Source organism: Melanotaenia boesemani, chromosome 13 (genome assembly GCF_017639745.1).
Source record: "Melanotaenia boesemani isolate fMelBoe1 chromosome 13, fMelBoe1.pri, whole genome shotgun sequence".
NCBI lineage: Eukaryota > Metazoa > Chordata > Actinopteri > Atheriniformes > Melanotaeniidae > Melanotaenia > Melanotaenia boesemani.
The window spans coordinates 12,751,429-12,895,607 of NC_055694.1; the positions used below are offsets into that span (position 1 = coordinate 12,751,429).

Below are 144,179 nucleotides of genomic sequence, written 5' to 3' on the forward strand. Positions count from 1 at the left end.
ACAAACTTATTGTGTGTTTTAAAGTACAATGAATATAAATTGCAACGTGGAGGATTGGGCTTTTTTGTCCCTGCATCCTTTCTTTCTCCCACAGTCTCAGTTCTGGCTCTTCTTCACTCTTTCATTTTCCTTTCTCATCCCTCCTTCATGCTTTCTCATACACACACACACACACACACACACACATGCTCTCCCTTTCTTCAGCCTCCTCACAGTCCAGATGGCCTAGCTGCCCCCACACTCACTCCCCCACATACAATCACTCCATGCGCTCCACCCCACCCCTCCTCTCCCCATACGAGAACAGCACTCCCTTTAGAGGAGTAACCCCCCCACCTCCCCTCCGCCTTAAGAAGAGAAAAAAAGAGGAAGAAAAAAATCACCAATGCCATTGTACTCATATTCACTTTCCATACACACATCTCATCACAAATGCACATAGATACTCTTCAACACATCTCCTCCGTCCTTCCACAGTCCACAGGCTTCCATACGCCCACTCACACACACTGACACAGAAGATCTCGTTCAGAAATCTCTGCTTCTGCAGCACAATGACTGAAGGAATATAGGTACTGTAGGTGTGATATGTGGCTCAGATAGATGCTAATCAGATCAGATCATGGCTGAGCTTTTTTCATTTATTTATTTTAGGTGTTTCAAGCTTCTCATTAAATCACTTCTGATAACAGGAGCGGTAGAGAATGAACTTACAGACATCTTTCAACAGTGATTCTGCTGTTGCTAAGCACAAGCTGATTCTACAGAACAAGAGATACACACGGTTGTACAGTTAGTTCCAATCTTGAGAAGAGAACCTCCGTATGGTTGTGCATCTATACTGGTGTGACCCTCTGATGAGTTCAAAACTACCTGCAAAGCAACAATTGTTCAAGCACCAGCGTGCCTTGTAGTGCTAACTTATTTCATAATTAGCCTGCCAGGGGTCAGGGATGGAGCAGGCCAGAAAAAGATACAGACTTACAAAGAGAATCAAAGCAGGGAGAGGTATAAGGGAAAGGACTATTGTTGAAGAGTGTTCATTTGTGTGTGTGTGTGTGTGTGTGTGTGTGTGTGTGTGTGTGTGTGTGTGTGTGTGTGTGTGTGTGTGTGTGTGTGTGTGTGTGTGTGTATTTTAACTGGACAGGGATTGAAGGGGAAATAGCAGAGAGTTGGTGCATGAGTATATTCTAGGGCTTGGGGTGGTGGTGTGAGGGGGTGAAGGCCAAATGAGGAGGAGGAGGAAGGTGTGGTTAACGGTTATAGCGCTCACAGGAAGCCGTGAAGCAGGGAAAGGGGAAGTGAACCACCCCCGTGCTGTTCCAAGGCCGCGGCGCTACTATACTCAAGACTGGAACTAACTGACCTTAGCTCACAACTCTCAACACACATTTAAAGCCTCTTACAAACACACACACAAAGATAGATGTTTGACGAATGGTCACTTGCTCACTGAAACAGTTCTGGTGTCGGCCATGTTTGTACAGAGACAAAACACAGAGCTGTTTGTCTTTTTTTTATAATTTGTGTTTGTATACGCTATGCTTAATATTTTTAGAACAAGGATCATGCAGAGGTTCTGTCATATTTTTTTACCAAGAAGCTACAAGTTCTTTGAGCTACCATGTTGTCAGCCATTTTACAAAACACACTATGAGCTTCTACATTAACGTTCACACACAGTCGATGAGACTACAAAAACAGGTGAAAATAATCTGAGAAATCCTTCATAAAGATCCATTTCCTCACGTTTGCTTTTAAATATATTCAATAATCAGATAAAAGCAGCAACATAATAAAAAACATGTATTGAAATTGTCAGCCTGTCTGTTCTTATTTGCATTTTTTAAAGCAAGAATTTTCCGTTTCCATATATGACTTAGAACATTTTATTTATTTATTTGTTTTATTTTATCAGACACAGACTATAATAGGTTTATATTACTACAAGTGAAAAGGGGGGTGGGCTTTTTGTTTATTTATTCATTTTAAGTAAAAGATGTTAAATGTCACTTGATAATTATTCACATTAATTTGTTGACTTTCTGTATATACTGTATAACTTTCTGTATATAAATAAACATTTGTGTAATTCAATTTGTGCTTGTAAGCAAAATTTCACAGCACAAAAATCTGAATACTGGATGAAATTATATTTAAAAGTTTTACTGGTGTCTTTTTTTTGCTTAGCATTTGTGAAAGAATGTTATGTGAATCAGACTTTCATCAAGATGTAAGAAAACAGCTCTTTGATTACCTTTAAAGTGTACATGGGAATAAACCTATAAAATGTTAAGGGAAGTGCTGAGGAGAATTCTGAATATGACTTAAATCGCTTTTATTTTTTCCTTTAAACAGCAAAAGAAAAACAAAGAATCTACCAGCAGGTACAAATCTTATTGATCGACTACCCCGGTTAATGTGTCTTTATTACATGTATGTAATATTTACATGATAACATAACACCACTATTCACCACTTTGGATTCATAATACTATTTTTTAAGTAATATGCAACTGATTATCAGTAAAACAATGATTATACAGCAACACATAAGTTTTGCGTTATTGTCCCCATGCATGAAAATGACTAATACGTAGTACAAGAGGCGATGCTTAGATTAAAATTGTACCCACCAGAAGGTAACCAGTGAAGATGTTTCTGTCCATTTACACATAAAAAAAAGTGAATAATTTTGAAGTGTACATTAAAAATATTTTTAGGGGAAATTTAAAGTAGCAACACCTAATAAGGTTGGATTTGTCAAAAATCCCAGGTGACATGCACTGACCTAAACTTGAGCTCCTTGATGCTCGACCTAAGCTGCACACCAGCCAGCTCAGCTCAGACTTGAACGCTGTATTCTGGCTTTTTCAGTCCACACACACATGTTCCCTCCACTCCCAATGACTGCAGGCAACGTGGCTAAAAGCCGGCAACCCCGGTCAGATGATTTATACACAGAATGCTCTGGGACAACAAAGGTTGCAAAACAGGAGAGCTGACGTGCACACACACTCACAAACACACACACACATTTTACTGATACAGTGTCATACTTACGGCAATATTTCTGATAATTTATCTATTTGTTTTTTCAAGATTTTTCATTTAAATGACCAGAGTTAAAATTCTAAAAAGCAGTTATACAAATGTAAAAATCCTCCGTTAAGATAAAAGTCAGCATATAACAAGAGTCTGTATTGACCAGTGTGGATGCACATTATGTTACCCTGGTGACTTGGTTTAATTTCCCCACAGAGAGCTGCATCTTTAACTGACCCTTAACCGGGATGAAAGAAAGGTCATTGTGGTCACGCAGTCCTCTGGTTCGCTTTGTTGGCGAGCTTTTTCTTCTGAAAGGGAGTTTGTAAAATCAGTTTTCATGAGCGAGACAAAGCTGGTGTGACTGCATTTAGCTGTAACACAATTGTCCACATTCAATTACTGAAACTACACTAAAGATTTGGGAGAACCAACAAAGGCTTCATCTTTGTATTGTCTTCTAATTATTGACACAGTTCTGAGTGTTTACACTCAGCAAGATTTCAAAACTTAATCAACCCTCTCAAAAACTACAAGGTATACCATTTCTAATCCAGTCTGTACAAAAAAACAGAAAAAACACACATCCCGGTCCATTCATACAAAAGTATGAAATTGTCAGAAAATGCCAAAACATATTGAAAAGTTACCCGTCATTGTTTTTGCATAATCAGATTCAGTTAATTTTTTATTCCCACAGAGGTGTCATGGATGCTGCTTTTTTTTCTTTTTTGTTGCAGCGATGGCGGAGAGAGAAAAAAAAAAGTGGAGATCATTGTTTCAAATATATTAATTTTATATCATATAAAGGTTAGAAAAGATCTGATTGGAGGGGTGGGAGGGCTTCCATTTCATTTTGCAATTCATTGATTTGCACCTACAAATTTTAGATCAAGTTACATTTTAATCTCAGTTAGAGGTCAGAATGTGAAACGATATTGCTTTTAACCCGCTGCATGCCACCGCACCTGATTTACCAAAAATCAAGACGTGGAAACGTTCTGAGAATAAAGAGACAAACAAGAGACGATTCAATAAGCAACACAATGAAACAGATCTTGTTCATCTCTATTTATTAGATATATTGCAAATGCTACAATTTAAAAATTGTTAATCACTTCAAAAATTACAGGACATAAAAATATGCTTTCCACAGATTAACCAGACTCACTCATAATTATATAACTGTGTGTTTTTATTATTATTATTATTTAGGTTTAATACAGTTTACGTGTATAACAGATTTTAATGCCCACTGCGGCAAAATACTTCATGCAAATGTTCAACGTGTGGACATTTGAGTCGAAAATCAGCAACATCCTCATTTTGCTTTTGAGGTTTTAAATATTATGTTACCGTAAGATCCATGTAACTCCTGTTGCACATAATAAAAGGCTCACTAAAAGAGAACAAAAGATTTTTTTTTTATTTCCTGAAAAGTGACTCAATATGCTTTTCTGTTATACTTTTCCAGTAAACTTTCAGTAAAAAATTTAGATACAGAAACAAAATTCAGTGCATCGTGACTTAGTTTGTATGTTGATGCATCATAAACGGTCGGTGCATAATTATTTATACAATAGATCAAATTCATGTTGATTCATTATATTCACATACAACTGGAGTAATTTAAGAAGAAAAGATAAATGATTATTAGCCAGTTTACTTAGAGCATCAACGCTAAATGGCTTGCAGAAACATTTCAAAACAGAAACAGCATTTTGTCTCAGTGTATGGCTGTAAAACTAAGCAAAGATGAAACATTTTATGTAGGTGTAATCTGAAAGCAACATTCGAGGCAATCTAACAATATATGAAAAATCTCAGGACTGATATTATCATCCTTAAAGACATGAAAACAGAATTAGTAAAAAGGCAATTCAGGCAGTTTATCTTAGAGATTAAAATCAAAATGAGCTTTATTAGTGATAATAATTACCACAAGCAATAGTAATTGTCTCTCCTCACTGGTTGATGCAACCATTGCTCCCTCTACTGGTTAACAGTCATTTATTGTTTCAGACTTGGAACAGGAAACTTTACATCTGGCCTATTATATAAGTAAATTGGATAATAAAATCTATTATTTTTTTTAATTAACAGATCATTAAAAATATGTCTAAATATTAATGTCTTCTTTATTTTCATTTGTGCTCCTTCACATACTTTGCAGAGCTGAGTTAGCATTTCATGGGCTGACGAACCTGAGATTGAGCCTGAAATAACCATTCTCAGGTTGGACAGTCCTAGAAAGAACAACTCAAAGGTTAAAGAGCGACCGGGTGTCTGGTTCAGGTCACTCTGTGAGCCACGGCGCGTAGCGTCCACACTCATGGTTAATGTCCTGACAAAAATAAAAGAACTGCATGAAACAAGATGTGAAAATGCTTTTCTTAGAAAAACAACAAAAACGTGCTCCCATGTTTGAAAGCATGCAACATGTGTGTGATAAGCTGGGGGATGCTACTATTGCTTCATAATTTGGATGCAAAAATGCTAAATTTGACTGTGCGGTTGTGCAAAAGTTAGTTAAAATAATAGTTTTTGTCGCCTTTACTGGCAATCCCAATCATCTAAAGGCTCTTTTTTATTTATTTATTTTTTTTTATTTTTTAGCCCTAAATTTCTTGATGTATCTGCTCAAATACTGCTATACGGTTTTTTCACCGTCATTATTATCATTGTATTTTACTTTACATTTCACTTTTTTTGTTGATATTCCATTATCAATTACACCATAATCCAATTTATGCAGCCATTTTTATGTTTTTTTCATTGTGAGCCACATGTTTAAGATTTTGGCGCCAAGAGCAAACATCCACTTAGAATTAAAAAGAAAATATGCTTTTAAAAATTAAAATTGATCAAAACAACAGTGATTATCACTGTTTTGTTTCAACCTTTCAATTTGTTCATTCAGGTTAAAAATAAAACTTTTTCCATTGAAGGGAAGGTCAGGATTTTCTAATCTAATGGCAAATGACAACAACCACAATGAAGGGCACAGAATAATAGTGTATATTTGCGCCGAATATCCCTTTTTATAAAACTGCCATACACAGTATTTAAAGATTAACACCACATCTTGCTCAGTCAGTTGTTAGCTAACTTGCTTGAAACTACTCACAGAGCAATTAAATCTTCATCCAGCTGAGTTAATGCACAAACTGCATCTCTTACTAAGAACATCTATATCATCCTGGCCTGACTTTAAGAGGACAGTCAAATCTCTCAGAGTTTTAACTCTTGAGATAAACTATGCAGATGGAGAGTGCACAATGGCACACACACACACACACACACACACACACTCAGAGAAAGAGAGTGAATGGTGAAAGAGGGAGAAAGGAAAGACAATACTTTACCCTCTTCAACAGGCTGATCTAAACCCTCTTTACATGATTCAGAAATACTTCATCATCTGAATAATTCATCCTCAACTATCAGCATTAAGCTGCTGATCTGCGATGGCCTACGGCTCTTCACATGCACAATCTAGACACACTCACAGCCTGATAGGAAACCAAACAAATAACATGCATACAAACATTTTTTCCATGTTTCATCAGTAACCATAATAATAATAATAGAATATTATTGCAAGCTTGAAGTCTCTTTTTATCTAACAGTATTCAAAGTCTTCTCTGCGTGCTTCTTACCCACATGGCAGAGCTTGTGACTCCTCACCCCCAAACAGGCAAGCCAGATAGGAAGACAATCTTCATCATGTAAAGTTAGGACCAAAAGAAGGCAGATTGGAGGAGAGCAGAGCAACCTGGAGCACAAACTGGTGACATGAGGATGAAAAAGCAGCACAGATCGCAGAGTTAAATCGGCCACTCCTGCTTTCTTCACCGAGCTGTGACCTCATCATGCTCAGTGCTACCAATGGGGATGCAACTCACACACTCTGAGTGACACACAGACACACCATCTTCCTGTTTGTCAGTGCTAGAGGTGAATTTTCCACTGACATCTCCCTTTCTATGAAGTTTTGATGCACTTTGTCAAGAAGCATGAACCACATCTGCATTTAGTCTAAACTTTGTATTTAAGCAAATATCAGCGGCAAAATGCCACAAAGGAGTAGCAGGAAAATGTGTCGGTTTATTTCAGATTTAACTTGTGCAAATCAAAGGGCAGATGTTTTTAACTTCTCTAATAAGTAAATGAATAAATCTATAAAATCAGATATAGCTGCACACAAAAGAGCAGCCAGTTATTAGCTGCTGAGCTTCTTGATATTGTCAGCTTTTGCTTGTCTTTTCACCGTCTTTTCATGCCTCTTCCTTCAGAAAAAAATATGCTTTTTGTGTGTCAATATCTGCCCAACAGGCCGTTGGTTTGTAATTGTCCATCAGCCCCATGAGATGTGTCTCAATCATGCTTTAGTGTGACTGACATCTTGATGGCTGCCAGGGTGATAATTATGGAAAGTGATGGAAGATACCAAGGTTACTTTCCATGAGAAGAGGACAACCACAATTTCCTTCCTGTTCATTTTTAGAATGCAGGTAATGTGTCTATATTAAAATGTTTGATAATATATATATTTGCACAGTGTTGAGCCATCTGGAGAAGTTTAATTTATTATGTTATGAGGTGGGTTTTTAATATCTGTGTTTAGATTAAGCAGTTGTATTGGGTTATATTTACCTTTGTCATAAATAAAACAGTGTGAGCTGATTAAAATCTATACATTGCACTTTTATTCAATATAAAAAAATAAACATGCAGACATAATAAATCTTAGACATTGTACATTCAGGCTGGGAGGCTGCAAACACATCACCTGACCTCAACAGAAAAATGTAATCAGCAGTGAGAACGTCTTGTTCAGTAACAGGTGATTAAATGGAAAAGCATTGACTTGCCAACTTTAACAACTCGTCACTAACATGACAAGATGCAGTAAGCTCCTTCTATTAGAAATATGTTGTAAAATGCTGCAATTTTAATAAATCTAGATGATTAAAATTAAATCAAATGATAATTATGACCTTATGAACATCACAGCAATATGCTATCAAAATTAACTGACTGCAAGTTCATGTCTGGCAAACTGTTGACATTTTCAACAATAAGAACAAGGCAATATTAATAAATCTCCATCTTAAAAAGATGGACTTTATTCATTTCAATATAGCTACTGAGTAAAAAGATCAGGCACAATCTGAAAACTTTCTGACCTGTAGCTATTTCAACTTCATGGGTCTGCAGCTCATCGGCTTCTTTTAAACAATCAATCTTATCTACTGCATCAAGAACAGAAGCATTAATCAGGACGCGTGAGACTGAAGAAAAGACGTAATCTGTGTTTGCTTAATGCAGATGACCCATTTTCACAGAAACAAAGATGCATGGCTTGCCTGCTGACTGGTCAGGTCTATCCACAGTAATAATATGAAAATGAAGAACATTCAGCATAAATATACGCCACAAGTACATACTTAAAGCTGTAAAATAAAAGTGGTTTTAACATCCTTTTCAGCTGGGTAAGTCGGCATCCACAGAGAAGGAAAAGAGTGAACGAGAAAGCTAAAAAAAAAGAAAAGAAACAGACAGGTACACCCACACATTTTCCGATTGAATGGTCCTTCTGAAAGTGCTCATGGCCATGGAAGTTGAGCAACCCAAGTTCACGCTCTGATTTTACTTTTGTGAAAGTTGTGAGGAAGAAGACAAAAAAAAAAAAAGTTTGACTGTTGTTCTTTTACATCATGTGCAAATCCACACTTAGTTGTGCCGTCCGCAGTGCATGACTTAAGGCCGGATAAATCTTTTCAAAACACGTCTTCAAATTTTCAAGCGATTGTCACAATTTAAACATCAAAATAAGAACTTTAAAAAATGCTGTACAAATAAAAACATCAACAGTAACATTCACTGTCAGTATTTCCACCTAATTAAATAATATAATTTAAAACTGAAACTGTAAAGTAGCAACGTCACATTGTCCTGTTTTCAGTTCCTTTTTTAGGACAGTTCTGTTCGGCCCTTGACGGATGCAAATTGTGGCCAAACATTTTTCGGTAATAAAGGGGGCACAACTCTGAATCAGGAAATATAGTAGAGGCATCAGTAACTGGGCTCGTCCATCTCCTCGTCACTCCAGTCAGGGGGCGCATCCGTTCCAAAATATCTATCTCCAAAGTTTCCTGCAGAGATAAATAATAGGATTCAGCATCAATTATACATAAAAAAATAAAAACAACAACTAATTAATAACTGCAACACCTTGTTTGCCAGCATATCTCACCTATGCCAGGGATGATGTGAAAGACGTCATTGACCTTCTTGTCCACAGCTGTGGTGATGATTTTAACCTGTGGGAATGCGTAGGCAACTGAGTGAACTCCCATCTCAGCCATGAGCAAAGAAACCAGCAGAATCTTGTCCTCCTGAACGTCATGGTCCTGAAAATAAAAATGGTTACATGTTGCATGCAGCTCGGCCGACTTTAAGAAGTTTCTAAATATAATTGGGAACCCACCAGCAGGACTCGTACTGCCATCATAGCAGCAGCTCCTGTGGACACGGTGCAGTCCATCAGAATCACATGATCTTCAGTGATGTCTTTGGGTAAACGAAGGTAATGAAGCTGAAAATGTGCAAAAACAGGATGTGGGTTAATACCAAACCATATCTGACCATCTAGGTGGGTGAGTAGAAATCCCCCATTCTAAAAACGTCCTATAAAGGACATTCAAAAAAACAAAATGTATGTCGAAACAACAGGACTCTGTGAAACTATACAGAAGTCATTGAGGTATTAACCCTCTAGCTTCTACCTGAAAACCATAAATTCAGTCAGCAGCATCTGCAAAAACATGAGGCCAAACTGAAAAGCTCTAAATTTTTGAAACACACTTAGTCTTCTTATCCTCATCATCACGCCAAGGCCAGATTTCAAAGCACACGCAAAATCAACATTTTCAATTCCAGCAGTACAAACACAGATAAACCAGTTAAAAAAATATGATACGTGTTTCCAAAAGTTTGAAAGTTTCCTATTTTGGACTAGGACAGAAAGTGTAAAACAATAATTGTTTTATACAGCTTTGAAATTCAATAACTCATATATACAATTAGTGCTGGTCTGTACCTCTGGTTCTCCCGTGTCCTGGTTGGTCTGGATGAGGATCTTGCCGATGCGGACGTCTTTGCAGACAGCCCTTAGAGCTGGCTCCATGGTCTCTCCGGCTCGCAGGATGGACACACCTGTGATCTAAAGAAAAAAAAGAGAGAAAAAAAAATTAAACAGAGGTTAATTGCATCATTTAAGGTAAAGAAAAGTCCTTTAAACAGATTTTTTTAAAAAAGAATAAAAACAGTGTGGAGAGGTAAATGGAGTTCACTCACCCTCTTCCCATAGAAAGTCCTGCCTTCGTAATCCTCTCCCTGGGGGGTCTGGACTATGTGGACCTGAGTTAATAATAAATATAACAGTGTGAACACAGAGCTGTTCACAGCACTGCATACTGTACTACAGAAGCCAGAGAAAATGTACTGTAACCTCCTAGAGAGAATTATCGTCAGGTAAGAAAACTTTCCATCATGTGACACAATACATTTCCATGCTCATGTCACAGGACATTACATTGTGGGTATGTGCTTTATAAATGCAAGAGTCATGTTTTCCACTTTTCACACTGATTTTAAAATCAAGACATGTAATTCTTTGACTGCGTCTGGTAACTATCTGTCAGTTCATTGTATTTCTGAAAGTTTCCTCCTTTTGTACACCCAGGTATCTAATGGTATTGTTTACAGTTGCAGAAACTTGTGCACTGATACAAATGGATTTAAAGGATATGTTGTTATTTGAAACCTGTGAGGGGAGAAAGGAGAGCGCTCGCTCGATCAATAGGCGCATCAACCTCTTGGAGTAGAAGATGAACTCATCACGAGTGGTTTCCTTGTTTCTAGACAAGGAGAAGAGGGATGTGAGATTTCTTCTGGTGGCAGCAGTTTTATACTTCAAAGGCTTTAATGGAAAATGTATGCAACAGCTACTAAAATAAATGAGGCTTCTTAGCTTTTACCTGATGATGGTGTGCATGCCCCTGACTTGGGGTGTGCTCTCCAGAACGCTGAGGGTTTGGGGGAGGGGTTGGGCCTGGTGTGCAGAAGCCAAGGCTGCCCTGTAACCACGGCAACAAATAGTTGCACAGAGGTGGCAAACAGGTAAAAGCAGTGAAAAGAAAAACAGATGGATGCAGAGGTGAATACAGCACAGGTAAATTCAAGAGCAATTAAGACTTCAGCTTCACACAGAAGAGTGTAGATATGTTCTGTATTCACACTCACAAAACACACACACTAATGTGAAAGTACATGCAAATATTAACAATAAGGAAAAAGAAGAATTTGTCAACAACAGTTAGAGAAAAGTTAGATGGCAGTGTAATAAATCTATCAGGATCGCTTGGGAAAATGCAGGCACAGAAATTACAGAGCACACACAGCCAGCGTTAAGTATCTCAGTGGAAAATTAGAACAGCACAGAGACCATGATAATGGAAAAGAAGGTCAGAACAATCTAAAAATGATCATACAAATTAGAAATCAATGACAATTTCAACATCTAATATAAACAAGTTCACTGTGGTTATTTTCCATCAAAGGTCTCTTTATTTTCTCCAAATAAACAGTTCAGAAAATCTACTTGTCCTAGGTCTAACTCAGACTCTAGAACAGACACACTGTTGTAAATACTGAGTGATGCAGTCATGTTGAAACTAGAGTATCTAAAATGTCACTGAGATACGCATTAGCCAAATGCAAAGAAAAGAAAAATTGTAGCAAATCTGCTCACATATCCCAGCGAAGTTTCCTCTATGAAGAGAATTTTTTTGACAAAACACAACAATCACAGAGGAGACACAGAAAAGACAACAGATAGGAGGAGAAATGAAAAGAGACACAACATCAGATGGATGAAGGGATAAAGGATCATCAGACACAGTGTAAAGTGTGACAGCTGAAACTTGGACATGTCAAATGCTCCAGAAGCTACTGTCAAGGTAAACGGCTATTTTAAATAAAACATTAATAGATTATCATTCACTCCTGGATGTGTCAGATTACTGACAAGACCTAATGTAGCAGGCCATGCTGAAAAAGGTTCGTGCAGATGTTATGGTACAAAATGAAATTGCGAATTTTGGATTGCATTTTGGTATCTGTACACATGCATCCACTGTGTGTATGCGTGGGAGGTGCACAAGCAATCGTGTGGCTGTCACTCTTTCACTGTGTAGAGCAGTAAAGGTTGGTATTTGAGTTCACAGGCCCCAGCACATCCTGTGTCTAAAGACAGACACCAAGCTCACTTCCTCTCACTTTCTGTCTCAGTTACTGTGGCCGACATTCAATGGAAAAACTCAGCGCTTTGTAGTAGGGTATTGGAAACTTTCTCTGTGGCTGAGGTATGTAATAATCAACAATAGCTGTAGCAAGAGCTTCCTCTCTTGTGCTTTCTGCTATAGTTGTTCGTTCTCTTGTTGCCACTGAAAGGAGGGTCAGTGACTTGACTCATGGGTGTATTTTTAGACACAGATGGCAGGAAGGGGTGTGAGATGTCATTTCGATTAAACATAAAGAGAGGGAAAACCAACACCTTTACAATAAATGCTGGCTGCATCACACCATTTTGAAACTATGAAAAGACCAGTTTAACTTTTTGTATTTATGTGAACAAAGAATTTACATTCCTGCATCTTGCCACTACTACAAGATGACAAGACAATTGTACAAGTCTTTTCCTCTGAGGCTGATCGCTATTTAGCCATATTTGGTTTAAAGATACAATAGTGCCGCCTAGTGATGTGTCATGGCAGCCAGCAGAAAGGTGTTAGCTAGAGGCTGGTTTTGCTACACTTCTTTTTCTCTCCCTTCCATTAACAAGCTGGAGTAGTTGAACTGGAAAGATGTAGAGCAGAGAATAATAGACAGGATAAAGGCCACTCTACCTGACGCAGAGCTCGCGCTGTGAGCAATGGAAGGTGGGGGGAGGGGGAAGGGAGTGAGAGAGCAGTCCATCAGAAGCACGTGTTACTATGTGTATGGCAGAGAGGACATGAAGCAAACCACGCTGTCACACAAAGTGCTCCCCAAACACAGAAATGTGCCTTCGGTGACCGGTGATTAGTGCTGGTTCAATAACAACTCTAAAAGTCAGTTTGATGGGTTTTTATGTAAAATCATAGACTATATATTAAAAAGACATCAGGTCTGAAAATGAATAAAAATGAGAAGTAGCTTACAGTGCAGGCCCACTTTCTTTTGATTCATGACAAATTCTGTATTTTTATATGATTTGTCAAATAAGAAAACAAAACTTTTGACTTGATTCCATTTTTGTTTGACAAAATGGTGGTTTCCTTTTCACTAGATGGGATTAAATGTGTGGTTATACTTAATATATTTCTCATAGAGCAATTGAAAGTGTTTGCATAGCAACAGCAGTTACAAACTGCAGTTTTAACTGCTATGAATTTAGTTTTTATGATTTTGTAACATTTCCAGTAAATTTCTTCTAAAAATTTGAGTATCTATTTAAAGAACTTTTTTTTTAATAATTTATGACTATCTCTTAGTCTTTTGATGAAAGATCATATATTAATAAACCATTCAACACACAGTACACAAAAGGTTGCAAAATAAGTAGGTGTGTGCAAAGTAACTTAAAGCAAGTGAGGCCATTTGCAAACATGTTAACAGTAACTAAAAACTGGGCTTAAAAGACCCTTAAGTGGCTCTAATGTGAAGTCTTTTTTCTAAATCAAATTGTTACCAGTTACAACAGAATGCCAACATTACACCTTTAAGATTTGCCAAGAAACAGAGAGACAATCAGCAGTCTAATTAATATAACAGCTCATGTGTATTTAAAATGTATCTGGCTAACAGAGCAATACAACCTAAGATTTGCATGTAATGATGCCACGTATTTTTCTCACAAAAAATGTCAAAATGAAATGTAGCAATTAGTTTCATACAGAAAAATGCATAACAAAAACTACAGTAATAGGTTAAAACTGTTAAAACATTCACGTTTAATTAGTTAATCAAAGCTGCAGAAAGGTTAATCTCAATACAACTCACACTATGATGGATGCACTTGTACTGTCTTGAATACATACATATTCACATTCGAGGAGGTTAGCAAAGGGTTGGGCTAATGGCTATTTTTTACTCCCCAAAGCTGCTGCTTTAAAGTAACTTGTTATAATAAAAAGTATCCTAATAATACAGTAAACAGCCCAAATTGCTACTATTGTGGTCACTGAACAAAGTCAGAACAAACACATTCAGCCCAACCAAAACCTTTGCAGTACAATTTCTTTCCACTAGAGGGAGTGATTAACCTGGCAGGTTACAAATGAAGCGCTGTCTGCTAGCACACCCACCATGAGAGCTATTAATTAAGGAGATGAACTTAAAAAATACATGCCATATATTTCACTCAGTGACATGACAAACGTTCTACCTGTCAGTGTATTTATATATTTATTTATATATGTGTGAACAGCTGTGAGTGTAACCTCTCTTACCTCCTCCAGCTGACTGTGAACATGCTGAACAATCAAATCAATGGCAACCATATTGCCACCACCTGACAGGAAAATAAACAGAAACAAGAAGAGATGTTAATCTTTAAAAGCATTTTTGGAGTCTGACAACAAGTAAAGTATTTGTCTTGTTCTGCTACATGGTAAATTAAAATGATAGGGTTTATTCCTTTTGTTCATTTTAGTAAAGAAATCCTAAAGATGTGCATAGACACACGTTAGTATGTACGCACCACGCGGCACCACAATATCAGCCAGGCGCATGGTCGGCTCGATGTACTGCTCGAAAGCTGGCTTCACAAACTTGTTGTACTGTTTGATGACACCCTCAATATCTCGGCCTCTTTCTGAAATGTCCCTCCTCAGTCGGCGCACCAAACGAATGTCAGAATCTGTGTCTACAAAGATCTTCATGTCCAGCAACTGAAGAAAAAAAAAAAACATCAAACAGAAAAAAAAAAATTTGTTGAACATAATTTATGTTACATTCACAAAAAAAGACAAACTCAAGCAAGCTCCATATAAATTGATCATTGCATGTTCAGTTTCAAATGAACCTTTCTTCATGTGTCTATTTTAAATTGCAATGCAATATTTATATTTCATTTTGCCTTCTAAAAAAGGCAATGACAAAAAATTCTCATTAAATACATGCAGAAAAAAAAACACAAATAACTAAGACCTGTTAAAATGATCACATTGGAGCTGATAGTTCTACCCAAAAAATACTTCATAAATATTTTTTTTTAGCAGCAACTAACGTATCCAGTCTGTCTTGTAGGAATATAAAAACTAAAGTTATATATTTATAATAATTATTGAAAATATTGGCCTGTATTACTTCAGTGCATCATCTGAAACATTAACTGTGTTGCATCTAAGTTGATATACCAGAATTAACAAGCCAGTTGGCCAGTTTAGTTCATGAAAATATCTAGTAAATGACTGGCAATTATTAACAGGAAAACAATATTGTCAAGTGCTCTGAACAAATTTATGTGATTCATATTCTTCTCAGTCATCTTTAGCACCTCCACTTCTCTGAATTCATCAGTCTAAATGTGTGCAGTATATTGTATATAAACAGTTTACACAGGATGAGTACACACAGTATAGATCAGGTTTTTATTTATCCACTTCATAAATGATATACTGAATGAACATGCATATTTTAAAAGATTAGCTAAGTTCAGTTTTTCATGCTCAATAGTGATAGCAGAGCATGTTACATTACCTTCAAAAGCTCTTTATCTGCAAAGGCCATGATTCCCTCAAAGATGATAACACTGGCTCCATACACAGTTTTCTGAGGTGAACAAACATATTAGATTGCAGTAAAATGTCGAAACAAACAACTGCATTGTAAAAAAGAAAAGCAGCATATATCTAGCAAATTAGAAACTCAAGTATAGTTTACTAAACAACATGTCCACATAAATCACTGCAGCAGTCTGCCAGAAACCATCTGGAGATATGCAGCTTAAAAAAAGTGGCTAAATCATCAGAGATGGAGATTAAAAACCTTTTAGATAATCAAGAAACTGAGATTATGCAGTATGCTGTAACTCATTAATGTACAAGTGCAATGCAACATGTTTAAATCTGTGTGTTCATCCTTACCCACTCCTTTTGTCTCCCATGGGTTGTAAAGTCATACACAGGAATTTTCACACTCTTGCCCTGTTTGAGTTTGCGCAGGATGTGTGTCAGCAAATCAAAGTCAAAGGCATCAGGGTGGTCAAAGTTATAGTCATTGCTGGCAGCCCGGGTCTGCTGTTCGGGGGACAGGACCTGAAATTTGCCACAGTGTTTACAACATGATTTCTAGAACAAAACACTGCAGACTACTTTCATTCCATGTTTTGCTGCTTAGACCCATATATTAACATTTGTCTCTTAGCAATGCAAAGGGGAAAAAAAACTCATCAAGCCACATTTTCTAAATGCAGTGTAATACAACATATTTACGTCATCAGATTATTAAGTTTGAATGAAAACACAGATCCCTGTTGAAGAGCAGATGAAGTGAGGGGACCTAAATTTAGGAGAACATCATGTGCTGCTGTGACGTCTGTACCAGGTGCTGTGTGTGTGCCCTTAGGGTGGTTGAGCATTAAAGCCCCAGACCTGGTATTTGGCAGTTTATGAACATCAACGCCCACTTCTTAAGTGAGCAGATTATACACTGAAAATGCTAAACTAATGTTACATGCTCTGTGTGGGCTTTAAGCTTCTCCAGCAGCTTAGTTGTAGATATAAGTATAAAAAGACCTACAATACAGAAGCAAAGTAAAGTGAGCAAACTGGCTCTCACTAAGAGCTACAGGAGCACCGGTCAATCGTAAATCCCCCCCTACTCTGCATGGTCTGCCACCCCCCCCCACTCCTGTCACATTTTGACAAGATTACACAACCAGAGTGGGTGGAGATACAGAGGAGTAAGAATGATGGCTCTTGCTTGATTGCTCTCCAGGACTTTTTTCTCTCCCAATTTCGTCTGTCCCCGTGCCTCTCTTTCAACACACGAGCCTTCTTATCTACTCTGTTTTCACTCTCTCCAGACTTCTGTTTCCCCCAGGATCCAAAGAGAATCATATTTTCTCTCTTTCAATCTGCCTTCTTCAATGAGTCTTTTTTTTTACCCATCCTTCAGGCCACAGAGAGGGTTAGCAGCCACATAAGACAAAACACAAATCACATGTCATAATTTCAACCTCTTCAGTCTGAATACACTTGGATTGCTGTAAAACATGTGCAAAAATGTCCAAATTTAGCAGCCTACAATAAAATTTTGCTTTGACAGAATGCAAATGTACACATCACATACTGCATGATCATGCATACCTTGTAAAAAGAGTCCATTGAGAGTAATACAACCCACGGTACATCTAAAGCTTCAATGATTTTCCTGGCTACGGTTGTCTTTCCTGAAGCGCTGCCACCACACAGACCTGTGACAGAAAATTGACATAAGGACATTAAGTGATGCTTTCATACATTGCCGAAGCATCATTTCAATATACCATTATTTGATACAAACATCTTGCATGAGCTAGGCAGAACAATCTGATGTCAGTCAGTGCATGCTAAGATTCCTTTAGGATAATGGCCTTTTTTTTTCCCAGCAAGATACCTTCACATTTATAATTTTCCAATTTCATTCTGTTTCAGATTCATATTGCCTGCTCCACAGATTAAAACATATGTTTAAACATTTTGTCCTTGTATGCCATCATGTTAATTAAGTGTTGACAGACAGTTGTAGAGACTACAAACTGTTGTTCATACAAATGATCAAAACAAGAAAAGTTGCATGCAAAGAATTTAATTTATGCTGTAACGCTTCAGTAAGCAGCAAAAAATAGAAACAGTTTTGCACGAAGAGGAAATAAACTAACCAGAGATACCTAAACCAATTTATTCCTGTTACCATAAAGAATAAATTATTGTGGATTAATCTTTCATCTGTATTTATCAGTGCATATAGAAATGAGGACAATAAAATTGTGAATTTGTTTTACATTTCCATAGCATGTGAGCCTCTTTCAGTGACTGTAGTCATGGAAAAGAAGATTAATGAAGCAATCAGAAAACTTTTATATTTAATCTTTGTCTTTTTAACTGTGTGATAACTCCAAAATGGTTTGATCAGGAAATGTTTGTATAATCTTAATATAGATAGACTTGTAATGCTACGGCATGTACTAAACCTGCAGTAATATATCAGTATTAACAACAACTGTGATATAAAAAAATGTGAGATAATAATACAGAAAATGATGATATAACGAGTGATTTTGTTTCAGTTGAAATTGTATTTAAGACATAATGTTCTTTTTGTACACTTTCAAAAACTATTGTTACACGCCTTTTACACTCCATGCACATGTTATTTAAATTGGCATCATTTGCAAAAGATATTCATATACACAGACAGATGTTTGTTTTTTTTTTTTCTTTTCAAAAGTTCCATAGCTGCCATGATAATGTTGCTACTGGGAGTTCATTAATTAAAGATAACTGTAGTGAAATTCTAAAATTGAGACAACATGTCTTATTTAAACATATAGTACTGCAGAGCTATTTATCAGACTGTAATGCATCAAGGCAGCTCTGGGTAGGAGTGTGCATTCAGTCATTAGTAGCACTTCCTGCCTTACTACAAGGCAGGGTCTGCACAATCAACTTGTCTTTAAATTCTGAAATTTATAGACTAGAAAAACAGAAAATAGATAATAGTTTGGAAACAGGAAATGTCTTCCCAATTACTAAAATCAAATGTCTGCTTCAGGTAAACAGTCCTGGAACAGATAAAGGTATTTCTGACTTTATTTTGCAAAAAAAAAACAACAACTCAATTTTTAAGGCAACATTTCCAGTTGACCATGCAAACCCATCTGTAAACCAGTTCAGACATGAACAATGGTACAGACGTACTGCTTAATCTAATCTAGGAATCGCTTTGTTTTCAGTTTAGATAACTCTCCTAAAATAAATCATGTTTATCCATCCATCCATTTGAGTATGATATTTAAAGAAAAAAATACATGTAAAAGGGCAGAAAACATTTTCAAATTCCTACCAATGATGAAGGCCTCTTTGGACTGTGTCCCATGTTCGTTGTACCAGGGTGGGCGACCAGCAGTATAGATGGTTCGTTTCGATGTGCGTAGCAGAGGAGGCTCAGACTTACACTGGCTGGTGGTCCTTTTCCTGGGAGAAAGGCCTGTGCTTACCGAGGGAAGAAGCCTGTCCAGTGATCCCTCTCCACCTCCACTGTTAAATAACAACACAGTTTCAGTGTTTTGAAGCAAAGAAAAAATGTTCTTTTGTTTTTCATATTTTGTATTTTACAGGATGAAGTCCTCGACTTGGGTCATGGTGAAACTCAATCAGAACAAGTTATCCATGACAATACAATACATATACTGTAAGTTCATGCAAGAATGAACTAAATCAATCAATCAGTCATCTGGTGTTATTGCCAGAAAACAAGTCTGAACAAGTCTTGAAGTACTGGTCATCTCTCCTGGGTTAATGTTTGGTTTGCTGCATCTTCACTGAGAACTTTGTCCGCTTGTGTATACTGCAGGTAACAAAGTACATATACAGTATCGTAGCTGTTTGTCTGTAGGAACATAATAATCTGAAGGCAATATAATCTGAGCTTTATTGGAACGGTTGCACATAGGTCACTGTGAAGTAAACAAAGATCCCTCTTCTGTCACAGAAAGAGCCATGCATTTATACAGAGCTTCTCTACTCTTATAAGAAATAACCATGTCCTAATATATAGATCTTGATGGTGATGCTACAAACACACATCAATTCTCTGTCTTTTTTTTCCTTGGCTGAGCTTTTCTCAGCAAGGCTTGCATTTCAAATCTGGTCTCTTGAGTTTTCCCTGCACCCCTATATTTCATCTACCTCCTTCCAGCAAGCTCACAATCATCATTAAAAAGACCTAGCACATAAATAAATAAAAGGCATCAGATGTACAATGTACAAGTTTTGAGCCTCCCCTAATTTGTGTATGTTTTGCTTCCATGAACACATATTTTCCTACAATCTTTTTAAGTGGTGTTCAGCAATAGTTATGCAGGCTTTCTGAAGGTCTTTCGAAATTTGTCTTTGGAAATATTATACATATTCACAGCCCAGTCCTTGTACATTACTATTTTAGGGGAATTTCTTATTTTTTTAAGCCACTGTACACTGTACACATTGACTGAATAATTAAAGCATAAAAATGGACATCTAATTCAAGGGATGAGCCACTGTTGTGTCAGTTCTGAACATATTGCAGCAACTATTTTCTGAATCCACCTCTTCTCCCTGCGAGTACTTGCAACTTGATTTAGTATCACCTTCTTAGTGTTGCTTAAATGTACAATAGGTCCCAGATCTTTTAGTGAAAAAGGTCTATATGTTACTTCTTTTAAAAAAATGCTGACATAATCACATGACTACAGGCCTGCAATCAGCTGTGCCACTAAATAGATTGTGCCACAGTAAAACAAGATGAAAATGTCCTCATAAACAAATGACAGCATTCCAATTCAAATCAGACATGAACCAGTGAGGGGCAGAGAAGCATTGAGTGAATTTGCATGGCTATTCAACCTAAGAGCAATGATCAGTCATGTCTTCAGCAAGACAGATAAGTAATACTGACTTGTGAAATATTCATGTAATACCTGATGCAAGTGCCCTGATTCTCAGTAACTAAAAGGTGCATTAACAAATGTTTTCAATGTTTTTTTTAAATGTGTCACCTTCCTTGTTTCATGCAGAGAATTAAAAGTCAAAAAGAATACCCATCAACATTAACTGAATAGCTGTGGTTAATTAAGTTATAAAAGTGTGACTAACATAAAACATAAAACTGGTGGAACAACTAGTGCAACTACCTCTCTAAAACCTGTATTACTGCTCTTACATGAATCTATTTTACTAAACTTTGAGTTGCAGCATATTTTGGCAAATGAGTCATTACAGAGAGAAAGAAATGCAACCTGGACTTCAGTAGTTAAACAGTCACCATGAACACATTAAACCACCCAATCTTTTCACCAACACAGACACAGCTTTTTGTTCTACAAACATATCCCATCATCTTTAAGTGAGAAGTCTAACCAGTTGTCAGTTGCTAGCAACACTTACTGCAGAATCCGAGCCATCCACACCTCACCCAAAGAAGACTGTAAACAGCCAGATGCCATAACTGTAGAAGACTGTGTAAGAGAGAGTTCTCTGCTGTCCTGTTGACTCTAAGCTTTCAAGTCTTTGAAGGGGCCATATACCTGTCCAGGTGGAGTATCAAGAGTTCAAAAGCATAGCAAACAAGCTACACTAAAGACTTATCTTATCACATCAGGGTCACCTGGGTCTGCATGGAGCCTGGGAGTGGACTGAGACAGCATACTGAGTTGGAAGAAACTCCAGTTGGGTTATCAGTTAAAACAAAACCAGACTACCATAAAGATTAGCCTAGATGACTGTGCTGACTCATGCTCTTGTTGATTTGTTATACTCAAGCTGTAGCGCCTAGCTCTCTAAACATTAAATACACACTGTAAATGTCCCTTTGAAAAAAAAAGAGGCTAAATAAAAATGTCGGAGTTCATGATGCTAGAGAGGATTCCTGTGGAGCTGACTTGGGGAAAAACTGAGTTCAGCTGGTGTGAAAGCTAAAATTACCAGCAGGTAATAAATTTTAATATCTACAAGTTGCTCTGCTTTTCTGATAAAAACCTTGGAAGATTATTTAAAGCTTAAATGAGCAACACAAACTGTTTGCTCCTTTGATGCAAAGTAACTACCCATAGAAAAATACTCTTATGACAAACTGCATGAAATTATTGCTGTGTCATATTCTTAAATATGACTCTACTGACACCTTGTCAGAATAAAAGCACTGTACAGTCATCCATGTTAATTCTGGGTTTCTGAGTTGCAAATGCAAAATTTCCCAAATCACAGTATGTCAACAAAAACTGTAAATCCCAAAGAGTTTGAGATTACAGCTGACATTATATTTTGTGAATAAGACATTTAAGCCTCACAGAGAAAACACAGGTGTCTGTTACACCTGAGGATAAGTGAAAAAAGCAAAAATATAAATAAGTCAAAGGCACTTACCTGCCATCAGATCTTAGAGTCCAACAGCCAGATATTCTAGCTCCTGAGTAAGCTGGTAGAGAGTTCATAACTGGAAAAAATACCAATATACTTCCACTGTGTGTGCTCCACAAGTTGAATTTAATCCTACTCTACTTCCAACAGATATATTAAGTATTATCATACACCTGAACACAATAACAAGCACTGCCCTCTGGTGCAACACAACCAGAATGATGCTGACAGTGGGAAATATAGAGGGATATCAACTGGGGTGAGAAACGAAACTTAAAACATCTGTTTAGCTTTCTGTTTCCCCCATTCTCTCAATAGAGGTAGAGTGAAGGCACTGCGGCTTAGTGAAGAAAACTACAGTGTGAAACTACAGCGCTACAGCTTTTCCCTCCTCTTTCACACAGCTCCCTGCTCCTCCCCTTAGCCGTCCAGCCAACAAACGTAAGAGGATAACCTACCCTCCAGATTATGTTCATTAGCTGGTATTAATAGCATCAGCTTAGAGCAAGACCTCCCCACCACTGGCACACACACACACACAAATGCCAAGCTTGGGTCGTCTGTTTTTGACAGTTAGTGTCACAATATGTGGCTGGAGGTGAAAGAGGGACCAGAAGGGAGCGGTAAAGACCCAAAGAAACAAACAGAAAAAATAAGAAGAGTGAAAAGTACTAGACAAGCAGCCAGCTATTATTCGTCTCTGATGTCGACGCTGTTGAGCGAACACAGGAGATGCCTCTGGCTGTGTTAGGGAGGTGACAGGAGGGAGAAATGGAAAAGGGAGAGGAAGACAGAGGGAAAGGGCAGGGGGATGTGAAGTGCTTATACCCTGCAGGGACTCGCTATGTCTCTGTGTGCCTTACACCAAGTCTGGAGACGTCAGCACCACAGCAAACATTCAAACACACGCACACACACACGGAGTGATGTTCCCTCCCTGACTTCACCCAACGAGGACTAGGAAATAAACAGCGTGATGAAACCCAACACTACTGCTCTATCAGCTGAAAGTCTGAGGAACAGCCCTGGGCAAAGCACGCAAATATATACATAGCCTCACACTCCTCCTAAGCCACAACCCTCACATGCAAACAAAACAAATCTTTATTCTTAGAGTTCAGCGAAAACTAATTGTTTTTCAGTGCATGTAAAAACAAACCCATGACTTTTATTGACAACATGACGGTTTACAAATGACACTACTTAAAGAAGCTCCTAGATTCGATTTAAACCAAAATTTTAAACATTTCCAAATGTTTGGACTTGACAAAACCTCATTTGTATTTCCTTTGCTGTTAAAACCACAGAAAAAAGAAATTTCTTTTGTCCTACGTTGTTTTAGGACTGTCACTGTAGCTTTAAAGCAAAGTCAGAAGACAGCTGCAACACAAGAGAGAAAAACAAGAAGCTTGAGCTGGTTGCTATGCCAGACATTCAACCATCTCTTTGGCTACAGAGACACACTGCAGAGTCTGAGCTGATCAACACTAAACTGATACCGTACGCAGAATTTTAAAAGTAACACGTAACGTGGGACACAAAACAATGCATTAAGTTTTCAATTCTTCAGTAAAGCCATGAAAACTAATTTTAAATACTTAAAATGTGAATATATTTTCTCAAAAAGCGGAAATTGATCATTTCTAGATTGAAGGAATATAAAAATGGCTACTTGAAGAACTAGGGATGCAATTGTATTTGGAGTATAGTATGCTGTCACACACCGTCTCTCTGTGTTAATCTCCAGCCCTGTGTTTACCAGCCGGTCCGGCCGCGCATTCATGTAGGCTCATGTGAATCGGCGCCTCCTCCCTCCCTATAAAAGGCTTCAACCAGCGCGCAATGACAGCGCATATTTTCGAAGCAAAGTCGCTGAGAGCAGAGCGAAACATTGACCAGAAGACGACCAGGAACCGACATTACCTCGGAAAAAAACAAAAAAAAAAAACCAAGTCATTGGTGAAGAAGTTGTTTGATAGAGACAGGGACATAACCTTAACATCAGCCTTCTTTTTTCAACGAGGAAAGCAGTGCGAGAGCTAAAGAAGCTACAATTTGACTCGAAGCTAGCTGTTCTCTTGGACAGTAGGTAACAACGTGGATGTTATAAGTTACCTCGACATGTTTCACAAAATGATGACATTGTTTTGTTCAGTGTGTTTGCACTTTCGTTTGCGAACAAGGCGAGTAGGGGGAAGAGGTAGAGGAAGGCGTGGCTCTTTATTTGTTTTGGTCTACAGGCAGCGCACAACAGTAGCTAATTGCCCCTTTAATCTTTTATCTTTACAGATGACTACAGGGTTATGGTAATAAAAATAAAAAATAAAAATACTAGATATTTTGACGCCTCTGTGACTTTACAGAGATTGGATATTAGCAAAAATCATGCATCACTAGTTGCCAAATCTGTTAAAAATATAGTGTTTTACATGCCAAAGAAGTAATATCAGAAAATCCCAATAATAAAAATATATGCAGTCAACATCTGCAAAAGCAGTCAACAAATGTTAAACACTGCCAAAACATATAAAAAAAATAAGAATAAAACAAAAAAAATAATATACCTTTTTACCTATACAGGGCACATAGATCACACTTTAATATGACCTGGTATATTTACATTATATTTTGTGGTGCTTTGTGCTGTGTTAAGTTTAAATCACCCAGTGAATATGTTGTATGTTTTGTGTCTCAGACTGTTTTTTCTAACTGTATAACATCAACAAGTGTTTTCATGTTAATTGTCCCCATGAGTATGAGTTTAATGTAACTTTATAGAACAGGAACATACAGTCCTCTCAGCAGATAGACCAATATACAAATGTAATAACACCCTCTTGTGGTTTAGTAAGGTACCAAGCTGAAGGCTGGCATGATGCAAAAACTAACGATGGGTCGAGATAACCATATGACACGTGTGTGAGTATATTCAGCAACTGCATTAGTAACCCAAAGCAAATGTCCTTCTATAACCATGCGGATACCCTAAGATGACGACATTCGTCCGGAATATGCCATTTACTCATACTATACGGTCATAAGGAAATCACATGCTTTAATGCTTTTTCGCTTACGTGAAAACTCTTAAGACTCCTATCCCTGCTTAACACGGACTATCTCTGGCTAAACTCTGACAAGTTAAAGTACGTGAACATATTCCGGTTAATATTTGTGTCTTTATTTCCAGTTCAACTACAAAGTTATGTCATGAGACCACCTCGTGTAGAGGGCGAGCTGATGTGATAACTGTAATTAGCAAACGGTTACATTGTAATTTCCTGGCTGCTATCACGAGAATATGTTACTGTAATTATAAGATAGTTACTGTGCCTATTAACATATAGTGTGACTGGTCGCGTTTCCGTAAAGATGCGTAACTATCAGTAGATAATGGAATAAAGAGTAAATAAACACTTGCAAAAATAATATAAAAAGAATACAATCGTTTCCGAATAAAACTCCAACCTTTAAACGTAATACCTGGTCAAAGCAGAAGTTTTTTCTTCGCTGTCCATCTTAGCGAGCCTTTCTTCTATGCTAACGGCGGACATAACTGTTGACAATCAGGTGTTAAGCGTCAAGTTAACGCCCAGGCATCATGGGATATGTAGTCGTTTCGGTGTTATAAGTTCGATGCTTTTCCATTGTCAGCCTTCAAGTGAACTCCAAGCCCCATAATGCAACTGAACTCTTCTTGCACTCTACAGTCAAAAGCATGTACTGTACAGATATGATAATAATACACGGCCTTTACCAAAGCTGCAATGGCTGATGTTCAACAGGCCACGTGTAGATCTGGACACTTATTATTATGTAATTAGAACTTAATATACTTTTTTTATATTTAAGAGATGGTTCATACTGTTACTACATGTATAAGTCCTTATAATTAGATTTATAAAAAAAGAAAATAAAAATTAACAAAAATGCGAAAATCTAACATATTGTGAAGTACTCACCTACAAACACACTCAACATTCGTCACAGTTTTGCCATGAAAGTGTGACCTGTCATCAGGAGCAATTTGGGTCCACAATTTGGCCCAAAGGCACTTCAACATCTAGAGGATTCAGGGGTCAATCTTTGAAGCCAACTTCATCACATTATGTGGCATATTGGAGCACCAGCTTGCAAGTGATGCTCTCTCTTTGCTTGTGCCTGCTTCTATTGTTACCTGGTTAGCATTATTTGGTCAAAATGGTTGAATTTGTTAGAGATGGGAAAGGATGGGGACAGGAAGGAAAAGAAAAAAATTCAACTTATTGGCAAAAGTTTACAAGAATTTGGGCTGTACAGTGCCCAATCTGTTAATTCACATAAATATCTGGACCACAAAAATGACATCTTTTTGGCCCATTTATTAAAGTAAGCCAATTATAATACATTCAATAAATTCATCTGTGTGTTCATTTTATTGGGTCATATGTAATAACATTTATGAGTCATTTTAACAAAGAAAATAAAATGTATAGTATATTTAAATTCATTACATTTTTTGGATTCAACTTACAGCTGACAAATATGCTTAGCTTTTGGTCATGGGGGGTAGAACTGAAATTATATAAATTTAGAGGCTAATATTACAAATTTCACATAATAACAAATCCTGCATTTAAAAGGCAGCATCTGAGTAAAATAGTAAAATAGGATTAAAATACAATGTCCAAACAAACCCACAAGTGAAACTGAGTTTGCATTCTATAAGTGGAAAAACCTGCTTAACCACCTACACCAGTCTCTAATGGAAAAAAAAGAAAAGAAAGAAAGAAAAAAAAAAAAAAAACAAAAAAAAAACAGGATGTTCTGCACATCATGGCCACCTAACATGTAACTCTGAAAAACCCTTTTAAAACTTAGAAAGCCAGTGGCTTTTCATGACCTGTTGTCAATGACTACTGCCTTTATTCTGGTCATTTTTATGCCTTTGTTTGACATGCATTCGAGAAAACTGCATTACATCAATGAAATTACATCAACTGTAAACTAGTAAAAACATTCTCAAGTGCTGACATGGGGGACACAGATTTAGTCAACAAACTTTTATTAATTAGTTGAGGGATACTAATGCACAAGTCATACAACAAGTTTGGGAGAAAAAATGTAACAGTTCGGACGCAAAGGAGACGTTGACGTCTCCAAAGTTAGGTACTATACATCTTAATTTCAGATATAGAAATCTTTAATACATCATTAGTCTCATTTTATTTGTTACCTATGTATCGTAAACAGTCATGAGCTGTAACATTATCTCATAAAACTCTAAAATTTTAGTCATGATGGCCCCGAAGACAGGGCCAGATGCCATTTCCTGCTTTTCAAGTACACAGCATACAAAATGAATCACTGTAGTCCAAATAAAAAGGTAGAATTTGCAGGCTGTCTAAGGGGATTGCTAAGGATCAACCTTCCTTTTGGAAATAACATTGCTGACAAAAGGGAAGACACTTGAGCCTCCTGTTTTCCCAGGTAAAAAAAAGTCACACCACACACAGTCCAGGTAACTAGAAAGCTCCAACAACACTCCTATTTCAAGCCTATTTCATGTTATAGTAAGTGCACTAAATACAGAAACAAACACACATACATATGCCTTGTTGCCCCATATCCAATAGATAACAATAAAGGATTCTCTCAATGTGTTTGCCATCATGTACTGAAAAAAAAAGGAAGCTAAATTTATGTGCGTCATCAAAATGAATAAAATAAGTGTATGTCAACAAGGTTTTGTTGTGTGTTTTTTCAACTTTTCTTTTTCATTTTTTTCTGTAGAATTCATATGTAAAAAAGCATTTTAAAAGCAAACAAACAAAAGTAGGGGAGTGAAAAAAGCCATACAATTGTGAAAAGACACATCAATATCAAAATATTAGCAAGCCAACAAAATCAGCTAAATATGGCGTATTGCTGTACTCTCTAAACATTGCAGTTAGCTCACACTGCGGGATAGATATGTGTTTTCCACGTCATAGGAAGACAGATAGTAAAGGGTGTGATAAAATATAAAATACCCACTGTTAAAAGCAGTGCTAAACTATCATATTGCAACACCAAAGCTCATCAGGTAAACACAGTCAATGTGACGTCATTAATGAAACAAGAAACAAGCAGCTGATGAACGAACTCTGTGCCACAGCATAACACTCAACAAAAGTGTCACCATTTCTAACATCCAGTCATTACAAAGGTGCTAATTGTTTAATACACACATGCCCAGTCATTCATACACACACACACACACACACACACACAAATCTGGACAACTCATTGAAAAGGTCCACAGACCAATCAGTGCTCATCTAACTTATGCTTTTTGTCAACTGAACCTCGATAGAATATAAAGGTTCAGTGAACAGAAACGTGTGCATAATCATCCCCACCTGAAAACTCCATCTTCTGATTAGTAATGGAGGAATTTAGATTGAATCTTTGCCTTACATTATAAAAAAAAGTCACAGCGTAGGAATGAAACCACCTGGAACACATGCACTTTTTAAATCCAATGTTTCTTGAAAATGTTCTGCTGACATCAGTGCTTGATTTTTAATGATGACTTTGACATTTCGGTGCAAAATTCAGATGATTTGCCAGAGAGGGAAAACATGGCAGGATGAATTAGTAGACTTGAGTGAGTTGTATTAGGTCCTTAAGGTAAAGTGGCAAGTAAAGCACCCTTATTATCACCAGAATATCCTCACATCACAATTTTGTACAAAGCTATCAGATTGCTATCTAGGCAATACACACAGTAGAATATAAAATAGATTCACGATCTGCCTTTTTTATGCAAGCAAGTCATTATTTTATAGACACAAACTGCACATACAGATCAAATATTCATGGAGTTTTCATTTGCTCAATTTGTTAATACAACTGTGGATTCAAGTATCTACTTTAAACATGTTAAAGTCAAAATATTCTTTCATCTTAAGTAATTAAGTCATTTAATTAATGTACAAAACTGAAGCTAATCTAACATTAAGTGACAGAGGACAATTAAACTTCTCTAAGACCAGTTATGGCTTTTTGGGGTGAATCATAATTATACTGTGTTAGATACTTTACAGAAAATGTAACCATGCTGTTTTTCTATAACTTTTCATCAGATTAAAATATTCCCCCTCCTGTACATCGGTAAGGTTGAATACACCTGGAGTGCAAAGAGACAAGAGGGGAGCAAGAAGGTCACGGGTTAAAGTGCAAGGCAATAACTTTAAGCTTCCAGGAATTCACTCATATACATTTTTTTTTTGTAAATCTTAACTTGCATTTTTCCTGTTTAATAAATCAACCTCTCTATAAAAGATTGTAACTTTATTATCTCCTCAGTATGTTTCAAGGTAAAGCAAAAGCCCAACTATGGCCTCCTTAGAAATAGTGTCACATCATTTGATTGTGCTGTAATGGTGCAACAAGCTTCACAAGAAATTCTTCCTTCTGTCAAAATATTACACTTTTGCCATATATATTTTAGAATGCGTCAAGATTCTTTTTTATGTTTAAAATCAATTAAATAATATCACATTAAACATAATTAAAACCAAGTTATATTTTACAAAAAGAAAAAAAAAATGGAAACCATCAGCTTTTGGGGTATTCTGCTCATCAACTTCACTGAAAAAGAACATTTTCTGAGAAGAAATCATTTTTGAACATTGGTTATTATGGTTGTCAAAGCAGATACCTTTCATTATGTGAAAAAATAAACATCACCAAAGCGAGGGATGTGGGAAAAAAAAGTGTGGAACAACTGACCAACATTGTAGCTTATGTATGTGAAAATTGCTTACACAAAACATGAACAGTAAAAATAAAACAAAAAACAAATGTTAAACCAAAAGCAAAAAAAAAATTAAATTCAAACAACATTGCACAAAAGCACACTGCAAAAAACTGACTGCTTATGACCCAACTGGACATGTTGATTTAAAAATAACAGGTGGCATCATTGCTTTGAGTAAATAGATATATAGATATAGATACCGTTTATGTACACCGTACAGTATATCTGTGGAAAAATGTGAAAACACTAGCTATCATTAAATGACTTTACCATGCTAATAGAATTTCCTTTTTAAAACCTCTCAAACACAACATGAAATTACTCTCATTCATTTGGAATATTACCTCTGTTTAAAAATTGCTCTCCGTGTTAAGGTCTGGAATTTATCCTCGATGACTACTGATGTCCCCGCTGTGAGTACAGAAAATGAAATGTGTGCCTTAAAAAGGAGACAAGTGGAATGGAGAAATAATGCATTACTGTTGTGGTTATTGTTTGTACCAGTGCACACATGAACTTAGGGGTCTCAAACCGAGACTTAAAGACCTTTTCAAATCTTTTACTTCTTGAATGGTTGATTTGGCTTTCTTCTCAGAGCCAAGTCATCCTGGAGATAGAAAGGTCTTTAAGCTTCCTGGCGCAACATTTACAGTAAGCATCCTTTCTGGCCCCAGGGTCAACAGAAGAAGCGCTACTCCGAAAAAGACAGCCTCTTGGGTTTGTTTCGTCTGTTGGCGGAGGGGCTGGGCTGTCTGTTTTGGACTGGACTATCACTGTCCGTTCGGTCAGGGATAGAGGTTGGGGACTGTGCTGGACCAGAGGGAGGGGTCATGCTAGGGCTTGAGTTTTGAGCAGTAGGGAGTGCTTCAGTTTTTGTTTGAAGAGCCACATCCATAGAGGGTCGCTCTTTTGGTTTGCGGCCCCTTTTCTTACCAGTGGTGGCACCATTCCTCACCTCAGCTTTTATTCCATTGTTCTCAAGCACTTTACCCTTGTTACTAGAAACCACTTGAGTGGTGGCTGCACGAAACCAGTTCTAAAAGAAAAAAAATAAAAAGAAACAAACACTAATCAATATAATCAAACAAACACCTGTCAGACAAAAAAAGTACAAAGATCAACTCAGGATGTGAACAGTTAACAGAGGCATGCATTTAACTTCCCCACAATAGTATTCCTTATCCTTTAACAGTCTTTACTATTAAGGGTAAGTTAGTGAAATTATCACACCAATTCAAGAAAATATCTATATGGTGAAATTGACAGTTTTCATCAGTTGCTTTCTTTGGCATTATTGCTCAACTGATTAATATCATTGAAGAGTTTTTACAGTAAAGTAGAGCACCAAAGAAAAGAGCTTCAACAATGTCAGGGACTGTTTCATAGCTACTTGTAAGGTTTCCACAGAGAGTGACCCACCTGGGAGTGTGTCTTACTAATGTGGTACTTGACACCACTCTCTGAGCTAAACTCCTTCTGACAGATCAGACAGGTGTACTTTCCCATTTCACCACCGCCCTGTAAAACGAAAACAGACAAGTACAAAGGTGTACACATGATCACACAGTCTTGTCAAATTACATAAAAAAAGAAATACATGCATTATAAACATACTAATACTCATTGTCTCATTCCTCATCTATTCTTAAGTTTTTACCAAAATTATTTAGACTCTTTCGCTTTTATATTGCCTTTTTTCTACGTGTGTTTATGTTGTCATCTATAGTATTGCATGAATACAGTATATGCAGATTACAGAAGCAAAGAACTTCACTTACATGATTTCCATGTCACAGAAAAATCTGACCTGACAATGTTAACTTAGAAAAATGTAATGAGATTAATGGATTTGCTGCAGATGTGGGTTTGTACCTGGCTGCAGTTGGCGAGGTGGGCCTTAAGTCCGGACACACTCGAATAGACCGCTTCACAGTTCTAGTACAAAGCAAAATAAACAGCAAGTCATCAAAAATCAACAAGACAGTGGAATCCTTAACTTTATCATAAACATCACTCCAAATGTTAAGCCAAAGTCCTAAATTACTTTATTCAAAAATAGAGAAATGTTTTTTATATTTAATTTTTAATATATGGTGATTTTTAAAAAAATCTAATCGATTTGTATAGCACATTTAAAAAACAGCTGAAGTTGACCAAAGTGTTGAACAATTTTTAGAAGCAAAGGAAAAACAGTAATAAAATATTAATAAAATCAGATGCAGTAAAATTATGATTAAAAAAAGTTTTTAGCTTAGACATGAAGATATATCAAGAAGCTGAGTCATTGATTGAGATAGCTTCCAAAGCTTCGAAGCTGATACAGAAAAAGCATGATCGGCCTTTCTCACTCTTTTTTAAGTCTGTGAATGCTCTTACTGCGTTCATGCAGCAGATGAAGCCCTTCTCCTTGACTTGGTTCTTCCAGGACTCTAGCAGCTCCGGGCTGAAGTTGGGCAGGCCAGGACGAGTGTAGTTTAACTGTACAAAAGACAATGTTTTTATTTCCACTGTAATTTCACTTACTTTCCAGGTTTTAATAATACTTATGTCACTATGTAACCCTGTTTATGGCTCAGTACTCAATACTGAAGACCTCCACCTATATATGAGACCACCCATGTTTACTGTACATCTCTTACCCTCTTGCTGTCTGGCACCAGGTCATCCTTGATGCGTCGCTTGGTGCCCCAGTCTTTAGCCAGCTCATCTTCTGCTATCTCCTGTAGGTGAAATACAGCCACCTGAGCGGACCGCCGCCTGACTCTGCCACTGGGGGTCCTTTCAAAGTCCTCCCCCTGGCTTGCAAATTGTGTTGTTTTCTCTTTGTCTCGCTCCGCTTCCTTTTCCCTCTCCTTCTCTTTAGGATGGCTAGATGGAGCTTTCTCTTGCCAGTCCTTCCTCTCAGGCTGGCTCTGCTCCTTCTTCTTACCAGATGGAAACTCTGCTGATACCACCTGAAGGCACAGAAAAACATATTTTTGAAAGGAAAATTTGAGAAAAATGAAAAGCTATTGAAATCTTCTTATTAATGGTTAATTTTTTCATAACTACTACTATTGCCTCTAAATATAAATTTACCCTCTGCTTTCCGGTATTATTGTTGGTATCAGTGATGCTGTCCTTGCAGTCACTGGTTGTTGTGGCGGTTATGGTGGTGGTGATGGTTGGGGGGTGTTCCGTGCGTATGTGGTAGTCTCGGCCTGTTTTGGAGCGGTAGGTTTTTCCACAGTGCTGGCACAAAAACACAGTCTTCTCATCGTCAGACAACTCTCTTCCACAACGCTGCTGGTGATACTGGTAGCCCATCAGACTGGAAAAGTGAGCTGAACAGCCCTGTGTGTATATATATATATGTATATATATATATATATATATATATATATATATACACATATATATGTGTGTGTGTGTGTGTGTGTGTGTGTGTGGATGTGTGTGTTTGAACAGAGAATGTTTGTATGTTTGTGTGATACCAGTGAGAGAAATGAGACAGAATTAAAAAGTACATTACACCAGAAACTGAGTAAGTGGAGCAGTGTAAATTTAATGGCTTTACATAGCTGTATTCGCTCAGTACTTTGTGGTTAATGTTTAAAAGACAGGGAAAACAGAGGGAAGATGCTGTTTTTTTTTGTTTGTTTTTTTACTGTAAACATGTCAGAGTACAGAGTCTATTTTTCACAGCTCTTTGTCTTTCACTCTCTGCCTTTTACACTGTGGTGTGAGTAATGAGAGTGTTGATGTGGTTTTGGGCAACATGTCAAGAACAAGGCATAAAGAAGGAGAAGAAAAAAAAAAGAGAGACCAAGGTAAAATGAGGCAGACACAAAAGAGGAGCCTGAGGAACAGGGAGAAACCAAATCAAAACTGGCAGATGATGAGAGAGATAAATGTGACATGAAAGACAGAAATGTTGAGAAAATGGGAAAGGAGGATGTGGAAAGCAGGAGTAGTACAGAATGAGGGACAGGAAAGAAAGACAGACGTAATGCATACCTCACTAGGACACTTGATTCGTCCCATCTGTTTGAGCACTCGGCGAAGCCTTTCTCTGTCTTCGTGCTCGTTGCCCGTCTGGCCTTCGCTCCCTGAGGGCTGATGGGAAACAAACAACACCATTACATGAGGGTGTCTGACAACAACTCACCCCCCCCCCCCCAAAAAAACGAAGAAAACAAAAATGTGTTTTCTATCTCCGGTGTTCACACTGTGCCAGGATCACTTGTTAAATGATTTCATGGTGAGGCTGTTACTCCAGGCATGTTTATGACAACTGTCAAACTCCTGTTTTCACTTGAGTGTCAGCTGGTCTCCAACCCAGCCAAGACCAGAACAACAGATGGTAGGGCTGCCAGGGAGGAAGAAGAGGCGCACAGCGCTGGGAAGACTCTGGACTTGCTGGATCTCAGTGGAGTACCACACAGAGATGAATGACATGTAGTCACTCTCTGTAAAGTTAAGAAGTACAAAAGTGCTCGCTGCAGGCAAGATAACAGCTACCAACGCAGCCTGTGATTTACAGCGACAGGGAAAAAAACCATGAAACTACATCAGTATGTATTATTAATTCCTCAGTCAGCTACAGAGCCAAACAGCAAGCATTAGAGAACCAGAATGAGAGAATAGGCAGTATCACAGTACTATCACGGTAGTGAGATTAAGGTCAGCCTCTGTATCATCCTGCTGTTTTTCCCCACTTTTTTCACTACAATGCATTGGGGCTAAGCCAGGTGAACACCCTGACAATACATTGCATCAACAATGTTGATGTTACCAATTCTCTTGACTAATCAAACATTTTATCAATACTCAGCAGCCATATACTTTTCAAAACAGAAGCTTAACACTGAAACCTGATGCCTGGGAAACAGATCGTAAGAAAGGAAGTTGATAACAATGATGGAGTTTGAGTTGGAAAAAAAAGGTTTTAAGGGAAATGATTAATGGTTTACCAGTTACTCATATCATCCCCTCATATTACCACAAAAGACAGTAAAGGTCCAATATGGGGGGGGTGTAGAGACATGTAAATACCAATTACCTAACCCTACTGTTCCATGTGTGTAAGAAACTCTCCATGGCCACAAAAAATATGCAGAAGACAGATCTAGAGCCAGTTTTTCTAACATTTGGTGGTACAATGGCAGATGGATGGTCAAGGAGGTTGGCCCATTTTTAAGGTAGAATGGATGAAGATCCCTAAAACATAAACTAAAATCATCTTAATTGAAATAAAAAATTAGTTTCCAAGAGTTTAACTTGAAAATGGAAATTACTTATTCCAGACTGTCCTGTAACGTCCTGTAACAAGACACAACATGCTACAGCCTGCTGGAAAAGAAAACAAAGAAGAAACTGGCACCAGACAAACCTAGAAAATTATAAAGGTTTCTTTTGTCAACAGCTATTTTATTTTAGAATATGATCACAGGCACCCAAAGCACTAACACCAAATCAACACAATAAAGGCTTTCCATCTGTAATGCCATTTTATCATCTTAATTGATAATAAAAGTTAGAAAAATGTTTTGCAGTTTAAAGAGGAAGACCATCAACTGAAACCTTGGAGCATTTTCCTTTTAACACACACTTAATGCTCTGGGAGACGTGTGCTGGGAGACTGGAAACCTGCCAGTAAGGTCAGGGCTGAGGAGGTGCAGTCTGAAGATAAATGGCGGCATCAAACAGATTAACTTTGCTGACACGGATGGCACAGTAATCTGTCATCATTTCAAAACTGGCAAACACTGTCCACCTCAAAAATTTACACGCACATGAGCACTTACTGTCAGTCATTTATTATAAGCATATAACACAAAAACAAACTAAACATGATACAAGCCACAAACTTTACTGACTGTTGATTCATTAATCTTTAATAATATCTTTAGAAACTGGCACTGTTGAATTATTCAGCAAACTTCAGTGTGGTAACATTGCTCTAATGCTGGAGAGAGATGATAATATCTTAATGAAGCTTTGTGCTGTCAGTGTTAGGACAGGAGTAGAAAGAACTACGAGCACTTTCAACTTTAATGTCTCTTAAATATTTCAAATATATGATTTTTTTTCAAACTTATAGATCAAATCTTTAAAGAAGGCCAAACCATCTGATGATAAATATATAACAGATAAATTATGCAGAGGAAAAAAAGAATTTTTTTTACTTTAAATGGACAGAAAAAAACATAAAACCATGAGCAGTAATATATAGACACTTTCAAAAGTAAGGTCTGGTGTGTTACTAACTAACATGTTCAGAAATTCAGTGTGACAATCGTGAAATAATCGCTCAGCAGACACACCAAGCCTTTTCATCTGGACTCAAACTGAGCAATGGAGACGTGCTTTAAAGGTCAGGGATAAAGAAGCCATAGAAACCTATGTGATTCTTTGTTTAAAACTTTAAAGCAAGCTGTAGGTTTACCTTGGCGCTGTGTTCAGCCATGGTGTGGTAGTTGAGGCCCGCCTTGGACCTGAACTGTTTGTGGCACTGCTGGCACTTCAGAGCATCCTGGAGCTGCGTGGGGTTACAGGCCAAAAGGAAGATCAAATTACATTTCACCATGAAAGAAATTGAACACTTTTGCTGAAATAGCTTTTTATTGGATCCATCAATAAAGAAACATTTCATCTACTGTATGACATTAGGGCTTGCTATTAGTGCAACAACTCTGGACACATTAAGACTCTTACGGAGCCTAAAATAGATAAGTTACAACGGTGCTTCTTGTTGTAGACCTTAATTCTCGTCTCAGTATTGGTTTGGAGTCAAAGGTGCAATGATGGTGAGTGACCCAGGAAAGTGGTAATTCTGTCATTGCTTAACGGCTGACCGTCACTTTAACAGTCAGTCAGGCCACTGGGCTGAAAAGCCATTATGATGGCTGTGTACCACATCGCTCTAAGGACCAGGCTACTGAGCCATCCACTGGAAAAGTTCAATTTATTGGAGTTAGATAACGTTTTTCTGACTGACTCTTATTTCATTTATGACATCTACTGACCACAATAAAGAGCTGCTGAAACAAATTACTTGCAGAAAATGAACAGTGTCACTTCCCATGATCCATTTCAATAGGTATAGGCTTTCAGGTCAGGAACAATGAGTGAAGATATTACACTGAAAACTGGTTGAAATGATTGTATTGCGATGTTGGTTGTTTTTATCTTTATAGACCTTGATATGTTAACAGCAGGTATTTCTCTTAAATAATGTTGCTAAGATAAAATGCAGTACAGGAACTATAACTTTAGGTTGAGAGAACTTTTCAACATGTAAAATGTGTCTGGGAACTAAATTCAATGATTTAGCAAAAATGTATTTAAACTAAAACAGCCCTAAGACAACATCTAGAATGAAGTCCTGAGAAATTTTGTTTTTCTTTGAAAAAATATCGAATTCAGTGCCAGCAAAACATTTTAAAACACTGGGACAGTGTGATGTTTAGCACTGTGCTGCATCACCTTTTCTTTGAAGAGATGAATTGTTTAATTCCAAATGTGAAATGCTTTCAGAATTATGTACATTTTTATTGCATTACTGTCTGAGGGCCAGAAATCCTGGACATATTGTATTGCACTGTCCAATAGATTCCATAGTGGATACCTGGGATGCAAATTTAAACCAGAGCAGCACAGTTTTAAGACATCTGCACAACTGGACTGCACAAACACAGGATTCAGCAGTTGCAAATGATAGTTTAATATAAACAATGTGAGTGTTTAATTCAGATTTTCAGCAGCCAGATTCCTCTTGAAGCATATGGGAATAACTGATCTAACAGGGAAAGAGAAGGTAACTGTCTAAACAACGTTATGTCTGATTGACGGTTGTATCCAATCACTGACCTTTTGGCAGATCTCCATGTGTTTCTTGAGGCCGTGGATTGTTTTCCGTGTGACAATGGAGCAGGTTGGACACACCACTTCACCTCGCTCTGAGATTGATCTCTGCCACTGAGTGTCAGGAAAAGCACCTGAGTATCATAGATACCATCATGAATACCATTAATGGTACCATTAATATCATATATTTCTGTACAAACTAAATGCTAATAAGCTGCAAAAATTGCCAAAATTGGCTGGAGCTACAATGTTTGTGATTCTACCAGATGTTCAGCATTTCAGAAGCAGCTCTCTGCTTCACACTGAGCAGAAAGAAGAGTGGCACAGAAATACCAAACAATTTATAAAATACCCTAGTTCATACTATTGAATGTATAAGTGAAGAGGTTTTCTGCTATTGCCATTGTTTAAGATTTAGTAGCTGAGGAACAAAAGGGCTTATGACAAACATACTTATTAATAAAAAACAAAATCAGAAAGCACAAAGTATAGACATTAAGAGCTTTGGGTATAGAGCATGAGCAAATAATTAGATACTACAGAATATTTGATTTTGTCTGAATAATTATAAATTAAATGTTATTGATATAATATGAGGCTATACAGAGGATGGAACATAACCAAGTTACTGTGGAGAAGTTGGAGTGCACACATGACAGTAGAACTGCACGGTAAATTAAAAAAAAATTACGATCTCAAGTCACACATACACATGATCTCATCTCTACACACAGCAACTCTAAAGCATTTCATATCACGAGCTGCTTCACAAACAAACGCTCCAAATTTCCTCCTGGATTTTTTCAAGCATCCCCAAAAGCAGCACTGCCGTTGCCTCCTCCCTCAACCAATGGTAAAGCGCCATTACAACATGTGATTCAGTGGAGGAAGCCCACCTGCAGGCCAGTGTTTGGAAAGAGTCAGTTAAAGAGAGAGAGAGTTAAATCGGAGGAAAGTCTGCGGTAGGGAGGTTTAAATGCACAGCGTCAATAACTAATTTGTAGTAGCGAGAGACACCCCCTCACCCGAACCGAACTTGTATGCAAAAAAAGTTTGCATTTGGGAGCGGTGTGGAAGTATTTTGGATTAAAGCCAGATGATGACAAACAGTGTGAGTTGCATAGTATGGGTTCTCTCTATGTATTTTGATGTTCTCCCAAAGTTTAAAACCATGAATGCTAGGTTAATTGGTGTTTCTAAAGTCACCTTTAAAGTGAGTGTGAGAATGAGTAGTTTGTCTCTCTGTGTTGGCTCTGTGATGGACAGGTGACCTGATCAGTGTACCCCGCCACAGCGCCCCATGTGAATTGTAATAAGTGGGTATAGAAAATGGATGAAAGGATAGATGGATGGATAGATGTTCACCAGAACTTGTTGTGGCAGACTCCTTCTTGAAGGACTGACTGGATATAGGTCTTCTCTGAGGCTCCTCACTGGACCCACTCCCCTCTGATCTCTTCCCACGAACCGCCTTCAGCTTCTCCTCCACCTTAGTCATACCTGCGACACATGCAAACATGTCTGATGAATCTATTATAGATAGTAATTAATACTCAAGGTTAAGTGGAGAGATGGAAGCAGAGGAAGAAATATGTGCTGTAGGATGATGCTGAACAAGATACAGAAAATACTAACCTGATACTTGAAACAGCCAATATATGAAAAATAAATAAATACCTAAAAAAAACAGGGCTGTGCACATTAAGGCATTATTGTGTTAACGCATTAAGTAATTAACACTGTTAATTATTTTGTTGAGCGTTAACACAGTTTTCTTTTTCCCAACGTTCTTGCTCACTAGCTCTAAACACAGAGAAACCACATGCAGAGGCCAGAGGGGGTTCTCTAAGGTCTCTGCCTCCAAGTTTCATCTAGCTGAAGCAGTGTGTCTGATATAAACAAACAGGAGAGAGCTAATTTATCAAAATGATCAGGCAGTTAAGAAAGAAGGAAAAGAAGCTACATCTCTTTTTGTCCAATCAAACCCATGCAACTGGGCAGAAAATTGTGATTTTAGATGGGAAATTGCTCCTAAAGCACAATGAGAAACATAGTTGCCGTTTTTTTTTTTAACTAAATGCTAAATTTGAACGGTTTTATCCTGGTGGATATAAGTTTTGAGGCAACACAGCAAAGGTAAGACATGTTTCCTGACTGTCTCTGGTTAGGTGACTCTTGGTCATAGCCAGAGGAAACTTACAGATTTGGAAACTGTGTGTCATGGTCTGTGTTTTTGTTGTAGTTTTACTGTCCTGTGGGTTCATTGTCTTGTCTGGTTTCCTGTTTTATTTTAGAGTTCTTTCCCTGGTGTATTGCATTCTGTTTTATATTCCTGTTCATAAGCTCACCTGGTGTTAATTCTTAATTCCCTCCACCTGCATCTCGTTAGTTGTCTTCCAGTCATATACTCCTTGGTTTCAGTCACTGTTTGTCAGATCATTTGTCGCGTTTCCCTGGTGTTTGTCCTAAGTCTGTGCTTAGAATTAAAACTTTGTTTCAACAGTCCATCTGCCTCCTCCCTCTAATAATAATAATAATGGATTAGATTTATATAGCGCTTTTCAAGGCACCCAAAGCGCTTTACATTGTGTGAATCCACTATTCATCCACTCCTCACTCATACCTGGTGATGGTAAGCTACATGTGTAGCCACAGCTGCCCTGGGGCAAGCTGACGGAAACGTGGCTGCCAGTCTGCGCCTACGGCCTCTCCGACCATCACCGAACATTCATCCACACATTCATACACCAGCGATGCCAACACTGGAGGCAAGGAGGGTTAAGTGTCTTGCCCAAGGACACAACGACAGATGACTGCGGGAGCGGGAATCGAACCGCCGACCTTCCGATCATTGGACGACCTGCTCTACCGCCTGAGCCACTGCCGCCCCTCTGAGTCCTGGTTCCACTTCCTCCTCGACCCATGACACTGTAAGACGTGTGCTTTCAGTAGAGGTGTCGTTTGTCCGCGTACATGCTATTAGGTGGACACAGGGATCCATAATTTGTATTTACATATTTTTTCGGACTTGTGTACCTGGTCCTTTTAATTGTTTATTGTCTTAACTGTGTTTGCTGGTTACATTGGTGGTTTTACTGAGCTGTTAGCTGAGATTCTGGACTTTCTGTGGATACCACATGTCTATAGTTACATTACAGACTTGACATTACAACAGTAAAACCAGATGCTAACTCCTTAACTCCCGGTAGCAGAGGGTGCAGGGTTCAAGGGGTTAAGCTAAACAGTCAAGCTGAGAATGTAAAGTTAGAGAACTTACGGGCGATAAATCTGGATAATGAAGCACTAAAGGTGCATGGATGGAGGTTATTGTGCATATTGTGAATATTTCTCACCATCTAGAAGCTGTGAGATTCTAATCCTGCTTTTCTGTCTGTTCACCTGAAGGCTGATATTCATCACGTTGTTCCCTCTGTGTTTAAAAGGAATGCAGCTACGCACAGCTTTAAATTCATCCTGTTGACTTTTTACCTTTTAGCTAGTAAATCCTGAAATTTTCATCCTTCTTTGATATATTACATAAATATTTCAGATTTACAATAAATATTTTAACTGTTAGTATGTATGTATGTAAAGAGAAAACTGCTGCTAAAAGCTGTTTTAACAGTGTTTGTAAACCCAAAGTTGCTACAATTTCTTTATATACCAGTACTTTAAAAAGGAAAGGGACATTTTGCACCTAACAAAGCGATTAATTGCAAAAATTTAATGCGATTAATTGAAAAAAATTCATGCGAATAATCACAATTACAAGATTTAATCGTTGCCCAGCACTAAAAAGAAAAAAGGGAAATTTGCTTTAAGCTGCAACAAACAGGCAGACTGAAGAAGAGCAGCCAAGAGGAGTGAGTCCTGCACACTGCAGATAAGTTGTTTGACTTGTGATAGTAAGTAGTTTACAGCCACGCAGCATAGCATAGTGTGAGTCACTGAACATTTCCAGCATCTGAATGAGACATAGACAGAAAGAGGTTGACAAAGCTGTGTGTTTGTGATATGTTTTTAGTGTGTGACTCACTGATCCATTTAGCCAGAAAGGAGGAAAATTTGTAGTTTTTACATTTACGATAAAAAGACTAGCTCCACTTCCCAGTAAGACTAGAGAACGTTCACAATCAGATACATAGCTAACTACACAATAACGATTATTTTGGAATAAGACTAGTTATCACTGCACAGCCAGTGTCCGAAATGAACTTTTTGACTCACCGGCCAAGTTGGCCGGTAGATGAAACAAATCCACCGGCCAAACATATTTTTACTGGCCAAAGTATTCAATTATTTTACACACACATACCTCTAGACACATGTTATTTTTTATAATACTGTAATACTGAAAATGGAAGTCACAGCAACATTAAACAAAAGCAACAAGAAAAACGGTTTTATTTGATAAAGTGTTAATGTCTGAATTCATTAACTAAAACCTGGTCAGACTTCTCCCTCTCTACACTTGGTGCTTTCACAAAGTCCGTGAAGTCTGGCCTCCTGCTCCTAACCGTCCTTGTGCCACAGCATTACAGCCTTACTGGGATCATACTCCCTGATTTAAAGCTTATCGATCTGATTCATAATAAATCAGTAATACTAAATATAAATAGCCTATCAATAAACATAAAAGCTGATTTATAATAATGAATTTATTAACTGATCAATATAATAATAAGCATCATTATAATTGATCAGTTAATCGGTTGACAGCTGTTCGTTGTATCGCGGATTTTATTTATTTATTATTTATTTGTTTGTTTTTTTTTGTCGTCTCGGGATTCACGTCGTGCCCGTTATGTAGCTGTTGTCAGTCTTCAGGCTGAAAACAGCTAAGCTAAGCTAACAGGCTAACATCACGTCCAACAGAGTGATGCTGTGCTGACAGCGCAGGTGTGTTACCACCTCAGTTGGTACGTGAGAAGCAAGCGGAACCGGGCCATGAAGCAGACAGAAGGTGCCGCTTTATCCAAATCATCACTTTTTACTGAACTTTGTGGTGGGGGCTGTAAGCTCTGCGGATTTATTCTCCAGTTCACGGTGCTTTCTTTTGGAAAACTGGCCGGCTTCTGTTAAAAATCTCCACATATTTACCCTACTTAATTAGCCTGAGCTAAATGGTAAACAGAACTGAAATAGTTTGACAATGACAACGCGTTGTTGTGTCATGTCAAAGTGTTTGTGTCAGTGTATGTTGGTGTGCGTGCGCGTCGTTCATACATGCAGACAGCAGAGGAACATAAAGAAGAAATCCACCAAAAGGAAGACTGAAAAACATGACTAATTTGGTACAAACATTTACTCGCCATTTGGCGGATAGCTCTCTGAGACAATGCCCTGGATTGCTCTCAGAAGCAGGTGTTTACCTTTCAATCCAAATGTTCCAGATATAGAGGGCTGCTCTCCGGTGAATTTCTTAGGAGTTTTCTGCTTCCGTCCTAGCTCGAGAGAAAAACAGAGGAAGGAGTCGTCACTATATGCTTCTAGTGGAAATATAAGCAGTCCTGCAAACTGCAGATTAATTGTTTGATATGGGATGATTAGACGACAGCTAAGTAGATTTTTCAGTGGAAGCGTATAACAAGAATATGAAGTCCATTAACAAAGGCTTCGTTGCTCTTACTGTGCCTCATTCGCTCAGGGTCTTCATCAGGGAAAGAAGAGGGAAGACTGCCACCCTCACTTTCACTTCCCCCTGCATCAGATGATGTGCTTTGGGACTGCGACTGCACTGGCTGGGATTGGTGAATCTGCTGTGAAGTTTGGCTGTAGATGTGCTGTTTCCGCTCACTTTTCTGGTGGGTCAGCTCTCCATTCTGAGAGGGCGTGGAAATCTCGTGGGTTTTTTTCACTTTAAAGAACACCGGAGAGGGGGGCCTGTTCTCCATTGGCCTAAATTGATAAACAAAAAGATGGGTTTCAGAATTATAACATTAGTGACACTATTATATGCATTAGAGAGAGTGGGAATTTGATCTCTGCCTCTTAAGTCACCTTTTCTTGCTGTTGGACTTGACCAGACTCTTTTGAAGCTTAGGCTGCTCTTCCTTGGCTTCCTTATTAACTCTGTCTGGATGGTTCCACAGCTTGTGCTTCTGCAGGCGCACCTTTGTGGCAAACACCGCCTCACAGTAAGGACAGCCATGACTCAGCTTCTCAGCTACAGTGGCCTGAATACAGACATGAGGAGAGGGCATCTAAGGTGAGCTGATTCCCTACACAACGTTTGATAATAGTAAGTAGCTTTTCCTAAAATTCTCCGGTTTACTAATCATATGTTTTCAAAAAATAAGCAAAACAAAAATGGTAGACTAATTGCTCATTTGTATGGCTAATAATCACAAAATACCTGTGGTAGTAGTCTCTAAAGTCTCTGGAGTAAGTTTGAACTGCAATGCTTGTACACTGAAGGGGTTTCTAAAGTACTTTATTGTCATCCTCTTAAATTCTTTTCTGATGCCTAAAGATAAAAACAGCCACATAGCAGGAAAGACCAGAGGCTAGTGACTCACCCCTTGGCAGCGTTGATAGTGGTACTTGACGCCATAGATGCTGGGAAACTCTAACCAACAGCCAGAACACGGACATTTAACTCTGGAGCGGCGCTTAAACTCTTCCTTCCATTGTACTATCATATGGGCCTGCCCAGGAGGGACGAAGAGAGAGTCGAATGCATGCAAGTTTACCGTTATATCGTAGTGAATAATGAGCATATTCACGGGGAGCTGCCTACTGTGAGTAATGAAACCCACTTCAAGTGTTCACTCATTTTGAAGAGAAATACTCACAGGAATGCTTCTCAGTTCCTGCACTTCAGCTTTAGGGCGACCTTTCCTCTTCCCCTCTGCTGGCTCATCACACAGTAGACCTGCCAAAACAAGAATAAAAACCACATCTGAGTTTAGACACAGACCAATGCTTACACTTCGTATTCATGGCATTTAGATTTTCATAAAGTTTTCTAAAAATATCAGAATCCTGAAACTTTATTTGGGGCTTCTACTCTCATGATTTATATTCACATATATGACCTTTATGTATCAGAAAACCACATACATGTACAAACACAACTTCATTATCTCTGCAGCTCTTTTAAACTGGCAAATACGGTCTCATATTTCAGTCTAAACATGTAAAAAATGCTGTAGTGAACAGGTTAAATAGTTATGTTTTATTATTTCCACACAGATTTCTGACATTTACCATGTCTGAACTATGTGCTCTTTGTGACCATTATTAGAAATTCAAATTCTTAACTCATATCTTGACTCATTTGGAAACTTTACAAAAGTCAAAGAGAACAAGGTCAATTTTATCAGCTGATTAGTTTATGCATATGAGCCATAATTAAATTAAGACTAAGAAACAAATTAGGAGGTTGGCTTTAAAGATATGTAGTTGTTTAAATGTTGTTTAAAAGATGTATAGACCATGATGTATGGACTCCTACATTCCTTACTCAGTCACCAACTAATTAAACACCAAAGTAAGCTGAATATACATCCAACGATTTTCTATACTGACCTCTCGCTCAGCAGCTTAAGCTACATATTCCTTAGTGAAAATGCATCAGTGAGGCAGTGTTCAGACTAAACAGATCCGTTCCAGCTTTCTGGTTAAAGTTAAAGAAGCAGTCTCTTAGCATGTTGGCATACAATGTGGTCCAAAGTTGCTTTTTCAACTCAATGCAGTCAAATTCTAAGCTAAAGAGGGGGGTGGGGGGGCAAGGCTGTAATTGTTTTACTTTTTCCCAGAGGTATACATGGTTGCATATATACATATCAGAACTCCTGTATTCATTTTCATGTATGAGGCATGTTTACAACCCCTGACATATTGTGGACAATCACATTCCTCTACTTGATCTGAAAATTAAGTAATGATATAATAATTATTACAGTTTTAGTGCATTTTTGCCATACTTGATTACTGACATAACATTTTTGACTAAAGAAATCTGACAGAATATCTTTGAAGAGTGGTGATTCCATTAACCCGGCCAGGGCTTGTATGGGTGTGTAAATGAGTGAAAGAGAAAGCAGACAGGGCAACGGATATAAATCGCTGAAGCCTGTGTGAACCTCTGACACAGCAGACTGCAGACCGAGTGCCTCAGCTCTCTTTGCTGCTCCCCTCCTCCATCTTTCACTCTTCTGCCTTCCTCCTTTCTCAGCCCATGACAAGCTTTCTCAGTTTTCTTGTCTTTCTCTGCCTACAGCCTCCCCAGTCCTTCTCCATGATTCCACCAGCTCATTACTGCTCTCTTCTATCATACAATTAGACCTCCACACTCCATTTCCTTTATGCACTGCTACTTGAGTGAGGGGGAGAAGAAAGATGGAGAGTGTATGAGAGTGTATGCATGTGGGAGAAGGTGACAAAGGAGAAGAGGGAGAGGAAAGGATGTTGAGGGGGCAAAAGGGGAACTGCAAAGGCGGGTGACTGACCAAGCATAATACTGAATGACAGTGCTGCAGGTAGCTCTGCTCTGCAGAATGATATATCTTTCCATATAGTATGCTCTCAGCTCTTCTTCATTGATCTGGCAGGGCCACAAAGCAGCAGCAGAAACTACATAAACTACTTCAGGTAGTTTGCCTTCACAAGTCACATGCATGCGCATATATACATGCTCATATTAGTGCACGGTTGCATGCACTAATATGCACCACTTTTCTGCTACTACTGTATGCAGTGGTAGCAGAAAAGTAGAACTGAAAAATTTCACATAGGGATGGAAAGTTATTACTGATGCTATTCTAAAAATCTGAATTTGGCATTATCTCTGTGAGAGAAGCTGATTTTGTCCGTCCGTCTGTCCATCTACTCAAAAAAGTTAACATTTTTAATCAGATAAATAATTTTTCTTTATACAACACAAAGTAGATCATATTGGTAAAAGACCAGCCTTCAACCTAAAAACACATAAAGACTAATCTACAATGACCTCAACTTTCAGTTCTTCCCTCTTTTTTTATATTATCTCTTACTATAGACCCATAATAATCAGGAGTAGGATGGAATGAAAAGTAGTGCAGCATTGCTGGCTGCTTTTCTGAAGAGTTCATGACACAAGATGTAAACATACACATGAAAGCTCACACTGTTGCACAAACAATTACACAAAACCATTACCAGGGTGTGTAAGTGTGATGTCTGCGCATAGATATGAGTGTATTAATATTCTCCAGGCGACAGAGGTTTCCTCTGTTAACTGTCTGGGTAGCAGCTGGAGAGGTGATGCAGTCGGCAGTTAAGCTCTTGTGCTGAGAATAAAATTGAGCCTGCATTCTAATTCCGGTCTTAGAAAACAAAGATTTTGTAAAAGAAAACCATAATTAATGAATTCTGCTCTTGGGAAAGATATGATCTGGTTGCTATGGGAATATGATCCACTTGTCTAAGTTACCACTATCAGAGGTTTCCTTGCTGAATGCAAAACAATTGGGAACACATACGATACAGCAGGCTACAATGCAAATAAACAAATTCAAGGCAGCACCATGTTTTGGCAAAACTCACAGTTAAATGAAATATGAAGCAGCCAACTTCTCTCTTTTGAGGTTAACAGTGCCAACACATTACAGCGTGTAAATATTTTTTGCTTTGCTTTGCTTGCAGGAATATGGACGGCACAGTTGTGCACAAAACGTTCCAGCAATCACATGCATTGTCTTGGTATGAAACAAAGCAGCTCCATTGTGTCAAATCTAAAGCCCAGTTCTCAGGCACAGGCCATGGGGATAAAACAGCTGTTCAGCTAATGTCAGGGTGTGAGTTGCTCCCAGCTGTCTACAACTGTTGCTCCTCCCTGGTTAATATTGAAAGTGGTAACCAAGAGAAGAGAAGAGAAGAGAAGAGAAGAGAAGAGAAGAGAAGAGAAGAGAAGAGAAGAGAAGAGAAGAGAAGGACCCAGGAGTGCAGGCAGCTGTCTAATGATCTCAAATAACCTCTGAGCTCTCCTAGCTACGCCTGCAACTGCTCTCCCTGAGTGCACGGGTTCACACATTACCCACAAACACACACACAAACCAGCACACACAGAGCAGTCATTTGTTTTTCTTGACAAACACTCACAGAAGCCTTTGTCTGAGTCTGCACAGTAGGTTTTTCAGACCTACCATAGTTTAAAGGGACAACAAACATAAACTCTGTGGACTGAGGACATGGTATTGCTACTTGTTGAGTCTCAACAGACAATACATGGAAAAACGAATACACCTGGACTCGGTCTACAACAGTCATGTTACCAGTTACTGTTGTCTAAACGTCTCAACTCTATTTTGTGTTTCTAGTTTTTCGCTGAAACAAATTTCCCTTCTTGCATATCTTCTGTTTAGCAGCTTATTAGCACGTCGACTCTCTCTCACACACACACATCTTTTTTTTACTTTTATTCTTCCTGCATGTTATTTTTCAGCATGTACTGCCACTTCCTGCCCTTCTCTCATTTCTCATACACACACACACACACACACACAAACACACACACATAAGCTCACCTCCTTTGGATGATGTCCCCATTATCCCTCCCAGTCAGGCCTGATTACAGACAGTAAGTAAGATGTAGAAACGAGGTGGAGCAGCACAAGACGAGTCTTACAACCCGGACAAAGACTAACTGAAAGAAAACCAGACTCTCACAGCGAGTTATGCTCTCACACTCTTTGTTTTTTTCCTTTCTCTCTTTCTTTCTACCACCTTCCCTCTCTCTTTCTTTCTGCCTCTCTTTAACATTTCAACTTATTGGCATACACACACAAATGTGTTTCACTTTAATAGTTCTATTTTAAGGAAACATGATACATTCTGGCTGAGTGCTATTGTTTAAAAGCTTGTATTTTCCCACTAAACTACAAAAAAAGAAAACAATGGTGATATCGATGGTATTGCACATCCTAATTAAAACACAGTCTCTCAAAGACATATATAGCATATTTATCATGTTAAATAAGTGATATAAATTTTGTTTTTAGTATAGCATAAAGCAGATGCTCTTTGTAATTTAGAACTGAAGTCTTTGTGTTTAACAAAGATGTTTCATTTTACACTTCTCTCAGCTCCGTCTGCAGCACATGAAGCTGACTGCGCAACAAGGCTAAGCAGACAGTGTTGCAATGTCAAGAAGTGTCTTTGTGATAATTGCAAAGTAGCTTGTGAGCATCAGAGGAATCAACAGTGACCTCACCTTAATGAACATGACTAACTTACCATACTTAGTTTTCCTCTCTTATAATCAGTATTGCTCTGGCTCTAAACCAATTTAAATTTATAGTATATTTCTGAAAAAAATATGTTCATCGTTATGTGGCAACACTCATCTTAAGACTGATTTTTTTTATCCATTCCTAATGAGTTTCTGATGATTACTCACTGCTCTTCCACATTTTAAGTCACACAAAGTTTCCATTGATTTCGTGCCCTGCTGTGTCCATTTAGTCTATTAAACATGTTTGCAACAGAGAAAATTGTCCAAAAATAAAGCTCACCTAGCTTCACATTTGGACTATAATGTCCTGCTTTAATTTGCCACTCAACTTCAACTTTTGCCTTCATCACATTGTTAGCTTTAGCTTTGATTAGTGGAGGGCCCGCAGTGTATGTTTTAACTGCCTTCAAGTTAATAATGTTAAAATATGAAAGAGAAGTCACTTAATTTACCCCAAAGAGAAACTGTAGTGTTGCAGTAAGAATAATTTACTATTTTCTAAAACATCTGACAAAATATCAGTCTGCAAAAATTCACATAAGTCATTCAGGTGACATTAAATTGTTTTTGTCTGTGTGATCAGTGTGCTAGAGGCCATTTCGAAAATTACTTAAAGTTCAGTAAATATTTGGTATCGGGTTGGTAACTGGTTTGATTTGATTGGCTTTACCTTTGAGCTTTCACTTTGTGTCATCTTCGGTAACAGTAACAACAGTCAACAAGAAGCTACTGGGAAGGTTACACATTGATCATTGGACATTCTTACTCTGATCCCGTTTATGTTGTTTATCTGCACAGCTACAACAATGAATGACAGAGGCACTGTGGGAGAACAATATTTCTCACTCAGACTAGACTGAACCGTACACAATCAGTAAGGAATAACACGAGAAGTTATTATAGTTTACAACACCATGTTATATAGCAATTACCATGACATACAAGCAGTGGCTGTGTTAAATTGAAACTGCTGAAAACATCACTTATCTGGACAATTAAGCTTATTGAACAGTTAAACTTGTGAGTGTTTAATTGTAATGTTTTAAAATAAGCACAGTAGTTGTCATAAGTTTTATTTTTTATCTAAAAACACCATTGCCTCTATCCTTGCTGTATGACCATATAACAGAACAGAACATGAATCTAAAAAGTTGTTTAAAGCTTAAATTTCTCTGGTAAAACTAATCATATAAAGCTATCTATCATCATACAATACACACACAAAAAATCAACTGCTGTATATCTATTAATATAAATGCTGTGGTTCAGACTTGATTATATCAGGCATGATCAAAGTGACACATTAACATCACTGAGTTTAATCTACTAAGATTGTTGTCATTAAAAAGTAGAAGCACCAAGGTGATCATTTAGGATTTACAGCAACATGTTTTTTGCGATCAGATTATTGAAAATAAGGGCCTGTCTGAAAGAGGCATTAGTTCATTAGATGTCTACTGGATGGTGATAGTTTTGGTTTTATAAAGAGATTTCCTAATTTTTTATCAGTTTTGGGTAGCATTGAGTTGTGTTTTTGTTGGTACAACTATTAGAGGCACCAAAGGTGGGAATGTCAAAAATCTCCATGACTACTATTTCTACTTGTACTACTACTACTACTTTAAAAGTTCTAGGCATACATCATTTAGTTTATCTTTGTTTGCGCTTCTCTGTGTACTAGCAATAAACAGCCTCAGGCTGGGAGGTCATCTAACCATGTAACTTTAAAAATGAGAAACGCTCAAAAGAGTGCAGATCTCCACCAAGCCACAATAATTAATTTATTCTTGCAAATTATTGTGGCCATTATTTTTTAGTTAAAAGCTTTAATGGCATAATTATCCATATCTCCCCATAGTAAAGAAACCTTTGAAACATTCATGGATCCAGGCGGTGATCTGGATCACCACCAAAATCTAATCCGTCCATAACTTTTTGAGTCATGTTGCTAACAGACAGACAAACCAATGCAGCTAAAGCAGAGGTAATTAGCAGCTAGAGTGAGAAGCGAGTATCCTAATGAAAAAAATACTTTTATAGCTTTCAGTGGCCTAATCTACTGTGTAGGGAATCACTTTGATGAAGAGGCCAGAGCTCACTGCATAGAACCAAGGCAAGCTATCAGCTTACAACTACCACAAAACCACACATATGCAGCCAAATCAACGAAGCGAGGACAGGCTTCAGATTTCTGACATATAATCTGATGAGTCACTGTACCTGTATTGATTTTACAGCTTTCCACATCAACTGCATGCTCCACGTTATTGCACATCTACTGTATTACCTGTTGGCCATTTGGAACACAGACCACAGTGTGTTAAGAGATTTCCAATTCTCAACAGCTTCAGATGACTGACCACATATGTGCAATTCCCAGAGGAGAATGACAATGATGAAAGGGAAGCTAAACTGTCAGCAGGTCAAATAAAATGTTTTCAAAAGTAAGACTGACAAAGAAGAATACTGCATAAACAAAAGGTAGTGGAGGTCACAACTACTGCATTGCATATACATATACAAATGAAAAGCAGGATGTGTTTATGCAACAGGGTATACAGTCCTGTATATGAGAGTCAGACAGACATCACCAACTCCAGACTATTTGCGGTGCCCTCCTTATGGACAATGACTCACCAACTCCATCTCTCTCCTCACCCATCTCTCCTTGTCGTCAGCCATCCTAAAGCCTGACAAAAGTTATCACAAAGGACCCGGCTACAACAAGATAAACCATGCTAAAAAGAGAAACAAAATTCAATTTAAATCCAAAACATTCTCCAATCTATAATCAGTGACAAATACGAGGCTGTGTGAGTAGATAAGGAATAGGGCTGCACAATATAGCAAAGATTTATCTTCAATACCAATATGACAGACATTTTAACTTGAAACAAAACATGCACAATAAGAACTGCACTCTAACTGAAGGAAATGGTGCTTGTCTGCATGTTTGGAAACTAGCATACACAGTGTAGAAGTGAAATGCAGGCCCTGTTCACACAATTTACATTAATGCCATATGTTCAAGTATTTGTTTATACGATGCAAAACATATAGTTGTTGCAGTATTCAAAAATGATACTGCTTATGGTGCATTTTCCTAAAATTATGCCAAACTAATGGAGAAGAAAAGCAAGATACTGATGCAAATATAGGCAAATATGCAGACTTAGCAAAAAGAGTTGAGTTGAATGAATTGAATCACTTGCTAGATGTCAGTGTTGTAAAAATTAAGTGTGGTTGATAACACAGGTGGTTAATAAAACAATTTTCTGTGATGTCAGACACTCAGAAGACAGATTTATTTCTGCTTTACTTCGACTTTAAATGAAATGCAATGTTAAGCTAACATATGGACTGAGTGAGTTAGCACCTGTGTGTATTTAGTCAGTAGTCTTCTACAGTGAGTGAATGTTCATGCTAAATCTTTTCTGTTGACCTGCTTGATGCTTTTCACTGGCTCATTAATACTGCAGATGTGTTCAAATACATGTTAATGATTTCAATGCATAAACAGCCTACTTAAGTATGGAACCTTATCTAAGCTCCTCAAAGTGCTTTAAACTAAACAATGTCGTTTCAACAGTGTGCGTTAATTATGTCCTTTCTTCTGTGTGCTGTACACAGGAAGTCACTTTGCAGTATTTATAGTTGGAAGAATGCATTTTAAGCAGAATCCTGTGCTTTTATGTGGATGTTTGAACAGCAATAGTGGAGAGAATCCAAACCTAATTCACCAGACATGAACATGTTGGTTGGATGATACCGTAGTAATAGTGTTTTCTACAAACTAGTTGGTCTTATATCTTAAAAGCGGCACCCAAGTATATGTGGCAACCCATTCATTTACTTTTTTTGTATTGTTTTTGTTTTATTACTTTGATTCAGCCCCTCTTTTTAATTACCAAATGCACAAAATCAGCCCTTCCTGTTCATGAACACAGTGAATAAAAAATGTATCATCTGCAGGAGGAGGTTTGTATAAATAAAATAGGGAAGAAAGGACAAATCAAAACTGTGTTCAACCAAGATGTCATCGGGAATAAAAACAGAAAGAAAGAAAGAGAGAGAGAGAAACATACAGAGGGTAAGTCACCCTCAAGGACCACATCCTCCCCAGTGAATTGTCTGCTGTGGCAAGGTTATGGCCACAACACTAGGAATGCACACAATCCCATTTTCAGGTTTTCTTTTAATGTGTGAAAGCGCTTCATTCTTCACATTGTTAAATTATTTAAAGTTTCCATCAGGGAAGTTTATAGATGAACACTAAAACTAACTATACAATAAGGCGGAACAGCCTAAACATTCATTTGACATGGAACAGAAAATGAGCCAGTGGATGATAGCAGGTAATGAGGTACCTGGTCATCATAATGGGCTCGACACACGGGAGGCGACTAACAACAGCAACAGGCAAAACTCATCGCAACCTTCGTGAAACCGAACACACAGGACACGACAAATGGCAGCAACGGCAGCAGTGCCGTGCATCGCGCTCTAAGATCGCTTTTCTCCCAAAAATTTGATTGGTTATGATATTGGTGGGGATTTTGACATTTTCAAACCAGTCCCTGACGTGACAAATTATGACAGATGGAGAGTCAGAAGATTTTGCACGAATTGATAGAAATCTTGCTGTTTACTGTATAAAAGAAAGACAACCCAGGGTTCATCAAAGTTTACAAAATAATTTGATGGACCTCAAGGCTGATCAAGATAAATCCAGAACCTATGTTTGGACTAATTCACTCTGGCGCCACGCGACTGCCCTTTATTAAGCTAAAATTATCTTCTTTTTCAAGTGTTTGCAGACTGCGCTGTCTAGCCTGCTCTCATTGGTCAGTCCATGAAGCCCCTCGCTGGTTGGCTGTAGTGCCAGGCACGAATGTCGCCTGTCGCTTGGCTGGAGGAGGGCAGTGATTTTCGCCTCAATACGCAGGTTCTATAGGAAATGAATGGAGAAGGTGCGACGTCGCTTCCCGTGCGTTGAGCCCTTAAGAGCTCACTGTGTACAAGTGATCTAGGCAGAGGAATGAAAACCCTCTACAAGGAGCCTTATGTATTGATCCCTTTGTTTCCTTAAACTGACGTTCAGAAACCCCTTAAGGAAGCAAGGTTTGGGCAAAGCTCATTATTATTAGTAATGCAGCATTTCTCCTCATCGTTAGCTCCAGCAAGCTGTTGAGTTATAAGCTTCAGGGATTCAAGGGGCTGGCTTATTGTCTGATAATCATTTCAATAAAAAAAGAGGTGATGTTTTGTTGATTTACTAGAAAGTCCAGTCGGTCAATCACATTAGCAGCTAATGCTAAGAATCCAGGCATCGCCATGTTAAACAACAGGAAGTGATGTCACCATGTACTTGTATGTACTTGAAATAAATCTGACATGGTTATTTAAAGTCACATTTCTTCTAGTGCGTGTTTACACGTCGTCCTTTTATGAAAAAATAAACAGTCTGATGTTATTTATCTGATTTACATGAAGGCATGTCACAGCTGCGCCTGCTCTCTGTCTCATGGCAGTGAGCACACACACACACACAGACACGTGCGCGCACACACAGGTGATCCCACTTCCGTCAGAGGACAGAGTGAACGTGTGAGAAGACACGTCAACCAGCTGAAAACCAAAAAAAAAAATATGGGAGTTTTCTAAATTCTCTCAGGCAGGTGAAGATGGAAGCACTCTTGCTCCAGTAGGGAGCAGATGGGAGTATTTCTCCTGCTCCAGTGTTGCGACGATAGCGTCTTGGTTATCAGGGGAATGCGCACAGCTGAACAAGCTGAGTCTACGTCATTGTGGGAATTTCTGGGTCGTATTACGGATTAAAATGGATCCAATATTCTTTGTAGGTTTTATTAACATCAACATTTTATCTGAGATCTGAACATTATGATCTGAATGCAACGGTTTCATTAGGACATTTAAAAAGTTTAAATTATTTTAGGGCTGTCAAATCAGATTAATCACAGCTTAAAGATTAATTCATCATGATTAATCACCATTTGCGACTATGTCTAAAATATGCCAGTTTTTACTGTATTATATCAACAAAAAGAGCAAGTCAGTGCTTAGTCAGACCTTCAATTGGGATTTTTTTAAATAAAATCTAGACTTAAAAAAAAAAAGATCTATTTTTTTTGCCACCTTTGTCCTGGCCAGTCCCCCTGCCTGGACCCCCTTCAAAACTTTTCTAGACCCGCCCCTGCACAGCTGAAGCATAAATCCTTTCTACCACCTGTCATCTAATTTGTTAAAGAAGGGTCCTGCTCTGATTTATATCTGAGAACCTGTTCAAAATTTCTCTCACCACATAAATGATCAACCCTGTGTCTCCAACATCTCCACAGCACCAACTATTTAAAACAGACATCCCTCCTTGCTTCCTTTTGCTGTTTCTGAACCTAATCCATAAATGTGTGCATGGCTGTCTGATGACTAGTAGATTTTACAGCTGTTTCACTAGCAAACCTCATTCATACTGAAAAGTTATAGGAAATAAAGGCAAACAATAACCAAAACAGGCTGTTGTTATCAACATTTTTTATTCTTCAGCTTCAGTGACATGAGACTGATAAATGTTGCCTACTTTTGCTAGTGTGTCCAAAAACAAGACTTTTGGGTAAATAGATACGTGTTGGTGTGAAATATGAATCGCTAGATTCCACCTTCTAAGCTGAATGATAACTAGCTACCAAAGAGAGATGGTACTAGTGACAGAAAAGCCGATCATCTGATCACTGACAGCCGTCACTATTTACAGCAGACAGAGAGAGGTCCAGAAAGCATCTCAGCACAACAGTTTATGTAGCAAAATATCATATAGTTTTTTTTGTTTCTTTGTTTTAAAGAAAGAAAAAAAAAGCAGGAGATGTGCAGGTGTTGAATTGTCCCACCGGGATGGTGAGGATGTTCCATCTTGCCTCTTGACAGGACACCTCTATGTTTCACCAGATGCTGCGCTTTTACTGGGCATACGATAAAAATTTCAACACAATTAATCATATAAATTAGTTAACGCGTTATTTTTGACAGCCTTACTTTTTTATGTCCTGAGTGTTTTTCTTTTCTTCATTACAGCACTTCTGGCTGTGAATCTGGGGAAACGTATTGTTATGGTATTTCAGAAAATGCATGTAGATGCGTCAGATCAGATTTTTACGGTAATCTGATTACTCCCAAATAACTCATTTTGATTGTCAAGTAAATGCAGTCAGTGTTTTATAAAAAGTTATCAAAGAATGTCTTAATATTCAAGAAAAATAGGCGGTGTTACACAATAAGCTGTAAATGAACGTGTGTGCCACGCTATGGCTGCACCGCGGTTTTGTTCTGACCTCTGTGGCGCTATTTTAACCGGAAGTGTTTCAGGTATGGAGCACCCGCGAATGCAGTCCACCTAGCAGGATCCGTGAGAATTTTATGATTCTCCACTTCCAGGATAAACGACCTGACCGGTTAAACACGTAATGCTTACGTGGTTCAGCAGCGCAAATCTGCACAGGGGGCTTTCACTTTGAAAAATACCGGACATTTTTACAATGCTCCCGTGTCTAATTTCCTGGGTGCGTGGAGCGTCAAAAATAGACTCGGTGTGTAAATTTAGCGGACAACAATGGGATGCTTCTGATACGCGCTGCGGCGCAACCGGTGGAAACCAAACCATAGACTAAAACAGCTGCGAATAGCAACAGAGACCGCGGCGCAGCCATAATGTGGAGCAAACGCACCCGGTGTAAAAATCCATCTTAAGCCTCCATAACAGCATGACAAGCCTCAGCTAATATTCCAAGATAAGCGAAGCTTTCCAACCAAACAAGACAAGTCTTCAACTAAAACATAGTGGAATATAGATTCTTATCTGGAGGCCTTCCTTAAAACAAGCTTCAAAAACTGACTTGCAATATCAAAATTGCTGTAAATGATTACTGCACAAGTATCCCTGACAAGCTTCACTTGTGAATTAAAGCAGGTCAACTGAGGAAAAAAGAAAGTGAAACACATGAAGAAACAGTTAAGTATGTTATATGGAAAAGTCCCATAAATCCTTCACCTGTGATAATGTTACATAGCAAAGCACACACATTATGAGTCACTATTATGGGTATTACTCATTTAAAAATCTAAGCTGATTGTAGTTGTTTAACTTCTAGTGTCAAAGCGATCAAGACAAAGCCAACAACTAACCTTCCACTGATTGATTTATAAACTCATCTTGTATATTGAGTAATGAAGTCTAAGAAAAAACATGACACTTTGAGAGCCTGCAGGAAAGAAGCTGTCATTTAAATCGACTCACTGTCTTAAAAACAAAAACTTCAAGAACCAAACAGCACATTAGCTGGCAACTGATATGCAATGAGAGATTAGAAAGTATATTTTGTACCAGATGAATCCGAAATTGGCATAGTACAGATTTTTATAGGGGCTTTGAAACTTTGTGTGTGCTGTGTTTTGCTGCATGCACAGTTCTATCTTGTAGAATTTTGTAAAAATGTCCTCAAAAACCAAGCTCACACACCCACATGAACACAATAACACAGAAAGACAACAAACTCAAGGACCTCGGCGAGTGTGTCTGGGCATGAGAAGCTAGTAGCAACCAAAACAACTGGGTCATATTAGAACAGGCCCAGTTTTCCAAGCCTGCCAGACGCTATTAACAAAGTCACAATGATCTGCTGGTTATTGGATTGAAAAATAATTCCCTAGTCTAGCTTTCTCTTTCCAAAATCTTCCATTTCCATCCAGATGGCTTGGAGTTTAACTTGTGTCAGTGCATGGCAATACTTGTTTGTTTGGTTTTTTTCTTTTTGTAAGGCAGTCTCAGGAAAAATTTTGTATTTTCCAGGCCCCTCTGTGGTTTGAGGGGTAGAATTACACTAAGCCTGGAACCACTGAATCTTAATAAAATATAACCCATTCCAAAAAGAAAAGAGGACCCTTAGATGTATGGTATGTTAATCAAATCCTAGTGGGACAACACAGAAGCACTAACCTACAATTTTAAAATTTCAGCCAATGTTAAGGGAACAAAATTGTATTTGTACAAAACTACAAAGTGACACTATGCTTTTTCATGTTGTATGCACAGAGTAGTTTTTCTCCACATTGCGTCACTACATGGAATTAATCTAGGAATAAATCCAGGTGCAATCCTAGGTCATACCAACAAAAGCTCAAGTCACTGACTTTATTTAACTAAGTGCAGCAGCTCTTTACTCACTGTGTTTGTTGTTGTTTTCAGGGACTGCCTTAGTTCGAACAAACTCCTGAGGATGTCCATGCTTGTTGGTTCGGCCCCTTGGCAGCCCTGATGAGGACAGCTTCCCAAGCCTGGGGCCACTTGGGATCTCCATGTCTGCAACAGCAGATGAGGGGGTTCAAACACACAAGAGACAAGAATAGCTATAGGCAAAACTAAAATGCATTCTGCTGCTCATTAATCTGCTTCCATTGTTTATCAAAACATTATACGCACTTTGTTACTGCAACAAACTGTGATGATGCTGCCTCCTTGTTCTATAATACGATTTTTATCGTGTTGGCCATTGGTGTTGTTGAACTGAAGGTTATCTGAGTGGAGGCACACACATCATCTGCAGTGGTAATGAGGGTGTGACCTTCCATGTTCATTTCAAAATCAATACTCTCTCTTACACACTAACTTCATGCTCTGTCCATTAAACAAAAGGTGAGTCAAAGAGAGTGCAGGGAATAAAAATAGGTTTTTCTGAGAAGCTTTTCTTTCTGTTTAGTTTTACAATCCAGTGATGCACATTTCGATCAGGTCAACTACAAAGGTTTTAGCTTAAAGTGAGGGCTTACTTTATTTGCTGACTCAAAGATGCATTCATATCTTTTGTCATTATTCATAACAGGTCTACAGTACATGTCAAATTCAGGCTCTCTTGTTTTAAACCTTCATTTCCCATTAGCATGGAACGGTCTAATGAATAAAGGGTGACAATAGCTAATTATGCTAAGTGGTAATGATTATCATCCAACATGCTATCTATTAGCACACATTCACATCACTCTTCTAATCAATTAAAACAGCACACAAAGATTCATTCAATAGGGGCCATCCCTGCCCATTTCCATGTCATGCTATTCACTACATATAGGACAATAATGGCTTCTTTATCTCAGTGATAATGTGCACACAGTTTGTGGTCTTCACAAATATTTCTTTAAGGTGCAGAGTGAACTAACCAAGCTATTGTTCCTGTACATACTTTAAAACAAATTTGAGTCTACAAAGTCAAAATCTCTACTCAGTGATTCATTTTGCATTTCACAAGTTTTAAAAAGAATGAGAAACAGCTTTTGTTATTGGTAGGAGATTATATATTCACATCCTTAGTAAAAGTAAAAACCCTAAAAAACAACTAGGCTAAATTAAAAACATATAAACAATAAACTTAGATGATTGTTTAGTGTGTATTTCTCCATTAAACAATTGATCGGTTTGCAAATAGTCTGATAATATATAGAAATGTAATCATATGCTCTAAAAGCATTAATAGCATTCTGTTGCTGCTAATTTTGTCAGCTGACCAGCTGATTAACTGACTGCACTAGTAGGACCTCTTGAGTAGCTACTACATTTTTATACCTATACTTTGGAAGTTGTTTCAATTGTATAAATTACCATTTGCAATATAGTTAGTTACCAAAGCTGTAAAATAAATGCTGGGGAGCAGAAGAAAAAGGAGGTATATAAAGCACAGACTCGGGTAAAGTTGCTTACAAGTGGCATTATTTTGCATCTAGATATGTCTATGCGTTTAATTACAACAATGGTTTTCATACGTTTACAATTATAAGATTTTGCTAGACATAATAAACCCTGCTGACACCGCACACATCTCCTACAATCAGCTGACAAACCAACATGAAAAAGAGTATTTTTACAGTGCACGTGGCACACTGTCATGCTGTGTTTGTCAACTACAAGGTTAGATTTGCATATTTAAGAAGAATACACAAAGAGTGCTCCACTTTCTTCCTCCTGGTCGGCCACACCTACCTGAACTGTCGATCAGTCTGTCACCCAGCACCAGGAGCCGGGGTGGCCCGGGGTCACCCACGTGAGGGAGGAGGATGAGGAGGGGGGGTAGGAGACAGGCACCAAAGTGGGCGTTTTTCCACAAATGTGATGTTACATGGCAATCACACCTGCTGTGCGTCAACGGCCGGTCAGACTGAGGTTGGGGGGCCTCAAAGGAAGTGGACAGTCGTTGCCGTCGTCCTGTCCCCCCCACTCTGCAGGCGACGATCAGGTGGACGGAAAAATGAGCAGGGCAGGAGTTGAGAAATCACAATTTGTCCTGTACATGAAACGAAATCCTGGATACTTTCACCTTATTCCCAGTTTCCAAATGCCTTTCCCCCCTCCTTTCCTGCATTAATATGTATACCACGAGGCACTTCTCTTCTCCAACCTCCGTCTTCTCCTTAGACACTCCAGAAATATAAAGAAAATAGCCAGGAAAAACGAGTAGATCCCCGACTCCTTGAGGAAAAATATTAGAATACGGGATGGTTTATATAGGCAGTGAAGCAAAATGGCGACTTTATTACGAAGGAGGAGTAAAAAAAAAATCCTTGCGCTGACTGAAGCTAAAGGGAGGCACAAAAATATGTTTAGTGCAGTAATTTCGACGGCGTCGACAATGTCGGTTAGAGTAAAAGAAAACGAAGCGAAGGAAAAAATCAACAGAAGCACCGAATCTCGCTCGATTTTGGTTCACTCCTCGGCTCCTTACCTCGAGATTATTTCGGTTTTTATACGGATATTATCTCGGCGGTCGTGTACAGTATAACAGTAATGTGTATTGGGTCACGCGCGTATCCACTCCACCTTTGACAGTTGCAACTAGAGTCTTGAGGCAACTTGCAAACTCTCGCGTTATTATTATCTATTTCGAGCTGAATAATAGTGTGGTTGCTGGCTAATAAACTCGCCGCAACACTGGCTCTTGCTATTCTCCCGACGTAACGGCGCTCGTGCCTGACGAAAAAGGGTCAGTGCTTAAATTCCTAATATCAACCCTCGCTAAGTATTTGCATCGCAGCTAAACGTTCAAGCCATGTGTCCTTCAGCGGACTGTATCTGGGCTTCTCCAAGTCTGACGAAATAACTCTGGTCCAGTCTGTGCAGGCTGTTCTACTTGTCATAGGCCAGTGTTGTAGTCACACTCTCAAAAAAAAAAAAAAAAAAAAAAAAGGAATACCAAGTGTGCCAAAGACTTTTTAGCAAAACACAATGAGCGCAAGCAAAAAAAAAAAAAAACAAAAAAAAAAAACAACAACCTTATTTTTCACACGTAAAGGCTGTTTCGTGTAATAATTTCTAACAGTCCTGAAATTCAAGGTCAATATTCAAGCATAAGCTATTAATCCTATTGATGTTTATATCAGCTAAAAGCACATGGACACACAGTCAATGCAATATTGGTAATTGCTGTAGCTGCAAGCTGGCTACAGGCTATGTGCACATGCTGGCATTTCCCCCATTTAACATGGCTAATAATAAATGTTTCACATATGGTGTGAGCCCACATCTTTTTCATATCACAGCCCACTGAATGAATCATTCATGGCACCATTGCCACTTCACTCAGTTTCAGTAAAACAACAGAGGGATTCTCTTAGTCTTTGATTGGTGACAGTCATCATGGCCTGATATTTGCTATTAGTGGAAATTATCTGAAAGCATGATGTAATTTATCTTTAAAAGAAGTTTTAAAAGTTGCCAGTGGAGGGCAGTAGAAATTATTTTTTTTTAAAAAGCAAGTATACTGTAATGTAGTAACTAATGAAAACCACTTTTAAAAAGTAGATTCTCTGTCACATGACAGCAACTTTGAAAATAACATGGTTTATTAAATTACTCATCAGAAAATCAATAAACCATTTAGAAAAGACACCCAGCAGTGAGCAAACAAAGAACTAATGAAATTGATTGATTAAAGAGAACTTTAACATCTTGAACACAGTGTACATTTTTTTAGGCTCCTGAGCTAAGCTTTTGTAAGAAATTTCATACCATGACACTAACTCATATTTAAAAATGTTTTGTTACAATTAAACAGATTCCAGGCAGGATTTACCTGTATTGATCTTCCACAAGGGGGCAGTGTAGTCCTGCGATATCTCAAAGGCCAAAGGCCCCTGAAGCATCTGTCTCTTTCTAAATGTGTAGTTTGTTTTTCTGGCTGTGTGGTGTGATGGTGCAAATATGTTTGGGATATCTCTGATGTGTTTATTAAGACTTGAGGGAAGGCACAGCTGGTTCAGAGGTAGTGGTGGTGGGATTATGATCTGAGTGACAGCTGCTACTTTCCAACATGTTATGTGGCACTAATCAAGTCAAATCTGCCTCCAGTACTTTACATAGGGCACTGTTTGACCTGACAATAATCCCTCCAACTATGTTTCCACTCGTCCACTGCTGAGCGAGCAAAAGGTTACTTAATGGTTTATAAAACTAGCCAGGTGGAGTCGTCTGCTCACTGAAAATCTTAAAAAACTCAGACTGGCAGTTTGTTTAGTTTAGTTTGTCTCTTGAACTTTTATTTTAAAATTCAGAATGCACTTTTCTTTTTTCAATACTCCCATGCTTCATATACATTAAATAATATACAGTATATCTGAATAATGGATATTAACAACTGGCTGGTTTCCAAACAAATTACAGCCTTTAGCTGTGCATCCCATCAAGCAACTACACTAAAGTGGCTGTTAAAGGGCTTCTTGACAGCAGCTGGTGAGGGACGATGGAGAGCTTCTCAGTGCTGTGAGAGGATTGAGATCAAGCTGATCAAAGTCACAAGCAGATAATGACAAACAAGCTGAATGAAGAATCTCAGCTTTGAGGACTTCTAGGGAGCAGTCACAAAATATTTTACAAAGGAAATGCACATTTTCAAAGGCCTCACATTAAGCGAAGTACTTGATAGTAAAACGTCTCCAATTAACTGCAGCATCCAACCATCTGCTCCACAGATTCATTCCCTGTCAAGTCTGAGAAGGTCACTGTTCATTGAATCTGTTTATCATACATGTGCCCTGTTATTAACAGGTGAGATGCTTCATGTCTCTCAGTAATTGGATTCCGATGTGTGTTAGTGTGCCAGAATGAGACAAAGTCTCCTTCTGTTTAGGCAACACTGTTCTGCATTCACAGTTAAAAGTAGTGACTCATGGACCCTGAATGGCAGCTCAGAGTAGGCAGATGTTTAAGGCATGCTGTTCATCAAATAATCAATAAACACAATTCAGATTTATATATTTGACTTTGATTAGAAGGGTTTCTCTTTGGAATTCACTTTTAAATAATTCACTTGTATTGAAAAATGTCAGAATAGGATGAAGGAGCAAGTATATGCAGTACAGGAGTAGAGCAGCAGGAAAAGTTTTACAGCTAATCTTGAAGGTAGAGATGGTGTCTGCCTCCCAAATCCAAGCTGGGAGTGTGTTCCACAAGAGAGGAGCCTGATAGCTGAAGGCTCTGACTCCCTTGTCACTTTTGAAAACACTTGGAACCACAAGCCAGCCTGCAGTCTAGCAAACTGCAGTCTCGGGGAAATATGGAAACTATGTTGCCTTGATCATACAGCAAAGTTGAGTATTTATGGGTTTATATGTGTGGAGAAGGGTTTTGAATTGCATGATCAAACCAAAAGACAGAGCACTGCCTTAATGTAAGTAATCAACTGGGAGAGTTTCATGGCTGTGATAAGTTTAAATGCTTACCCCATTCACCTGCAGTATTCCCACTTAAGCTATATGTGCTCTTTTCTTAAATAGTCTTATAACACAAGTTTTATCCCTCACTGGCTCAGATTTGTAACCTGCGTAATTGAAAAAGGGATGGTTTAAGTATCACACTTATAGTCTTTTTTTTAATCACATGCTGTGGTTGTTTTGGGTGTTATATTTTCACAAATGTATTAAAACCCTGGTTTGCTCATGACATGCAATCACATCTGATACGAGCATTGCAGAGTAATAACAGCCTCTGAAAGAAGGAATCTGGCTTCTTACAATGACGAACAAACATCTGACACATATCTGGAGAAATGGCTTTAACAACATGCAATTTGGCATCTCCTTTACAGTGTTTTGTTATAAAGCAAATGAGAGCTGACTTCTTGTTTCTTCTCCTTTTTGTCTTCTTTGCCAATGCACATATATATTAAGTTAATTCTTTCAATTTTTGTAACAAATGTGTGTTTCAATATTCACTGGCCTGAGCACATATTAAAAAACAATAACAAAAATTGATTTTTTTAATGCTTATTAGTCACATGAAGATCAATAATATTTCATCTCAGTTAGTTTATTAAAAAAAAGACAGCTTCCATTGTATTCCATACATACATATGCCTTTGTATATCTGTAAAGCAGATAAATATTTTATATTTTTCCTTTTTTTGCATGTGAAACAGTTCATCAATCATAAGTCAAAGTAAACCAAAAGTGTAGATATTTACAGTACATCAGGTGATCTCAAAAAAACACAGTGTATTTTTTCCCTTGTAACAGTCAGTAACTCAAATTACCCAAAGCCTCCTTGTCAGGGGACAGATGGAGGGATGTCGGATGAGGAGGATTTGCTTGTTGGAAGCGAATTTCATTAATTTATTTATATTTGTGACATCTCATCATCAACATCATCATAGATAGTTTTCTGCTGTTGTTCTGAATTACATCCAAGGTTCTGGCTTTGAGAGTCCTGCATTTGTGAAGCTGTCAAAGTTGTCTTTCTTGATCGCTGAGCATTTGCAACTTCAGTGTCACATCAGGGACAGAAACAGGACAGAATTCAGCAGAGGCTTGTCCCTTCTTCTTGTATCCGTGTGACAGATGACATGCAGGATACAGTTGCACATACAAAGTACACTTCTCTCTACTATACAAAAAATTTCCTAATATACATCCCAGATATTACTCTGTCTTCTTTGCTTATCACCATCACTATATAAATTATTGCTTTAACAAACATAAAGAGTCAGTGGTCATAAAGACTCCCCCTGGATTCAATCCATTAAAAAAACACTAAAGTACCATTACAGTATACACACATTAAAAAGTCTATATTACTCTGCCACACTCATACTGTATATATATATATATATATATATATATATATATATATATATATATATATATATATAGAGAGAGAGAGAGAGAGAGAGAGAGAGAGAGAGGGAGAAAGAGAGAGAGAGAGAGATATAAGTGTAACTTCTCGCTGATATACTGCGGATAAATCACAATGCAAAAAGTTTTATTGTGGGAATAACATTCAGCTTAAACTGTTACTGACTGATGGTTGCCTCCATTTTGGCTCATTCTCCAAATAGTAGCACTGTATGTAAATCTGTGCTTACACCAGAATTTAAGGAATTATGAATCACATTTGTGAACAAATACAAGTTTTGTGTTTTAGCTACTCAATCAGTCACATACTAATGAGGCAGGAAACCAAAAAGAGATTTGCTAAGATCGAGCCAGCTTCAGGTCTAAATCCTCACTAGTGGATCTGTAGTTGCATCATTATGTTACACTGGGTATCTCTGAGCTGAACAGAGCTTTGTCTCTGTCTAAGTGTCTGTAAACCAGATTGGCCGTGTTGAATGAGAATCCTCCAGACCAGTTGGCACGTAGTCTATAGGCTCATCCTCTCCCCTTTCTTCCGTCGATTCTCTGTTCACATATCTGAAGACAGCAGCTCTTCCGTGGCTCCTAGAGACGCATTGTGACAGGGGATGTGGGGAAGGGCTGCCAAACTGATCCAGGGATGAGCTACGAGAAATTTCCAAATGAGGCTGCAGAGAGGGGAGAGAAGAGAGAGAAAGTGCATAGTTTGGATTCACATGGACACAGAAAGCAGAGGTTAAAGTGCAGCAATTAATTGTTCCCACATTATGTCCTTTATAACCTAAGCTGATGGTTAAAAATAGATTTCTCACGACTTGTATGACTGTTTAGTAAAAGTTTAAATAGTTTAAACAGTAAAAATAAAGGTTTATAATAAGATCTAATTCTAAAAAAAAGGTCAAGGTCAAGTATAACCATAAATAGCCTGTTTTTCTCAATGTCATTATCTCTTATTCTCTGTTTTTGAAACAGCAGGTGCAGCCAAAAACCACCCTGTTCCATCCATCCTGAAATGTCTCAAGTATCAGTCGGAAGGCAGACCTTCCTCTCCCAGTATGCTGGCATTTCAGCACTAAGCTCTCCTCTCCTGATAGCCAAGGAAGATGGACCACCTGTTACTAGACACAAACAGATGTAACTTGGCACCAGAGTGAACCTGAACCAGGAGGTGACAGAGGGGTAGTAGGGAGAGCCATGTGACTAGAGGCTTGCACACAAAAAAGAGAGCTGCCTCGCTGATATAAATTCTTTGAAATGAGCTCCTTATGGAGTTGTCAAATCCTAGGTGCATCAGAGGGAGGGGGCGGATAAACAGCGAGCAGAATTTGTTCTAAGGAATGACACACTCCTCCTTCTTCTTTGTCCATCATTCTAAGAGTTTCATTCATATTCTAATTAAATCTACAGTTCAGCTGACAGGCACCACATGGAGCTCTTGAGTGAAGCTCTGTGAGGATGGACAACTTCGCAGAAGTGATTCAGATCTAGAAGGTTACCAAGACAGCCTCCCACGGCAACTACAGCGTTGCAGACAACATGCCCTTTTTGTGTGTGTGAGTGTGTGTGTGTGTGTGTGTGTGTGTGGGGGGGGGGGGGGGGGGGGGGGGGGGGATGATGTTGCAACATGCAACATCATCAGCTTTCCTTAATGAGCGAGGATTTCGACACATGGCAGATGGCTTCACAAAAAGGCATGGACTGACTGATGAAAACTTGATATGTTCGGGAGGATAGAGGCACTTGCAGTTTTTATAAAGATAAACCAGCAACCAGTGGCTAAGCAGGAGACGAAGGAGGGCAGATTTCTTACTGGGCTCTGATCTGAATCCTCACTTCCACAGCTTTCCAGATGTTACAAACCCTGCATGCATCTCACTACCTTCAGAGAGCTGTGGCTCCAGGCTATGAAAGACATCAGCCTCACCTTGTACTAACTGACGAAAATAAAACAGCCAAGTCTTCTGGAACCACACTGTCTAAAAATACAAATATTCATGCTGAAAAAAAGAGAAGACGTTGCCTTTTTTTCTAAACAATGGAAGGGTTATGCACAGAAAGAGACAAATAAGAGACTCCTGGAATATTTGATGAGTGTATGCAGTGTACAGTAATTTGCATAAACTTTGATGCCTTGATGTGAACTCCCTCTTTCAAATGTTAGTGACTATGTCACTGAGATTCAAACAGTTTGAAAAGCAGATGTATTAAATTTATGGATGATTTAGTAAAAGTAGATTTCAAAACTTTGTCAGTTCAAGAGCAACTTCAATCACTTTAAAACATATGAATAAGTTTTCCCTGTGAAACTGTGACAACTGAACTGTTTTATCTGACCTGGATCCGGTGTATCCATGGTTACCATGGTGAGGAATAAAAAAGAAAATGTGTGTTTTATACTTTGTACTTTTATTGACCACTACACTGTATCCCAGATAATCCTGCAAGTAGGATTTCAGTTAAATAATCATTTATATTTTAGTTTTCTTTGAAATATTTTGCTTGTGTTGTTTCTCTTCTCTGTTTAGATCGCTGATAACAATCTCAGACAGGATTGATAATTAGTTTCCTAGATGAGCTTTATGAAATGGAAACAACATAAGGAGGTTGCTCCATATTATTAAGCAAGTAGCACTTTCCATACAGTATAGGTAAAAAGAAGAGTTTTTCTCCCAATGTAAAGTGTGAAACAGTCATGGGAATAAAAACATTGGACATTTCATGAAAACAGAAAGAGAGATAATTGTATTGTTTAAAAAATTGTGTGGGACCCGATGCAGGATACTTCAGAGGCTGCAGAGGTGCATAAAGCTTCATTTTGGACACAAAGGGAAACGTTTGCGGTGAGCTCAGAAGTCCATAAAGACTCATTTTCAAACAGTTTTTTTCACTGACGAATGTTGTGCTACATTGGATGGTCCAGACAGATGGAGTTCTGGATGGTTGGTGTCCCAACAAGGCTTGGGCCTCAGCAAGGTGGTGATGGAGTGGGCTGAAATAAGATAGAGGAGTGAGATGGTAGGAGTTTTATTGAGCCTGAGGGGCATCAAAATTTATTTTTTTATATTATTATATTATTATTATTTATAATATTAACCGACCATTTCCTGCCATTGTATAAAAGGATGAACGGTGCCTTTGGCAGTAAAATAATGTTCATGCAAGACAATGCACCATCCCATGTTGCAAAAAATATTAAATCCCATCTCATTAGATCTCATGGTGTAGCCTCCATCATCCCCTGAACTTAACCAGTATTGGGATCCTGATGGTATCCTTAAAAGGAAGATCTATGATGGTGGGGGGCAGTATACCCCCAAACAGAAACTCTGGGAGGTAATTATGGTATCCTCAAATGAGATACAGGCAGAAACTATCTTACAGGTTTAGTTAATGAATGAGTTATTAAGGTGGACTACCATGCAAATATGTAACCTGAGCTCTAAAAATGTTTTCAGCAGCATTTCCAGGTTTTTCGCAGTGAAAAAAAAGGTTGATAAAGCATAACATCATTGGGTTTTCAGCGTTGATCCTCATAAATTTTTCTTAGATTTTTTTTTCAGTAAACTTTTACAAATTTACTGAAACATTTTACAAGTTCAGGAAACAAAATTACAAAGATATGACCTGGTGTTTTACCAAAATCTGTGACCCATCAGAATCTGTGACTGCAGGGGGCGATAGTGTGTATTTCTCTGCTTGTACGTCTTAGAAGACAAGCAAATTCTTGAGAACACTTGTACTTAAGTCTAAATTCATTATAATGCAGGTACAATAAAGTCACACATTCCAGTAGCTTTTAGAAATGGTGGCCTCTGTGATCCTGGCTATATGAGGGTCACAATATGTAGCAAAATAAAAATCAAAACATCAGTAAAGCAAGAAATTTTCCAAATGCAGCTTTCCACATTTTCTGTTGTATGCATAACACACAAGCTTTAAATCCTTTTCAGTCACAGATCGCTTTGTTAATTCACTCCATTATTTTTGCCGTACTTATTGTGTGAAGAAGAACATTTTCAACATTAATTTACAACAAATATAATTCTATAATGTGTGAAATGATATTTCAGTGCTATGAGCAAATGTGTCTGCCGTGAAAACATTGGAGGGAAGGTAGGGCCTCATAACCATGAAATAAAAGAACTGTCAGGGCAAGTCTTCTTTCACTGCCCAAGTCCCTCCATTAACCTCTTGACCAATCTCATTTCTTCATATCTCTGTGATCAGTGAATTTCATCCCCAGTATTTTTCTCTATCTGTTAAACATGTCATTTCCACTCGCAGCTGTCCTTAACTTTAATGAACTCAGTCTCTCTCCTTCCACTCTCCAATAAAAACTTGCAAAAGTCTTTAAAGTTTTTCTGTGTTTCTAACTAATCTTGGAATGAATGGAGGTAATTTTTCCTCATTAAACTACACAATTCTCCACAATTAGATAGTCTTGATTGATAAAATGGGTTTTAAGAGTTTTTGTTAATTAACTCAAATTAGACATTGCATTGCAATTACATATTCAGATCCATTTTTTTTTATCCGCTCTGGCTTTGTCTAATCTATTTCAGTGAACCGTGAGGGCACACACTTGTCTTTGTATAGTCTCAACGTTGTAGAGTATTTGTCATTGTGAAAACAAAGCTGTGAGGAAGAAAGAATTGTACATGGAGCTCCAAGACCAGATTGTATCAAGGCAATGGGCTTAAAGTGTCAAAAAAAAAAAAATCATAATAGCCTCTATCTTTCTAAAGTGGTCATCTAAAGTGGAAATCTAGAACTTCTCTATGGAAATGGTAAAATTTTACAGAAGGACAGTCACTGCTGCAGCACTCTATATTGTAGAAAGACCAAATAGCAGCCATTTCTCACAAAAAAGCACCTGACAGCCTGGTAAATTAATCCAAAGGCACCTGAACATGTCACAGACCACCAGAAACGGCTTTATCTCTGATCTGATTAAACGAGGACTAAGCTGTTTGGCCACAATTCCCAACAATGTTGTGTGGAGGAGACCAGGCACTGAGCATCACCTTATTAACACCACCCCAACAGTCACATATGTCGATGATATCATCTATTTGGAGACTTGTCAGGATAGAAAGAAAAACCTTGTTTTTGCTTCAGCATTTTGCTACAAAGTGTGTTTTCAGAGTCTAAAGCGTAACACAATGTGTAAATCTTTCCAACTGCAAAGCTAATCTCATCCCTTAAGAGTCTAGTGGATCTTTCAAGCATTTTTCCTTTTAACTTTGTTTCACAAATTGGTATCATGTGTCACTCATCAAAAGGTACTATAGATAGCGTTTATTGCTTGTGAAAGTTTAAGAATCACTGAAGAGTGCATTTTACACTTCAGACATGAATAATTTAAAAGCCTTGTAACAGTTGTCATGGATCAGATCTGAGACAAACTCACATCAGATTTCAGCTGCATGCTCTGTATTTTCATTCCCTTTTTCAAATGTTATTGTGAGATCGATATTTAATTTTTGTTAAATCCACTGGAGATGAATCAGGCCTGACAGGTGATATGATGGCCCTGCTAAAATACACCACAATTGTAAGTGTATTAGAAGAATTGTTGATGGTGTGTGTGGAGTGCTGTGAGTGCATAGTCTTGACGTGCATTTTCTACTGTTTGTTTCTACCTTCTCCTTTTCTTGCCTCTTATCTTTTTATTCCACTAACACCACACTTATCCACAAATATTGCCTCTGGGTTGCCAGCCAAAACATATTTTCTCTCTTGTCCATGAAATTATTAACTGTCAAAAGCCATGCTAGTACTTCTGTTAGACCTGTATCCCTCTAATAAAATTACAGTAAAGCTCATGAAGGTTGGTTGTACAAGAGGAAAAACCAGCAAAAATATGTCAACACCGAATATATTTGTACAAATTATCATTGCAATATGTTCAATAACTGAACTATTTCAGATTTGATCAAAGTTAAAATCCAATTGATAACATGGAATCATGTCCTAAGTTGCTGGTTTGGCTATAAGACAAAGACTTTAGGCATAACTGAGACACTATGAATAAACCGCCAGGCACAGTCTGCAGATCTTTATCTCCCTTCCCTCCCTTCTCCTAAACTATCTTCACATCTCAACTATAACTGCTGAGAAACAGCATTAAATGCACATAGAAATAATTGGCAGAACCACCAGTTTTTTTTTGTTTTTTTTTTACTAAACTTATGTGGATTAAGTTTATTGCCTTGTCCAAACAAACAGTTTTAATATTTACTGGCTAGAGTAGATATGTACTGCTGATAATTAAATACTGTTGTCTTGAAAGGAACAGATCAAATATTTTTCTGTTATATCAGACAAATTATATCATTCAGCTGCAAACAGGAAGGCTTTGCAGGGAGTGATCAGCACAGCTAGTACAACCACCGGCTGTTCCCTGCCCCACCTGGAGGAGATCACCACCTCACGCTGTCTCAGATGGGTGAAGATTATCCTGTCTGACCACTCCTACTCAGACCTCCACCTGTTTGACCTGCTCCCCTCTGGCAGAAGATGAAGGTCAATCAAAGCACGCACAGCCAAAGCAAACAGGTTCTTGCCTTGAGCCATCAGAGTAATGAACAGTCAAACTGCAATAAGACTGTTAATTCATCTTCAAATTTCACAATAATACATGTGCAGTACCTAATATATTATTTCATTAATACAACCAAGTGAAATATTCTGTTTAAACTTTGTATGTTTGTGAGTACGTATATAGTATAATTTGTATACAACATTAGATTTAAATAGTTATATTTCTATACTGTCTATTTAGTTATTTTTTTATCTTATATATTTTCTATATTATTTTAATTTAGATAAACACACTCTGGAGCTGCACATTAATTTCGTTGTACTTCTGTGCAATGACAATAAATCTTTTTATTCTTGTCTATTCTATTATTTTCTATTGTGTATAATGCTTTCAGTATTAGATCCAGAAGTGCAAAATTGTGGATACAAGCTCACCCTAGCCATTAAATGCAACAGCTAATGATTACGTCGTGGATAATTGCAAAGACTGTCATTTTCTAATAAAGATTTTTTAAAGTTTTGATTCAACTACTGCACATTTGCTCTGATTCATTGCCTTATCATCTACTTCTCATTTCATAAAAAGTTAAAACACCAGTGTTCTCACTTCCTTCACCACTTTCCAATTTGTCCTTCACCTCTTTCACCTTGGAGTAGCCAAGCCTGTGGAGAGCAGGTGTTTTTGGGGGGCCACCTAATTAGTCTACCCTTATAGCTCAGAGTAGGAGCCTGATGAACTGGGAAATTACATTTGCACTGTCCAGTTAACAGAGGCGTCGAACAGCAATTTCATTCTCCTTTCCAATCAGTTGCATCACATTAGCAAATTTAGTTCAATTCAACATTCTTGATTGGATTGAAAGTCATCAAAAGCCCCTTTAAAACTACTGTACTGGTAACTGAAAGTTTGAACACACATTTAAAATCATGGATGGTTGCAACTTTTTCTATCTGCATGAACTCAGGTGAAATCATCTAAAAAATAACAAAAAAAGGAACGAGTTGGAATCTAATATCATTAGTCTATGGATATTTCTCTACATAGTTTAAATCACATAACTTTTTATATCAATTTGATTCTGAATCTAGGATTTATTTCTTATTCAGCCTTGGTGGAAATGTGCAGTTTAAGTAAACACGGAGATGTTTTGTTTATTCATTGCACACAGGTATAAAGGACATGGTTTGAGGTGGAAAACAAAAATACAAGGACACTGAAAGAACACTAAAGTCAAATACTGTACATCTGACTATAAAAGAGCATAAAAAAGGCATGTCAACGAACAAAGCTGAATTGTAAAAACACTAGAAAGCAGATAAGTCTGAATCTGAGAGAGCATAGCACAGAGACAGCTTTTTTTTAGCAAAAGTGAAAGCATCAAGAAAGTTGATTTAAAGTTTTTTATTGTTCCAACTCTCCAAGCCTTGGAAAAATTACACCTGCTAGTTTTTGTATAATCTTGCAAACAGACAAATGATAACCCTCACGTTAGTGCTCCTCGGCTGGTGGATTTAACTATAAGCTCAGTTTGTGCAGCACAGATTGATTTTTTTCTTTGAGTGTGTTTCTTCTCCAGTTGCAGTTGGAATCCTTTACCTGTTTTGTTTGTTCATTCAAAAATCAATAGTTTGTTTAAAAAGTTTTATATGCTGCTATAAAATGACTTTCGTTAAAAGCTTAACTGTCTGTCAGTCAGCTGACTCAGTGGTTCAGTCAGATCAACGTTTCTCTTTTTCCTCCGCTCTATCTCTGTCACTTCATCAGTGCATCACCCATAATGCCTGGATCCACACACAACTTATATAATACCTACAAATACATTTCCAGGTCCCCAAAAAAAAGAACAAAGAAAAAAAGAACAAACGATATTTGGCAGCACTTACCTCAAAGAAGTCTGTGTTTTTGGTAGGAATATGAAGAAAACCAAACAGAAAGAGCATCAGCAGCATGCATGATCAAAAAAGTGAAAGTGTGAGCTTGTCAAAGAACAAAGACCACTTCATTTAACTATGAGCCCTTTACAATGATCAGTTGATGGAAAAGCAACTTCACTGATCATCCTGATTTAAAGAAATATTCCTTTTTAGTACAAAGCATTTTATATTAAATGCAGAGCCCGAAGGAAACAGAGCAGGTTGTTCATGCATTCTGCTGTTTTACCTGATCTGTATGTGATGTCTGTGAGTAGTATTCATGCAGTTAGTTAAAGGGGAATAGTTTCTTTGCAAAACTTAAAATTTAAAGTATGACCTGGGATCACTGGAATGAGAATCAAGTTCCACATTCACTTTGATGAGTCATGGTCATTAAAGCACACAGAAAACAACAACCTACAACACTCACTACAGCAGGAAAAATACACATTTACACAAAACAGGCAACATCAAGTGAAAACAGGTTTACTGATGGCTGGGTAATAAAAGTGTTTACTGAAGTCGTCATTCAGGGAAGCAAAGCAAGAGTTCCCATCAATAAAAGCTCAAATTCCACAAAAGATTGGACTTGGGTGTCCAACTCCACGTACGTCACAGCAGGTATGCTTTATGTCAGACAGCTTCCTCGCAAACTGACCTAACAAAACACTTGTCCCGCTGTTTCTCTGTCTCACACAAATACACAAAATAAATCACAAACACGATAACACAGAGAAGCCACTTACTTCGGCTAAGGAGCTGCAAATTGCGAACCTCTTCTCTGACCTGCAGCTGGAGGACTTGTTGGAGGACCTCCTGCCTCAGTGTCTCCTGGACGATTCCCATCCTCTCCAACTTCTCCCCATTTAAACGCAGCAAAGCCCGTCCTGCCAGGAATAAATGTGAATGGTTTTACCACATTTTTTTCAGAGTACAAATGCAAAAATATAGAGGATGAAGTGTTTTTTGGTGGATTTGAGTACCTGCAACACATCTTCATGCCCACAGTTAGCTTCTCCCACCGAGATAATGCCATATCCAGAATTTTAAAAGGGCTCGAGTAATAACTTTATTTGTTACAAAAAATTTTGCATTCCACAGACTAATCTCTTTGGATTTATGTGTTAATTTTGACAACACTAGTTTTTTCCACACTGAATTCAGGTTTTGTAATATTGGAGCACTTATATGAATACAGAGTACATTATCGTGCACGTCTAAAAACGCAACATCATGTGGAGGTCTGCATAAGGCTTGTGTTGAAAAAGCATTTGCGAATATGTGCCAAACATTTACAATCCTAAAGCATTGTGAGCTTTTAGATTTATAGTCTAATTTACATAAATGTTTCAGGTGTTGATTTCCCACTTAGCACTTTGGCTTCACAGTTAGAGGCAGTAAACAGGCTGACACAGGGAGGATTACTCAAACTGCCTGTTTTCAGCAGTGAAGTTTTACTACAGACTTTGGCAATTAACCCTCAAGACACACACATTTAACATATCATTACCTACAGTAAACAATCTTTACAACCAAGCTGCACTCATACAAACACACAGTATGGAGAACTAGGATGCAGGGATGTGCAAACAAACAAACATGGAGTATTATGGCTACAGTGTGTCCTTCGCTGGTGCAGAAAGAAGAGGAATCCATCATACCTGCAGCAGCTCTGTACGACGGCCAAAGCATAATTAGACTCATTACTCATGCAGTTACCTCTCTGTATAATTCTGTTCAATCCTATTTCCTAGATCTAAACATTAGCACATCATCTGCATCTCTGTCTGGGTCTTTCTCAAGCAGTGCATTAGATATGTTCGGTAGAAGACAAGTCCTGCAAATAATTAAAATAACTATTAGAGCATGTAATTCTTACACAAGCATCTGTTACACACATTAAACCCTGTTTACTGTTCCTATATTTACCCAGAGCAGCTAGGAAATTAGGATGTAGTCTGAGTGCAAGAGGAGTAAAGCAGAAAGAGGATTTAAACTGAGGAAGGGCAGAGAAAGGAAAATTTAAAGACAATTATGTCTTCTGGCCTTAAAGACCACAAATATAAGTAAACTTCTTCAATAGCAGTACTTACATTTCATAAGACAAGCTTTATGATGGATAACAGCTTTGTGTGTTTGACACTGTAGATCTGTTGTAACAAAGACTAGTTCAAGACTTGGACAAAATGCCTCTAAAACACCCTGGAAACTAAAGTAAAATGTGCATCAAAGCATACTATCCTGAACAGCTTTAGCACAGCAACACAACTACTTCAGCATTAATGGAAACTGAAACAAATACAAAAGATATTTGAGATGTTTTATCATCATTTTCTACACCAGTCTACACAACATATTCTGTTACTGGAAACCGTTCCTTTCCATCAGTTTATTTTCCTGGACTTCTGGACAGTTTTTAAATATTTTTAGCCGCATGACTCCAGTGAGTCATTTGCTGACTGATCCACTCTCACAAACCAAAGTGCAGCTGTCTAGTTCAATTTGATTGTTTGTTTTCATGTAGCAACTGTACACCCATAACTGAGTGTTTTAAGTATCCTCTGGAGGAAAACTGAAACAAGATTTTATATTGGTTTTGATGGTCTTTGGGGATAGTTCTCAGATAAAAATGCTTTGTTTAAATTGAATGATTTAGTATACATGCAGCTGAACGTTATATCAAAAAGCAGCAATAATCATGATTCTCTTTTCAAATCCCGGCTCCTTCAGATATGATATAATGGTCTCAATGCATCTGGACAAGGTAAATGAGGACAGAACTATCAACGACTCTGTGCTTTGCAGCCAGATGGACTGGAACAATACAGACAATAGTTACCTCTGATGGGATAGAGCTCCACACCCTGAGAGAGAAAAGCCATGACAAACCAGTTAGCTTTTATATTGGTTGAATGATAGGTGTGTGTGTGTGTGTGTGTGTGTGTGTGTGCTGTCTATGCCTTTGTATGCACATGTTGTTTAAAGGCAGATTATTTGCTTCTCCTTACAGCCCAGGTGCTCAAATAACCTATTTTGTGTGTCTATTTTGAAGACACACAACAACAATATTTCATTTATTTTGTGTACATTTTCTGTATTTATTTCTGCGTGTGCACACTTCAACCTCTTCACCCCATCTCCACAAAAGCCTTCTTGAATGCGCTTGCCAACAGCAGAACCAGTGTGTCCTAGAAAACCCCGTCCTTGCTCTGTGAATGTGTGTGCGTATGTATGTGTGTGTGTGTGTGTGTGTGTGTGTGTGTGTGTGTACAAATGAGACAAAGCAGATGAATGGAGCTCAAATCAATTCCCCTCAGACAGACTTAATGCAGCTCCTAATAATTGCCTGCAGACAGGGAAAGTATGCTGTCAAAGGCAGAAAAGAGACACAAAACAAAAGTGGTTCCAATAGAGATCGTTTCTCTCAATTTGGCTTCAAAATAAATTGCTTATTAACAATGTCTGTGGGCAAATGAGAAACAGTTCTGCTTTGGCTTGGACAATAATGACTCTTAAAGCAGACTGAAAAGCAATCCAAAAGGGAGGAAGGTAAACTCTTCCTTCTAAAAAAGCAATATTTGGTTTAAGCTTTTAATATTAGATTTATTTAGTTCATGCTTTCCCTAAAGGCTCTCACAAATGATTACATTTCTGCAGGCTTGTATGCACAGAATCACCAAAGCTGACATGCATCTCTGTGGCCACGTTCACTTTGTGTTACTGTCAGTTCCTGGTCTACGAACTGCATGTTTCTCTGCATCCTATTTACACTATCTGTCATTCAAATCTGATACATCAGGATAAGAGAAAATGGTTATGACTGTAAGGTTTAAATATAGTAGCAGGCCAAATGAAATCATGTCTGTTGGAGCACATCTGACGGTGGTCTGGCTAGCTTTGTGATCAGATCTGTCTGTAAATGCAACCCGTTAAGCTTGCAGTCATGTCATGAGAAAGTAACAGGGCATGAGCTGAGGACAGCAGGTATCAAATTACTGACTTCACACCTGCTGACCAAGTGTTTGTTAGCATGTGTTTTTTTTTTTTTTTACTTTGTGGAAAAATAGTGGCTAAAAAAAAAGATAAAGCAGGTATCATCCAGGTTTCAAGACTAAAACTGTGTACGCACAAAGGTGGAAATATGCACATATGTATAATCTTTTAACCAGATTTATAAGAAGTTGTCCTCCAACTGATTACATCCCCATGGAGTGTTTGTTTATGCAGGCCAAAACAGAGAATATTTACATATGTAATATATGTGTCCTCTTGTGGATGCAAACTGTAAAAATGGCGTCCATGAAGGTAATGATAACTTTGTAAAAAAAAAGGGAACTCAAACCGGTCAAGGCGCATTGCCGCCCTCCCTGAGCTGGGTTCTGTCACTTCTTGCAGTGAATAAGCTGCATGCACTTACGCCCAAGATGATATTGTGTGATGAAACTGTGATCTTGTAATTAAACAATGGGCTATTATAGAGAGAGAGAGAGAAAAAGAAAAGCACTGCCTCCAGCGCTACACGACAGCACCTGGGTCCAACTGGACTCAGCAGTCTGACTATCACTTAATTTGAATTCTTGCTTGTGTCGTTTTGACTCTCAGATGTAAGGCGCTTTGGAGAAAAGCGTCTGCCAAATGACTGTAGAATAGAATAGTTTTTCCACAGGTTTTAACAGGAAAGAAAAACCTGTTAAAAAGTTTTTTTTTCCTTGAATCAAAGTGAAGATTCAATACAATCCATTGATTTCCTTATTTAGACAATTATTTTTCCAATAAAATTGCTTAATTAAAAAAAAAAAAAAAAAAAAAAAAAAAAAAAAAAAAAAAAAATATATATATATATATATATATATATATATATATATATATATATATATATACATATACATATACATACATATGTATGCATCATTTATGTATCTGGCCCCAGGTGTGCATGCACCACATGCCATCAGGAATCATTATTCTGAGAACTAATCTAGATTCAGATGAGGTTTTTAATGCAAGGCAACAATGTGGCCTCTGTCACCAAATCACATGCATGTCATTACTCTCCCAAAGTGGTAGAGGACATATTTAGATTTTAAAAATAAGACAAGAAAAGTGGAGGCTGTTGTAGTCTGGTATAAACTGTTACCCTGATGTTAACAAAAATACAACAATTAATTGCAATATAATATTATGTCAAACTAATATTCTGGCGTGGTTGGCTTTTTTTTTTTTTAAATGTTTAAACACTTCACAGAGGTCAAAAATGGAAAGTTTTTTTAAACCCTTGGCTCTAACAAAAAGAGCAAACAAGGTTTATTCATGTGATGATATATTCTCCATACATAACTGTGTGCTCCACATACACTCCCACAATGTTGAGTATTGCAAAGTTTGTTTTGTTTTGTTGTTATTTTTTGTTTGTTTGTTTTTGTTTTTGTTTTTTTTTTACTTAAAATACAACAAAAGACAGCACGAATGTTTATGAACATACAGAGACATTAACAAATGAAATGTAAAAGCAGGGACACTGCAGAAGCTACACTATTGTCCTTAGGCAGCTTGTTTCACTTTAATGGTGCCCTGACAAACTGAGAGAGATGCATTTTTTTCTGGGTCACTGAACTAACATAATACACACACACATATAGAATTCATTGTTTAACTGTAGGAGAAATCCAATATCCTTTGAAAAAGGCAACCAATCTGCATATTAAAAAAAATGAATGGATGTAATACTTTGCTGTCAATTATAAGTACCAACAACAACAACAAAAAACATCATATTAAACCAATGTTAGCACAAGAGCCAGGAGCAAATAGAATTCAGCTGGACATAAGCAAATGAATTAGATCTGAGCCATTTCCTAAGTCTCCCTGTTTGAGAATACATAAATAAAAATAATCACATCATAGTTACTTTAGCTTTGACAGTGGGAGCATTGTTAACCCTGAAGCTAGTGTGTAAATACAGCATGTGTTTCTAAGTGCTTGTGTGTGTATGTGTGCAAGCAAATGTAACAGAGTGGTGGCTGACCCTACGGCCAAAAACAGCAATCTGTTCTCTGTGAGATGCGAAAAAAGAAACTACTCGACCGTCTGGTCTGTCAAAGCTGAGGAAATGTGCGAATAACTGTGTATCCACATTTGTATGCAGTCATGTGTCTGTGCTGTGTTTGTGTCTATAAGCACGTGTGTGGGCTTGCTAACAAATGCATGTGCACAACTGTGTCGTGCGAACAATTGTAACCCACGGTTTTTTATTCAGCTTTGCCTTTCCAAAAAAAGCCATACTCGTTTCTTTACCTTACACGAGTGCCTTTTAAATCTCTTTTGCAGGAATTTGAACATAAACCTGTTTTTAGTTGAAGAGGCAAAGCTGTGGAAGCCAAGAATATAACCAGTGAGGCATTTTTTAGCCTTTTTAGGCATTGATTTGTAATGTCCCAGTCCAAAAGAAAATGTGCTTTTTTGGAATGAATACAGAGGTCATGTGTAAGGACATAAACATGAAACAATACCCTCTACAGTAGTGATAGCCAACCAGTTACATGGAAAGATTAGGAAAACTACTCTATAAAGAGACGTATTAAAGAATTTAGTACCCAGAACTAATTGCCAAAACATTAAGAAAACCTATTAACAATACTGATGGATAAGCAGTGTAAACAGTCAAAAGAAATTGGAATCATGGACAAAACCTAGAGTGAAAAACTATGAGAAATGTAACAGAAAAAAAATAAAACTTTTGGTTTTTACCAAATTTATTGATAATATATACTACTTTTCAGGTAAACAATACAAGTAAAGACAGAGCATTATCATACCCTGCAAGCAACATAAAGCAATGACTTAATGGAGAGAGCTCTCCTTGCTGAATTTGCTGCTGAGGGATCGAAATCACAAGTATTCATGACACTAACATAAATGGAGTAATATGGCCTCAGAAGAGGTGATCATATGAACACCAGTTCTGCTTATGATGCCAACTGTACTCACAAGATCACGTTTCAAGAATTTCCCTAATGATGTTCAACAGTCCTAGTTTAAGGTATCCAAGAGGAAAATTGCCTCCTTTTACTGCCGTTTTTCTACTCATTATATTCCCTGACTGCCTGATAGAAGCATGCACAAAAATCCAGCTGAGCGGCCTGAGCGGGTTTAAGCTCATCTTGATCTGATTAAAAAAGTAATTATGAGTTTTAACACAAGGCATTTTTATTCTGGCTAGGCTATTAATCTGATTATTAGTACTAAAAGTTGAATTTGTCATCTTTAAAAATGACTAATTGCACACATGTGGAAACTAGCTAGCTTGCTATGATATGCCCAGTTTTTCATACCATTGCAAAAAATAGCAAAACTACTGCTAACAGTAGAAAGTGCTGGCTAACAGTCTGGAATGTTTGGCTAACAGTCATTGCCATACTTGGTTAATGAGCAAAAACCATTGAAACTGTTTATCAAATTGTTGGACAGTTGTGTAGTAATATAGTGATAATGATAATTAATGTCCATGCATCTTATGGTGCAAAGTACCTGTGATTGCGTGATGGGAGAAGGCCTCTACATAGGTCAGATAGTTGTGAGGACAGTGCTTCTTAAGCCACTTGCAGACATCCTGCTGAGTCCACAGCACCACCGGTTTGGACAGACTGGACAGAGTAGGACTGGTGTGATAAACAGTGAAGGCTTCACCCGGACGCAGCTGAAACACAAAAAGAAGTAGATTTTTATTTGCTTTGTTTTGTGAGGTGTGTCCATCTGATTTGACAATATAATAATAATAATCATAATAATAATAATAATAAGAAGAAGAAGAATTGTTTGTGTCTTTGTATTTTCATTTTATACATGAAATTAATTAGAGGCATTGCTTTTTTATTGCTTCTTTCAGACAAACTCTTTGTAATTACTTTAGTTTAGTTACTGTGTATCATGCAGGATTTTCTCATTAATATGAAATCAGCTGAGACGATGTATTCTAATGCCAGAGTTTGCAACAAAAATCCCTTTCGGTAGTCGAGTAAAACCACAATTAAAAAATAAGCTGAGAGCAAACAGCCTCATCAACACAAGACTGCAGCCTGGTATTTCTAATACAAACCTTAAATGTATTTCTGATTTAACTGCTTAAAGTTAGTCAGAGTTTTGATTTGTTCTATAGAAAAAAAAAAGAAAGAAAATTACCATAACACTAAATGTAATTCAAATCATTAGTGAGCACAAGGTTTAAAAGCTTGAAGGCATTAAAGGGGCAAACATATGCTGCTTCTGATTTAAATGAGCTGCCAGTTTTTCACCTCGCATCTCTGGTTGGGAAAGTGCTATTTACGCTCCTGCTCTGGTCTGACTCCAGGCCTAATTTTGCATAGAACCTTCATTATAAATCAGCACAGCATTAGTGTCATCGTGCCATCTTTATCTTTGACTTATATCAACATGCCCTTTTTTCTTCATTTTCCTCCCTTCCTTCTTCACACACCTCCCCAATCCCTACAAGCTATCATTTGTCAGCAGCACTGTTTTCTTTGTTTTTTGTGGATGGTTAATAGGAGCATTAATAAAGTCACAACAAGTTCATAAGACCACAAAACACACCCATCACTCAGTCCCCTCTGCCCTCACTCTCTCTCTCTCTCTCTTGTGTGACTTACTCTCATATCTAATCCATTCATTCATGTACTGTCTGAGCCAACTCTACAACAAAAGGCTTTGGCTCATTTTCAGCAGAAAACACAGAACTGCTGCCAAATGTTCCCCTCCATAACTGACTGTATTTAATAGGATTATGTATGCTGAAATGTCATACACACAAATGCAACTTGTACACACTCTGGTAGCTTAATATCCAACACTCCCCGTGCTGTTTTCTCACAAACGTCACAAAGACCAGCTTGCAGAACATCTCCACATCTTAATATGCAATGGAAGTTCATAACTATTTCCATCTTTGCCAGCTGCTGTAATGAGACCTCCTTCTGTCAATTTAAGTAGAAAAGGCTCCATCAAGTTCTGGTTGGTCCACTAAATGTGGTCCACTTTATAGGCTTTAATTAAAAAACAACTCCATTTCTCCACTAGAGTGTTTGCTTGTTTTCTAACACACATAGTACTATCTCTGACTTAGTATTGAAGTCATTTTAATAACCCAAATTTACAGCTCAACACATTAATTGAGATTGAGTTGGGAGAGGTGTGGAAAAACTTTATCCTATAGATGATTGAATGTGGGCAAGAGAGGGTAAAATTGTTCCCTCATCTTTGGGTGGCTTTAACTGCTGCCTGCACTAAAGCTGCAAACCTGCCTCTTTAGTCTTTATCATCTAGTCAGCCCTTTTGCTGGTGCAGCTGTATGAATATTCGAGAGAGCAATAGCTTAGATAATCATTGTGTAGAGGAAATTTATAAAGACAAAGAGAATTTAATCTAAATCAAGTCAAAGGCAAAATGACCTGTTTGTAAAAAATAATGGCTGAAATTATGGGTAATAATCATAAATCAGTGGCTAAGGTAAGGCTAACTAGTGACATCATGAATTCATTATGAATTGTTTGTTTAATAATAAGCATTTTACAACAAAAACCCTTTCTGAAGTATGTCTGTCTGTCTGACCTGAAGATTTAAAATCTTATGGATCTTCTTGTTGACACAAGTTTTAATTGCATGCTATCACTGGAGCAGATAGGTATGCACTTGCAAGACATGTTAATGCTTTTCAATAGGTTGTGATATAGAATAATTGCTAAGTTTATTATTAAGGTAAAAGCTTCTCAGAGTCAGAGAGCAATCAGTCATAGTTTTACGGTGTAGGAATGTGATTTTCTTGACTGCTCCCATTTATCATGGCCATAATTCACACAACCACAGCAGATTCAAGGCTTAAAATCAATTGTTACAGAAATATGACTGAAATAAACTCCAGCTTTATTAGGACCATTGGACTTTATTATCAGTTGATGAAGTCATTATTGTTATTTATTTCTTGTCTGAAATAGACCAAGGTTCAAAACACTGCTTTATGATTACACAAGAAATAATGACACCTAACCCCCCCAAACGCTTTTTTAATCAAATGTTAGTTTGTGAGATTAACAATATGGTATATAGCTTTTATTACCCTGAGGAAAGGGCTTGGTTTGCCAGTGGTTATTGCTGAGCATCAAGACTGAAAACACAGCAACTCGGTAAACTGTAGTATCACATTTAACATATATGACTAAAGGGGTTCCCCACTATGTTTTAGTCATTTTGACAGAGTGCTCTCACCAAGTGCCTTTCTAGTTTACAAAGAAGAAAGATATACAAAATGCAACCAGTCAAGTGTGAAGAGGGGACTTCAGGATGACTGAAAAAGGAGAAGAGACAAATATTAAAGTGATGTGATTTAAAATATATAAAAGTCAAAGTGACAGGCATCACAGTGATGATGTTGCATCATAGAAAGAGCAGATTTCCCTGCTTTAAAAGACTTTTTCACACTGGTTTAGAGACTGCGCTGCTAGAGTGATTTCACCTCCTACACTGAACTTTTTTCCAATATCTGTTATCATAATTATCCATGGCAACGAAAGATTTGTTTACCAGTGGGATCGACTAGTTGAGCTCTCCAAAAGCAAATGATTGAGCAAAAAAAACTACCAAATCCCAAATTAGTTGAAGAGGAAGTGAAGAGGATGCAGAGCAGGAACAAGGCAGAGAGAAAAGTAGTGGAAAATCAAACCATGTCTTCCAACAATTATCGTGGGAAATGTGAGGTCGCTAGCTAATAAAATGGATGTGCTTGAGGTGCTACCAAAGACACAAGGAAAACAAAGAATGCAGTATTATATGTTTCACCAAGACATGGCTTAGGGAACATATCCTGGACTCTTGAGTCTGTACACTGCTTTAAGACCGTACGCACAGATCAAGACATCAAAGAGTCAAAAAAAAAGTAATGGTGGAGATATTGTAGGACTTGTCACCAACAGATGGTGTCATCCTGGACATGTCACTGTAAAGGACAAGTTTTTCAACTGGTTCAGCTCAGATTAACATTCAGCATGTTCTTTGCCTGCCTCCCATCAAACAAACCTCACACCCTTCATGAGCCCACAGCTTTCCTATCACACCTCTGCACTGTTACCCTGCAGCTCAATCACGGATCTCAACACAATCTCATCTCCCCTCACATCAGGATACACTCCTCCTCTGCCTCCCCATCCAGCCTGTCTGTCTCCGGCAATCAGGAGAAGAAGTATCTGGAGAAACTGAACCGGAACAAGGTTGTAGGCCCAGATGGTGTCAGCCCCGGGGTTCTGAAGACCTGTGCAGAACAACTATGTTGGCTTCTACATCATCTTTTCAACATCAGCCTGAGTCAGGAGAAAGTCCCTGTGCTGTGGAAGACTTCTTGCCTTGTCCTAGTACTTTAAGAAAAATCTCAGTTTGGTTATTATAACGGACTTGGGGTTGAGGATGTCATCAATCTCAGCTGAACAGATCAGGCAGCAGGATGAGGATCATGTTCTTTGATTTCTCAAAGCAGCCCACACTGTTATGTGAGATTCTCCAGAAAATACAGATGGACATCTTCAATTTTTTATCTATTTTTTTATTTTTTATTTCTAGTCCCTCCCTTGGGACAAAACTTTGAACACATTTGTTATTGGGGTGGAGGAGATCTATGTTTCCTGCTCGTATGGTGGTGATCTGCAGCAGCTAGCGTTTGGTGAGACTCAGAATGGTTGTGCAGCACCAGGTAGTGTTTGGTGACTGAGTGGTTAGCTCATTCAGCGAACAGTGATGCTAGCCCATGAGCCAAAACTGCTGTCTGACAAGTTGCTTCTGGAAGCAAGGAAGAGGTGTTGTCACTTCTTTCTGCCAGTCAGTTTTGGCGTAATGTAAAAGGGCTTCAAGGGACAGACTAGGGGGGCTTGTTCAAAACAAATGTTGAAAGAGAACTCAGGACCATTACAAATCTGCTTGTAAGTGCTAATAAATTAGCTTATGAATGAAACCGCTGCAGTAATTAATTCTTAAATATTTCATGATTCATGTTTGTGAACATCCATTTATGTATAAAGCCTATAAGCAATGAAAAACTACATGGATGTCTTTAAGAGAGATAGATATAGAAAGTGAATGCAGACAAAAAAGGACAAAAGAGACAGAAGTCGGTGAGCTCGGGAGTTGGCTACTCTTTGTGTGAATAATGGCCTTCATCATCAAGAAGCCAGACAAGAGGGAAATGGAATGATAGCTCCCAATCATCCTTCTGTCTCTCTTTTTTCCCTCCCTTTCTCTTCTCGCTCCATTTGTTGGCCATCCATCAGACTGTATCTCCTCTGGCCAGTTCTATCTCGCCCCCACTCACCCTTTACTACTTCCCCGCTTCTCCTGAGACCTACTTCTGTCCAGCTGGAGGAGGTGCCTCATTTGTTACATACAGAAGAAAAGGGGAGGGAGGGTGCATAAGCAAGGTGGGGGCTGTATGTGGAGTGGAACTCAATAAAGAATTAAGGACACAGAGATGGGAGAAGAAGTGAGGGGATGCAGAGATATCCATGTAATATGTTTTTGTCCTTATAAAGGCTGCATTAAGATAAGCATATTTGAGGAAGCTTCCGATGACCTTTAATATGTCCCGTTACAATTTTAAATTAAAGAGAAGATTGTATTTTTTAAAAATAAACATATCTACTGTTTTACAAAATGGGATGAGCACAATGATTCCACGGTCAGTACAGTAAGTCCATGAAAACAGTGAAAAGCAACTAGTCTGTCTCTGTTAAGAGGTAAAAATAAAGGAATAAATAACATAATTCTTACAACCAGAACTTTTAAAGTATAGTGCCTTTTCATTAGCACGTTAAAAAATATCTTCTTGATTAAATCAGTAAAATAAATCTAATGGAAAAATTGTCACAACATGGCAAATAACTAAAACTCTTAAAAACTGAAGTCACCTGATCAAAAATTCACTCCGCACACAAATTAATCATAATATATTCTTATTCTTTGTTTTTTGTATTAACTAAACAATAATCCCTCAACCATCATCCCTTGAAGTCATTTTGTAAAACTCAACCAATTTCTTCTTGTGAAAATTTCTTTAAATCTAAGACTGGCAGTTATTATGTTTCAAATAACCTCCACAACATTTCAGTAGCATGGAAAACCCCTTTCCTTCTTTTAAGCTGGTCTTTGATGGATTTAATGAGTATTATCAGCCTCTTCAGCACTGTTTTGGATCACATTGTCTGTCTACATCGTTATTTTCTTGTTTACAAAGCAGCATGATTTAACTTAACAATATCACTGTGAAAGAATGTATTTAGGCCCAAACCATGATCTCTTTTTAGATCTGGTGCTCAACATATTTTTTTCTGCTTGCTCTCAATGAGTAGAGAGTGTAATCCACTGTATGTGGTGCCTTGAAGAAAAAGTGCTGTACTTAGCACCTTTTTTTTTTTTTTTAGAAAGCTTTGCCTTTTTTGTGCAGCCACTCTGACACAGAAATGAAAATATCAGAACTTTTCAGAAAGGCGCTGTCACTGCAACTCTTTTTCATATGGGCAATAACGGGCACTTCTGTAACCAGAAAAACGTTAAATAAACTTGGTCTCACTGTATTTATCCAACCTTATAACGTTGGGTAGAATATATTAAAAAAAAAAAAAAAAAAAAAAAAAGTCCATTTGTGGAAACCAAGTACGACGACAGCAGCAGATTAAATCAGAGCTCTTTGGGACTGTCTGTCTCCTTATTAGGACTTTGATTTGTTCAAGTAGACAGTTTGCAATGAGTAAGTAGCCAATATGTATTGGAAGAAACTTCATTCATAACAACTGTGTGACAGCATGAATATAAGGTTGCTGCCATAACCAAACACAACAAGATGAAAGTCTTGTCGCCTGCTAATAAGAGTTTGTGACTAGTTGTTAAGGAAAGCACTTGTGCATGTCCCTGAAGCCTTTAACATCTGTTCTGTTGGAAAGAGGAGTATGTTTTATCAAAATATCAAATAAGTCTGTCTTTTAATATATAATTTTCTAAGGGAGTTAAAAATGTTTTTAGTAATTTATGACTGTGTGGAAATCGACAGAGGCCCTATTGAATAATAAATAGAAAATCTATTTTTAGCCGTCTGAATTTCAGCAAGACAAGTTCTGTCTCAGCTCTTCATCTTCCTCTTCCTCACATCCTTCCCAACACAATGCTGACTTTTCTCCCAGGATTTCTCTATTAATCACTGTTTGTATCCTGGAAAAGCTTATTTGTCCTTTACTGCTTACTTTGTTCTATCAGGTCTCTTATCTATCCTCCACTCTGTCCTCATAAATTTCATTCTCTCACTGCCTGGCATCCTCCCCCCAACATCCTTTCTCTTTCATTTTTTCGCCTTTGAATCTTCCCTTTACCTTGACTTCTGTGCACTAAGATATATTTTGTTTTGTGTATGTGTTTGTGAAAGTGTGTGTGAGGATGCTCTTTCTCTGTTTGCAGCTGAATATGGGATTAGCTTAAAGTCAGGGGAGCGTGGGGAATCTCTAAAATTCACTCTTTGTGACCGATAACACCTCTCTTCCAACGACTGCCTATTATACTCTGCATGAGATTTCTACGCCAATTAGAATGTGCGTGTGCATGAATGAATGAATAATTTAATGTTTTATGGTATGCATATCCTGTATTCTATCTCACACCTTCTTTTCGTCTCCTGCTGTGCACGTTTTCTAGCTGTCACTTCATCTCTCAACAGGGTACTAACACTTATCCTCCACCTTCCCTGTATAATCTGCCATCTGACCAAGCAACTTTTTCCTATTACCGCCCCCAACCCAATCACTTTTACACATCTAACTCTTGCTCTGCTGTCATTATTGAATCTTCAATCTCTCTCCAATCCCAAAGTCCCTGACAAATCCGGACACATGATCCTTTATACCTCTTCACACCTCTTCACACTTCTCATTGCATCTCATCTCTTATTTCTCTCTTTGCAGTAACCCCTGATCCCCTTTTCTCTGGCAGTTTCTATTTAATCATTTAGCACCCTGTTATCTCCTACAGCTCAGTCTAGCCATGTGCATTTGTGCAAGTTTGTCACTGTGATTCATAAAATGCTTCAGAAGGTTTTGTGTGTGTCTGCTTGACTGTTCCTGTACTAGTGACTTTGTGGAAGTGTGTGAACTGTCAACCTCAGTCAGCGTTGTGCAGCTCTGCCTTTCGCTATCCTCTTAAATGTGTAAAAGCCTTGCACTCATGCAAATATGAGCAGCCTCTCAGTGGGTGGACCAAGGGCCAGATGGGATTTTCACAAAGCTCTCTATTTAGCATGAGTCAAACATGTGTCTTAGACAGAGCAACACATCACTGAGTGGCAGGACAAGGACAACACAGACTGAAGCATTTCTGCTTCGTTGCCCTGCAGCTCTTATTTCTCCCTCTGTGTTTCTGTGATTTTTTAACCAGCCACCACTGCATCATTTCTTTACCAGTACAGGCATTGACCATTAAAATGATGAGTTGCCTTTTAAAACTTACAGTGAAAATACTAAAGGCACATTTGGAACAAACCACTCTGGGGGCTCACTGAAGGGCAATCTACTGTGGCTTGCAGAAGTCTTTACTACCCTGGGCATTTTTGTAGCTTCTGCATTATAACCTGAAATTTTGGGTGGATTTTATGTTGTATCTACAAAAAATAATGTGAGTTGGTGAAGTGAAATGTAAAAACAGCTTCTGTAAAAAACAAACAAATAAATAAATAATTTGAAAATAGAAATAGTGATGCATTAAGATGTATCCGCCTTCTTTGCAATGAAGCCTGTAAATAAGATTTGAAACTTAGAAAATCCCAAAGAGCGCTCTTAAATCCATCCTTACAAAAGGTAACAAAGACACCAAAAGTAACCCTGGAAGAGATGGAAAGACTCGCTAAACATATGGAAGATGGTCCTAAAACTTAACTTAATGGCCCTCAAGTGTCTAGCACAAATCAATAACTCTCATCACCTCAAGAATACCATCCCCACAGTGAATCATGATGGCTGCAGCATCATGTTGTGGAAATGTATGTCATTTGCAAGGAGTGGTTTACTGGTCAGAATTGAGGGAATGATGCATGGTGCTAAACACACAAATGTTGAGGAAACCTTTTTTAATTTTCCAGAGATTTGAGACTTGGACAGAGGTTCATAATAACCTAAAGCATCACTCGGGTAATTGAAGGGAAAATGTTCAAACATCTGTCCATCTCTAGCTTCATCTTACCTGTAAACAAGAGACTTTGATGCCCAAAGAAGCAACAGAATCTCACCTACATGTAAGTTTGCCTCTTGCTGGGAGGAAAATCGAGCTTGGGTGCAGAGTGAGCTGGGTATTAGGCAAAGGCAGAGGCCAATTCCTGGCATCACAAACTGGCTTTTGGGGATGCATGTATTATGCATAATGCTATTTTTAAAGGCCAGTAACAGACCAAGCCAGACTTAAAGAATTAATAACATGACTTAACTAGGGGCTCAGAGTCACAACATACATAAATATGAATACCCCTGAAGATGTGCTTGGTGTAAATCAAATCATAATACCATCTAAACATCCAAAATGACTGCTCTTTCTCCTGAGCTACAGCCAGGGTGATGGTAAAGATGAGGATAATGTGAAACAAGTTAAAAAAAAAAAAAAAGTTAGGTGCATGTTTAATAGGTAAACTAATAAAAAGAAAAATTCCATCCATCCATTCTCTATAATGCTTATTCCACTTCAGGGTCTCAGGGGAGCTGGAGCCTATACCAGTAGTTACAAGGCGAGAGGCAGTAAAATAAAAATCTAATTGCACAATATAAATTTACATACAAACGTTATATTATTTATTATTTTTCTTTCCTTGAGACTGCACAAATATAAACTACATTTTAAATCTTCTTTGAACATATAAGGGAACTGTAAAGCCTTCATCTATGAGCAAAGCATGTTTAACACTTTCTTTTCTTTGTTGATCCTAACACAGAGTCCTGATGTTGTACCATAACATTTAGAGAAAAAAACTAAATATGTATCATTTTACTACTTTAGGATATAAATGTACCTTTCAGGCTTCAGATAAGTATAAACAGTTAACATGAGGTCCAGTTGTGAGCCCTAGAAGTGTACATAAGTCGACTTTATTGGGAGGAAACAGAAATGTACTCAAAGTCTACCCTTTTTCTGACAGTGTATGGAACTGCAGAAATAATCTTTATTAGCTCCTGCTTCAGAGTAGGAGCTTTACTGTGATGAGCTGTGAAGCAGCTGTATGGCCACTGGTGCTGATGACATGAGTGGACTCTGATTGGTTGGACATATAAGCACAACACTGGAAAATGCCATTACTGAAACAAATTTGTAAACATGCTTTAAGTAAACCTTTTTGCATACCCTAAAAAACACACAAAAAATGAGTGACAGTGAAGCCTTTGGACTACTGAACCATTACTGAGTCTTTTTAACAAGTGAAAATAAAATATGGCATTTTTGCTGCTTGACATTAACTATTTATTATCTATACACTGCATGCTCATGATTATAATAGTAGTTAGTGTCATGCAGAGCAGCTGGACAAATTTGTGACTCTATGGAGATGTCAACAGAGTTCAGTCCTATTAAACAAACGTAAAGGTGTAATTTCAGCATCAATACAGACACAGATTGAATACAACAATATTAACTTAAAAAACGATTACATGGCATATTTAATTTGATATAATATTGTGCAGTTTTGGTAATTTGTGCATTTACTCTCATTTAGTTCTCCGTTTTATGTTGCTGTCAGTACAGACAATCATTCAATGCACTTTGTAATGAGGAGAGAGAAATAATTATGCACAGGTCTTTTTCATTCGCCCACCCACGAAGGCATTACAGTGCATGGCAAAGACCTTTACTTTCTTTAACAGGCTTGGTTCTGCTTTAGAAAATGCGTCTTCCTAAATTGTGTCTTTGTTGTTCAACCTATTCCCTGCCCTCATCAAAAGGTTCAACCACGAGCTGTGCTGCAGACAGCAAAATGAGCCCTCCCTTCACCCCATCTGGCTACCTAAGCAACAGCCAATTCAAGGATGGTACAGAAGGTGCACCAACTACACAATAGGTATTATTTGGAAAAAAATCCTCTCAGCATATATTTCTATAGGTCCACCTGCAGTAATTCAAGAACAGAAATAAGTAAATAACCTCTGTTTGGGCTAAACATCAATGCTTTACTGGTGGCAATTCGTGCGTGATGACATTATTTCACCTAATTGAAAAAAACACATCATTGATGTGTCTTTACACTCTGTCTCTACCAATAACACCTAATTACTTTGGACATTTTTGATAATAACAGCCATGTTTGAGCATGACTGAACATTAACATCTCTGCTGTCACCATCTCTTGTGTCGTCCTGACTGGGACTTTGCAGACCAGTGCATCATGTGTCATATCAGCTTTGTTAAGCACTAACTTCTACCTCACCGTATATAAACTGAGCCCTGTTTCACTTAACTGGCTTCCTCTTTACAGCTGGTGTGCGTACAGCCTGTGTAATGGAAAATAATCTAATCATCAGTACAGAGAAAATTGGATACATAAACAACATGCACATATGAGCACCCTAAACACAACTGTTCAAAATTATAGATGCATGAATGGACACTGAAATTTTTTGTAAATTCATAGACCTTCTCACATCAGAGAGAGCTGAAATGCTCTGCCATTTGTTGAATAATGCATAAAGTAGCTTGTTGCCACAAGAAAGTGATAAGCCTTACTTCTCATGGTATAGAGGAAGTTTAATTATCTGGTCTTTGTGTAATCACATTGAAACAGCTTCTCATTCGTCTTTTATTAAGCCTTTTATAGCTGTTATAGCTGACAGTCTTTTATGAATTAATGAACCCATTTTGCACTGCATATGTACATCTTACTGTCTCCTAGATACAGGCTTTCCTAAAAGAATGAGAAATATGAAATAAATGGCTTCCACAGGGCTATCTGGTCTCTTTCATCTGTGGAGCAGAAGAAAAGAAAGATATGCTGTTTTAGGTCAAACAAAGGCCAAAGGCCTTAAAATAGATTCTTTTCCCCTTTTGTTTCACTTGTCTTGAGCATCACAGATGGGACTTCATACAAATTATAATGTGAATGTAAACAGTGTTCTTGCAGCTTTCTCTAAACAGCCACCAAACATTGTGTACAAATGAATTTTACATCCAGTGTTTAAACCACTCAGTTATGTTTAAGCTGTTTCTGTCTGTGGGGGAAAATGTGATTCTGTGAAATGAATTAGATTGTTAATAATAACTACATGCTACTGATTTTATATGTTCCATTCAGTATGTGTTCACAAGGACTGTAAAAGCACTGTTACATCACAAGCCATAACGTAACAGGTCCCGTGGCTTTTCTCAATTATATAACCAGTTTCTGTTGGTGACATCTACCAACACAGAGAAATGTACGATTGGTCAGCAATATGTTAAAAAAAAACACAATTACCTCTGAGATTTGAGTTCTACAGATGTTGCACTTATGTATGGCTCTTCCCTAACCCTTCACTCCATCACTCTCTCTGTTTTATACACTTAAATAATTTCAGAAGATATTAACTATACCAAAACTCCTTACACAGAGATAGGGTAACACACAAAGCACTAACAACCAAAAAGTTAAGTGAGCCATCACACGTACAACAATAATTTATTCAATAAATTTGTCACCCTATGATAAGATTCTCTGTTTCTACATATTATAGAAATATTTGTCACCTTATTAAAAGTAAACCATAACTAGTAATTGGCTGAACTGACTTACTGTCTAAAATAAAAAAAAAAGTTATAGATTTTGTATTTCAGTGGACTTAAATGAAAATACTTTTGTTGTTTCTTGTTTAAAAAAGTCATTCTTGTGCAGTGAAAACACTCCCCTGCTCGGCTCTCTGTGAGGACATCTGCATACCTGGATGCCCTCTGTGCCGGGCTGCTGTAGCAGTTTGACGGTGCGTGTGTGCGCTGTCTTCTGGCCACGGCCATCATGCCAGGTCAGGTTGCTGCCTCCGGCGCGACGCGGCAGCTGGTAACTCAGCTCCTCAGCAGACACCGTGTGCTCCAGGGAGGCACGGCAAAAACTGAAGCTGGACGCCGCTGTGAGGGAGAAGAAAGGAGGATTAGGAGTGAAAAGAGTAGGAGACAAGTAGGAGGGCAAAAAATGATCTTTAATAAACACCTGTTATTGTCTTTCTGGAAGGATTTCCATTAACATTAGCATCAGGCTATAAATAAATAAATAAATGGCTGATACAGTAAAGCTGCAGGAAAATGGTGTGTTTTCTATAAACAGGACATGATTTCTAGAACTATGACTCTCTTTCCAGATTAGTCCTTGATTATTTAGATCTCACATCATGAATATGTTACTTTTTTCCTTCCTCTTGTCCCTTTCTTTCCCTCTTTACTCTCAGGACTGAGTGTGGCTGGTGAACAGTGAAGCAAACATTGCCATGCAGGGTCAAGGTGCAGATGTGTGAAAGCCACAAGCCATCTTCTGCAGCTCAGGTCAAGATGAATGGGCTGCGGAGCTTTGGTTGGTCATTGGTTGGACAGTGTTGATGTGATGCACTTTCCCTCCTCTACCTAAGAACCAAGTAAATGTGGTGTGATGTTCAAAATAGAGTAGAGGACAGGATAACAGAGGTGACGGAGGTTAGGTAACAGTAAGGGAGACAGAGAAAAAGTCAACTTCTTAACACAGTTAAAGGCTTTTTGCTGTTACATGAATTTTTTAAAAAAACTGGATAGACTAATGTGATATTATGTCAGAGCATTTAAATAACTCTACGCTTCGGGCACATTTCGCACATCATTCCAAGCTTTTCACAAGTCGTTTTACAGCACTAAATCACACCTGAAATAGCTAAGGTTAGGGCAAAGGTTCGGCGTAGGGAGAAAAATGACATGCATAAAATTAAGACTTGATATGTTATTTCATACCCGACTGGATAGACAAGAAACCCATTTATTAGTGGTTAATGGAAACCGTTAAGCAACAGAGAGCTGATATTTGGTAACTCAGCTTTGAATGAACCTTTTCTTACAGATGTATTATATAAGTTAAATATACCTCCTTGTCCAAAAACATGTACATCCTCTTACAATCCAGAAATGGTTTTGTCTGTTCATGATAATTCAAGTTATTGAGACAGAAACACATTTACTGATCATAGATTTAAAACTTCATAATGTTACATACATTGCTTTCTGATTAAAAAAAAATATACTAGAGAACAATATTGGAGCATGCGTTGAGGGGGAAGGAAAAGGGGCTCATTTCATCTCCACCGAATTGCTTCTTAATTTCTTTTTCTCTCTCCAGCAGCATGTGGTCCAGATTAAAAACTAGACTGGATTGAATTTTGAACACAGACAATGTGTTTCTATAGTGAATAAGATAGAACCATTGCTGTTTATATACCAAAAGTTGAGTGTTTAATATTGTCTTGTAACCACAATAACAGGAGAGGACAAAATTACAGTGTATCCTGCAGGCTGAGGTTTCTGTTTAGCACATCTTTCCAACATAACTAGGTCATTTAAATATTTCTGAGCAGACCCTGAATATTAGCTCCACACAGCTGGATTGGGAGTGAGCTGCCAGCTGTCTTGCAGGTAGGTGAAATAAATCAGTGTAGTCTCTTTTTGATCATCATTGCTGTCGCTTTCAAACCCCCCCCAAAAAAGAAAAAGTGAACTCTCCAATCTTGTTGCTCCAAGCACGGAGCCTTCACTGAAAAACAGTGTTGTGTTCCCATCAATGCTGATCTGAACTGGAGCTGATACATAACTGCAAATACTGCAGAGTCATATGATGAGTGCACTCCCATCGCATGTCAAAGCCAGATGTTAGCATTATTTTTAGCAAGGATTTTACTTGTGTAAAAAGAGCTTAAAATGTAATAAGACTTAGTAAGTGAAACCTGCTTTCTCTTCATCAGACCTCTGATCCCTGTTGTATGACAGCTGAGGCTTGTTGGAAACACCTGGTTGCAGCTGAGAAAAGTGAAAAAAACACAACTTTTTAAACCTAGGATTCTGCTCAGGTGAATAGTGATGAACACAGTTCACACAGCCATGATGAAGAAAAGAAAAAGAAGGCGGGAAAAAAAAACGTGTCAGAAATCCCTGAAGTGTAACTTTTCTGCCCTTCTTCCTTCACTTCCTTCCACTTTTGTTCTCTTCACTCTTGTCTATTTCTGTCCTCTTTCCCGATTCCTGTATGTTTGTATTATGCAGTATCTTCTTTGTTTGCCATCATTTTTTTTCTCACATTCTTACAGCATTTCTTTGTCTCTATCATGTTACCCAGTGTTTGGGGCCGTTGGGATCAACCAGTACCAAGTCTGATGTAATTACTGCCAGTCAAACTGAAGGAGTAGAGATAGGAAGGCGGAACACGGGAAGCTAAGCGCCTCCAAACCCTAAAGACCTACCAGTCTCACAGAAACAGACAAGAGAGAGCATACAACCAAGAACAAGACAGATGAGAGAGAAAATGGGAGAGCTGTAATATAGTCCTAGATCCTTTCTAACCAAACAAGACTTTATCAAGATGAAAGAACTCAGGAGGGAGCTACGCTAACACGAAACAACTTTATTCCACAAGTCGAGACTTTCCTGTTATTAGACAGAGACCTCACACTTTGCAGACATAACTTACACAAAGAATTGCTGGATCATGACTTCCCTCTTCAACAGAAATCTAAATCTCTTCCATATTGCTGCACCCCTCCACCTCCAGCAGTCATAAAATGAAGACAAAACGGTCATTCTGCAATCTTTAATGGACTTGGTTGGCTTAACCTCCTGGCATAGGACATCACAGAGAATTTAAGATCAGCCAAAGATGATTAAATAGCCATACATTCCAGCTAATGCCTCTTTAGAAGTGGCATAGACTAGGTCTGGAAAATGGAAATCTTATATACTGAGGTGCTTATGTGGAGATTATTGTCTTTTGCAGTCATATTGAGGGGTTATATTTAACCTTTCCTTGTCTGTCTCAACATACATTTGATCAGCCTGGACAAATGCCAAATCTCCACTGTCCTATTTGTCATTATCTGGTGTTGTATTATCTCTTGTTGTCCTTGCTGGTGACTTTTATCACCTCCGGGCGAGGGAGGGGTAAGAAGAGGAGGGGCGATGAAGGGTGAATGGTAGGAGGTGAAATGGAAGGAGGAAAGTCTGAAATGCATTCTGTTATAGTAATTCATAGAGTTAATAAAAAAAGAAAAAAAAGATTCCCAATGCGGAATTGCATGTTTTGTCTTCTTTTTTTAAAAGCTTTGGACTCTGTAGTAACAGATAATCAAGCTTTGAAAAAAAGAAGAATAAAAAAAGTTAACTATTGGTAGTAAAGGTGGCCAAATTAAGGCAAACTGTCACACAGATGTTTTTCTAAGTGTGCATGGGTGTGTGTGTAGAGGGTAGGTAGGTCAATATGACTCAGCCCAGTGAAGTGTAACCTCATATCACCTCCTCTTGACTGAGCAGCATATCTGCTGTGCAAAGGGCCTTCTAAATCTCAAAGGTATTCCCTTTTGAAAAGGTAATTAAGCTGTTGGGTACGGCACCCTGGAAGGTCGTTCCAAGCCAAATCCCAAAGTAGATTAACGTGGCATCACCGAACATTACTCATTTGACTCCAAAAGTTTCTAAATTAGTCCTTGTGGACTCTTTTGCTGTGTTAGCGTTTGTGTAGAAGTTTGATCCTTTTGCTTAACCTTAGCATCACTTCAGAGTGCATGTCTTTGCTCCCTTCCCTCGCATGGGGGATAAGGCAAGTGGTCTGGGTAATCCACCTCATGGGCATCACAGAGACGATGCCATGGTGTATTACAGCACGTGATACTGGCGTTAGAAGTATCTAGCACCTCTTTTTCAGAAAGATAAAAATCCTATTTGCAGTCCAAATTTTTTTTATATAAAAGTGTGTGTGTGTGTCTGTGTGTGTGTGTGGGGGGGGGGGGATTACAGTCACCCTCATTCCTTTGTAATCTTTACGGGTGTGAAACTTCATCATGCTGTGATTTCATGCCTGCGTAACACATTAAACCTGGAGTCCTAACTATGGCTGAGAACCGACAAATGCCAAGTCCACTGGTGCATTTACCACTGATCCCAATTTGTTGGACCTATGGTATGTTTTGAGGGGTTAAATGAAGGGCTTTCTAAACTCTTCCATTTCACCAGACCCAGCTTTAACCCCACGAATGAGCCATGAAATTACTCTATTTGAAAAAGCAGGAGGAAAAAAAAAAGGTGAATCTGGTTGCAGCTTTAAAAATAAATATAAACTTAGGACCTCGGGGTGGTATGGAAGGCAGAGGGGGCGGGGTGTCCCATGATGCATTGCAGTCTATTATCCACTTTGACATGAGACGTTGCAGAGACTGGGGCTGAGGTTTACCTTTCACAAACCATCAGTGTCATAGGGAGAACGCAAATAGGGAAAAGGTAGTAAATAATCTGGAGCTCCGGCTCCACATCATGGCCCAGACCAGGGGAATGGCAACTAAACCTGAGCATGAAACTGTCTGTGTTAGCGAATGCCAGCATTATCACATGAATCTGAGTCACAATGCCAGCATGCCGACTCATATTCACACATCTGTATATTCCTTGCCTGCATTTTTTTAGGCCAGTGAACCTGAATAAAGCTGCAGAGAAGCAGCCATGTGGACAGAAGCTGAATTCTGGATTCACAGGACAGCTTTTTGTCTTAAAATGTGCAGCATAGCTCAGGACACAGGTAGAGTTGGCATTTCTGTCATAACTATGCAAGTGAGACTTCGCAGTACACTGAGAGCACGTGGCCTGGCTGGTATGATAAATGCCAGACTGACCTTGGTTTTCTCTGAGCTGGCCATGCTGTGAGGGGAAAACAACACTGCAAGAAAGCAGCCCACCGTTTCCACGGCGACAGACAGACGGAGCTATTGAATTTCTATCAGTGTTTCAGAGAATTGCAGATCACTTCAGATAGATGGAAACGCATACAAACACAGTCCCCTTACCCCCCTAACACTCACCACCACTTACCAAATCTCACAGTAGATTAACATGGCATCACCAAACATTACTCACTTCACTCCAAAAGTTTCTAAATGAGTTCTTGTGGATTCTCTCTTTTTTTTTTAATAGAAGTTTAAACTTTTTGCTTAACCTTAGCATCAACTTCAGAGTGCATGTCTATGCTTCATTCCCTCGCATAGAGGATGAGGCAAGTAGTCACCGGCTGTCACATCCACTCTTGTTTAAAAAAAAAAAAAAAATCCACTTCATGTTTCACAGAAGAGGAAAAGTAAGAATGGCAACAAAAAGGGAAACAGGATTCAGAGGGCTGATATGAGGGCCTTTTAAAAGACGGAGGGAACAAAGTCTAAATGAAAACAGTCATGAAATGAAAAAAGGCAACATGACATGTTGGAAAATGATAAACAGATTAAAAACAAACAGCATAAATGTTGATTACATCAGAGAAAAAGGGAAGAAAAAAGCCTGAAAGCGACGAGGTAACACATATCTGTTGTTTTCGCCCCTTCACAGTCGAGCCCTTATACGATGACACAGGAGGACAGATTAGATCTCAGTGACTATCAATAATCCAGAGTGAATGTCAAAGGGGGGGGAAGTAAGAGGAAGGACACAGAGGAGGAGGATATGAGGTTGAGTAATAGGATGTGAGATGTGATAAGACTTGATAAAACCGAGAAAAGACACAATCACTGATTACCTATGCATGCACGCGTATAACTTGGTGTTCTGCTTTGTAAAGTATTCCAGACATGTTTTGTGCAATATTTATGCAAATTATTTATATTATATCGCAATATACATCCATCAATGAGGTAAAAACATTAAAGGAAATCACATTCTATTAATTCTGTACAAACAATGGCCAAAGTTTAAAGATGCACCTAAAGTCAGATTACGGGAGCTGTCACCCTGTCATGATCATACAGAGATTACAACAAATGCTTTTCTTATTATTTAAGCATTACCAGAAGTAAACAAACATCCACTTGCAGAAAGAAAAGCTGGAAAATTACATTTACATGACCTGCTTGGCACCAAATGGTAAATAAAACAGAAGAGTGTGATTTATGGTGCTTATTCACATTAACGAGCAAATGTCAGTCAGAATTTTGTAAAAAGGCCTGGTAAAGAGCAAACAAACTCAATGTCACATTTACAGGAGAATCTAAGAACAAACACTGGTTCAAATGACCGATTATAATATTTGTCCACAGTGATGTCATTTAGAGACCAGCATGTAAGAGCTTGTTACAAAAGCTTGATGTCCTCTACCATTCTGCCATCTGCTTTGTAACAAATGTTCCTTTCAGAACAAACCACTGCCCGTTATATTTCCCTCTTAATAGGCCATTATTGCATACCAACTGTAAAATTCGCTGGTTCATTCTAATATACAGAAATCTCCTTGGTTATGCCCGTCTTTGCTTCCATTAACTTTTGCACAAGTCATGTTCTGCATACCACACTCGCTCTGCAAACTTGATTTGTTGATGTATCACAGACCTTTTTAAAGAGTAATGTTGCTGACCCCTGCATTGCCAACCCTTCCTGCTGACTGTCTTGGTGTGTGTATTTTAGTCTTTGTCTGTGTCTCTTATTTAGTCTGGTATTTAGATTGTCTTTATTCTAAATTAATTGTGTAGCCACTTTTGCTCTGTTCCTCAAAATGCATTGCCTTTCGCCAGGCCTCAGTTGAAAATAGGAATATGTTTTTAATCTGTCTTGTATGGTTAAAGAAAAGTTAAATAAAATTAAAAAGTAAGAGGAGCATGGTAATTACTGAAAGCAAAACACCTTTCAGTTTGCAAGAAGTTGAAATTTACAGATTAAAACACACATATGCTATATGCTATAGCTTGACCCTGACACTGTGTATACTTCCACACAGTGAACAGCAACACAGGCTCCATTAGGCAGCAACATGCATAATGAATGCACAGTCGTCACAGGGGATCAGGAAAAGAGTGATTTTCGAATGAAGACTTAAGCGCCATAGCGTCAAGGGCACATAACTGTATTTGCAAGTTATTTTTCGTTAGATACTAAATGATTATTAAACAAGTAGCTGTAACTGGGAAGGTAACAAACCTGCGTGTGCAGCTGCTGTACAGATATCATTCACATCACATGGAAATCTCTGATAAATGCATCCACATTAATCTGGTTTAAGCACCCAGATGAATTAAAGGAAATGAGGCAGAGCATGAAATGGGGAGAATTACATGAAAAGTTCAAGCAGACAGCACACAACTTAATATAGATGTAAAGCAGGGGCACGTTGACCAATTAAGCAGACAAAGCAGCGCTTAAACAAATTCACAAGACTGAAAAACGGCGTGAATGGATTAAGATCACATGGGTTGCTGCATATTTTTTCAGAAAAACTGACAGGGCTGTACAAGCAGTAGTGCCCACTGGCAATTAAATAAATAAATAAAATGACATGAATAACATCAAGTCTAATCCTTTATGGCTCAATAGAGCTCAGCTGGTGTAATCTGTTTTTGTGTGTGGTCAACTGACTCAGGTCAAGCGACATTCAGTGTTGAATGATTATCAGGATGTTCTCTGAATCCATTTACTTGGTTATTCTACTTTTTTAAAATGAGACAGATTACAACACCGTCTTGGTATTTGCAAACATTAATGTGTTTTACAAGTCACAAGGTCTCTGTAAGCATTTTCTGAGCCGTGAAGAATAGGTTCATTTCAACATGAAGGTAAAAACAGCAACAAAAAAACATAATCGGATAGTCTATCGGGTTAAGCTCATAATCTGAAATCTACATTTGTCAGATGTGATAAAAACATTCAGAGGATTTCATTTGACTAAAAGTACTAAGGCGATACTGTAATACACAAATAAAGTTAAGTACTGTAATAGTAATATAATAATGAAGCTTTGATAGAGGTAAAGCCCACCTAAAACATATGAAGCTACTACTTCTGATGATTTGTGATGATTTTTAGTTAGAAAATTACTAGAATTATTAGAAAAACAATTATTAACTAAGGCTTCCACGTAGAGCAGGGTAAAAAAAAAAAAAAAGAATAGAGCAGATATACAAATAAAAACAAACAAAAAAAAAAACACATGTACCACAGTTTTATAGTTTTTCATGCAAACCTTTAAAAAGTCCTTGTTTAAAATGCATGCACGGTGGCAGTGAGTTTGCTTCCTTAAATATTCAACACAAGTCTTTATCTAAAAACGTATAGTTAGAAATCTGCTTCTGGTGGAGAATACCCCCTAGACCCCTCAACCTTTTTGCATCCACCAGCTGCCGCTGATTTAAACTGTTTTGAATTCATATATCAGTGAAATCCACATGCAAGCATTATAAAGGTTTGACTAAATCCAATCTGGGCACCCATCTGCTATAGTCTGATGACTTTGGCATCAGGGCAAAAGGCCAACGACTCGGGAACGGCAATGCAGCCAGCAGATACATGGATTACAGATAATGGATGTCCAGGTCAAGACTGCAAGAAAATCTAGATATATTTGCCAAAAAAAAAAAAAAAATTAAAATGCTTAAATCAGTGTCAGGCAATATTTATGATTTTAAAACTACATTTTAGTCAATCCCTTCTTTTTCTTTTACTTTCAACACAGACTCTACCTCTAGTGACTGAACAATAATTTTTAGACAATAACTTTAGTAGTAAAACATTTGCCTCTGCTTATAAATGATAAATGTAAATACATTTTCATATGTAGATATCTTCTCACTGAAATGAAATGCACAGATCATACATTGCAGATTCATTTGCATCTTCAGAATTTGCTCTTTCCTATCAGTAACAGTGAGAAACTGTCAGCATTGTGTGCTTAATAACAGTCATTTTAGCTGTCAAATAAAAATAACTCAGTAATGAGCCCTCAAATCTCACAGCATTCTGTAATCTAAATTGTCACAGCTTGTTCAGTTTATCTATCATTCAGTTTGTTCCCTTCTTCTGCTGGAAATAATCCATCATAGTACTGGAAATTGAATGAGAAAGCTACTCATCACAAATAAGACTGGATTTTCGATATATGAGTCTACGACTGTTCCCCTGAGTAGTAAAACATTCAACCTGAGTGGATCATCAGCAGTTTGGGTACAAAGTACTAAAGCCCTGAAACACTCCATCCTTTGTGGAGGCAGCAGGACACGAGTAATTTAATAGGTTATCACAAAAAAACAAAGTGTGAATTCATTTTCATTTCAAGATCAAAATATTATCTTTTCATTTTAAGTGCAATTTAAGCTGATCATTTGGAGCCAAAACCAATAAGCCAGATGGTCTGCTAATGAACTGGTTCATGCAATGAGACTAACACTTTTTTATCATTATCATCTTGTTTTTTTTTTTATTTAAATCAAAGAAACAGAAAAATAAATGTGGCTTTCTTGTTCCCAGTTCATACACTCCCTCACTGATAACCTGAAAAATGGTCTGGCAAGGATCCAACACATTCTAGTCATTGACTTTAGACAATAGATCACTGTCATCTCCAGCTCTGCTCATACAAACAGACCAGCCTGCTGAGACGTGAGTTAACTGCGTTTATTTTGAATGCCGCATGTGGTTTGTAAGTCAATGAAGTGCACTCAGCAAGTGGCCCAGTGAGGGGAAAGGACCAGGAGGGCTTTGGTATTCAATACATTATTGAGTGTCCTTACACCATGACAGCCATGCTACTTGCCTACTGTGTTAGTTTATGTATGTCAGTGCCCATGGACCGCTGTCACATATTAGAGAAGCAACATTTGAGCAGTGTAGCAAGGCAACAATAACTGGTCGATAAGAAAATCTACAAGCACACAGAAACACCCACACATTTGCAATATTGAACACAGAAGTGTTTACAAAAATTAAAGTGGGTAAAACCCTTCATGAGAGTTCATTGACGACCTGCTATGTGCCATCATTGCATGTGCACATAAGGTCAGGAAAAGGGGATGAAAGAGGATAAAGGGATTTTTAAAAAAAAAAAAAAAAAGAGGGGGAAATAGGCTTACAGAATGAGTGGAGAGCTGGTGAAGAAAAAGATAAGTTAATGCTTTGCAGAATTTGAGAGGTAAACAGAGAGACAGAGAGAGAGAGAGAAAGAGCACAGTGGGGAGAAAAGGTAAATGTGCCAACAAATTTGAAAGCGAGACAGACAGAAGGAGAATGAAGTTTGAACACTGGGAGTTCATTTGTAGATTTGTAAGCAGAGTGAATGATCTGAAACAGTAAATTCAGCAGAAGTGGTGGTGGTTCTACTGTCAGCAAAGTAAAATCTAACTTTCGAGGTTGTTGCAGCATTCTCTGATAAGATGGATGGATGGATGGATGGATGGATGGCTTGATAGATAGATAGATAGATAGATAGATAGATAGATAGATAGATAGATAGATAGATAGATAGATAGATAGATAGATAGATAGATAGAGAGAGAGAGAGAGAGAGAGAGAGAGAGAGAGAGAGAGAGAGAGAGAGATAGATAGACAGACAGAGTTCCTAGCTACACCACAGAGACAGGTGAGAGGGAAACTGCAGCTCTGCTACTGGCATAAACAATCAAAGAGAGACATAGAATTACTGCGCTCTACTTCCTCTGCACATTATTTCAGCAAGCAGTCAGAACTAAGCGAACTCCACTCTTCTTTTTTTAAAGTGGGGATACAAAAATGCACTTTTACATTGTTATTTAACATGGCTACATCTCAAAACACCTAAATGAGGCACATTTCCTCAACAAATGACAGATATGACTGTCTCAGTGGAAGGACTTCTTAAATAGGATTTCCCGTCCCCATCCTTCTGACACTACACACCTGTCAAAACTCCTTCTCTTCTCAGTTTCTCCTGTGTATGAAGGCCATCTCAGTGCAATTTCCATTTATCTTGTCTCCTTGGAAAATCTTAATAATCGTGGTAAATGTGATTTGATACAGAATAATCTTTATTTATGGATGCATAAGCAATATATGTTTATCTGACATTATGTGAGTTGCCATGCAGTCTATGAAACATAATCTACACACACAATCTACACAGTGCACCACTGAACTCATCTGTCACCATAACTTGGCAACCCACTCCCCCAGAGGTGTGCGCTCAGCTGCACAAACAGACCATGTGAATGCTGAATGAATTAACTGTGGGGCTTGCACCACTTCAGCTCTGTTGCCTGAGAATGCACCGCGGGGTTCAACTCTCTAAAACATCAAACAAATGTCCCGTTGAGCGATATCTGCTACTCACTATATGACTGTTATTTGCTTTGATCATTACAACATGGCTACAGCGCTGTAAAGCTACCATAATCACTCACAGCATGTTAAATCATTACTGCCAGATCAGCCACAAAAATGCTCAATTAAAAATACCGGAAACTTGTTGGTGCATATTTCTCACTTATTTTAGTAGCTCTGAAGGGCTACAAGCATCTGTTTCTTCTGTTTCCTCTGTGGTTTCAAACACTGTATTTTATTACAGCTGACTACTATGTACATAGTTTAATACTCCTGAAAACTATGTACATAGTTTCTCCACGTTTGTTTCTACTGCCTCTTACTATTATTATAGAAAATCACTTAAAAGCTGTATAACAACAGATAACTAAAAAAAATTAGCTAGCAATGTCAAATTCTCCAAACATTAATCAGCTTTTTTTAGAAGGATTGCAATTAACAGCTCCTTATCAAGTTTCCTTCATTGACTCCTGGTTTTCTTCCGCATGGTCGGCTATGTAAATAAAAAATAATTATAAAATAAATTAACAATATAACCTATAGCCATAAAAACAATCATGAAACATTAGTTTCTGTGCCACCCCAGTGAGAGTTATGGTCTCAAACTGGTCGCCTCTGTATATGTTTTCTAGGTCTGTTACTGGTTGTGGTTTCAGCTATATTTTTATTTATTATAATCTCACAGAGAAAAAGTTGCAAGTGACACAAGATCTTAAATGTTTTCTCACCTAGGACGAAAACAACACTACACATACACTGAGGCTCGCTCTGGAAGCTCTGGTGTCCCAGTAATAAGAGACATGTCTCTATTTCTTGTTCATTTCTTTGAGGGAAATACTGTATAAAGTAGTACAATGGAGTACAGAATGTCTACCAAATGATTTTGGTAAATACTCCACTTCAGCATTTCCATTTTTAAAGCAAATGCAAACCAAGTAAAGGCAACATTTCACATATATAGGGTGATATATGATATTTTTGTGACATTTACAATTATCACTAAGAGACTAACTTAAAAACAACTGAAAATCTTTCTTTATTTTCCCAATAAAATGCTTGACTCAGCTCAGAATCTGCTCTGTTTTGTGGATACTTTCTACATTACTGTTTCAAACTCAGGAGTTAAGCATTTAGCACCTGGTTCATTTATGCCTACATGCCTAGTTCAAGCCCCCACTATGCTGAACATGATGCACTAATTTTCCATCCAAAATTATTTTTTATTTTCATCTGAATGGATGCAGAATAGTGGGTGACTGCTGATCAGGCTGCTTTACCTTACCAATCAGAGTATAGTAGGCTTTTCTGAAGTTAAGCTGCCCCCCTAGATTCTGTTGTAGAAGCAAATTACAGTTGAGTGAGATATTTTTATGGGAACTTTGAATAATTTGAGGCCTCCCAAGCTGAAACTTAAATTACACATTAAGGTGACATGTCACTCTTATATTAATTGCCTTTGAAAATGACCCAACAAAACTGGCATTTTTAGCTGCAGCAGGTGTCTTCTGGGAGATTGTGAGAAGCATGTGTGTACAGGTATGTGCACAAGCTCTTCAGGAGCTAATGTTTTTACTCAAGCAGCAAGACAAATCAGCTCACACCTGGGGGCACCTGTCCACTCTCTTGCATTCACTCCTTGCAGTCCCACCTGTCTCAGTAAGTCACTGTAACCCGCTGTGTTTACTGAGGTTCTGTCTCTCCAAGTTTACTTGCCATGCTATCAGAACCATTCCTGCTCTGCTGTTGCACCCAGTCCTTTCAGTCAGATGGATATGCCTATTACCACTGCTCTACACACTCTAGTTCTAGCTCCCTTGCATGGTTTCCTAAGGCGGCAATGCCAGGCAACTAAGACAGCTGCTGGTACAAAGTGGACAGTTTACGACAAAACAGAAAAAGAGAATCAAAGCTTTTTTGTTGCAACTGTGCACACATACAGACAAATACACACATCAGTACAAGTCTCATTATGAGATTCCTATCCAGGCCAAAAGCTCCCAAGGGAACCTTTCTGTTTCCTTCCTTCTTAATCCTTTATCTAAACAAACACACTCACACGCTGTACTTTTTTCTTAAAGATTTTCTTATCTTACCTTGCCCTAACAGGCACAGTCCAACAGTTTAGATATATATATATTCTCTTTCTATCTCTTCCAATGTGAGAGTAACTAGCTAGCGTCATGTTTATAATGTAAATACAAACCTGGAGAGAGTAAGTGAATAAGATAGCTTTGGTCAAAGACTGCAATCAGGAGGAAAACTGCTGCACTGTCACTGTCTTCAATCCGTGAGAAGCACCACAATGACCTTTTCAAAAAGGTTAGGACAGCAAAATGGATAAAGCCAGAATGAAGTGATGTGCAAATCGTTTATGGGGGGCTCTAAGCTAGGTGTAAAAAAAAGGGAAGTGAAACAGATAACGCAGGATAAAAAACAGCAATTGACAAGACAGGATGAGACAAGAGACAGGAAGAAATTGACAGGAAGATCTGAAAGAGAAAAAAAAGGTATAAATCAAGTGTATGGGGGAGAGCATGTATGTGTCTTTGTGTGTCTTTTTTAAACAAATACAATAATAATAATAATAACAATAATAATAAAAAAATCCTTGTCAGTTTGTCTCATAAAGAATTAAAATGGATAAAATTAGAAATGTGATGTCAGAAAAGTGTGGGGTTTTTTCGTTACCATCATGGATACTGGCATCAATGTAAAAATAACATTTAGATTATACATTTTAATGATTACTTCTCAGCTAAATTCTCTGACAACTGACTCTGACTCATTGATCCACAGCCACTGCAGTGATGTGGGAAATGCATAACAGAGCTATCTGGATGCCAGATGTCCGTTCACTATCTGCTATCTGTTGATGACTCCCCTACTGTTGACTTTTAATGATGCAAAATAGTTTCATGGAGAATACTTCGGGTTTCTCTCAGAGACTCACCAATTAATTTGCCTCTGTATAATTATGTATGTGTGCGTGTGTGTGTGTGTGTGTGTGTGTGTGTAGACTTTCTTGCTGATGCTGACCTCAGCACTTCTAATAGTCTAACAGTGATTTCAGTAATTCTGTCCGAACAGCAGTGTCACACCAGATCTAGTTCCCACCCTCTTCCACTTCAGTGAACCATCTCCTTATTATTATCATCCAGTCACTAAGGCATTAAAGATAATCACACACACCTTGAGACACACAAAAAACACACTTTAATTATCCCACAGATACATGATATTAACAAATGAGGAATTAACAGCACACGCTTCAACACACCCCCTTAGATTTATCCCCCTCTCTTTCTGACAATCCTACGTTGGTGACTTTCCATCCAGTTATATTAATGCACTAGCTGATAGTGGATCACCTTCACTTTCAATGAAACAGAAAAAAAAGATTTTTAACAATCCCACCCTTAATTGTTTAACTTTCTGCCAAATTAGTGCACCTCGAGCTCCTCAGAAGAGATATCCCTCTGAAAAACCACTGAGCTTCTATCTGCCCACTCAATAGTGATCGTTAAATCCATTTAAAAAGATTCTGAAGAGCTGTCTCATCTCTTGTGATCCAGTTTCAAGAAGTATTCCATCTACTAAAGACACTAACTGTCTTGGAAATTTCTTCATGACTTGAAGCAGTTTCATCCCCAGATGAAAATCTATTTTTGTCCTACAGTTGGTGACACATCCCGAAAGTGAAAATCTGTATGTGTGTGCAATATGTTTATGCAGCTTTAGCAGTATGTGTGCTCCTGACAAGATCCAAAGCCTGCAGTGCACCAGTGACCTGATATGTAGGGCAAGACCGAATACTGGGATGACAGCTCAGAACCCGCCCCCCTCACTAACTCTGATTGACAGGCTGGTAACCCCGGCTGCCTCCCGAGACAATAGTTTGTTCTTGATTCCTCTATAGCATCTGTCATTCCTGTTTAAAACAACAGCTATTTCTGATGCAAGTCCCTTTAATGCACCAAGACATGACCGAAGGAGAAGACCAGATGAGGTAGAATGAGAGGAGATAAATGTTTTCAGGGAGATCCTTTCAATCTGATGGCTGTTATCGCCCAAAAGCGACAGTGAAATGCAGCAAATGTGTCACAAACATCTCCCAGTGCTTGTGCAATGTCAAAAGCTACATTAGTATACATGTATCATTCCCAAAGACCTCAAGTCTTTCAGACCACACAGCTGCTAGGCAGTCACGTCCAGTTGCCCCTTTCTAACACTCTCATGAGACAAATCCATCCTAATCTACAGATAAGGTTCAACAGAATACCTAAGTGGATTCAACTAAATCCAGTCAAAGGGTGCAGACACTTAAAAGAACATTACTGTCTACAAAACATATGCAGGGCTTTGGCCCATACACCCACCATTTGATCCAAAGGAAGCAAACTGAAAATAAAAAAGGAGTATGCAGAAAGAAAATAATATGTTTATAAGGAAAGAGAAAAACCTAGAACAGATTAATTTTTTTTTCATTTTCCTGCAGATGTTGTATGAGAGACTCACTTTAACATCCCATCATTAATAATTTAATAGGAAGTCAGGAAGTGGTACATGTATATATTAGTTAATGGTTCTTTTAGCTAATGTGTACATGCTAATATGTCCTGGAGGCTTCTTTCCAGCCTCCAGGACATTCCCTTGGCTGTGGCATTAGAGTTTGTAACCACACTGCAGAAAATCAGATTGTATGACTTCAGAAACTTGCATGTAATTTCCAACTGCTTAAATGTATTTATTCATGCTCTCAGAGGACGTTATTACATTTCTGCGATATTTATTTTACCACAGCGTAAAGCAGTTTTTGATAGTGCCATATGGCTTTGACATCAGCCGGCACTTCCCCTGAGAGCAGTCTGCAATGAAGGAAAAAGTTTCTGAAGTGAAAATGTCACATGTTCAATGAGCATGCAAAGAACTGTGGGAATGGCGCTTTTTTTAATGCATCTCCAGAGATACCACACAGAAAATGAGATAACAGACAAGCAGAAACGCTGGAAAAAAAATACAAGCAGACAAGATGAAGAAGGGAACTAAAGACATTTTGGGCATCCAGCAACCCCAAACATTTAGCCTACAGGAGATACATTTTTTTTGTTTGTCTGGTTTTTTCTTTTTTGCACAACTGCATGTATTAGTTTTACAATTAAGGATGTTATTTGTGTGTTTGTATGTGTGTGTCACATGACTGTGAAGTCCCTTTGTCTTTGCTGACAAAAAGCACCCTAAAGAAACATTAATTCTAAATTGCTGTTTACTTTAATTTTCAGCCATATTTGTCCAGATTAAGTAATAAAAAACAATTTGGTTACATTTAGCAAATAATTATTATGGTTTGGGTTGAAATAGGCCCTGCAATGACCTCAACCACATATTAGAAAGCATTATTGTTGATGAAAATCCTGCCTAAAAACAGTTTTACAGTGCTTATTATAAAAGGTAGCAAATACATTTTACACTGCAGGTCAATTTCTACTGAGAGTAGACCAAAATATGGAACATATACACCATAATAATGAATCTATGTCCATGTCGGAACAAAAGACTATCTAATATAATACAATATGGTTTATATTTAAGGGCTTCCTTGATACAAACCACTGAGTTTGTTTCAAGTGAGTAACGTGCAAGCTCTGCATGTGCATTTCAAAAGTAGAGAAAAACAGAAAAGTGAGGTTTGCTCTCAACAAACATTACCTGTTCTATGGAACTGATTCTATGATTCTATGGAACTGAAGTATGGGGAATGTTAGTTGCAGAGGTAACAGGGAGCCACAGAGTGTTGAACTACATTTAAACAACTCTTCCTCGACATCCTAGCTCAGCTGTACCGCTGACACGCTGACACTTGGCTGCCCATTGACATGGAAAATTGAGGGTCCATTCTAGCAGCACTGTGACAGCCAGAGGAGGCCATGGACTCTGCCAGAGCTGTATTCAGAGTTATTTTATACTAATGCACACAGAGGAAAGGAGAAGAGGGCAACAGAATATGGACCAAGGGAACAAGTAGAGTGGATGCAACAGATGGTGAACCGTATGCAGAACAAACAAAAAGTATGAAATATGACAGAAACAAAAAAGAAATGAAACAGCTAAATGTCTAATAAGAAAAGAAGACAGAAAGAAAAATGTATTTCCATTTTTTGAAGTGGTAAGACCAATGGGTGGAATAAGTTTCAAACATAATTTCAAAGTCACACAAACACATACTAGGATTTATTCATCTAGCCTCATATAATTTCAGATGAAACCTGCCACAGATTGCACTACCAGATTGCTTTCAGGAATATAATTGCTTTTTGAGTGGATGAACATGACTTGTGCTGCTGACTGGGTGAGAATGCATGCCTTGTTAAGAGTGTAGCTAGAGCCATCAGACATTTGGTTTAATGGACAATCTGCACCACATGGTTCACTGATCTCCAGCACTCGGTAGGAGGAGTTGGCCAACCTATTAACAAAGAGTGAAAAGCTCCAAGCTTCCCCTATCACACAAGGCTACACCTAATTAGGTTGTTTGTTTAGCAAAATCTAATAGGAAGGCTAGTGAGTAGGGGAAGAGCTCGACTGCTCTCCTTGAGTCTGCAGGCTGAAAGACATCTGGTCAAGGATGAGATGGACGACAGAATTTAGTACATCTAATTTTCTCTGGACAGATGGTGATGGAGAGCAACAACAGAGAGTTTTTAAAAATGGTAAATTCCTTCAGTAATTAAATCCCTTTCAAATATGTAGTCCTCCCAAAACCCACACAATCTGAATGGCTGAAACACATTGATTAAATCTATTATGCATGAGAGAAGGAAACGTGGAGCAGGAGACAGTGATTGAGGTTATATGTTGAGTCAGTAAGTAAAAACTGTGTAAAACATGAGAAACAACCCCTGAAGGAAGTTTTACCTAATTAGTGCAATCCTTCAGAAAAATGACATCTCTTTTTTCTGTCCAAACACTCTTTCAGCTCTTCTCCCTTCATTCCACTCTGTGTGTAGAAGGCTAATTAAAGGAAATAAATTGGACATGGGCGTTTGCGCTCTCTAGCTAAGGAAAGGGAGGGAGTGAGGAATGAGTGGAGTGGGAAAAGTCAGACTCAGGACAAGGACACTGGATCAGACAGATGAAGCCTTGTCATATGAGAAAATATTATAGATATGTCAAAGGGTAGCATCAATGAGGCCACAGGGCAGACTGAATGAGACAGGTGAAGCGTGACGCTTCAGGACATAATCCAAAATCCACTGCACTCCATTCCTGCTAATCCACTTTTTGATTCTCCTGAAGTGGACTTGTCCTCTTTTACCACTTCATCAATCTCTGAAAGGTCTGTAGAAGAAGCCGATCATTGCTTCATCCATTCAAGCCCTACCTTTTTGCTCAGGGGTCAAAACAGACGTTTCTAAGATCAATAAACTTTGAAAATGTTTTCAAATTAACAATAATTCACTGATGGTTATTGAGTTTGGGTTATTTACAGTATTACATTTACAGTATAACCCAACAATATATGAGTGATGCAATAATAGAGACTGATGAAACCTGTGCTTGGGATGACAATGGAGGGTTGGAAGCTGCACGTTGGCAACACGCCTTTTCTGGCTCTATGAAGCATCTCTCTGATAAAGACCATGAATAGGGCAGCTGCAGCTCAGGAGGAAGAGCATGCTTTCCAATCCATTGTCCACAGTTTGTCGGACAACAAACTGGATTGGAAGCTCAGTGGTTCAGTTTTAGCTATCCTCAGTCTAAATGGTAAAAGGTAAATGGGCTGTACTTATATAGCGCTTCTCTAGTCATATGTTGACCACTCAAAGCACATTAACACTACATGTCACATTCACCCATTCACACACACAAACAGCACTGATATTGTTTGGTATACTAAATACTTTTGTCACAGTAGTAACTATGTCAGTGAAGAATATAAGTGGTCTTACAAAACCAGGATTTTTACATAAAACTATTAGGTGTTTTAGAAATATTACACAAGCTCTCCACTGTTAACACCCATCGATATACACACACTCTCTTGGAGAATCACTTACAGTTTGACCCCAAAAGTGAAAATGCGAAATGAAAAAGAACACTTTTTAAAGTTGATGCATTTGGACAATTCCAGTCACCACTCCAGTTTATACAAACACATCTCTCTTTGTCTATTTTGCCTCTATTCCACTCTCTGTGGGTCTATAATCCACAGACTTGGGTCAGATGCAGCAGCAGGGTAATGCTGGATCTGGGAGTTGATGATGAATGATGGGAGTATTTATGTGTGTGCATGTGTTCAAGAGGATTTTCCTTGCATTATACTGACACACACCCTGCTGTGAACAAGCATGGGATGATAAAGAACAGGGGGAATGAGGTTAGAAGCTTGCACGCCCGACATGAATACACAAATAAAACTGCTATCTAACCCCACTGTGGCACTGGAGGGTTAACAAACTGTTACCACATCACTTAACTTAACTACAGAGGCCTAAAACACATTTGGCTGTGATACCAAATGCACCAAATGGACGTCGTCTCCAGCAGACGATGTAACGCACGCCGGGACAACAACAAAGGGTGTGTTTGTCCATTTAGAACTAACACTTCTCCTCCCCCATACTTCACCCCCACTGGGATACTCACGCCCCTTTAGCTTCATCTGAATGTTCACACACACAAACATAAACATGCACATTGATCAGAACACATACAACACTGACAACATACAGACTGGAATACTGTGGTATTCCCTGAAAAGGGGGAATTATTTCACAGTGTTATGTGCTGTGTGGGTTCCTAGAAAAGGGTTAAACACAGTCTGGTCTTACTGTATATCATTTCTTCAAAGAGACCAAATTATAGGGTATAATCGTGCATTTTCTAAAGAAAAGTTTTATGTAGAAATTGAGGCTTCAAAGAAGCAATGCATCAATTATTCTCCTGATACTAGTCAAAGGCTTTTTTTTAAAGAACAAAATCCTGTAGCTATTGAGAGAGATCAAATATGTACACATTTTTTATCTATCAGCTACATTCCCATGTACATATACATCATGGAAGCAGCAAATAGACACTATCAACCCTCCCACAGTGGACTGTATATCAACACGCTCAAAGAGCCATGGGGGTTGAGATAAACAAGTGGGTTGTGTTTAGATCCAGCTGTGTGCTTGTCTCCATGTCGGCCTGTCAGGTTGGTGGTGAACATGGCTTGTTGCTGTTTTTCGCGATTTCTGTGTGCATGTGTGATCATTGCTTTGTCAGTACACATATGGATGGAAGCCAACCTGGCATTTTCTGCATCGGCCCAAATCTTTGGCTGTCCTGCTGAGCTTAGCCAGTCAAACCTCTTGGAGTACACACACACTGGGCTGCCACTGTGACAATTTTCTAATGGGAATAGAAGATGAGCCATGCAGCTCTCGCCTCTGAACTGTGCAATGGTCTAGTATAACATCATTTATATAGTTGCTTATCAAAGATGTGACAATATCACCAGATGTCCTGAGAAATTTAAGCAAATGTCTGGTGAAATTTATTCACTCAGCATTATAAAAAACACAAAGGAGAAAATAATGTAGCACGTATCGTTGTGCAGCAGACGGCAAGAAGGGAAATGAAATTCTCTCTGCAATATTCATGAAGAGGCCAATATGTCTGTTACACACTTATAAATGCAGACCACCTTTGTAAATCATAGTGTCACAGGTCTTTAGTTAACAGTTCCCCCTAACAATAAAACTGCAAGCTGAAGACAAAAGGAAACTGACCCAAACATGATCAAACAGTAGTCACAGGTTTCTAGTTTGGCCTTTATCAACATTTTAGAAATACACAAAATGGCACAATGTAAGACCGACAGAGAAAGTGATGGTCATTTCCTGAGAAAAATATCCACCATTACTTGTTTTTAATCAATATTTGGATTTAGTCTAAACTTATTTGATTAGGTTTAGAAAGCAGAAATATTTGGCCAGAGTTTTTGTAGCTTGACGTCTCCTAGAAAATTGACATTAAGACATCATTTCTGCTCTCCCCTTGATGGATAATCGCTCTCACGCTATCACACTGCTGGCTCAAAATGATGCTGTTGTTCTTTTTTGTGTGTTGTTCATAAGGTATGAAGCAGAAATAAGGTCAAAGCTGTTGCATTTCTGAGCTGGAAATGGAAGTTTCACCAATGCAAATTACAATATGTGTGTGAGGGAGAGCTGGAATACTGGAAAGTGGTGTTTTAAATGCCAGCGCTGCTGGTGCGCCAGCTGATTCTGCAACACCAGCACGCTATTTAAAAGCACACAGTGATGTAGCACGACACCACCTCTATGTGGCGATTATGAATGAACAAAGGTGAGCAACGGCAGCATAAGGAGGGCATCTATTTTGCAGCAGGATCTATGTGTGAAAAGAGCTAATATCTCTCTAAGCCTTTCACCAGAGCAGCAGTATTCTGCTCACCTGGTGAGAAAGCAGGGTGGCCTGGAGGACAGGATTGTTATTTTCTGTAGTTGAATGTAATTTTAACACACTATGTGCTTCCATCATGTAAAGGGGTTTTAAAAGATTGCACTCTTCTGTATTTCTGAGACCAGCCTGGCATAACAGTTTTTTCGAACTACATTAAATCTCCTTTCCTATATCCTCAAGCCAGAGTGACATTCACATCAAATAATAAATTATAAATAAAAATCTCTTAAAAAGTCTGTCACACTGATATTAAACCTGTTCTAGAAAGTCTAACCTTTTAACAATTTCAGAAGAAGTAAATCATAAAAAAAAATGCTTCATCTATTTTTACTCATAGAAGAGCTAGACAGACTTTTCAGTCTGAATGTGGCAGCTTGCAAACCTTTGAAAAAAATAAATATTTTGGTTATTTATCTAATTTTGGATGCACATTTAAGAAAGAATGCTTTAAACAAATGTGCCCATAAATCTTTGATATCTCTGGTCTTAGTGTTACAGGTTCTGTAAATCAAGACCTGAGTGTTATAGTCTGTTAAATGTCAGTGTTGCATCAGTGCCCAGCGGCTCTGAGCAAATCAATGCTGCTTAAGTAAACTACGGATTAATTATAGATAGTAATATGTCACTATCGGTATATATACAAATCTGACTGAGCCTCTTACCTCCAGTCACTCTAAATGAATAGCTAACCTACTTCAGCCGACAGAGGACAGATAGAAAACACACATGGGACTACAGAGCCTTTCTTACGCACATTATTGCCCTTGAGCAGATAGAAGCTCTGATTAGGCTTCACTTACATTAGTTTGCCTGGAGCAAAAACTAATCAGCCATGAGCAGGTTAGAGAAAATGCCAGGACAACAACAGCAACGTGCAAACAATTTCAAAGATCCAAGGACTATTTCATGCACAGTACATTAGTGTTTAATTGATTTATACCCCTTAAGCTGTAGGGGGATATGGGGAGGATAATTTACAGGCCTATAGAGAGGCGTGGGTTTTTAAGCTGAGGCGGCACAAATGTAAAGTCCTGCTAAATATGTCCACTTTATTGCAACATGTTTTCAAATAATTTGGGGACTTTTTGCAGATGAGATTTTGGCTAACACTTTGAACCTTTTCTGACAAAGCTAATCTTCATTTTTGAAGAAAACATCAACCAGCTATATCAGGAAAAGTAACCATTTTTCACAAAAATTGGGGGAAATTGTTTGACGATCATGTGCAAAAGAGGGAGAGAGCTCATATTCATAATTTGTAAATTTACATAGTTTTGGCTGAGTTTATTTGTAGCAGTTGGTTTAATTCCCCAGATCAAAATTCATCCTTATTTTTAAACAAAAACAAAAGAAAGAGCAAGGAGGAGAAAATGCTCCATCCTTTCATTCTGATTCTGATGATCTGGGAAAATTGAGTTATTGCACCAGGAGCTGCACAATAAACAGCCTAAACCCTCAACTCCAAACACTCTAGGGAAAAAGAGTGAACTTCCAGTATAGCTTTATTTCTATTAAGAAAAAAAGGTGTTTTTCTTCCTAAATTTATGCCAATCACAATCCCTGACTGAATCAACAAAAACATTCTCCTGTTTTTTTTTTTTTTTTTTTTTTTGTTTGTTTGTTTTTTTGACTACTACTTTGACTACTTTTAGAGTAGATTTTGGCATGTAAAACTCAAAATCATTAGATTTTTGATAAAAGAGCCATCATTATTACGTGAAATCATGTCCTAAACTTAGATGATTTTTTGTAAGGTTGATGGATAGAAACTTCTCCCCAGAACTAGTCATTTTAGATTTATTAACAAGCACATCCTCAAAATATGAATATGTTGTGTGCTGCGATCTGATGTGAGATATAAAATTAGATCTCTGTGAACTCACTGTTTAAAGCCATAAAGTCCCCATCTGAAAACTGAGATGACTGAGAGGAATGGTGAGCGCTCTTACCGTCCACAGCCATAGTCGGTCTCAGCGTGTATCTCTCCGTGGTGTCAACAGGACTCTCTCATTCTTCTACCAAAAGGATGAAAAATGTAGGCAACTCAAAGTGAGAATAAACAGCGCCTCTTCCCCTTTCTAACCCACTATGTGAGTATGGAGAGAGTGCTTGGTGTAGAGTGGGGAAAAAAAACCCGAACACACTCCTCCTCTGTGTCGGATCCCGGCCATTTGTTGTCCGGGGCGTCGGGACCAGTCCGATATGAAGCTGCTCCTTCTGTGTCTCCGCCCCCCTCACCGTACCTGACCGCCGGGAGACAAAAGGTCAACGCGCCTCGACAGCAGCTGTTACTGGACTCAGGCGGGATGCTGCTTCCTTGTCTCTTTGTGATGACAGGCATGAGCACACACACGCGCGCGTTATTTTACTAAAATGGCAACCTAAAAACTGAAATACATGCTAATCAGGCTAAATTATAGCCTACTAAAACTCTTATATTTAGTTAAAACTTAAAGATGACGCTCTTAGTTAATGCTGACATATAAGCTAGCGAATCACCAGGAAAGCAACTTCAAAATTCAACAGACTAAATTTGAGTGTAAAAAGATTTAATAAAAAAAGATTTTCACACTGTGGCATCTCCTAACAAAGGCTCATTCAGCATCCATCTTGCATCCTGTTTCTTTTCAGAGGCTGTCTGATGTTGACTGCTGTCTCATGTCACTTTCTCTCTTTTCTTCATTAATACCTTTTTGCATTTCTTTGCTGAATCAACCCTGGTGCCCAACCAGTGTAATGCTATTAGGGATGGAGGGCCAATCGATACTCTGTAGTAGATACTTCGATATTGGCCAGTCAAAATAATGTATTTATATCAAGGATAATATCAAGGTACCACTCTGCTGATACAAATGATGCCATTCGTTTTCAGTCCTGGGAGTTTTAGGCAATAGAAGTGTGTGCAAAGCCCAACCACAGTGTCACATGATTATGGTGGCCTATCAGATGTCATGATGATGCTGCTACTGTTAGTGATGATGATGATGATGATGTGTTTGATATTTTGCAGGTTATTGCTCATTATGTTTTATTATATTTGTCATATTATTTTAACATATATTTTTTAATTTCATTTAATAAATGTGAATAATCCTATATTTATCTGTACTTTATTTTATCATTTTTAAAAGATTTATTTTTATCTTATTTTTATTTAGTTTACTCATCTGTATAATTTATTATCAATTTAAAACATTTCAAGTATTGATGTTCTCGAGTTTTATTTATATTTCATACTGTCCTTGCAATGAAGATATTAATGCACACTACAATTGTAATACTCCATTAAGCAACAAAGAGTCAATATCAGCAGCAATGAAAAAATATAAACTAATAGTATCAAATCAAATCAAACTTTATTTATAAAGCACCTTTCATGCCACAGGCAACACAAAGTGCTTTACATGATTAAAAACATGCATGCATATAAAACAAAACAGAGTGGGAATACATAATAATAGAAACACTCACCAAAATATTTCACACAGCCGCACACACACACACGCACACACACACGCACGCACACACACACGCCAAGCAGCCTTCCCTCCCCATTCCATACAAACATGATTCTCTTATTTCTGTCTCGAACTGAATGTTATTATAAAATACTAAAAGTTATAGGCATCCGGCCTGATGCTGCTGTGATGAAACAATATCATTGTCATGGGGATCCATCCACACCAGGGGCCAGTCCACCCATGTCTAACAGCAGCAACCACCCCCATCAGGACAGACCGGGTCCACACCACACCACACCACAGCCAAAAGGCCGCCGTGCAGGGCCCCAGCCACCCCGAATAGATGCATTCACAACGACAGCAGCCCCCAGACCGAGCAGGCAAAACCCGCCAGCGTGGAGGATCCCCACGAGAAAAACACTGGAGTTAAAATTAAAATTAAACAACCTTAAGAAACAATAAGAATGAATGAATAAATAAGTAAATTAATAAATAAATAAGTAGTACAGTTAAATAAAATGAAAATAAAATAACATGAAATAAAATAATGTAAAATAAATTAGGATCAAATAAATAGTTAAAAGCTAAGCTAAAAAGGTAGGTCTTAAGCCTCTTTTTAAAAACATCAGCGTTCTCTGCAGCCCTGAGGCCCTCCAGCAGACTGTTCCACAGACGAGGGCCGTAACAATGGAAAAAGGCTTACCGTATGTCTTGGTCCTCACCTTTGGAAGAACTAAAAGGCCAGTACCAGAGGACCTCAAGGTCCATGAGGGTTCATGACTTAAAAGAAGGTCTGATAAATAAGATGGCTCAAGACCATTAAGACATTTATAAACTACTAAAAGAACCTTAAAATCAATCCTGAAACGCAAGGAGAGCCAATGCAGCGATTTTAAAACTGGTGTGATGGGTTCCCGCCCTCTGGTCCTTGTCATAACACTTGCCGCCGAGTTCTGAAGTAGCTGTAGGTTTAAGATGGACTTTTTAGGAAGACCAGAGAGCAGGACATTACAGTAATCTAATCTACTTGAAATAAAAGCATGCATCAGCACCTCCGTGCTGGCAAGGGAGAGAAATGGGCGGACTCTGGCAATGTTTTTAAGATAATAAAATCCAGTTTTTGTCATATTTCTGATGTGTGTAGTAAAATCCAGCTCGGAGTCGAAAAGAACACCCAGATTTCTCACTCACTGAGAGGGATTAAAAGGATGTAGTTTTGATAAAATGATCTCTCTCTTGCCCTTAGGACCAATAATTAAAACTTCAGTTTTGTCCTGATTGAGCTGTAAGAAGTTCTCTGCCATCCATGAGTTAATATCTAAAATACAGTTTAAAAAGGACATTAACTGGCTCCAGGTCATCAGGAGAGACGGCGACGTAAAGCTGTGTATCATCAGCATAGGTGTGAAAATCAATGCCGTATCTCCTTATGACGTCCCCAAGAGGTAACATGTACAAATTAAAAAGTATTGGGCCTAAAATTGATCCTTGGGGAACCCCAAACTTGACTTTATGGATCCTTAGGAGCAGGTATCCATACTTATAAAGAATTGGCGATCTGTGAGATAGGAGTAAAACCATTTAAGAACAGTACCTGAGAGGCCCAACAGACTTCTGAGTCTGTCTAGCAAAATCTGGTGATCAACTGTATCGAAGGAGGCACTAAGATCCAGTAAAACCAGGACAGAAAGTTCCTGTGAGTCTAAATTAAGTCTAAGGTCATTAAGAAATTTTAAAATGGTCGTCTCGGTACTGTGGTTTGTCCTAAAACCAGACCATCATATCAACAGGAAAAATTTCGGAATCCCCCATCCCTTATTGATATCTAACTGATGGCGAGTGACGTGGCGAACCACAGCTGTCACATGACGCCATGGGATGGAAAAAAAGTTGTCAAGTGCAGTTTCTCAGCTTCAGGATGCTGCAGGGCAACAGTGGCTCCAGGAATGTGCATAATTAATGTCAATGCGCCATCAAAACGGGTCAGCAGCGCAGAGTAATGTAGAGTTATTTTAATGCTAAAAGAAGATTTGCATTCTTGATCCATCAGTAAAACTCACTGTGGTAGAGTTGTTCTATAAAATGTTGGTGAATCTAAGTGAAAAAAGGGAAGAAGTGGAGAAATAAAACATGACAGAGTGGAGACGCCATGAAGAACATTCTAGCTTATCCTAGCTCAGACCTCCATGTGCTAGTCAGAGGTACCCTGACTACCATTATGTACCAGGATGAACTCCTAACACATTGTCAGACCACATGCTGCCTACTGCATGACAATGCTCTGCCTAATGTGGCTGAGGTGTGTCTTCAGTTCCTGCATGACGACGGCATTGATGCTATGGATTGGTCTGTGAGCTGATCTTTCCACTTTTATTTTGAGTATGATTATCAATCCAGACCTCCATGGGCTAATGATTTTGATTTCCACTGAATATTCTTTTGTTATTTTATTCTCAACACATTTCACTTTGTATTAAATGAAGATTTTCAACTGGAATTTTTTTATTCATTGAGATCTAAGATGTGTTGTTCAAGTGTTTATTACTTTATTTGAAATGGACTGATTAATGATCACTGATCCCACAGTTTGAGTTTAAATGCCACACAGCCTCAGAGTAAGTCAAAAATACAGTACGGATTAATCATATTTCCTTCCTTACATCACATTTCTAAATCTGTTTGCTCCTGTAAGAGTTCTACTGACACCCATAAGTTATGTGATGTTTGGATGTCACTGCTTTGGTGATAGTTCTAGATAGATTATTTTATCCAGCTGGTTTTATTACAGTCCCTGGATGGAAATGCAACTAATGTTTTCTGCATGATCACAGTTATGCTTGTTTCCCGCCTAAAGTAACAGTGATGACAAAGACTCAGTCATCCTCCGTCAGCTTTACAAAGAAGAAGGTTACAGACAGCGAAATTCTACCCTTTCACTGGATGAGAGTCCTGCACAGGCTGTCAGTCTGTGGTCCAACACAAAGTGGCAGCTCATGACTGGCAGGTTCAAACCCTGAAGAAGTTTCTTTGTTTTTCTTTAATTTAACTGGGTTTTATAGTGTAAAAAAAATACCATGGAAACAACTAAATTTGATCTTTTGCTAAATCTTTTTTTACCTTTATAAAATCATTTTCATCAGCAACCTCCTCTTCTTTAGTTTCCACTCCATCAATATGTAATACCAACAGTGTACGAAAAATCTGTCAACATAATGAGGATTATTTTTGTCAGACTAAATTGCTCCCTCTAGGACAACAAATTTCACAAAGCAGCTGTTTTAGTTCTTTCCAAGATAAATAAACTGATCCTTTTATGTTAATAGAGTTGGTTGAAAGCCATCAAATGGATATTTGCAGACACAATAATTTTTTTCTGGCTTAAAATTAGATTCTCAGTCGAGAACCACTGGAGGAAAAATCTAAAAACAGCTGCCCCCTGGTAGAATCTCAATCAGCTGCTATTTGCCCATCAAAAATCCAGTCTTCACATCAAAGCAGAGAATATGTAAGTTACAAACATGCCTTTGTCGATGTAATCTTACTTTATACAAGGCTAATTTATTCTGCTGTAATTTATATGCAAACTGCTCTGCAATGGTGCATGTGTTTGTAGAACACCGCAGCATCTCTGGCAGACTGTAAGAAGACAAGTGAACTCCCAAAAGTCCAAGAACTGGACCATCAAAAGGATGAACAATGAGGAACGAAGGACTGGCTAGTCAACCAAGACATCACCAGAGTGCATAAGAGTTGGATGTGAAAAAGCTTCACACTCACAAATCCATACATAATATTACAAATGCACACATAGAGACACACATATGTGCATGTACTCACTCTTATGCGAATAGACAGAACTTAATTTAGAAGTGTTCTTCCGGGTGCCTGTAAAGACATTTTGTCATGTAAAAAATTGAGCAGCAAAAGCCTGAATCTTTAATTAAGACGATGGTCAGTGTGGTGAATAATTAATATATTGGGACTTGCAGAAATAAAGGGGTAAGCCTTGCCAAGAACCAGCTCATAGAGTTTTAGGTCAGAGAAATGCTGCTGTTCATTTATGAGCTACTCCTGTTGAAAGAAACAAGTTGGGCAAGCAGATAGGAGATATAAAAGTTGAAGAAATAATTATTCTTTATGCTGTTGTCTCTTCATGCAACGTAACAATTTAAAAATATCTGACAGATAATGCATTTAACCCTTTGCCAACAGTGTTGTAATTCTCCAAGCAGCCTGTTTAAACTTAAGTGGTGTCATTTTTAAGAAAAAACATCTGAACCACCTGAATCAATGTATTCATGAAGTAAACAGACAGATTGTGATTACTAACATGATAGAAAAAAAAGCTTGCGCTTTCCTCAGAGCTCTCTTGAAAGAGAAAGGGAGAAGGAGAGCACTTCCTTTAGAGACACAGAGAAGCTATTGATACTTGAGTGCAGCATCAGCTTTGCAAAAGCTGGTGTCTTGGTGAATAGCTGTCCTTGAGTTGGCGGTGAGGAATAATAGCTCCACACAGGACAGGAAAGTGGAAAGAAAGGAGTCGTTGAGGAAGGACCGGATCAACCTTCAGCGTGTCAAAACGTTCAGTGAAGATTCAAAGAGGCTGAATTTCAATAAAACATAAGACCAATCTTCTGCCTATTCTTAATCTGATCTGAAAGGGAATGCTCCTACAGGTGGAAGTGAAAGCAGTCTAATGAATTCCCATAGGAAGCTATTTACTCCACTGAGATGAGTGCAGATGATAGAGGAACCCACTTTATAGTGATAAGTTCTGTCCCTGAGCTGTTTTCCTAATGAGAGACCTGAGGGAGTTTTTGATAATTCTGTCTGCATATTGTAGAAGAGCCTCCTTTGAAAAACCTGTTTCCCCGCTCTGGATTTATTCAGGATGTAGAGCAAGAGATGACAGAATCTATTTGAGAGATATATATTCATTTTGCCACTCCCTGATTATTACCTCCTGCTTTACATTGTGTGTGTGTGCGTGTGTGTGTGTGTGTGTGTGTGTGTGTGTGTGCATGCACGTGTGTGTATGAATGAACATTGAGGAAGGAAAAGGAAAGGGACACAATTGTAATTCCACTCACTCTTTGATGGTGACCTCACTCTTATGCTAATGACCACAGTGCAACAGAAGGCGAATTGTGCTGTAAACTCCCACACATCTATCTATCTATCTATCTATCTATCTATCTATCTATCTATCTATCTATCTATCTATCTATCTATCTATCTATCTATCTATCTATCTATCTATCTATCTATCTATCTATCTATCTATCTATCTGTCTGTCTGTCTGTCTGTCTGTCTGTCTGTCTGTCTGTCTGTCTGTCTGTCTGTCTATCTATCTATCTATCTGTGTTTCTTCACCTGTAAAGCTCAACCTGAACAGAAAATGCCATCATCCTGCATCTGATGCCTAATGTCACTGATTCCTTTGATACTTGTGGCATAAAATCCAGAGCACTGGATTTGCTTCACGTGTGCAACACAGGGACAGCAAAGTTCCTGGCAGAGATGGAGATAAGTTTGTAGAAATGCAAGTAAAAGTGTGGAGAAATGCAACTAAAAGATACAGCTTTGGAAAAATCAAACCACCGACACCCTATCGTGCATATCTAAAAAGTAACGCAATGACGCAAAGTGAAACATTGGAGTAAAAATATATAGTAAAAGAACATGAGTGGTGGATTGTAGTGCAGGTTTGAGGTGGTTTAGATCTACTTGTGGACACCTTATTTGGCAGTTTAGAAGTCTTGTTTCTTTACTGTAATTAACAATTATGTTCAACACTTGGTCTTGGATGCAACTGCACTGGATTACAGTTTTTCTCAGTTGCTTTGGTGCATTTCTCACATCCGAATTAACATTCTCATAACTGTTAGTTCAAACTCCACAACAGCCTGTCATTTGTGCACATCAGAGTAGCATTTTCCATTGCAGTGATCAAATTGCAAATGCTTTTGTACCTGTAACTTTCATATAATTCTCTATTTCATGACATTATCTTATCTTATCACTCAAAATTAACCATACTTACAATTGCAGAATAGTCAATCCCCATAAAACTCAGTTCTCATTTTAATTGCTTGAGCCATTACATACAAAAGAGATAAACTAGTTATCAAAATCTGTCAAGCAGATTTTGAACATTTCTTTATAATATTTTTTCCTGGCATGTCACGTCCAACTTAACTAAAGTGTTGATATCCAGTTGCTGGCGTGTGACACTGTGCTGTAAAGCAAATCAAGGCTGCCACAAGATGCTCAGGGCACAAAGTTACGAAGGGCAGATTCTCAGCCCCGAGATGCTGCGAGGCAATGACAACTCCAGGAATGTGCATGACGAATGTTAGTGTGACATCAAAGTGAGCTAGAAGCACAGAGTTTTAGGGTGTGTTCACACACTGGTTCTCTTTGGTCCACTTTAAACAACCCCTGCTCCACTTCCATAGATAGTACAATGTGTTTAAAGTTGTGTTAATATGCATTTGCACACTGGTGCGGATCAAAGAAGTAAACTCTGGTTCCTTTTTTAAACCCTGGGTCTCAGTTCACTTGCAAGTGAACACAGGTTTGCTTCTAGTGTGAAAGCAAATGAACCATCCAGTGTGCCACGGAGAAGAAGGGAGGCAGAATACGTGGCGCAACCTGCTAAAAAAGCTTGCTGCCTCTCCTACTGCTCATACTGGACAAATTCTTGTGAAAACCACATTAAGTTTGAATGCCAAAGTAAAAACAGAAACCCTAAAACTGCATAAATCTATATTTGCTCCATTGTTTACTTGTGGTTAATGAGCGGTTTTCAGTCCTGGCCATTGATTGATTGATTTGATAATTACATATTTTTGTTTTTGTTTTTTGCTGGAATATCAAGCAGTTTCACTTGAATCATTTCCACTTTCACTGACATCCACTGAAGGTAGCTGGTAGTTAAACTACCAATTCTTTCTCCTTGTATTACACTGTAATCACTGTTATTATCTTCAGGAAGGAGCATTTATTATTCTCCATCTGCAGAACACAGAGCCAGACACGTATTCATGCAATGGCAGCACAAGAGAACAGATCTACCTTTGATTGATCTTTGAACTTATATTTTTAAAAAGGACCTTTTTGTGTTGGTTCCTAGGAGATATTTTGTATTGGAGAGGATGATGGTTTATTCAATCTTCATTGTTCTGAGAAATGGCTGGACACTCAGTCCATCTTTTTATGCCCCACTCATCTCTCTCTGTCTCATTCACTCAGTGTAACAGTGTTTTGCTGCCCATACTTGTCAAAACTCAGGAAGAGTGAGAGTCTCCTCTACTCTCCTCTGCCCTCTAAAAAGACAGGGTCACAGTGAACAGAGTGCAGCATGATCTGATTCCCTCTGTCTAAATAACCTTTTGCTGTCTCAGTGTTACAAAAGAGAAGAGGAGAAAACATTCAGTATCTGCTTGTGCATTGCAAACTAGCTATACTATAGATCACGTTAGCTGTCAGACTTATGGTATGAAAAGCATGGAAACCACATACAGAACTAGTGTGAGAGGAATTCACACGCCGCCATTCTTCTTTCAAACTGAGTAAAACTACCTACAAGGAAATGTGTGACATGGCAGCAAAGTGATGCTGTGACATCAAAGATTACAGCAAAATGTAGGTTTTAGTAAACGTGTTTGTGCCATCAAAAGTCAGAAGTCATTTATTACAAAGACTAAAAATGCTGAATGTTGTCAGTTTCATAAAAGGTGTTGATGGTAATGACTGAAAATGTACAAAGCTATACTTTTGTTGTAGGTCATGAGTGCATTCTATAGCTTCAACACACCTGACTCAAATTCCAACAGCCTATGAAGCTCAGCACAATGACTTATTAGTTTGAATCAGGTGTGTTGGAGCAGGGAGACATTGAAAATCTGCAGGATTGCTGGCCACCCCTAGCCAAGCTAACTTAAAGCATTAAAATGCAGTGAGTACTGACCAAAGTGCTGAAAACTGAGATGCTCCTGAAATTAAACAACATATAGAAGTACATGACATGCTGCATTCATGTGGGCATCTGAGGTTTACCCATGTAAAGGTCAGTTTATACTAAATACTGGTTACAATTTGTTTATTCTTGGGGTGGCACCTGGGGGAACAAGTCATGATTCTCATTACCTGGCTTGATCCCATTTCAGTTGTCTTTGTCTTGTCACTTGATCATCCTGTTACCACCTGTTCCCTGTCCTCATTACTCACCTGCATCCATTCATCTAGTCATCTGCTCCTCTTATTCATTCCAGTGTATGCTCCTTGGTTTTTGTTGTCCTTTTTAGAGCACCTCTATGTCAACTGACTTTGTGTTTTTCCACCTCAACCCTGTTTTCTAATTGCTTTTAGATAAGTTTATTTGATTTCCTGTCTTGATTTTGCTTTTAGTTTGTTTAAAATCATGTTTTTTTCTTAGTTCTGTCACTTTTATGCCTCCTTCCTGATTAGTCCTGTGTTTGGGTCCTCCATTTCACAACATGGACTGCGAGGCATCTGTCTTGCCTCCCTGCTTTTCACTTTATGCCTCACTCTTCCTCTTCCTCTGTTGACCCCGTGCATTGCCTTATTGTTCAATAGACTGTAACAGTGGTGCTAAGTAAAGTTTCCTAAGGTGACCCTCTTAAGTTATTGTAGAGTTCCCTGGCCATCATTAAGGCTAATTTTTCCCCACATTTGCCTTTATTAGTGAAATACGAGATACCACTAAGAGCAATACCCTTCATCACATCTAAAATGTATAGAAAATATGTTGGTTAGCTGTTTCCCAATTTAGCATGAAATGACTTAAAAGCTCATGCCTACATGCTAAAAAAAAATACAGATACAATAATATAAGAAACAGCAGATAGAGACCGAAAAAAACTGTTATGTTTGCTGGCTGAGTGCTTAGATCATGGCTGTTTCAAGGTGAGCTCATTACTGCTCAAGGAGACAAGTGGCAAGGGTCTTTCTATACACAGCAATTAGCCTAATTAATCATTTTTATTGACCCACAGTGCAAAAATGTCTCACCTGTCAAATTTGTCAATGCATTAGTATTCACAACACAAAATACACGTTCTCCTTTTCCTTTTGCACAATATGTCGGATAGAAAACAGATTAATTATCAGATGTTTTTATTCAGAGCTTTGTTCCACCAGACTCGACGGATCAATGAAATTCTACTTGAACATCTGTTACCTGGAATGACTCTGGATGGACACTTCTAAAGAAAGTGCCTAATGGGAATTAATTGTTGTCCTCTGACAAGGACACTTCTCTTTGTTTCAGAATAACACAAAGTCTGAGCTAGATACATCATTTATACTCACAGGACTTTTTTTGTATTTGTTGTGCAAGTAGACTGTTTTCATCCACAAGACTATAATTGAGCTGAGTGTGTGTGTGTAATTTTGAAAAATGACAGTGTCTGCGTCCTGTTTTGTGATGTATTTTTTTTGCCCACCCGGTATTTGTTTAATATAATGAGCTAAAATTAAACCACAGAGCAGCCCATGCAGTATGAAGGATGCATCTGTGTTTCTTTGTGAGAGTGGGCGTGGGTTTCTAGGTAATGTACTGAGTATATCAATAAACCTGTCATCTTGACATATCTCCTCCAGTGCTTTTCTCTTTCAGTCAGCAGCTTTCTCCCAGTAAGCTGACAGTAAATGGGACGTGATGCTCTTAGTTTTGATATCTTGCCTTTTATTTCTTGGTATTTGCCTATAGATATAGACTGCTGAATACCTCCAGGTGCATCACATCATGGACATCTGGTGTGACAGAGAGGACAGACTGACCACTAGTGCCCCACCCCCTTTCCATCCCCTGTCATTTGTAGTGAATAAACAGATTTAGTTGAATAATGCGCCCATGCAAACTGGCACGCACATGAATGGATGAGCAGATTGCAGTATCCTTGCATCATATTCACAGCATCTAATATCATTTGTCTATTGTACATTTTGTTTGACCAATTGCACATTTATCATTCATCAGTTTATCATTATGTCCATAATTAAAGAATTATTCACTAAACACAGGATGATATTTTGTGAATCTCCCTCATCCAAATTGCTTCTAAATGTCATTAGTCTTTGTTAAAAGACCAAATGAATAATTAAATGATATTTTTTGAGCAATTTTTGCATATAAAAATTACATTAATGGCTTCCCATAACAATGCATTTATTATTTTGCCTTCAGTGCAATAAAATTGTATGACACACTGAAAAGTCAAAGATTTAGAGGGCATTTTAGTAGTTTTTAAGGGTCTCTGTCATGGTGCCAGGTCATCTAAAGCAGGTAAACTAATAAAAAGAAAAAAAAAATAGGGCAGTTTCCAATTCACAACTGTATTTACTGGAGGCACTGCCAAATTTTTATGGCTGCACATCAGAGAAAATGATGACAGTATGATGTCTGGCAAGACCAGCTACTCAGTCAGCCTTCACAACCCCCACGCAGATACTGCTATCTTCTATCTTCTATCTTCTAAATATTTGACTGTTAATATCAGTCAGTACTATAGGTCAACTACATGATACTTCATACAATTCAAGCTGGATATGGATTTTTATGTGTGCTCATAACAATTGCTCTATTAAGTCAAATCATCATTGAATAATCACAAGGAAATAAAGAGCAGCAGTGGGATGAAATCAAGGTTCTAGTTGAGCACCATGTTTAAATACGTCCTTGTATGTGTGAGCTATATATCTTCTAATGCACTTGACAGTCCATTTTCATCATAACATGCAATCCCAGGAGTGAAATAATGTCTGCCCTTCAGGCGATGTAAATGAAGAAAAATGTAAAGGCCGGAGCCAAGGCTCAGGGTGTGGATGGGTGAAGTTAATGTGATTGAAACTAATTGATGTATAGCCTCAATTCATCTCCTGGGATGGAACCCAGAAATGTCATGTTAGGCTGTAATTACTTATCACAGCCTCATGTCTCATGTTTGACTATAGCATGGATATTTCTCAGACATTATATTATCAGAGTAACATGCTAACACATATCTTATGGGAATACACTGAACGTCACATGTTGTAAAAAAAATATAGGACTGTTAATTGAGAAACGTCAGAAAACAGAGGCGGAAACTTCCACAAATGTCCAAATTATTGTCTACCTGACAAAGACTTTGTGAGACTGATGGGATGTGTGTCTTATTGTAAAAGGAGACCAGCTGCACATGAGCACCACAGGGACCTATCCTCTCACTGTATTTCTTCATCCCGTACACACACACTTTTCACTACCACTTAGAGTCCTGTCCTCACCAGAAATACTCAGATGACTTTGCAGTTATTCGGTGCATCAGTAATGGACATGAGGCTGGATTTAGAGAACTGGTGGACTGTTTTGTGGCAAGGTGTGACAACAATTACCTCATTCTAAATGTAAACAAGACAAAGGAGATGATTGTGGATTTTAGGATGACTACAAATACGCCAAACACTATTCCCATCCAAGGACAAGAGATGGAGGTGTTGGAGGACAATTTACACTTGGGTGTCAACCTGTACAACAGACTAAAGGCTAACACTGACGCTGTTTATAAGCAGGGATAGAACAGACTCTACTTGAAGAAGTATGTTCCTTTTGGTGACTGCAGCATGATGCATATCTTTGTTCTTTTATTTATTTGGCTTTCTTTTGAAAAATCTTGGAGAAAATAATGCAATCCACTTGGAGTCATCTGCTGGGGCAGCACCTTTAGAATGAGCCACTTCAAGAAATTAAATGAAGTTATAAAAATAAAGCTGGTTTTGTGTTAAGGATTATTCTGATTGTTAAGTTATTCTTAACTTTTTTTTTAACTATAGCATATGCAGTCTTTATTTGCATAAACCCCTCCTCTTCTTTACTTTAAAATTACTTTTTATAAAATCACATTTTAACAGGTGTTCACCAGGTACCATTTTAGGGGATTTAAATAAGTACTGTGTGACTGGGACCCTACTCTTCTGTACATTTTATAACATCCAAGCTCTTTCAAATTGAAGTTGTAATCTAGAAAATTAATGGTTGAAGTGATAGTCTAACTTGAGGTCAAACAACTCACATTATAAATATAATGCTCGTTTTTTTTAGGTTTCGGCGCCCTCTTGTGATATCTGCTAAAAGAGAAAAATCCTATCAGCTTGAAACTTGTGACATATTCCTAAGAAACTATGTCAGTCACAGTCAAACAGCTAGCAGTTGAAAATGAGCGCGCTACAGTTCACACAAACAATCTGAAGTAAACAGGAAAAAAGGCATCTGACTAAGCGAAAATACAGAGAAGCACAGCCTGTCCTGTAGGAGGCGCTGTTACAAACATAAACAGATATTTTATAGAAGACTGGCGTCATTTGCTGGAAACGGAAGCTCCACTGTTGTTCATCCGTCAGTGAGCCTCGTCGTCGCATTAGCAGCGATGGCTACCACTGCAGCTAAACAAGCGCCTAAAATTGTCCCCAAAACGTCTACGGGAGGCACCGCGGCGGCGGGAGCTAGCGGTGGGCCCCCAGTAATGCCTCTTGCCTCTCCGCTTATGGGGAAAAAGAAGAAGCCGTTTCTGGGGATGCCCGCTCCGCTGGGCTACGTTCCCGGTCTGGGCAGAGGGTGAGTTAACCTCATGCTAACTAACTAGCTAGTAAAACTATACACAGTTAGGTGATGTCTGTTCAATGTTGCTCCTTTCTTAACAGACGTATTCATAGATAGTTTAGATTTCGATATTGTAAGAAGATAAAAAAAAAAACAAAAATTATAAAGCAAAATAAACACTAAAAATAAACTTTTAAACAACACTGGTTATTTAATTTATTGGCTGTTATAAGACGTGTTTATGTACTCCAGTGAACTCGGTGATGTCGGTTTGTCTGGACCCAGGCAAATAATAATTAATTATTACAAGGTGATTAATGCATGATAATATCCGTGATATTATTATCATGTGCCCTCATGATAAAATTGCACAATAAAAACGGGACCTGTTAAAATGTCCACCTTCTGCATAATATCTCTGTTCAACTAGATATCAGTAATAATTGAATATTTGTGTTCTAGTGCTACTGGGTTCACCACCCGGTCTGATATTGGTCCTGCTCGTGATGCTAATGATCCAGTGGATGATCGACACGCACCCCCTGGAAAAAGGACAGTTGGGGACCAAATGAAAAAAAATCAAGATGATGATGATGAAGATCTGAATGACACCAACTATGATGAGGTTTCTTTGACTAAATTGTTTCTGTCTGTAGTCTATTTCAGAATTCTGAAAGCTCAAGTTGATTAATAGTAGTTGTTTTATATAACAAGCTGTGTGTGTATGTGTTCATTTTTTTTAGTTCAATGGTTATGCAGGTAGCTTGTTCTCCAGTGGACCTTATGAGAAAGATGATGAAGAAGCAGATGCTATATATGCAGCACTAGACAAAAGGATGGATGAAAGACGCAAAGAAAGAAGGTTACAAGCTCATTTCCCACTTGATGAAATCCATACATATGAATGTCCTTCTACCTCAATTCTGCACTGTATTTAAAATAACTTGGATTTCAATATTGCATGTGTACCTGAAACTGATAACTATCTGTGGATTTTTAGGGAGCTGAGAGAAAAGGAAGAAATTGAGAAATATCGTATGGAGCGACCCAAAATCCAGCAACAGTTTTCAGATCTGAAGGTATAAAATTTGCACACCAAACATTTATTTCATCCTTTATCACAATAAATAAAACCCTTTTTTTATTTTTGTCAAGCCAATTTGTAATCAAAGCCATTGTAAAAGGCACAGATCAACGGGTTACACTATGCAATGACATGCTTAGTCAGTTGTGCTTGCAGTGGTACTTAATAGAAAGGAGCAATTAAAAATACATCTATTTGGAAAAGTGCAATGATGATGTGTAAAAACAACGAACTGAGTATATTTGCCATGTATAAGTTTTTACCTTGTGTTAACTGTGGAACACCAAACAATATTAATATGCATATCACACAATGCTTAAGTGTTAAACTACAGAGGTCATGACCTGTCATGTGTCTGTGTGAGTTGAACTAGAAAAGGTCAAATAAAAGAGCTGACATTCAGTTCACATTAAAAAAAGTTATATGGGTGTGATGATAGTTGATTGTTGATTTGTTGTATTGAGGCATTTAAGGAGAATTCTTACTTCTAGAATGTGGTTTACCCACAATTAACTTAAACAAGCACAATATGAATACACTTCCTTCATTGATAGCGATATAAGAATTCAGATGCTGCTGCTCTGTAAATGTATTGTTAATTGTGTACAGCCTGTGTATGGCTGCTTGACTGCATGAGCGTAGTGGGATAATTCTTATTGCAAAAATTAGTGCCATTTTATCTTTTCATATCATAACCTGCTGTAGAAACTTGTGGTCCTTGTTTCATAATCACTCACTCAGGCAGTTCGTGTGTAATATTTCTGAGAATCTTATTGCTCTTGGTATGCTGTTTTAGTTATTTGGGTGGTATTTACAGCAAATGCTAGGTTGTGACTGAGTTTTTCAGGAATTTAGATGAATATTTTTACTTTTGCAGATAAGCGTTCAGTTATATTTTCTTTCTCAACATTTTGTTTTTACTATGTGTCAAGATATTTAAAAAATACTATGAATGCTTCAAGTTTATTCAGAACTCTCTTCAACCCCCTTTTTATTACCATTACTTCACAGAGGAAGTTGGCAGAGGTGTCAGAGGAGGAGTGGCTTAGCATCCCTGAAGTTGGAGATGCTAGGAACAAACGGCAGAGGAATCCCCGCTATGAGAAACTCACCCCTGTCCCTGATAGCTTCTTTTCCAAACACCTGCAGAGTGGAGAGAACCACACCACTGTCGACCCTTTGCAAGGGGTTAGTATTGATGCAAACACACGCACTTCCAGCTAAAGCACATCACAGAAGAGCATGCTGTAGTTCCAGTCTGCCCCAGCAGGAGTCAGTGTCTCAGTGGAAAGAAGCAAATCTCTGCAACTGCTCAGTTCATACAGTGTGCCCTGCTCATTGTTTCACAATGCAAACTTGTAATATCTTGACAAAAGACACCTGCTGGTGCTGACAGCTCTACTAGGAATTTCCTGTACTATTTAAAATGAACCTCATTGGTCTTTCTGGCCCCTGCAAACAACTTAAAATGTTTTTTTTTAAAGGTAAAGAAAGAAAGAAAGATTGGAGACTTACTTGTTGAGTAATAAAACATTTTTTACATGTATTTATTGCATTTTTTAAATTACACATTATTATTTCCTTTTTTTGTTTGTGCTCAGTCTGCAGCACAAGACAGTCATTGTGCAGATTTAATAGGGTTTTCACATGCATCATAGACAGTGGTGAGAAAAGTGCCATATGATCTAAGCCTATGTGTCACAATCTGTTTAAACATGCTGTAACTAAATTCTCAGAGGCCGTTTTTTTTATTATTTCCTGTCACCACTAGCTGGGAGGCCTGAACACACCTTACCCAGGAAGCATGACCCCTGGTCTGATGACGCCAGGAACAGGAGAACTGGATATGAGGAAAATTGGTCAGGCCAGAAACACACTGATGGATATGAGACTCAGTCAGGTAACCTTATAATCCTGAGCTGTTCTTCTGTTGTTCATATATATATATAAGATTTAGCTATTCTCTTTGCCTTTCTATCTCTTCAGGTGTCTGACTCGGTAAGCGGGCAGACAGTTGTTGATCCAAAGGGTTACCTCACAGATCTTAACTCCATGATCCCCACATATGGAGGGGACATCAGGTAGAGACATGTTTGCTATATGAGATATTTGTAGAGTATCAATATGACATTAAGTTGTTGTGTTTGATAATTCATGCATGACTCCGCATGTTCAGTGACATCAAGAAGGCTCGTCTGCTGCTGAAATCGGTGAGGGAGACCAATCCTCACCATCCACCTGCCTGGATTGCTTCTGCAAGGCTGGAGGAAGTGACTGGAAAACTGCAGGTGGCCAGAAACCTGATCATGAAGGGCACAGAGATGTGTCCTAAGGTAAAGGAGGACTGATAGAAGACCAAATCTGTTCTGGCAATAAGCATGCACAAGGGCTGTTAAGAGTGCACAAATAATTTTACACTATTCTACAGGATTTTCTTTTTTTTTTTTTTTTTTTTTTTTTTTATATAAAATTGCTTTTAAATTATATGTGTCAGTTGGCATTACCAGTAACTTAATGAAGTTTCATCATCTTATTATTGGACTCATTTGCTTTCTTGTTGGGATGTGCATCGCTGTCTTTTAACCAGAGTGAAGACGTGTGGCTGGAGGCAGCCAGGCTTCAACCAGGTGACACCGCTAAAGCTGTGGTTGCCCAGGCTGTTCGTCACCTGCCGCAGTCCGTCCGCATCTACATCAGAGCTGCCGAGCTGGAGACAGATGTCAGAGCTAAGAAACGTGTCCTCAGAAAGGGTAAGACTGTTATACATTTCCTGTAACACAAGAGGTTTACAATGTTTTTGTTCAGTTTCTTTTGTCTGCATTCATGGTCAAATTCTGAGACGGTTGAGACATGTTTCTATTTTGTTGGTATAAGCAGAAGTTTATTTGCCTTGAGAATGATTCTCCTGCCAAAAGGAGGACACTAATTTCTGCAGGGCCAAAATTCAAGGCCAGTCTCAATCTGTTCATTATCTCATAAAAGTACTTGCACACAGCTTGATGGTTCTTTTGTACTAAGATTGGAGAAAAGACTTCTTCATTGTTACATTTGGCAGCTGTTTTTGTTTTTTTGTTTTTTTTTTTCTCCTCAAGGGCAGGCACTCCATTTAACCAGGGTGTCAATGCCCCAACACACACACCCCAATATTCCCAGCAGCATACTCAACTGACAGAGATGGATTGGAGCTTCCTTTGAGGAAAAGCTCTCTCGCCTCTACATGTTCAAATGCCTCTGCTCAAGTTTACGTCATTGCACAGAGAAACAGGCACTTTCTCTCTGCCTTCACACTAAACATTTTACTTTTAATGCATTACTAAACAACCAAATGTGTTAACTCCATGTCTGAATGGTGCTTTTCTGCATAAATAGATAAATAAATAAAAAGTCACAACTTACCAGATCAGTCATAAATACTGTCTCGCATTTATAGAGAACTAGTCTGAAGTGTATTCAGATGCATTGAAAGACAGATTTTTTGTAACTGTTATGGGGGGTTGTTATTATGGCACAGTGATCTGATTTCAGTGGGATCTTACACCTTACATAAATAAATAGCAGCTCTGTCCAAACTTTCACAACTTGTGATTTTTTCCTACCTTTGTTGTGTGCAGCACCCAATCATTCTGCCCTTGTTGAGAGAAGAGAGACTGACTAGTATTCTCTAAGGCGTTTTGGGTTTATCTGCGGCTTCTGTGCCTGATCTTTGACAAATAAGGCAAACTTGGAGTCTAAACTATGTCAAAGGTTGTTTTTCTAGAGTTTACATTAAACAGTGTTATGTCAAGTGTAGTAAAACCCTCTTGACTATGAATGAAATAACTTTTTTTTTATTTTTATTTTTTTTTACTGTTTTAAACACCAGAATTAGCTCATACATGCAGGTTTTTAAACAAATATACACCCACTAAAACAAAGCAAATGGCTTTTGTCAGAAACAGCATTACACTTTGGGGTGCTGGTGCCATGCATTCCAGCAGCTTCCTTCAGAGACAACCCTGTGGACAACCAGAAGGAATGGCATTAAACCGTCCAGCAGGCTGACTTTGTTTAAGAAGCTGTTTAATAAGTCACCATGGAGAGTTGTAAACCTATTCTACTGTATTTATATCAGATGTTTACGGCTGCTGTCAGTGTTTTGAGCTTCTCCATGAAACAGTGCGCTGCATTCTTAAGTTTAGAGTTGTGCTGCCTCTTTCATCTCAGGATGCAGCACATTCAGCAAGTGTGTTAATGTGTCCATTAAGGTGTCATGTTTATGTAACTCCCAGCCTAAGCTTAAGTAGACAAAAATCGGTGACTACTGAGTAATTTGAAGTGACACCATCTATCTGTTGAACCCTTTCCCTCTGAAGACCAAAGCCACATGTTATTAGGTCTTTATTTTGAGTGAAAAGAGCTTAATTTATCACAGTGACTGTTTTAACAAGAGTAAACATGGCAAAAAACAATATCTTCATCTGCTCCTATTATCCTTTGGTGCCATATTTTAGGCTAATGTGATTTTTTTGTTATGGCAGTATTGTGACAGAAGTCTCTTAAGAACTTCTGCATCATACCTTGCTTGATGTGCTGTGTAATCCTGCAGGAATGGTGTTTGTACTGTGGTAAGAAAGTGACCATAGTCAGGATGTAACAATGATGTCTCTGTAATAGATGAATGAAGCTAATAATCATATACATCCCATGTCTGAAAAATCCTAATATGTGGCTTAGTGGTTATTTTTATTAGCTGGTTCTAGCAACAAGCAAACCAGGTATATACTTTGCAGTATGCAGTAAGAAGTGTCAGTAAAGTGATTTAATAGTCATGCTGTTGTTGTCCATGTAGCCTTGGAAAATGTGTCTAAGTCAGTTCGACTGTGGAAGACAGCTGTTGAGCTGGAAGAACCAGAGGATGCCAGGATCATGCTTAGCAGAGCTGTGGAGTGTTGTCCTACAAGTGTGGAGGTATATTACAATCAGTGTTTTTTATACACACACAAATATATATATATATATAAATTTCTATATACACACTCTTTAAGCATCGCATATTGGGTGTTAAACTATGCATTTCAGCATATGAGCTTCTTCTTTTGTGTTTGTTTTTGATGTGATTGTTTTGTTTCCTGTAGCTGTGGCTGGCACTAGCCCGTTTGGAAACATATGAAAATGCCCGTCGCGTCTTGAACAAAGCTCGAGAGAATATCCCAACCGATCGGCACATCTGGATCACTGCTGCTAAGTTGGAGGAGGCCAATGGCAACACTCAGATGGTGGACAAGATCATTGACAGAGCCATTACTTCTCTGCGGGCCAACGGTGTGGAGATCAACAGAGAACAGTGGATACAGGTTTGCTATTGTTATTTTTGTTTTTTTTTTATGGTAGATCTAAACTTTGTACTCTGAAACGTTGATTGTGTTTTCACAAAAATGACAGTTTCTTATACATCCGTTAAAGATAAAAGAAGACTTAGGTTACTTTATAAACAACAAACATCCTTTGTCTGACGGGTAACAATACTGCTTAGCTTTTAGAGTACAAAGGTTCATATTCATAATGGGTGTAAACAGAAAGCTCAGCGATGAGCTTTACGTTTCTCTGATGAGATGAATATCTTTTCAATAAACAGACCAAGATGTGAGCTAAGTTACAATTAATGTCTTTCTGTAACTACAGTCATTCACAAAACTTTTTAATCCTTTTGATAATCCTCAGATTATCATACGAATAAAGTGAAAAATTGTGTGAGTGCACCTTTAAGCCTCGACGTGGAGGAACTACTGGTTGTCTCGTGTTTGTAGGCATGCCAATAAATGTTGGCAAAGAACCTTATGGGATGTAACAGAATACAAGCCAGCACCATGACTGACATTTTGTTTAGTGCAGCTCAGTTATTTTGCAATCGGAGGCTTTAAGACAAACCCCTGTTGGCTCTTAGGCTTTTTCTTTCTCTGCCTCAGTGTGTTGAAGGTTTGTATGGCGGATTAGACAGCTCTCAAAGAGAAATGACAGAATTCCTGTTTGATTGCTGCTATTGTTATTGCATTCTTATTTATGGTACTGCACTACTGTTTATGTTATGTGTTTCCTTTATGGGACCATGGATGGATAGTAGTACCTTGCTAAATCCGGTATATTTATGTCAGTATTCTACGTTCATTAATAAACATTGTCCCATTCACATAAACGGTTAAATGAAGAGAAGATCTATTGCTCTACACATAATGATGGAACTTTTAAATATAGAATATTGATGCAGGATTGTCTAACTGGACTAATATTCTGCTTTACCTCTGTCATAAGCTTGTTCTTTACTTTTCCTACTTGGAAAAAAAGGGTCTAGATTATGTCTTATAGAAGACTGAGGATCTATAAACTCTATAAATTATCTACATGGATGTAAATCAGTAACTCAGATTCATTCGGGGACTCTGGCAGAGCACATTTCCTCTGATATCAAGTGTTTACATACTACCATGTGAATTGTTTCATTTTTCCATTGAATTTTTTGGTCTACAACTGGTGCCAGCAGTTCATGCCTTGAATATTTAGCATTCTTCATCTTCACTCACAGACTTTTCTTTCCTAAATGCATCTACTTGTCCTGCAGGATGCAGAAGAGTGCGACAAAGCAGGCAGTGTGGCTACCTGTCAGGCTGTGATAAGGGCCGTCATTGGGATCGGCATAGAGGAGGAGGACCGCAAACACACCTGGATGGAAGACTCAGAGAGTGTGAGTTTGATTTTTAAGGTGGATCAGATCAATGGTGAACACTGATTTGAAGAGCCAGTATCTTTTTATTTTTATTCCTCCATTTGTGAATTATGAGCAGCGTTGCACTGAAAAAGTCTTGTAAAGAGCAGCACGACTGCTCGAACATGAAGTTAACTCAATTAAATTCTATTTATTTTAAGCTGTTTAGGCTTTATGTTCAGGTCAGATTATGTACACATACATGAGTGAGTAATCTTAACCAAATACACCTGTCACTCTTTTGATATTATCAGTTCCACAAGCAGAAGGCAGATGGTAAAAGCTGAATGATGCTTTACTGCACCACAAAAATAACAGAGCAGAGTTGACTGCACGTCTTGTCACCATAAGTCTGATGAATGATTAAAAATTTGTGTTAATCTGTGTAAAAAAAAAAGGAAAAAGAAAAAACGAGCAATAGAAAGATGTGAAGCATAGATCCTACAGTCAGGCTGAGTTTTTTTTTGTCTTAGTTTTAAATACAGCCAACCTGAATCTTTATACAAAAGTAGCTCTAACCACCTCGACCATGTAACAGCTGCCAGGGCCAAAAACAGCTCGTTCACCGTCCGTCTGTTAGCAACACAGCTTAAAAAGCAATGGACAGTTTGTGATGAGGCAGGAGCGATATCCAACATGTCATTTGTCACTTCTTCTCTTTGGTCTGCTGGATTGGCCGTTTGCTGTCACACTGTTAGCGTGCCAGTACCAGACCAAAGTTCACTTGCAAGCAGACCGAGACCCCTGGTATTCAAGCGGACCAGAGTTTGCTTATTTTGTCTCTTCTTGAGACAAAATGCGAGTTCAAACTGCTCCAAACAGACTGAACTTTCAGTGGAAGTGGACCAAAAAGTGCCAGTGTGAAAGCGCCCTTACTTTTATACTACAATAAAACTATATTTTTAAGCTCAAAGTTGTCACCAACAACCAAAAACAGACTGTAGTGGTTTAAAAATGATCTGATGGACATGTTGCTTAATGATAAACAAGAAGCTGTCAAATCATGACCTTCTCATCTCTTACCTACCGTGTTGTTAAAAATGGTATATGAGTAAATCAAATACACTCAGCTGATCATACTTCTAGCATCATAATCTTTGGTCAATGGTTAACTTAAATCTTGATGGGAGTAATGTTACCTAATGACTTTTTCACATAGGACACATTCAGATCTTGACACCTAGAATTATCATTTGCATCTTTATTTTCTGTTTGAGTGTAACTTGTTTCCTTTTGTGCCTCAGTGTGTGGCCCATGGAGCGCTGGAGTGTGCCAGGGCCATCTATGCCCATTCCCTGCAGGTGTTTCCCAGTAAGAAAAGTGTCTGGCTCAGAGCAGCCTACTTTGAGAAGAATCATGGCACCAGGTGATGAGCTCTGTTGTCTAAAGATAGCAAGTACTAGAAGTCAGATGCTTTCAGCTACTTTACATTTTGTTTTTTTTGTTTAACTACTCTTGTTTCATCTCATTTGACTCTCTAATACTTGTTTTGAACTGCTGCTTTATCCCCACTCTTCACCCCTGTTACATCTCCCAGAGAGTCTTTGGAGGCCCTCCTACAGAGAGCAGTGGCTCATTGTCCCAAAGCAGAGGTCCTCTGGCTAATGGGGGCCAAGTCCAAGTGGCTGGCTGAGGATGTGCCAGCAGCTCGAAGTATCCTCGCTCTGGCCTTCCAGGTAACAACAAAGTTATGCAAACACTGACTTGTTTGCACATCTGTAGCTTATTTGTACTTTTGTCTAACTGTTCCTCCACATGCGCTCTGTCCCTCCTGTTATTGTTTATTCAAGGCTAACCCCAACAGTGAAGAGATCTGGCTTGCTGCTGTCAAACTGGAGTCTGAAAATAACGAGTATGAAAGAGCCCGTCGACTGCTGGCCAAGGCTCGCAGCAGTGCACCAACAGCCAGGGTGAGTGAGAAAGCAAATAAAAGTGTGTATGAAAGTGAGACAATATGGCAAAATGAAAAGCTGTAGGGTCTGCTTTTCAGCTCAAACACAGCCATTTTTTGTCATTCAAAACTCTCGTCCAGATGGGGTTCAAGTTTGCTTTTTCGTTTTTCTTTGTTTTGTTTTTAAGACGGTTGAGCAAATAAACTAAAGCAAATGAATGTATCTATTTAACATTGAACTTTCAACACAATTATTGTAGCTCCACTGACCCATATTTCAGGGTTGATTTGACTATCAGGTTTTCTTCTTTTCTGTCAGAAAGCTGGTGTTTAATGGCAGGTTAACAGTTCATTATCTTGGAAGTGGTTTCTACAAACATTTTGTTCTGTTCAGGTTTAGGCTTGCAAAGTTTCTACGTCTCCAAACAGTCAGCACCACTCAAGCTGACAGATTCTGGCAGCTGTACTTCCTAAGTATCTGTCTGCCTACACTCCCTTTATGTCTAAATGGTATGGTGACAGACTTGACTAAAGGGGGCCTAATTTATTGTTGGGTGTACTGATTGCCTGACAGATAAGACATTGTGCTGTTAATGATGCAGTTAAGCATTTAGGATATGCTTTAGGATGGTGGCATGTGTTATTTTTGAAAACTAGAAAGGTATTGGCATTGCATTGCATGCGTTAAGCTGCAGTTCAAGTATGAAAAATTATTTTACTGTATTGTTGTTCGATTTTGAAAAATCTTTGTCGGGTGTATTACAAACGGTCCTGCTCATGCATGCTTCCTGTCCGACCAACGTATTTCTTTGTAATCTCTTTAGGTATTTATGAAATCGGTGAAGCTGGAGTGGGTGTTAGAAAAGATAGATGATGCCCAGGAGCTGTGCACCGAGGCCCTGAAACACTACGAAGACTTCCCGAAGCTTTGGATGATGCGAGGCCAGATTGAGGAGCAGTGTGAAAATATGGACAAGGCCAGAGAGGCCTATAACCAAGGGGTGAGGCTGGGAAAATGCTTCTGGCTTGGAACTTAAGTTGATTTCTAAAGTTTATTTAAATAAAAGTTTTCAATCAAGATAGGGGCCATATCCCTTGACTTTGTGGTTGTTTACCTCCTGTTGTCTGTAGTTAAAAAAATGTCCCCAGTCGGTACCTCTGTGGTTACTGCTGTCTCGTCTGGAAGAGAGAGTTGGACAGCTGACCAGAGCCAGAGCAATCCTGGAGAAAGCCCGACTCAAGAACCCGCAGAGCCCTGAGCTCTGGTGAGAACACAACAGTGAAAATATGTTGTGCCAAATTAATTCAATAACAAGCAGATGTCTGAGATTTAGCTTAAAATCAGTCTCCAGAGCAGACAGCATAGCAAGTATGTGCTTGTCTACATACAATTATAAATAGTTTGCTTTCCAGGATTCAATATGTAATGCAGCTTGAATTATGTCTGAAATGAAAAATAAGTAAATGAAGAAAAAAATAATAAGGAGATAAAGTCTGTGGTCCTTAAATGATGTGTATGTGCAAACCAGGTTGGAGTCTGTCAGACTGGAGTACCGGGCTGGGCTGAAGAACATAGCTAACACTCTAATGGCCAAAGCCCTGCAGGAGTGCCCAAATTCAGGTATATAATGCTGCATTTGTGTGAAGACTTTTTGTTTTTAAATTCAGAATCCCAAAATCTCGTTTTTTTTTTTTTTTTTTTTTTTTTTTTTTATGCAAACTCAATTTTGTTAGTGGTTTTATGAGTATGTTTGCTCTTTCACTTTATTGTTTTTCTCCGAAGTAATTGACATATTTGGCAGTAGTTTATAATTAAAAAAAATCATTTCCATTTTCCAAAGGCATCTTGTGGGCTGAGGCCGTGTTCCTGGAAGCCAGGCCGCAGAGGAAGACTAAGAGTGTGGATGCGTTGAAGAAATGTGAACATGATCCTCATGTCCTACTTGCTGTAGCAAAGTATGAGTGAATCTTTTCAGTTTTTTATTTTACTTTTTTTTTTTTTTTTTAATTACCTCATTAGTAATTAAGTTTACTCTTTGTGATTTGTATTACAAAACTGTCTTTACAGTTCTGGTTTCACAGTGTATTTATATAATTGGTAGAGATTAATCTCTTTTTATGTTTTGCATATTCACTGTTCTGCACATCTCAGGTTGTTTTGGAGCGAGCGTAAAATCACCAAAGCCAGAGAGTGGTTCCTCAGAACAGTCAAGATTGAGCCAGACCTGGGAGACGCTTGGGCTCTCTTTTACAAGTTTGAGTTGCAGCATGGTACACAGGTATGAATTTTATGTCTAGACTTGTGCTACACTATCAGTGGTAACATCTACATTGGAGCTAAAATTCTCTTTTCAGCATTTTATATTATTGCTTTTTCTTATTTACGAAGTTCACAGTCTCTCCTGAAACGCTTGTCATAGCATGGGGGTGTTTTTGGTGTTTAACTTTACTGGTCTGCATCCATCAGGAACAGCAGGAAGAGGTGCTAAAGCGCTGTGAGAATGCAGAGCCCCGCCATGGAGAGCTTTGGTGCGCTGAGTCCAAACACGTCCTGAACTGGCAGAAAAAGACAGGAGAGATCTTGATGCAGGTAGCCAGCAAGATCAAGAACACTTTTTGAAACTTGGACTGAAAACACATGGAAGACCCTGGGATTCACCAGTCGAACAGGAAAACGGCTGTGGACGTGCTTGTTGTTCAGCGGGACTTGGCCATCTCAAACACACACACTTAGTTTTTGATGTTATCCTACTTTTTCAGATTTGCATCTTTTTTTTGTTCTTACAAGCAGAAAATAATGATTTAATATCAGTGTAAAAAGCAGAATAAATCTGACAGAAATGACCATTTAGAGCTTTTGTGCATAGGTTTGTG

At 38.2% G+C, this 144,179-nt stretch overlaps 4 protein-coding genes across 13 annotated transcripts in view; 1 reads left to right on the forward strand and 3 right to left on the reverse strand.

Moving 5' to 3' along the window:
- Positions 1-7,731: 7,731 nt before the first annotated feature.
- Positions 7,732-25,816, reverse strand: uckl1b (uridine-cytidine kinase 1-like 1b). Of its 4 annotated transcripts, none has more exons than XM_042003997.1 (15): positions 25,737-25,816; positions 19,204-19,397; positions 17,466-17,572; positions 16,242-16,412; positions 15,856-15,927; positions 14,855-15,044; positions 14,604-14,665; positions 11,864-11,883; positions 11,091-11,189; positions 10,877-10,970; positions 10,408-10,470; positions 10,151-10,273; positions 9,539-9,646; positions 9,305-9,461; positions 7,732-9,203 (listed from the first exon to the last, which is right to left on the reverse strand). In XM_042003997.1, exons 1-15 carry the CDS (start codon positions 25,805-25,807, stop codon positions 9,124-9,126), a joined length of 1,611 nt encoding a protein of 536 aa, XP_041859931.1. In that variant the 5' UTR covers positions 25,808-25,816; the 3' UTR covers positions 7,732-9,123. The 4 variants fall into 4 exon arrangements, with proteins under 4 accessions (XP_041859931.1, XP_041859932.1, XP_041859933.1 ...); XM_042003998.1 differs by lacking the exon at positions 11,864-11,883 and adding an exon at positions 13,020-13,036; XM_042003999.1 differs by lacking the exon at positions 25,737-25,816 and adding an exon at positions 22,263-22,966.
- A 1,464-nt stretch (positions 25,817-27,280) lies between these two features.
- znf512b (zinc finger protein 512B) lies at positions 27,281-61,266 on the reverse strand. 5 transcript variants are annotated; one of them, XM_042003986.1, is made up of 17 exons: positions 60,141-61,266; positions 58,335-58,469; positions 44,679-44,758; positions 44,403-44,531; positions 43,885-44,060; positions 43,514-43,782; positions 43,257-43,328; positions 39,250-39,384; positions 37,888-38,015; positions 36,464-36,556; positions 34,033-34,131; positions 33,115-33,267; positions 32,676-32,990; positions 32,413-32,514; positions 31,909-31,971; positions 31,456-31,554; positions 27,281-31,072 (listed from the first exon to the last, which is right to left on the reverse strand). In XM_042003986.1, exons 2-17 carry the CDS (start codon positions 58,465-58,467, stop codon positions 30,728-30,730), a joined length of 2,391 nt encoding a protein of 796 aa, XP_041859920.1. In that variant the 5' UTR covers positions 58,468-58,469; positions 60,141-61,266; the 3' UTR covers positions 27,281-30,727. The 5 variants fall into 5 exon arrangements, with proteins under 5 accessions (XP_041859920.1, XP_041859919.1, XP_041859922.1 ...); XM_042003985.1 differs by having other exon boundaries at positions 33,115-33,369; XM_042003988.1 differs by lacking the exon at positions 44,403-44,531 and having other exon boundaries at positions 33,115-33,369.
- Positions 61,267-64,389: 3,123 nt separating this feature from the next.
- Positions 64,390-117,807, reverse strand: samd10b (sterile alpha motif domain containing 10b). 3 transcript variants are annotated; one of them, XM_042004013.1, is made up of 6 exons: positions 117,472-117,805; positions 93,690-93,874; positions 81,263-81,431; positions 74,482-74,622; positions 73,706-73,716; positions 64,390-65,946 (listed from the first exon to the last, which is right to left on the reverse strand). In XM_042004013.1, exons 1-6 carry the CDS (start codon positions 117,482-117,484, stop codon positions 65,722-65,724), a joined length of 744 nt encoding a protein of 247 aa, XP_041859947.1. In that variant the 5' UTR covers positions 117,485-117,805; the 3' UTR covers positions 64,390-65,721. The 3 variants fall into 3 exon arrangements, with proteins under 3 accessions (XP_041859947.1, XP_041859949.1, XP_041859948.1); XM_042004014.1 differs by lacking the exon at positions 64,390-65,946 and adding an exon at positions 67,678-68,267 and having other exon boundaries at positions 117,472-117,807; XM_042004015.1 differs by lacking the exon at positions 73,706-73,716 and having other exon boundaries at positions 65,794-65,946; positions 117,472-117,803.
- A 13,570-nt stretch (positions 117,808-131,377) lies between these two features.
- prpf6 (PRP6 pre-mRNA processing factor 6 homolog (S. cerevisiae)) overlaps positions 131,378-144,179 on the forward strand; it is a 13,366-nt gene continuing 564 nt past the window's right edge. The window contains exons 1-21 of the mRNA XM_042003979.1: positions 131,378-131,606; positions 132,054-132,216; positions 132,335-132,453; positions 132,592-132,670; positions 133,687-133,863; positions 134,447-134,575; positions 134,662-134,756; positions 134,852-135,008; positions 135,263-135,425; positions 137,504-137,622; positions 137,790-138,008; positions 139,271-139,393; positions 140,659-140,780; positions 140,952-141,090; positions 141,205-141,324; positions 142,130-142,306; positions 142,437-142,570; positions 142,835-142,926; positions 143,147-143,261; positions 143,458-143,584; positions 143,773-144,179. The exon at positions 143,773-144,179 is cut by the window's right edge and continues 564 nt beyond it. Of these exons, the coding sequence (XP_041859913.1) occupies positions 131,419-131,606; positions 132,054-132,216; positions 132,335-132,453; positions 132,592-132,670; positions 133,687-133,863; positions 134,447-134,575; positions 134,662-134,756; positions 134,852-135,008; positions 135,263-135,425; positions 137,504-137,622; positions 137,790-138,008; positions 139,271-139,393; positions 140,659-140,780; positions 140,952-141,090; positions 141,205-141,324; positions 142,130-142,306; positions 142,437-142,570; positions 142,835-142,926; positions 143,147-143,261; positions 143,458-143,584; positions 143,773-143,925 (2,910 nt within the window). The 5' untranslated portion in view covers positions 131,378-131,418 and the 3' untranslated portion in view covers positions 143,926-144,179. The remainder of the gene's footprint in view (positions 131,607-132,053; positions 132,217-132,334; positions 132,454-132,591; positions 132,671-133,686; positions 133,864-134,446; positions 134,576-134,661; positions 134,757-134,851; positions 135,009-135,262; positions 135,426-137,503; positions 137,623-137,789; positions 138,009-139,270; positions 139,394-140,658; positions 140,781-140,951; positions 141,091-141,204; positions 141,325-142,129; positions 142,307-142,436; positions 142,571-142,834; positions 142,927-143,146; positions 143,262-143,457; positions 143,585-143,772) is intronic.

Bases quoted from the DNA above. Each gene is read 5' to 3' on its own strand.
- znf512b (XM_042003985.1), bottom strand. From the start codon at position 58,467: ATGGAGATCCCAAGTGGCCCCAGGCTTGGGAAGCTGTCCTCATCAGGG. The intron at 44,061-44,402 runs GTGAGTCACTAG...GTCTGTATTCAG, and splicing joins ACTATCAACGCTGCCAAGGG to GCCACTGTAGCTGAGAAGCT. The intron at 31,555-31,908 runs GTACAAACCCAC...TTCGTTTTACAG, and splicing joins ACCTCGCCAACTGCAGCCAG to GGCGGTGGTGAAATGGGAAA.
- samd10b (XM_042004013.1), bottom strand. The intron at 81,432-93,689 runs GTATGCAGATGT...TTTGTGTTTCAG, and splicing joins CCGGCACAGAGGGCATCCAG to CTGCGTCCGGGTGAAGCCTT. The intron at 74,623-81,262 runs GTACTTTGCACC...TATTCCTGGCAG, and splicing joins CTCCCATCACGCAATCACAG to GACGGGCTTTGCTGCGTTTA.
- uckl1b (XM_042003997.1), bottom strand. From the start codon at position 25,807: ATGTCCGCCGTTAGCATAGAAGAAAGGCTCGCTAAGATGGACAGCGAA. The intron at 16,413-17,465 runs GTATGCATGATC...GGCAAATTTCAG, and splicing joins CAATGGACTCTTTTTACAAG to GTCCTGTCCCCCGAACAGCA. The intron at 11,190-11,863 runs GTGAGCAGATTT...CCGTGGTTACAG, and splicing joins AGGAAACTTCGCTGGGATAT to GGCAGCCTTGGCTTCTGCAC.